Here is a 144,179-nt window from a genome sequence, read left to right as displayed (position 1 = left end):
CTTGGAATTATTCTGCTACCGTTGTCTGAATTATATGCTTTTCTAAATAGCTCTATCAGACATGTACTTGCCTTGGTTACATTTTTAACCGTCTATCAACATACTGTCACATCTGTAAATACCGGTAAAAGTCTTGTTTTTCTTATAAGTGTTTCTCTTTGAGCACTTCAAAACTGAACAATGTTCCTTCTTTCATTATATTGCAAATAGCTGTTATTCCTTTAGCTGTCCAGTCCTTAAATTAGCAACCAGTTTATTCGGCGTAAAATCCGAGTCATATGCACACCTTCTAAGAATTGCAATAGCTTTCTCTAGTTTATATTCTTTTATAATAGTTTTCCATATTTTAAGAGTCCATTTTACCCATGGGTTGTCAATATTATTTATGTAACTTTGTAGGTTGTTATCAGCCAAAATTGCCTGTATGGGGATGGAAAGGATCCTCTCCTCAATGTTTTTCCATTGAGCGCCATATGATGGGTTGCACCAGCATATCACGGCTCTCAACCGTGCTGCAAAATAATAATCTCTAAGAGAAGGTAGGCCCCATCCCCCCTTTTCCTTGGCTAATTGCAAGGTTTTGAGATGAACCCTAGGCCTTTTACCTTGCTATATGTATCTTGATAGCATCTTGTTCCATTCATTGAATTAATTTTGGTTAATCTCTATTGGTAGGTTCTGAAAGAGATATAGTAGTCTGGGCAGTATATTCATTTTAGTAGATTCAATCCTTGAACTGAGACCAAGAAAAGGAATTAGGTTCCATCTTGTTATATCTTCCTTATTTTTTTTATATATATAGGCTGATAATTACATTCAGTTAATTTTGCCAAATCTTTTGGCATAATGATGCCCAAATATTTGACGGAATCTGTTTGCCATGCCCAAGGATATCTACTTTCAATTTCTCTTGGTGGGCTTTGGTTATATGAAAGTAGTTGGGTTTTATTTGTGTTGATCTTGTATCCTGATAATTGGCCATATTGTTCAAAGGATTTGTATCAATTTAGGTAAAGAGTATGTTGGTTGCCCTAGATAGATCAAAATGTCATCCGCATAACAGGCCAATTTATGCTCTGTCCCTTTAATAGTAATTCCCCTGATATCTTCATTTTGTCTGATGTATTGAGCTAATAGTTCCAGATATAATGCGAAGAGTAGCGGTAACCATGCACAACCCTGTCTCGTGCCCCTTTCTAGGGTAAAACTATTAGATAAATATACATTGATTTTATTCCTGGCAGTAGGATTGTCGTATAGTGCCCGTATAGTTTTAATAATTGTGTCAATAATCTATAGAAAACTCTGTAAAGAAAATTCCAATTAGCCAAATCAAATGCCTTTTCAGTGTCCACGCTTATCATTATGCTTCAATTTCATTCTTCTATATGATCAATAATGTGAAGTGTCCTTCGTATATTGTCTTGTGTTTGGTGTTTTGTATGAAACCTGTCTGATCATTATGTATCAGTGTGAGTAGAAAATCTTCTAATTGTTTGGCTATGATGGAGGTAAATATTCTATAATCCACATTAAGAACAGATATTGGTCTAAATGACCCGCATTCCATTTTATCCTTGCCTTCTTTCAGTATAGCTGAGATTATTGCCTCCTTCCAGCTGGGTGGCATTTGCGCCTTTCTTAGAGCCCAGTTCAGTGTGAGGAGTAAAACAGGAATTAACTCACTTCTAAACTCTTTATACCACTCTGCTGTATATCCATCTGATCCTGGTGACGTGCTTAATTTAAGCCTACTAATTGCAGTTTTTAGTTCAGCATCAGTTATGTCAGCAGTCATCGTTCTATTTTGTTCTTTGCTTAAAGTAGGTAACTCTAAAGAATTCAGGAAGGTGTCAATTTGGGTTATGCTTCCCCTTGGAACTTTGGAATACAGAGTTTAGTAAAACATTTAAAAAGCTTCTTGAATTTCACCTAGCTTTTTTTTTAATCACTTTTGTTCTTGGATCCCAATTCTATGAATCGTATTTTCTGCTATCTTTCTTTTTTTCAGTTTCCACGCTAGTATTTTCATAGATTTAGATCCACTTTCACAGTGTCTCTGTTTCAGAAACATTAAAGTTTTTCTAATTTTTTGTGTAGCCGAACTATTAATTTAGTTCCTAATTTTTTAAATTTCCTCTAGTGTATCCTGTGCCAAACTCAATTTGTTTTTTTCTAGTTCCCTCTGCTTATTTTGTAATTCCTCTGATGTTTTATTCCTTATTTTTTTTTCTTATATGAAGATATCGCTATAAATTTCCCTCTTAAGACAGCCTTCAGAGTATCCCATAGAATGGGAGATGAAACCGCTCCATTATCATTGAATCCTAAGTAAAGACCAATTTCTTTTTTAATTTGTTCCTTAAAATAGGGATCATTGAGTTGACTTGAATTTACAAACTGTAGTTTCCAAATAGTATTCTTTGGTTGTAGGTCAAAATCAACAGTAAAATATATAGGTGCATAGTCACTTACATCTATTGTCCCACTCCCACAGGTGTTTATTTTGTCTCTATCTTTTCCAAATGTTATGAAATAGTCTATTCTTGTATATACGGAATGGGGGGCAGAATAATGGGCGTAATCTTCTCTCAGGGAAAAGATCCCTCCATGTATCAATTAGACCAACATCCTCAAAAAGAGTGTTAACTTTCTTATGTAAGGACTTTGTTTCATAAGTTTTTGTCATAAGACGGTGGCTGGGAACGGGCCCAAGTGCAAGACACAGACACTGAAGTACTAGGGACAGGACTAGGATACAGGGTGAGGGCAAGGACATGGACATGAAAACTGGGAACCCGGAACAGGACTGGACAAGAGAGCTAGGAGCCCGAGCTTGGACTCCGAGCCAGAGACTGGACAAGGACCCAGTACTTGGGTCTTGCCTCTGGCTCGGACCCCAGAACTAGGCAAGGACGAGGCTTGGCTGGCAGGCAGGATGAGGCTGGAGTCTTAGAGACTTGAGGCGAGGCTTGGCAGGAGGCAGGAGACTGGAGTCTTCAGGCTTGAGGCTACAGACTTGAGGCGAGGCTTGTCAGGAGGCAGGGGGCTGGAGACTTGAGGCTAGAGGCCAGAGACTTGAGGCAAGGCTTGGCAGGAGGCTGGAGTCTTCAAGCTTGAGGCTAGAGGCCAGAGGCTAGAGGCAAGGCTTGGCAGGAGGTAGGAGGCTGGAATCTTCAGGCTTGAGGCTAGAGGCTTGGCTGGAGACTGGAGGCTGGAGGCTACTTCTGGGCAGGGCACGGTTCACCACCCGATGGAGGCAAGGGACAGGAAGGGACAGAACCAACCACAGGTAACGACAAGACAGCCTGGCTTTACCTGATGGAGGCAAGGGTTGGGAAGGGACAGAACCAACCGTAGGTAACGGCAATACGGCCTGGCTTACCCAACGGAGGCAAGGGACAGGAAGGGACAGAACCAACCACAGGGTAATGGCAAGACAGCCTGACTTACCTGACGGAGGCAAGGGACAGGAAGGGAGCTAGGTACGGGGTGGCTCCAGGACAAGACTGAAGGCGAGACGAGGTGAGAGTTACCAGCAAGACCAGGCAAGGCTTCAGTCAATGCAAGGTGAAACGAGAACTTCAGGCGAGGCAAGAGTTACCGGCAAGACAAGGCAAGGCTTCAGGCGAGGAGACAGAAGGCAGAGGAAGGGATACAAGGGGTAAGGACAAGAACAATCCAGCAGCCACGCCCTGGTCTCTGAAGGTATTTATGCAGCCAGCCCCAACAAGCATCAGCTTCCTTAACTAGAGCTCAACAAGAACAGAAACAGGGTAGACAGGAAAACCTGGAGCAAGGGTCGATGGACCGGACTGGACCATGACAGTTTTTCTATTGGAAGAGTCTAACTTTGGTTGTAATTGTAAATTTAAGACTCTCCCACATATCAAGAGACCTTCTGTTTTCATTACTATAATATTAGTAATTTTCTGGAAGAAACTAATATCACTTCCTGTGTGTGCGTATATATTCAATAAAGTAACTGGATCTCCATCTATATTCCCCCTTACCAGAATATATCTGCCCTCCTTATCTCCTATTTCGAATACTTTTTCAAAGTTTAGCTTGCTTGAGATGAGAATAGCAACTCCTCTTCTATGTCCTGATTTATATGAGCAGAAAAACAAAGTAGTGAAGCCCATTCTCTTTAATTTTCCATACTCATTATCACTTAAGTGAGTTTCCTGTAAATATACTACATGGGCTTGTTCTTTTTCATTTTTGATAGAATTTTACTGTGCTTGACTGGATTTAACAGCCCATTGATATTAAAAGAAATGAATTTTACTTAGTCATTAGCCATGTGTATTTATCTGTTAGTATATCATTGAAATTTTCAGAAGATTACTTAATCGATCTACTCCCTGAACAAATAAGAACCAATAAAAGCGAATAATTTTAAAAAAGCTAACGAAGGTGTGATTCCAAGGCTAGGGTCTCAAGGTGACCCTGGGTTGTGCTAGAAGAAACGTCTAGCCAGGGGGGATAGCCCCTCCTACCTGTGAGTTGGTGGCCCCCACAGCAGTACCTATAAAAGTAAGTAAAAAAAACTATGCCCATTAAACAGAAATGATTTCCTTGTGTATTCCTCCCATGTATATCTTCTCATTTAGGTGGGGAAAAAGGAATGAATGAATAATTTTTTAAAAATTGGGTAATATAAAATCCACATTATAATACATATTTCTCAAGATAGGTATATCACCGTCTATTTTTGCTTCCATTTAGTTTATCAGCACTTTTAAAGTTAGCCAAACCTTATGGCTCTTCTGGTGGAAGTGAGGGCTGTCTTCAGAGAACTCACAGTCTCTTCCTAATAGCCTTCTCTTGTCCTGGTCCCGTCCCTGCTTTCTCGGTTCTCTTACTATTCGGGTTAACTGCTCAGCCAGACTTTCCTTTGGTTTGACCACACTAATGGGCAGTCCTCTGTTGTTCATGTCTGTAGTTGCCTCTTCCACCGTCTGAAATAGTCGTATCCCTTCTTGGTAAAATACCCTCAGTTTAGCGGGGTACGGGGTTTGGAATTTAATCTTTTCTTGCTTTAATATTCGTTTCACTTCGGAGTATTCCTTCTGTTTCTGTAGGAACGCCGGGGGTAATCATGATCGAAGTATATTAACTTCCCATTCTAAAAAACCCTCTTCTTACCCCAGGCCCTTCGTAGGATCTCTGCCTTGCTCTTGAATCGAAGGAATTTAAGTACTACTGAGCACGGCTTACTTTCTCTGTCTCCGGAAGGCCGCGGGATGAGCGAACGATGCGTCCTCTCAATTTCAATCTCCATAGTCGGGGGAATCTCCAGCGCGTCCCGCAGCAGCTTGTCTACAAAGTCTATCATCAACAATCCCTCCACTCCTTCGGGAACATTATAAATCCTGATATTTTTCCATCACAATCTTCCCTCCTGGTCAAGCAATTTACTTTCCTGTTGATTTAATATTTTTATCGTTTTACTTGGTATCTGTTCCACGTTTTGCACGTGATCTTCCACCTTCTCAATTCGAGTCTCTGCCACCGCTATTTTCTGATTGACGTTGGCGAGCTCTGACTTTATATTATTGAGTTGCTGTTTTATATCTTTTAGAACTTCCCTTATCTCTTCCAGAATCCTTATCATATTTGCCGCTTGCCCTTCACGAGGCCCCGCATCAAGGCTGGTTTATACTTCTTCGTCAAATTGACGCCGCAGGTACGGCGTAGCTGCGAACTTTACGCAGTGCCTACAGGGACCCCTACGCCGTAGCCTGACGCGCACCTCTCCCATAATGTAACTACGCGTCACGACAATGCAGACTGCAACAACTGTGATTGGTCCGCTTGGTAACATCGCATTTTCTCCTACGCTGCAATAGCTTCCTATTGGGCAACTGAAGGTCAGGGAAGGAACTCTGGCTGCAATACTTTCCATAAAGCTTTACAGACCTCCAGAATTATGGAGGACACATTTCGCTTTTATGAAAAAAGACGCTCGCTTTAAACTTGTTTACCCCGAGAAAGACTACCATGACCATGAAGCCTTGCACGGGCAGGTGTGTGCACATGCGTGACATGTGCGAATTGCAGAGCGACGCAGACACACCAATGCACAAGTATAAATGCTCCCAACGGCGTTGCCCACTTGCGTAGGCTAAGGCGCAAGCTTGATGCACAAGTATAAATCAGCCTTCAGCCTCGCCACTACGCGTACGTGTAGGAGAGCCGCGCGCTGCACCTCTCTCTTCCATAGGCTCCGCAGTGATGCCTGTTTTATCTCCATTCTTTCTTCCCATTCTTGCCCCCCTTATCAATTCAGATATTTTTGAAAGATCTTATATTTGTTGGATTAACGGGGCAAAATATGTGTTTTTCTGGAGGAGCTATTGATTTAAGCTACCATTCTGAACGATGACATCACCGGAACGTATTATAGGGTTCCTAAGTACAATACATCACATCAGTTAGTTCACTCCTATTCTCTAGCTGCAACATCAAAATTTCCAAAGGATGTTTTCATAAATTTATCCAATTCTGTTGCTATTTCCCAGGATCCCTTTAACTACTTACCTAATAATGGATTCTTGCAATTCCTTACTTCTGATGCCAGTCTAAAATGTAAGAAGGAAGCTCAAGTTTTCAGTTAACTTTTACGCCATTTAATTATTTTATGCCTTGAGTGAATTGACTTAATCAGAGTGGGCAAAGATCCTTGTGTCCACTGTCTTTGTTAATGATGCTGTCACTGTATCTTGCATTGAGGTCCACAGTCTTGGCTGGACTGAATTCTACAGCACCACTTCTTAGTCTATTGAGTCAAGACTCCAGGATTCAAAGTACATTTACTATTGAAGTATGCATACAGGATACAACTATGAGACTCGTCCTCCCACAGGCAACCATAAAATAAAGAAACACCATGGAACCCATTCAAGAAACTATCAAACACCCCATGCATGAAAAAGAACAAATTGCTCAAATGGCAAAAAGCAACACATAGAATATTAAACATCAAACCAGGAGCCCAGTTGTATTCAGTTTAATTCATTTCAGTGCCATGTATCTAGCCAGAGAAGTGCTACAGTATAGGAACTCAAGTGACCCGAGGGTGGCTAGAGCAGGGATCCAAGTAAGTACTGCCAGGAAGTGGAGGACAGAGGAAGCTGTTCAGGAGGCAGAGGTGAGGCTGCGTCGCAGGAGGCTGGTGGGAGTGGTCACACAAGGCTGAGCTGGGCTAGGATCCTTTCCAACTCCCCAAATGGACACCAGAGGGAAGGAAAGGCGTCGTCTAGTTCAGGAGGAGGTGAGAGCAGTAGTGGAGGAGATGAGAGCCTGCAAGGCGGTGGGAATGAAGCAACAGGGAGCTTGGACAAGATGGGAGAATGCAGTTGAGAGGAAAGTGACCTGGGCTGACCTTTGGAAAACCGAATCACACCGCATCCAATTTCTCATCCTGGCAGTGTACGATGTGCTTCCAAGCCCATCAAACCTGCACACATGGGGCAAGGCAGAGTCATCTGCGTGCCCACTGTGCTCCAAGCGAGTGACCCTGGAGCGCATCCTCAGTGGCTGTGCAAGGGCACTTGGTGAGGGACGGTACAGGTGGAGGCATGATCAGGTCCTGAAGACCATCGCTGAAGCCGTCAGCGCAGGAGTTGAGTGGGCAAAGTGGTCCCAACCCTCCAAGCAGACCATTGCCTTTGTCAGAGCTGAGGAGCAGCCAATACCTGCCAAAAGAACATCTGCAGGCATTCTGACCTCTGCAAGGGACTGGCAGCTGTTGGTTGACCTCAAAGGGCAGCTGAAGTTCCCCAACCATATCGCAGCTACCACCCTGCGACCAGACATTGTCCTAGTGTCTGAGTCTACTAAGCAAGTGGTGCTGCTGGAGCTGACAGTCCCATGGGAAGATAGCTTGGAGGAGGCCTTAGAAAGGAAGCTCTCTAAGTACGCAGGACTGGTCAGCAACTGTCAGCAGGCTGGATGGAGAGCGAGGTGTCTCCCAGTGGAGGTTGGTTGTAGGGGATTCATAGCCCGTTCTTTAGTTAGGGCCTTCAGCATTTTGGGCATCAAGGGAGAGAGGAAGAGGAGAGCCATCCGCAGTACTACCGATGCGGCAGAGAGGGCCTCAAGATGGCTGTGGCTCAAAAGAGGGGAGCCACGGAGTCATAAGTAGCTAGCCATCGGGACACAAGCTGGGGTCTGATCAGCCGCGGCTGGGTCACCTGGAGGTGGTTGTATGATGTTGAAAGACCCGAAACACCTGATGATTCCAGGGACATCACTGAAGATGTGTCCAGAAGCATCAATAGATGTATGTACACAGTAGCTCACTGCAGGCCACGCAGCCACTCTTTGCCAAAGTGCCCTAGTCCACATCGATTGCCCCGATCAAACTGCTCAAAAGCAGCAAAAAGGGGAGTCATCAGAATCTAAAAAACACATGCAACATGAACCTCAAGGTCTCTCAAATAGAGTCTGCAGCCTTCCAGATCAATCCTTGCAATGTGGATCCCAAGACTCCTGCACTTTCCTCCGACAGCAGCCAGTGAGAGGGAGAGGAAGGCTAGTAGACAGTAGGCTGACGGCACGGAATACCCACCCGTCCTCTGCTCTCATCCTCGCTGGCTTCAGCCTTGCTCGATGCCTCACTCAGAGAGAAGCAATGCAGCCGATTGCTGGCTCTTTTCCTGTCTTCAGGCTTCCACTCCTCCAGGCTGCACACTCCGCTCCAAACCTCGCTGAACTCCCTTGGAGCCAGCAAAGCACCAGATTGCTCAATCGGCTCAAAAGCACGCCACTAAAATGTAAATCACAGGTTCCAATCACATGTGGCTTAGTAGTAGAACCATAGATGAAAGAAGAGGAAGCAAAAGAAGTAGCTTTGTAAACTGTCTACAGGACGTTGCCATCGGTCGCATTGTTCACTGACGCCATCTTGAAGTATGTCTTCAAGGAAGTTCCATGATTATGATTTTTCATTCTTCCAACAAAGAAAATGAAGGATGAAACCTTTCATGTAACATTGATTAGTGTTATTAGGTGATACATTAAGATCTCTGCACTGCTGGGTCTTGAGATGCTAGAATAATTTGTGCAGGGCAATAGATTAGAGGTTAACATTCTGCAGTGCAAAATAAGTTAAAATCTACTTAGGGATGTCAAATTTAGCTATACTGTTCCTCTTGGGACAGACTGAAAACAACCCAGACTGAAAACAACCCATTCTTCAAAGTGAAATTTGAGGTAAAGCAGCCTCTGCCGTTCTGAGATTTCCTCTAATGATGAGAAGCTTGGTTCAGTGTTTTTTTAGAAATGATCTAATTCAACAGGTTTATTGCAAACTCAAGCAAATACATGTATACCGCCAAACGAAACAATGTTCCTCTGGACCAAGGTGTACAACATAGTAGTTATAACTCACACATAACACATAAAGTAATATTACCACAAATAATAAGGTGCATTTATGTCACTTGTTAAAAAAGTGAACAGTATAACGCTAATGGTGCTTCAGACATGGTGAGAACTGGGTAGTGGCAGGGAGCTGAGTAGTTGCATGGCCTGGGGGAAGAAGTAGTTTCCCAACATTTTCCTAATACCATGATACATCCTGCCTGATGGTAGGGGGTCAAAGAGATTGATGGATTGATGAGATTGATTGATAATGCTCAGAGCACTGCATATGAAGTGTTCCCATGTCTCATCACCTAGCAGGAAAGTTGCTAGTGCCGCACGGGGTTTTGGGTTGGGGGGGGTGGTGAGGAGGTTGTTTAAACTAGGGTTGCAAGGGGATGGGAACCAGAACGTCAGAACACATTGTGGAGTGGTTGTGGAGAAAGATGTTGTCAAAAGGTTGAGCATGGCTTGACTAACGTTCTGAGCTGCATATATTTCAAGGCAAGGAGTATTGTAGGATTGGCAGATGAGCTTAGGGGATGGATCGGCACATGGAATTATGATATTGTAGCCATTAGTGAGACTTGGTTGCAGGAGCAACAGGACTGGCAGCTCAATGTTCTGTGGTTCCATTGTTGATGGAGTGGGAGGGATTAAAAGAGGAGGGGTGCTATTACTAGTCAGGCAAAATATCATGGCAGTGCCCAGTCAGGACAGACAGGAGAGCTCCACTAGTCAGATTTTATGGGTAGAACTGAGGAATAACATGGGTATGAGCAGGTTAATAGGATTATATTATAGACTGTAGGATTTAGAGGAGTAAATTTGTAGAGAGATCACAAACAGTTGCAAGAAACATAAGATTGTTATAGTAGGTGTTTTTAACTTACCACCACATAGTGACTAGTACGTCCATACTGTAAAAGGGCTAGATGGAAAAGGGTTTGTCAAAAGTGGTCAGGAAAGTTTCCTTAATCAATACAGAGAAGTCCCATCTAGAGAGAGTGTGATAGTAGATCTCCAATTACTAAATGTGGCAGGGCAGGTGACAGAAGTTTGTGTAGGGGAACACTTCGCATCTAGTGATTATAATGTCATTAATTTCAAGGTAATTATGAAGAAGGATAGGTCAGGTTCTTGGGTTGAGATTCTCAGTTGGAGAAAGGCCAATGCTCATGATATCTGAAAAGATCTAGCAAGTGTGGATTTGGATAGGTTTTTTTCTGGCAAATATACACTTAGTATATGGGAAACCTTCAAAAGTGAAATTTTGAAAGTACAAAATCTGTATGTTCCTGTCAGAATAAGAGGCAAGGATAGCAGGTTTACGATACCTTGGTGTTCAAGAGATATTGAGGCCCTGGTTGAGAAAAAGCAGGAGGTGCATAGCAGGTATTGGCAGGCAAGAACAAATGAGGACCTGGGAAGTATAAAATGCAAGAGAACACGGATGAAAGAAATCAGGAGGGCTAAAAGAAGGCATGAGGTTGCTCTAGCAGACAAGGTGAAGGAGAATCCTAAGGGCTTCTACAAATATGTTAAGAACAAAGGGATAACAAGTGAAAAAATTGGTTCCATGGAAGATCAGAGTGGTAATCCACCGTATGCATGGAGCTGAAAGTGATGGGAGAGATAATAAATGGATTTGTTTTTGTATCTCTATTTACTCTGGAGATGGACGCAAAGACTATAGATGTGAGGAAATGCAGCAATGAGTTTATTGACCCTATACAGATTATAGAGGAGGAGGTGTTCGCTGACTTGAGGCAAGTTAGGGTGGATAAATCCCCTTGGCCTGACAAGGGGATGTGGGAGGGTAGTGCAGAAATTGCAGTGGCCCGAGTAGAAATACTTAAAACATCCTTAGCCACAGGTGAGATGCCGGAGGGGTGTAGGATAGCTGATGATGTTCCATTGTCTAAGAAAGGCTCTAAGAATAAGCCAGGAAATTATAAACTGGTGAGGTTGACATCAGTAGTGGGAAGGTTATTGAAAGGTATTCTAAGGAACCAGATATGTAAGTATTTAGATAGACGGGGCTAATTAACAATAGTCAACATGGCTTTGTGTGTGGTGAGTCATATCTAACCAATCTTATAGAGTCTTTCAAGGATGTTACCTGGAAAGATGGTGAAGGCAAGACAGTGGATGTTATCTATGTGGACTTTAGCAAGGCCTTTGAAAAGGTCCCCCATGGGAGGTTGGTCAAGAATGTTCAGTCACTTGACTCCAAGATGAGGTAGTAAATTGGATTAGACATTGGCCTTGTGGGAGAAGCCAGAGAGTGGTAATAGACGGTTACCTCTCTGACTGGAGGCCTGTGACCAGTGGAGTGCCGCAGGGATCAGTGCTGGGTCCATTGTTGTCTGTCATCTATGTCAATGATCTGGCTGATAATGTGGTTAACTGGATCAACATATTTGCAGATAACACCGAGAGTGGGGGTGTAGTGGATAGCAAGGAAGATTATCAAAGCTTGCAGTGAGATCTGGACCAGCTGAAAAATGGCAGATGGAACTTAACGCAGAAAAGTTGTACTTTGGGAGGACCAACCAGGGTCATCTTCAACTGTGACCAAAAGAGGACTGAGGAGTGTGGCAGAACAGAGGAATCTGTAAATACAGATCCATAATTCCTTGAACGCGGCGTCACAGGTAGATAGGGTTGTAATGATAGCTTTTGGCACAATGGCCTTCATTGTATTGAGTGCAGGAGTTGGAATGTTATGCTGAAATTGTATAAGACATTGATGAGACCTAATTTGGAATATTGTGTGCAGTTTGGGTCGCCTACCTATGGGAAGGATGCAAGTAAAATTGAAAAAGTCCAGAGAAAACTTACAAAGATGCTGCTGGAACTTGAGGACTTGAGTTATAAGGAGAGGTTGAATAGGTTCCAACTTTATTCCCTAGAACATAAAAGATTGAGGGGAGATTTGATAGAGGCACATAACATTATGAGGGGTATAGAGAGAGTAAATGCAAGCAGACTTTTTCCATTGAGGCTGGGTGAGAATACAACTAGAGGTCATGCGTTAAGAGTGGAAAGGGAGAATGAGAGTGTGGAACGAGCTGCCAGCCAAGTGGTGGATGTGGGGTTGATTTCAACATTTAAGAGAAATTTGGGTAGGTACAAGGATGAAAGTGGTAAGGAGGTTGTGCTCCAGATGCAGGTTGATATTACAAGACAGATTAATGATTTGTCACAGACTGGATGGGGCAAAAAGCCTGTTTCTCTGCTGTAGTGTTCTGTGACTCTAGTGACTCTCAATTTCCACATTGACTGCTACTATGCTGCTACACATGTTAGCAGAGAGGGCAGGATGTCACAACTGCCCAACAAATGCAATCCTCAAATCCATCTGGTGGTCTCTGCTGGAATCATTGATCACCATCCACTGATCTCTGCTGGGATCCACTGCTCTTTGCTGGAACTGTAATGCCTTTACAACTGCATTAGATCCCAACACACAAAGTTCATTGGGCCCTCCCAGACAGGATGCTTGGGTTCCAGCCCCATAGAACTCAATATGCTTTCAGCAGAGGAGAACAGTTGGAAAGGAAATGTCAATGTCCTACCCTCGGCATCACGTTCAAAGGTGAAATCTATTTGATTGCTGGCAGTTTTGAGAGAGCTTTGGTCACCTGTTGTACTTGCTTCCTGACTCTGAATTCCATGGAGGTGAACATTACAGGAAGTGAGTACAGCCAGCCTACAGCCCCATCGTCCAAAGAGAATTCGGCTCATCGTATTTCCACTTCCTTCTACAAAGACCACTACTTGTACCATTTTAGGCTGAGAAAGGAGCTAACACAGGGACTTACTAAATTGTGCTGGAGGAATTGCTGGGGTAATATCCTGTATGAAGGTAGATTACTTGTCAGATTACTAATGAGACATTGCTGCAGGGTCTGGCTCAGGAGTTCAGCTGTCTTTAATTTTCATACACTTCATGTTTATATTAATTCCTAGTGTTGCAAGTTATGATGCAACCCAGGGTCACCTCAAGTGGAAATTTTTTAAGCATGTTATATCTTGTCTGAAAAAATTCAGAGCATTAAAAAATAGAAGAAATTACAATATATACTAACTTGGATATCACATGCAAAATTTGAGTGCTTTAGATTAATTATATTTGAACTCAAAAGTGTAGAGGTGAAACAATTTATGTGACATTCAAATATCTCACAGGTGCAAAAATATCAGTGAAATCTGACCTACTTGTAATTGCCGTTGTGGTCTTACCACTAGGTTTAAGGTTACCGTAAACCTAAAGCTATAATAAAAATATTCTTGCTGGAGTTCTATAAACATTAAGTAATGTGATTTTACACAGAGTATTTTGTTCAGTGAAGAGAATTTAACTCTCATGAGCTGACCCCAACCAGGGTAACAGGAAAACAGCAAATAGCTTCAGTGTCCCTGCATGTTCCTCCTCCTATCATTGTCTAATTTGCTGTTTGTTACTGTTCTTTTTTTTATTCCTGATCATTCACTGAATGTGGATGTCACTGGCATTTATTCTCCATTCCAAGTTGAACTCTGAACTAAGTGGCTTCCATTTCAGAGGAGTGTTAAGGGTCACCTTCGTTGGTAGGTCTCGAGCTACATCTGGTCCAGATCAGGTAAGGCTGATGGATTTCCTTCTCTAAAGGATGTCCCTGAGCCAGATGTCTTTATACGGTACGGTGGTCCAGCATTTTCATGGCTGCCATTACTGGGACAAACTATTCATTTAGAATTTTTAGTTTTCTCAGTTTAAATCCTCCAGCTTCTATAATAGGATGTAAAGATACTTTTGAATCAACCTTAAGGTTAAAGGTGCTGGCTCAGTAACTAAACCACTTTTCTACTGCATGTTGCTGTAACTAGCCACCAGATCTGGCAGATTGGTGTGTGTGTGTGTGTGTGTGTGTGTGTGTGTGTGTGAGATGTAAATGCATGTTTGGATGTGTTGATATTGATATCATGAGGGAGACTTCTTTAAGATGGCAGCACGCTCAGTCTGGGCTCAATCAAAGGTGCAAGTGTTTGCCCTTTACCTATTTTTTACAGTTGCAAGTCACTAATGGATGTTAATAATATCAATTACTACAGGTCTACCCCACTAGCAATTTGCTTTATAGCGGTGGAACAAGACTAGTTTGCATACCGTGTTGCAGCCTGCTACACCATGTTAGAGGCAATGTGTGGTGTAACAAACAGTGCAAATGATTGCTTTAGACATTTTTTTGTGTGAGTAAGACCCTGTTGGACACTGGTAATGTAGAGTACTGCAATTCCAGTTCACTGGTTCATTGGTGAAGGGGAGCTGCTTGGCCTTGGTTGTTCTGAGGACCAGGCCCTCATGCCACCTGGTCACCTGTTGCAGCCATCCGGGAAGGAGATGCTGGAGGTGGTGCGGAAGAGAGCAGAGGCTCAGAGGACATGTTGGAGTCCTTGCTGGGCTTGGGTTGGCCCCTCCCATTGGTGCTGCCCTCTATTGTTCAATCTGTTAAAGACAAGTTGGAATGCACTCACCTCTGACTACATTAGCGCATAATGAGAACTGTTGCATGCTTGTTCTTGCAGAAATGTGGCCTCAGGACAAGGTCCCAAACACCATCTATCTATAAACCGTGACCCTCAGGGACTTGGGACTTATTATTATTACTTTGATGACTGTATATTTTTCTGCTATTGTAATTATATATGCTATATGTGCCTTGTGCTGTGCATGACTGTTGGTACTGTGGTTTGCACCTTGGCCACTGAGGAACACTATTTTTTTTGGCTGTATTCCTGCATATGGTTGAATGACAATCTTGAACACAAACTTAAACTTGAACTTGAACTTAAATTTGAACTTAATATGTGTGTCAGGGTCCATCTCACACTTGTGTAACTTGGAGATGATACTAACCGGGTTAAACAGCAGATTTATGAGGTGGACAAAGTTCAAATTTCAAAGTGAGGCTTTCAGTACTGCTACGTGCGTGCAGGTGAGGGATGGCATATGAATGTTCTGTATAAATCATAGCCTAAAGTGATTTTTTTTTCAAAGGTAGGTAATAGGTAGGGTGTGGTGAAGTAAATGACAATAAAGCTAATGAGATACCAGAGAGTCTGCTGATGCTAGAAATCAGGAACAAGATTATTCTACCCCATAGATACTGCATGACCTGCTGAGTTTCTCTGGGTGGGTGTTGAATAAAGTTAATGATACAGTTAATGGTACATACATTGTATTTGAAGATGGATTTTGTGATCTTAAAGTTATTTCTGAGGTTATTGAACTTCTGTGACAATGCATCAAAGTTCTTCTGATGTGACTCCTGACACTGACAAGCTAACAAGCTTTTCCCACTGTTAGATAAAATATCTTGTGCCTTTCTGGAATGTTCCCTATCAGCTCCAGTTGTAGAACATCTGCTAGGACCTGCTATTGCTCTCACACATCTCCTCTTTCAGGGGTGCAGACACACGCGTGTGTTGCTGCTCATGAAATCGGACACTGTTGAGTTGATAACTAGCTGGCAGCATGGTGTTTGTTGCAAGAAACAGTCAGGAGGAAAGTGACGTCTTTGCCCCTTTTCAAGACAATAGTGCACAAAGGATAATCCCAAAATTTGCTCCAAAAATTGTAACACAACAAGTTTACTGTGATGTTTCCAATGATGAGACAGGTTCAATGCCTAATGTATTAACATATTTCTTGTTACTGGATGAATCAAATATTGTAGACACAAAATGTTGTATTCTGGAGCAAAAAAAAAGAATGTCATGCAGTTCAGTTTAAAACTAATAAATATAATACTTGTTTTACGCAGAATTTTGAAGTATTTTCTCATTGGGAAATTTCATTCATACAGTACATTGATATTGTAATGAAGATCTTTTTTTTCTGGAAATTGGGCTTTTTTTTTGTTGGTACGTTACATAAAGTGTTAACAAGGGCAGTACAGTAGTCCATGATGCTGGATACACTGACTTTACCATTCTCTCTGTGATTGTGTGTGTTTCCTCTGGGTGAACTTGCTTCTTTCCATATCCCAAAGACACTCCAAATGGTAACTTAAATGGCGGCTGTAAATTGTCCGCAGTGTGCTGGTGAGTAGTAGAGTCCAGATGTGGGAAAAATAAAATATGATTCGTGTCGGAATAGTCTAAATTGATATTTAATAGTCAATATAGGACCAAATGGCGTTTTCCAGTTCTGAATCAGTCCATGACTGGTTTCTCTACAAAAAGATCATTAAATTGACTAGGTATATTCCTGAAACATTATTATTTTGGATCCATGCACGGACAATGGACTGACATGGTTCCTGACTAGTCCGGATTCAATTGAACCAGCAGCTGATGATTTGCTGCACTTAAAGATGAGAAGAAACTTTAAATGCACACTGCTTGCAGCAAACAGATTCCAGCTCTATACACATTAGCGGTGATGATGGAGATGGAGGCTGCAGGAAAGAGGATAAGAGCACCACGATTTGTGAAAGAAGTCTGACATGAGATGTACACCAGGAAGAACGTCCTGTGCATCAGAGGACGAGGAGGTCTTCTTGGGAGGTGCTGAGCGTTGGGTTGGTCTAGGTGACAAAATCCCCTCTAATTCAAGTAAGACCAAAAGATACAGGAACAGAATTAGGCCATTCAGCTCATTGAATCTGCTCCACCATTCAATCATGGCTGTTATTTTTTAAACCCCATCTTCCCATCTTCTCCATGTAAACCTTAATCCCCTTACCAATCGATCACTGCCTTAAGTATATCCAGGGATTTAGCCCCATAGCTATTAGTGGCAATGAATTCCACAGATCTGCTGTCTGAAGAAATTCCACATCATCTCAGTTTTAAGGGAGATCCTTTATTCTGAGACAATGCACTTGGATCCTAGACTCTCTTACTAATGGAAAATTCTCTCTGTGTTCACTCTATCCAGGCTTTTCAGTATCCAGTAGGTTTCAATGAGATGCCCGCCACCTCAACGCCACCTCTATCCCCCTTCCACCCCACCCCAATAAGGCATAAGTATATTTCAACAGAAAATGCGGATGTGTTCAGAGGTCAGGGAACATTTGTGGAGAGAGTTGTAGCATTATACTTTAGATCGATGACCCTTCACTAGAACTGAATCCAAAATATTAACACACATAAAAGTTGCTGGTGAACGCAGCAGGCCAGGCAGCATCTCTAGGAAGAGGTACAGTCGACATTTCGGGCCAAGACCCTTCGTCAGGACTAACTGAAAGAAGAGCTAGTAAGAGATTTGAAAAGGGAAGGGGGAGGGGGAGATCCAAAATGATAGGAGAAGACAGGAGGGGGAGGGATGGAGCCAAGAGCTGGACAGGTGATTGGCAAAAGGGATATGAGAGGATCATGGGATAGGAGGCCTAGGGAGAAAGGAAAGGGGGAGGGGGGATAAATATTAACTTCATTTTCCTCTTCACAGATGTTGCCTGAGGGCACCATGGAAAATAGTTACTGCGACCAAATGAATCAGAGATTCACTCAATGATTCATTACAATCACTGCACTAGAAGATGTGAGGAATTTATTGTATATCATCTGGACACTCTGTTTCCTACTGAACTGTGTTGGGTGTTAAAGATTGGAAACAGGCACTTTGTCTGTATTATAGACTTTAATTTAGTAGACTCCTCATGGGATGTATCACTGTATCAGGGATTCCCTTCCCGCCCATGCAGTCAATGCTCTGATTTTCTCTGCTGAGAGACATGGCTGATGACATTTAATCTGGATTTAAACTGACAACCCACTTTGTCCTCTTGCTCCTCTTTCTCCTGCTTCTCTTCAGCCTTTACCTCATTTTTATCGGGCTCTATTCTTTGTGCTGTTCCTCATCCAGCACTGGTTGCCACTTTCAGATTGGTCAGTGGTACAACCTCCCAGAACTGAGTGCTGCTGTCTAATGCAAGCAACTGGATATCAGTTTTGAAGACCAAAGACATTTTACACAATGATCGTATTTGTATGGCATTTATTGTGTCAATGGCTTTCTGACACAATATTGTGGCTGTGATAAGACTAAGGATTGGTGTGAGGATTCAGAAGCACAGAAGGTAGTCCTTATCCATCCCTCCAGACCTGGCTGGGAGTGAAAAGGCCAGACAATTTGATTTCCTTGGGGATGAATGTATCACGTATGCTTCCTGAAAATATGACATTATCTGCTGGGAAATTATCTGATGGTCTACAAAAGCCTGATCATAGATAGTAGAAGCAACAATAAACCAGTCAACGCTTTGCGCTGAACCCCTTCTTCAGGAATTTTATTCGTTTTGTTTTTTTCATTTCCATGGTGCTGCCTGACCTGAGTTCCTCCAGCATTTTGCATGTGTTGTTTGGAGTTCCAGCAATATGTGTCGCTTTGGATAGTAGAAACAGTTTCTGATGTTTCAGTGGCAATCATTATGGGCAGATAAGTGTAGTCAATGACTGCCTGCACATGTGTGAAGTCAACAACTCCCAATGTCTTCATCAAAGCAGGAGATGCTAAAGGACATGATAGAGTAAGCTGCAGTTGCTGACAAGGAAATTGAAAGTCAATGTCACCTTGACCGCCGCAGGGAGATATGACCCAGTATGAGAACGTGGCTGAAATTAATCTCATAGAATGCCACTCATCTTATTCATGCCAGCTTTTGAAACCCAGTCACGTGAATATGCTGTTTACCAAGGAGATGTAGGTAGGGGGTGGAGTTTCTGAGGACGCACTGGAGATTGGCGCATTGTTGTCTCCTGACCTGAGGGACCTCACCAACCCTGTGAGCCCAGCCATTGCTGCCAGTGATGCCACATTGAGGCTTCCATGTACTGAGTATCTCTGCAGCTACTTGGTCATTGGGAGGGGGCAGAGCCGTCCACAGTCAGTTCTACAACTGCCCAATTAAATGTCCTGATGTCAACAATATCTCTTTAAATAGACACAAATCCAATTCATTAGCATGGTAAATTCTTAGTCATATGATAACTGCAGTTCAACTACATGAAAAGATCCAGTTTATGTCAGTAAAGGAGGAAGCATATGTTGTGCAACTTACGACATCAATTGGTGCATGAATATTGCCAGGAAAATGACAAGAGTACTAAGGTGAATCGTGCATGAATAAAGCCAGGTAATTTCCTGACGGGTAAAATTTCACTGAGAGAAAATTGCCAGCACATCATCTAACCTGGGAAAATTCTTTCAATTCATTTTGCCAATAATGTCAGGCAATAATAGGTTGAAGATTTAGGACATTGTTCTTTCTCTTTCCTCCTGTATCCTATGCTACACACTATACCTTTTCTCCTTGATCCTAGTGAATCCACACAATACTGTACATGAGGAACTAAAATGAGTGTTACATTTCTTAAAAACAGGATACGAGAGCAGGGAATAATTATATCAGGGCATACAAATATAGTTCAGTCCAGGTTTGTGATATTATTGGGGTAGATTTCTTTACAGAGCTGGAATGGAAAAGGTGGAAAGATGTTTGTATTGGTGCAAGATTTTAGATGTTTCAGAAAGGACAAGGAGGGAGGCAAAAGAGGTAGGGGCATTGCACTGTTGATCAGAGATAGTGTCACGGCTGCAGAAAAAGTGGACGTCATGGAGGGATTGTCTACAGAGTCTCTGTGTGTGGAGGTTAGGAACAGGAAGGGGTCAATAACTTTACTGGGTGTTTTTTATAGGCCGCCCAACAGTAACAGGGATATCGAGGAGCAGATAGGGAAACAGATCCTGGAAAGGTGTAATAATAACAGAGTTGTTGTGCTGGGAGATTTTAATTTCCCAAATATCCATGGCATCTCCCTAGAGCAAGGGTTTAGATAGGGTGGAGTTTGTTAGGTGTGTTCAGGAAGGTTTCTTGACACAATATGTAGATAAGCCTACAAGAGGAGAGATTGTACCTGATTTGGTCTTGGGAAATGAACCTGGTCAGATATCAGATCTCTCAGTGGAAGAGCATTTTGGAGATAGTGATCATAATTCTATATCCTTTACAATAGCATTGGAGAGAGATAGGAACAGACAAGAGAGAAAAGCATTTAATTGGAGTAAGGGGAATTCTGAGGTTATCAGGCAGGAAATTGGAAGCTTAAATTGGAAAAAGATGTTCTCAGGGAAAAGTACGGAAGAAATGTGGCAAATGTTCAGGGGATATTTGTGTGGAGATCTGCAGAGGTACGTTCCAATGAGACTGGGAAGTCATGGTAGGGTACAGGAACCATAGTGTACAAAGGCTGTAATAAATCTAGTCAAGAAGAAAAGAAAAGCTTACAAAAGGTTCAGAGAGCTAGGTAATGTTACAGATCTAGAAGATTATAAGGCTAATAGGAAGGAGCTTAAGAAGGTAAATTAGGAGAGCCGGAAGGGGCCATGAGAAGGCCTTGGTGGGCAGGATTAAGGAAAACCCCAAGGCATTCTACAAGTATGTGAAGAACAAGAGGATAAGACGTGAATGAATAGGACCTATCAATTGTGACAGTGGGAAAGTGTGTTTGGAACCAGAGGAAATAGCAGAGGTACTTAATGAATACTTTACTTCAGTATTCACTATGGAAAAGGATCTTGGTGATTGTAGTGATGACTTGCAGCAGACTGAAAAGCTTGAGCATGTAGATATTAAGAAAGGGTATGTGCTGGAGCTTTTGGAAAGCATCAAGTTGGATAAGTCACGGGGACCGGATGAGATGTACCCCAGGCTACTGTGGGAGGTGAGGGAGGAGATTGATGAGCCTCTGACGATGATCTTTGCATCATCAATGGGGACCGGAGAGGCTTCGGAGGATTGGAGGGTTGCGGATGTTGTTCCTTTATTCAAGAAAGGGAGTAGAGTTAGCCAGGAAGTTATAGACCAGTGAGACTTACTTCAGTGGTTGGTAAGTTGATGGAGAAGATCCTGAGAGGCAGGATTTATGAACATTTGAACATATGATTGGGAATAGTCAGCATGGCTTTGTCAAGGGCAGGTCGTGTCTTACGAGCCTGATTGAATTTTTTGAGGATGTGACTAAACACATTGATGGAGGAAGAGCAGTAGATGTAGTGTGTATGGATTTCAGGAAGGCATTTGATAAGGTACCTCATGCAAGGCTTATTGAGAAAGTAAGGAGGCATGGAATCCAATGGAACATTGCTTTGTGGATCCAGAACTGGCCTGCCCACAGAAGGCAAAGAGTGGTTGTAGACAGGTCATATTCTGCATGGAGGTCAGTCACCAGTGGAGTGCCTTAGAGCTCTGTTCTGGGACCCCTTCTCTTTGTGATTTTTATAAATGACCTGGATGAGGAAGTGGAGGGATGGGTTAGTAAATTTGCTGATGACACAAAGGTTGGAGGTGTTGTGGATAGTGTGGAGGGCTGTCAAAGGTTACAGCAGGACATTAATACGATGCAAAACTGGGCTGAGAAGTGGCAGATGGAGTTCAACCCAGATAAGTGTGAAGTGGTTCATTTTGGTGGGTCAAATATGATGGCAGAATATAGTATTAATGGTAAAACTCTTGGCAGTGTGGAGGATCAGAGGGATCTTGGGATCCGAGTCCATAGGATGCTCAAAGCAGCTGTGCAGTTTGACTCTGTGGTTAAGAAGGCGTACGGTGTATTGGCCTTCATAAATCATGGAATTGAATTTAGGAGCTGAGAGGTAATGTTGCAGCTATATAGGACCCTGGTCAGACCCCACTTTGAGTACTGTGCTCAGTTCTGGTCACCTCACTACAGGAAGGATGTGGAAACCATAGAAAGGGTGCAGAGGAGATTTACAAGGATGCTGCCTGAATTGGGCAGCATGCCTTATGAAAATAGGTTGAGTGAACTCGGCCCTTTCTCCTTGGAGTGACGGAGGATGAGGGGTGACCTGATAGAGGTGTACAAAATAATGAGAGGCATTGATTGTGTGGATAGTCAGAGACTTTTTCCCAGGGCTGAAATGGTTGCCACAAGAGGACACAGGTTTAAGGTGCTGGGGAGTAGGTACAGAGGAGATGTCAGGGGTTTTTTACGCAGAGAGTGGTGAGTGTGTGGAATGGGCTTCTGGCAATGGTGGTGGAGGCGGATACGATAGGGTCTTTTAAGAGACTTTTGAATAGGTACATGGAGCTTAGAAAAATAGAGGGCTATAGGTAAGCCTAGTAATTTCTAAGGTAGGGACATGTTTGGCACAACTTTGTGGGCCGGCCTGTATTGTGATGTAGGTTTTCTATGTTTCTTAGATTTTTAGCCGGTCTTCTGATTTATATTCCAACTGCATCACAAGTTTTTAAAAAAGGAGCTTATGACAGGTGGAAGGCTGAATATTGCCTAATTTATGCCCTTGTTAAAGGTGCATGATTTGTACAGTGAGTGAGAAGTGAGTTTTGTTCAGAAGTGATGTGAAACCAGGTACCTTTTGACCTAAATATACAGGCATAATTCAACACCCAATTTAAAGTCATAAACTTGAATTACCTTCTTTGATGCAAGAAGCTGAAGGGCGCGAGACAAGGTTTACCACATGAGGGGTGAAGTTGAAGACGCCAATACCACCCCTCGAGCTTCAGGAGTACAATTATTGGCCCCTCCAGAAAATTATTGCTAAGGAATAGCTGGAAACAGTATTGTGCAGACAGGAGGGAAATAGTTGTGACAATCACCTGGTCCCCAATCCTGCTTGCATATAGAAGCCAGGGGTGGAACAGCTGGTAGTAATCTCAGGATATGAAACCAAGATGGTTTACTCACACTTCACTTCACAGCCAGACTGAGCATTCATCAAATGTGCTGAATCCCTTTACAACATAGTAGGGTGAAAAGCTGACAAAGTCCAACCGGGCGTCCTCCAGGCTCTGTGTAGCAGAACATCGGAACCGAGGCTTTGGCATGGAATTAAACATCACGTGTGCTGTACTCATAGTTTTCAGCAATATGCAGAATGATTGTATGTAAATAGTGATTAAATGTCACAGTGACATTTGCCAGTACCTTAGGGCTGTTTACATATTATTCTTGGGAATCAACATAGAATGTAACTTGTATCTGGTACTAGGAAGTTATGAAGTCTGAGACTGGGTTAGGGTGCACTGGAGGGTCCTAATTATACAAACTTACAATCTTTGAGGGCCAATGGTAGATTCCACAGAGTAAAATCCTTTGTAGACTTGTTCTAGGCCTATAACTTCACTGAAGCTGACTTGCAGCTCTACTATTTCTGGTTGTATAACGTGTTGCAGATGACTACCTTCCAATAATTTGAACTTCAGGTTGTCTCTTGGGCCAAATGCTGTGTTATACTGGATTTGGTTTCTGTGTCAAACTGTCAGTCAAGTACATTAAACACCGCGGCACCCCTCATTCACACTCAAGTACTTAAGGTGCTGACAGATGTACCTTACATATTAGGATTATGCTGATTATCCATTCTTATGCAGTCCGTGTCCAATTAAAGGGTAAACAATTCAGTTTGCCTTGTGCTCTAACCATGCAATGTTTTTAATAAATGCAGTAATATTTAAAATTGTCTCTATTTTTAAATTATAATGATTCATTGAGAGACTCTTGTGTTCTGGCACACAGCCAGCATCTTTACTGAATATACTCAGCAGCAGTTGCCGGAGGGGTGCCTTCCTGTCTCTGAAATATAAATATGATATAGGCCTGAAATTTTGAGTATCATATTTTCGGACTTGCTGCTGAGATCCTGTGAAACCGAACATAATCCTTAGGCAGGAAAGGCATTTAAAAGTTATAGCTACAGCCCTCCCATTTGGAGCCATTTAGCTAAATTAAGGAATGCATGATGTCATGACCTACAGCCGTGAACTTATTAGTGTCAGTCCGCGTAAAGAAATAAGAAGCAAGGACCATTTCTGCAGTGTAAATTCCGCCATTAAACATAATTAAAGGAAAATGGCAATCACATTGACTTCACCCAGGGCCAGTATTTTACAATGTTTCCTTTCTTGTCAATAGATTTTCAGCAAAGCCCTTCAGGTGAGGATAGACCAGAGCGCCCTCCTGTAGCAAGCAAGTAACCTGATACTTCCTTCCTGTAGGATTAGGATCGCACCGCCATATCATGTCAAGGCGAAATGGCAACAGTGGTGTTTACAAAATTAACAAATGGATTTCAAGTTAAATGCCGGCCAATTTGTGCAACAGATTTTCTGGGCAATGACCTGGCTCAAGGGATTAGTACAGGTAATCATACTGACCACATTTTCCGACCAAGAGTATAGAGTCCTCCTGTCGCTTCAATATCCCCTTTCTTTCTGACTTCTGGAGAAGATTGGTAAGCAAATTTGAATCAGGTGCCAGTTTAGAGATGAATTGCCTGTGTTAGACTTTAGTAATCTAAGCTTTAAAAAACAGTGGGTCTATTTTCATTCAGCATGCAGAAGTTTTTAAAGGGTTAGGATTTCCAGTTTGCTCAAATGACATTATTTATTTTCAATTTTAAAAAAAACCCTCCTGATCACTACCTCATTAGCTGACTCAGCTGAGGTAGGAATAAGGGCACTGCAGAAGATATAGCACCAGTGTGTTTGGGAAAAGAAAAAATCAGCCAGGAATTTCTATCGCCATCTCGTTTCAGTGCACTCTCCTGAGCAGTGACTGTGAGGAGAGGACAGATCTGTCCTTGAGTGCTTTATATTCCTTATATAAGATACTGTGCTAACAGATTTGTATTGGTGCACTGGCAATTGAATTATTTTCTGTTGCCTTGTTCCTGTTTGGTTTGTCATCTGTGGTCTAGTTAGTGGACCTCTTGCCTCTAAATAAAAAGATTGTGGGTTTACGTTCCACATGAGAAACCTGAGCTTAGATATTTCGACCTGCATTCCAGTGCAGTACTGAAGTGTGGTCAGAAGCACTGTCTCTTGGATGAGGCGTTGAACCAAGGTCTTGCCTGCTTTCTTCGACGCATGTAATGGATCCCTTGGCACTATTTTGAGGAAGGTCAGGAGTGTTACCCCAGTGGCCTAGCCAATATTTATCCTCAATAAACATCAAAAACAAAAAGAATCCCAGATAACCTAGTCATTAACACAGTGCTGTTCTTTTTCGAGATTGGCATGTACTAATTGGAATTATATTTCCTATATTACAATAGTGACCACATTTCACTGATCCTTCATTGGCTGTGCTGTACATTGGGACTACCTGAGGTTGTGAGTACTGCCAAAAGAATATAGCATTTTTAAAAACGTAAACACGAGGAATTCTGCAGATGCTGGAAATTCAAGCAACACACATCAAAGTTGCTGGTGAAAGCAGCAGGCCAGGCAGCATCTCTAGGAAGAGGTACAGTCAACGTTTCGGGCCGAGACCCTTCGTCAGGACTGCTTTTCTTGCATTGTAGTCTAAATCAGCTTCTTTAGGAGAGAAGAAATTCTCCTCTGTAATGCTGAATTCCATTAATTTTTATTATTCATTAGAACAAGTGCAAAAAATTGCCAGCACAATTCAGTATTAAAAGAGTTAAAGTGTATTTAGAATTTTATGGATTTTTATTTTGTAACTTAATACTCTATTAAAATGACTTTGGTATCAGTTGGATATTTAAACAATCAGGCCACAAAGTTATTTAAATCATCTTTGTAAAGATGTGTTCAACTCCGTAAGACAAGCTCACATTTTGTTTGATTTATTCCAGTAATTAGCATTTGTCTAATTCCTGTCCTTTTAATAATACCGCCTGACTTAATTTAGGGAGAAAAATGGGTAACATTTTTCTTTGTAGAAGACAGCTTTGTGCTTCCCAAGTCAGTTTTGATCTCAATCTTCAAACTATCAGTTCTGAATAATGAGGTCTTCAGCTGCCACATATATTTATCCTAATAGCATTTCTTGTCTCAGAATGTGTTAAGGCATGATTCCTCTGACTGGGATTCCGGGTTGCTGCAGTTGAACTTTTTTTGACTTTTGCATTAGCACGTAATGTGTCTGAGTTAAAATGCTTTTGCTCTTCAGTCCTCATCCCAACCATCTTTCTTTTGGGTTTTGCTTATATTAGGGGATTCTGCGTTAAGCAATTGTTAAGGCACCCGTACCTGTGCTTACGTAAGTTTCTTTCAACATTTTTTGAAGATTTTTGACAAGAGGTACCCAAGGTGTGTTATGAAGTCCACAACACAAAAGATCCTACAGATGCTGGAAATTGCTTCTGATACCATCACCAACCTTATCAACTCTGGAAATCTCCCATCCACAGCTACCAACCTCAGAGTTCACTACCTCCTACTCAAGATCTACGAGCCTAACTGTCCCGGTAGGCCCATCGTTTCTGCCTGTTCCTGCCCCACAGAACTTGTGTCTGTATACCTTGACTCCAATTTATCCCCTCTGGTTTAGGCCCCTCTTGGAGACATGCGCAACATTCACATGCTCTTGTTCTTCTCAACAACTTTCAATCCCTGGTCCAGATCGCCTTATTTTCACGAGGGATATCCAGTCCCTATACGCTTCTATCCCCCATCAAGTAGGCCTTAAAGGTCTACGCTTCTTTCTTGACAATGTACTGACCAGTTCACCCCCACCACCGCCTCCTCGGTCTGAAGGAACTGGTCCTCACCCTCAACAATTACTCTTCTGTCTCCTCCTATTTTCTCCAAACTCAAGGTGTGGCCATGGGCATCTGCAATGGCCTTTTCGTTGACTATGTAGAACAGTCCATTACCCCACAGATTACCTTCCCTAGTAATGCTCCCTAACTCTTTCCTTGCTGTATTGACAACATGTACCCATGCTGAGTGTGTGAGTTTGTCAATTTTAATAACTTTGCCTCCAACTTCCACCCTGTCCTTAAATTCAGTTGGTCTATTTCTGACACCTTTCTCCCCTTTCTCAATCTCGCTGTCTCCATTACTGGAGACAAAATGTCTAATGATATCTTCTATAAACCCACCCATTCCCACAGCTATCTTGACTATACCTCGTCCTAACCTGTCTCCTTTAAAAGAATCATTCCCTTTTCTCAGTTCCTTTGTCTCTACCGCATCTGTTCCCAGGAAGAGGCTTTTCTCTCAAGGACATCTGCCTTAATAAGGAGAGAGTTCCTCTTGTCCTCACCTACTGCACCATGCGCCACTGCATCCAACACATTATTCTCCACAACTTCTGCCATTTCCAATAGAACATTACCACCAAATACTTCTTTACATCTGCCCCCACTCTCTGCCTTCCACTGGGATTGCTTCCTCCATGATTCCCATGTCCGTTAATCTCCCTCCTGGCACTTATCCCGGCAAGTGTCAGAAGTGCTACACCTACCCATTCACCTCCCCTCTTCTGCCCTTTCAGGTCCCCAAACAGTCCGTCTAGGTGAGGCAACACTTCACTTGTGGATCTGTTGGAGTCATCTACTGTATCCGGTGCTCCTAGTGCAGCCTTCTTTACATTGGTGAGACCCAATATAGATTGGGGGACTGCTTTGTCGGGCACCTCAGCTCCATCTGCAAAAAGCAGAATTTCCCAGTGGCTAACCATTTCAATTCTTATCCCCATTATCCATTTCCACTTTTTCTTGTTTGCTCAATGTAGTAGGTATGTCTGATGCTTTGCTGATATCTAATACACTGGTTACATTGGAAAGTAATCTTCATTTAATGCTTCGCCACATGGTTTTGTTTTGATGAAATATTGAGAAGACAATGAAAATGAAGTGGATGCAGTAGATACAAACTTTTTCAAGGCCTTTCAGAACAACTCATTTCAAAGTTTCATGACAGATGTCTGGACATTTGCAACCAGCCACAGAAAATAATGTGAAAGGAATGAAATACACTCAGTGACGATTTTATTAGATACACTTGTACACCTGCTCATTAATGCAAATAATTAATCAGCTAATCATGTGGTGGCAACTTGTTGGCCAGAAGGAATTACAGTCAACAAATTGGTAAATTCGGATAAATCAAGGACAGGGGAAGCAGACAGACCAATTGTCTTCGTTTCCCTCCATTTTGTGAACTCTGAACTGACTCTTGCTCTGGGATAATCTAATCAAAGCAATTCAATATGGACACAAGGAGCTTCAGTGACTGACCTGCTAAATCTCATGAGTAGCTATTTATTATGCAAAGTGGCAGATTTACTGGAGAAGAGATCTGTAACCTCATTAGACTCAGTGTCTGGGTCACATGGTTTTGACTGGTTCGAACCAGTCAGAGTTGAAAGGAACAAAAGCACGAGGCTGGGGGCAGAAATCATAGAACAACATTGGTTGTAGCCCTGGACTAGAGCCAGTAAGAAGGTGGCCCAGGTAAGTCAAGTGATCTTGAGCCAATGTAATGGAGATCCATCAGTTCAACTGATGAGGAACACCATAAGAGTCAAGAGCTCCAAGTGTGTAACGACAATGACTCTTCAGCAACCAGAGAACAAGCATCGGGGATAAGGAGGACCACACAGACATGTGGAGATCTGGACCATGAGGGAAGCCTGGCCAGTATAGACACCTTTCCTGAGTAATACCTTTTCTCTTCATTGACTGTCCATGGAGGATCAGGGAATTCTATTGGGGGTGCACACAGGTAGTTAGTTTGTGAACCCACATGCTTTTTAGTTGCAACAATAAAGGCTACCTTATTGATAAATGCAGATTCTCTCTGTGCCTCTCTGGTCGTTGCTACTAAGGGGAAGATCCTTAAAACAAACAATACATAAAAACATGTAGACATGGTCATGAGATTCAGTTCTTGTTCAGAACAAACATCAGGATGGGGAAGAAATGAGATCTACATGACTTTGACCATGGAATAATTGTTGGTGTCAGATGGGGTGGTTTGAGTATCTCAAAAGCTGCCGGTCTCCAAGAGATTTCATGTACAACAGGCTCTAGAGTTTACAAAGAATGGTGCGAGAAGCAAGGAACATCCAGTGAACAGCAGTTCTGTGGGTGAAAATGCCTTGTTAATCAGAGAGGTCAGAGGAGAATAGCCATACCGATTCAAGTTGACAGGAAGATGAAAGTAACTCACGCATTACATCAGTGGTGTGCAGAAGAGCATCTCTGAATGCACGACATGTCGAGCCTTGAAATAGAGGGGTTGCAGCAGCAGAAGAGCATGAACTTGCGCTCAGTGGCCATGAGGTGCCTAATAAAGTGGCCACTTGGTGTATATCTAGTAAACAAGATAGAGGAGTTAAAGGACGGTTTTCAACATTGACTGTACATGGGAAGTTGTGTCCCTCAAGTTTTATTACATATGGTTAACCCACAACCCAGTTCTAAAATTCCTAGTTTTTTTTTAAATCCTGCATGCCTTTGTCTCTCTTTACCTCTGTAACTACCTCCAACCCCTTAACACTACCTATAATTGTGTTCTGATAATCCACTAACTGGATGTATTGGACATTGGAGGTGGCATTTTCTGTTGCTAAGACAATGGAATTTTCTCCCCAAATTCTTGATCCCTCTTTATTTATTACCTCTAATCCAGCATTCAATCATCTACTCTAATTTGCTCTTTTGCGGCTTGGTATCAAACTGTGCTTGATAATTTTCCTATGAAGAGCTTTGAGAGTTTTTTCTTCTTAATGCTACCATATGGAGTTGCTATTGTTTTATGGAAGTGATTCAGACTCAAAAACTGGTGACATGTTGTGGGTGGTGGAGTGGTGAGGTGGAGACAGGGGAGCCATTTTCCCTGTCCATCAGAAACTTGGAAGCAAGCTAACTAAAATGATGTATCATTTATATTGAGACTATTTACCCAGTTTGGCTGACTGCAACTTTAAGTTCCATGGTCACTTGCCTGCAATTATGTAGGTTCTTGTTTAAGGGTCATAAAGACACCATTGGGAAAGATGCCTCTTGCAATAGTAAAACAAATTTTATTGTAGTGGGTAAGTGATTTGGGCTCAGGAATTTGTTTTGGGTTCAGGTCCATACTGAGCAGCTGATTTAGCAACTTTGAGCCATTGGGACGAACTTATGTGGAGAAACAAATCTTTATGGTTTTCCTGCCAGGCCAAACATGTCAAAAGAGGCCCAGCAAGGTAAAACTGACTAAACCTTTTATAGCTTTCTTATGAATGTACTGCAGCAGGAATACTTCTGTAGAACATGCAAGGAAAGCTTGGGGGTCTCTAACCAGAGCTTCCCACTCCTCTGTTCATACAGACTCCAACGCTTCTTGATGATTTCTGTTGTGCTTCTTCTGTTTGAAGTGTTCTACTGCTCAATGAACCTTCTGTCATTCCTGCAGTTTTGGTTGAGAGGTTGGTATGTAGGGGATAACTGACATTAGCTATTAAAATGACATCTATATTCTGGGAGGGTCTGAGTGCATTCCCATCCAATTGAAAATGGTATTGAAATCCGCAGGTAACAATGCACAAGAGACAAGATGTGGGGCAGAATTATGGTTCTACAACACTCTCCAGCACCTTGACATTTACTGTGTAGGTCCTGCCCTGGTTTAGCTAAGCAAAATTCAACACTTCACACTAGACCAAGTAAAATTCATTAGCTTATTTCCTAGTTGATCTAGATCCTCTTGTAACCTTCGATAACTTCCTTCACTGTCCACTATAAAGCCACTTTGGTGTCATCTGAAAACTTGCTAACCTTGCCAACAACGTTCTCATCGAGATCGCCGTCAATATAAGTGACAAACAACAATGGACCCAAACACTAATCCATACAAGTCACAAGTCTCCAATCTGGATAGCAGACTTTTACCACCACACTCTGACTCCTACTGGCAAGCCAATTTTGTATCCCTTTAGCTACCTCACTCTGGATCCCATATGGTCTAATCTTCTAGATCAGGGGGTTCCTAACCTTTTTCCATGCCTTGGACCCCTATCATTAACCAAGTCTGTGGACCCCAGATTGGGAGCCCCTGTTCTAGACCAACTGACTATGTGTGACCTCATCTAAGGTCCTTAGCAAGCCCATGTAGATTATATCTGCTTCTTAGCCCTCATGACCATACTGACAATCCTTAATCAATCCTGGCCTTTCCAAATGCAAGTAAATCCTGTCTTTTAGAATCCCATTCCATCAATTTTTTCCCACTAATGTTAAGGCTCATTGACTGGGCTTATCAATGCTGCCTTTCTTAAATAAAGGCACAACATGAGCTCTTTTCTAGTATTCCAGTAATTCACCTGTGATTAACAAAGGTACAAGTATCTCTGCCTCCCTCACTTTCCATAATATCCGAGGATACACCAGGAAATGAGAAAGCTGAAAGAGTGCAAATACACAAACATAAACTAATTACCACAAATTGCCTCCCTTTGTGCTTTCAATCATATGTAATTGAGTGTCACAATCAGAATCAGGTTTCTATCACTGATATATGTCATGAAATTTGTTGTTTTACATCAGATGTCAGTGTAATGCATAAAATTTACTATAAGAATACATAACAAATAAATGAAGAGTGAAAAATGAGAGGAAAATAGTACAATAGTGTTTGTGGGTTCATGGACCATTCAGAAATCTGATTGTGGAGGGGAAAATGCTGTTCCTGAAACACTGAGTATGCATCTTCTGCCTCCTGTACCTCCTCCCTGTGGTAGTAATGAGAAGAGGACATCCAAGGGTCCTTCCTATGGATGCTGCCTTCTTGAGGGATTGCCTTTTTTAAGGTGGTGGGGTGACTTTTGCCCATGACGAAGCTAACAGAGTTTACAACCCTTTGCAGCTTTTTCTGATCCTGTGCATTACTGCCTTCGTGCCAGACGGTGATGCAACCAGTTGGAATGCTCTTCGTGGTACATTGGTGTTATTCCTTCTTCAGCCAGTTACTTTGCATAGTAAATTCTTAATTCATTCATACTGAACATTTGTAAATTGTATTGGGAAGTGGGAGGATGGCGGCGCGATGTAGCTCGCAGCAGCCACTCCAGTGGTGATGTCTGTTATTTGTCAAGTAGGGTGCCGTGCACAATCCTGATTTGATGGAGACAGACATGAGAGCACGGAGGAACATCTGGTGAAACTTCTGAAATGCCTGCTTCACTGCCGCTGCTACTGTGTGGTCCAGAATCTCCAGAGGAGCAGGCCCCGAGTCCTCGGCTTTGCTTGCTGCTTGGCAGCCGGAGTGGAGTCGAAGCGCTCGGCAGAGGATGGTGCTCGGAGAGGCTGTGTCAGAGGGGTGGTTGGAGGCTCGAAGTTTTCGGATGGACTCAGAGTCCGCTGCGGTCGGGTGCTTCCAATAGTGCTGCATCAGCAAGTTGGCGGTGCTTGGAGGTTCATGGCAGGGAGAGTTCCTCCCTTCTGCCGCCTGTGTGAGATGATGAGTCTACCGGGACTTTGAGACTTTTTTTACCGTGACCATGATCTGCTCTTTCTCAATTTATGGTATTGCTTTGCACTGTTGTAACTATATGTTATAATTATGCGATTTTATCGGTTTTAGTCTTGGTTTGTCCTGTATTTTCTTGTGATATCATTCTGGAGGAACGTTGTATCATTTTTTAATGCATCCATTTCTAAATGACAATAAACGAGGACTGAGTGTCCTCATAATCTAAATTGACTTTATTGCTGTTTAGGCCCTCCATTGGTCGGTGCTGGCCATGGATGATGTATTCTAGCTGTGATATGCAAGCCTGGACAGTACTATATGGAGACCAAGCTGTTGGTCATGCAGCAAGCTTCCCCTCTCCTCACATCTGGTGAACCCAAAGGAACAACAGTGACCGGTATCGTTTTGCACCAGCAGCGTCACAGGAGTTGTCAGTCAGCGTTAACCTCAATGAGGAATTGCCTTGCGGACTCCAGCTCCAGATTTTCCCCTGCAGGATTTACTCCTGAAGTCTTCCCCATGAGTGGCTATAACCGCGAGGGAGAGAGGTTTGAGTTTTCCTCCTCCTCGATGAGCAGCCAACCATGGCTGACGAATCCCATCTGCCTGAAGCAATTGGTTTCAAGCTGCCTTTGCCACTTCTCCTGTCAGTAGAAATGGCTCTGCCAGTCTTAGTGGCTAAGCCACACGTGAAGGCCAGGAGCTTTACTTGGTTGTCAGGGGCTATTTAAGATGCACACTATTGGGAGCATTTAATAGGTAGTGGGAGCTTATTCCCACTACCAAACCCATACACAACAGCCTTAAGGAACTTGTTTATTGCTGTAATCTGTGCAAATAAAAAAAGCTGTGGCTTTTTCCACATTCCCTTTTGAAGCTGAAGTGGTTTTGATGTGTAGTCATCCTTGTGATGAATGAAACAGTTCAGCCAAATTTCACACATCCAACTCTTACACAAAGCAATTTAGTTATGACCAATCAATATTGACTGATGAATAAATATTGTTCAGAGCTCCCCTTTGGTAAGATGAGTTCAGAGCATTATTTACACTGACCTGATTAAAGGAAGTACTCCCCTGCTAAATACCTGCCCAGAAATAAAATCTGATCCCTGTTTCCTGACACAGAGATGCTTATTCTCCCAATAGAGCTATAACTCTAAAGCTAGTGGATTTTCAAATTATAGATAAGTTTTCCCAGTAGCTGAGAGTTGCTAAATCTGACTGACTCCAGTCAGTCCGAGTTATTGTGATTGAACACTACTCTACCAGTGCAAACCAGAAACCATGGCTGAATGCAGAGGTTTGTGCGATGCTTAGGGATGCCTTTAGGTGGGGTGATAGGATGATTCTAGGATCAGCAAGAGCCGCACTCTGCAGCGGCATCAGGAAGGCAAACCGTAAGTACGCACAGAAAATCCAGACACCTTTTAACACCAGGGACACGCAGCACATGTGGCAAGGTTTCCAAATTATAATTGATTACAAATCCACCCTGTGTGTCAATGACAGCTACATCTCCCTTCCTGAGAGGCTGAATGTTTTCTATGCATGATTTGACTAATCGAATGACGTGACATTGAAGAAAGCCCTCTCCCTCTTTGAGTAATGGGCATGCTGTCTGACTGCAGCCAAGGTGAGGAGGACCCTAGCCAGGGTAAACCCACGCAAAGCTGCAGGGCCAGGTAACATACCTGGTCAGGTACTGAGCGACTGTGCAGCTCAGCTAACAGAAGTCTTATTGGATATTTTTAATATCTCTTTGAAAAATTCACTGTCTCTGCAGGTTTCAAGGCAGCCACCATCATTCCAGTGCCGAAGACAGCAATGGTAGCTGGCCTAAATGATTATCACCCAGTGGCTTTGAGCGGCTGGTAATGGATCATATAAAATCCCACCTTCCAGCTACATTGGACCTTTTACAGTTCACCTACTGCTCAAACCAGTCCACTGATGATGCCATAGCCTTGGCTCTCCACTCCGCCCTGTTCCCACCTAGAAAACGATGCTTCATATGACAGGATGATGTTCATTGACTTCAGTTCAGCCTTCAACATGATCAGCCCTCAGAGGCTGATGGGTAAACTGTCCTCATTGGGGCGCAACATCTCTCTCTGTAACTGGATCTTGGACTTCTTGATGGAAAGACAGCAGCATCACTTCAAGCTCTATCACGCTGAACACTGGTGCCCCCCAAGGTTGTGTGCTCAGTCCGCTGCCATTCACACTGCTGACTCACGACTGCACTGGCAGATTCAGCTCAAACTGCATCACCTAGATCACTGATGATACAACGGTGCTTGGCCTCACCAGCAACAATGAGTCAGCATAGAGAGGATTGTCAAATGGTGCAGGAACAACAAGCTGGGGCTCAGTGTGGACAAGACGGAAAAGATGATTGTGGACTTCAGGAAGGCACAGGTCGATCACTCTCCATTGCACAGCAATGGTTCTGCCATGGGTAGTGTGAAGAGCACAAAGTTCCATAACGGATGATCTAACCTGGACCCGCAGCACCTCGTCACTAGTGAAGAAGGCACAGCAGTGTCCACACATTCTGAGGAGAATGAGGCATGGAAGGCTCTCTGTCCCCATTCTACAGGAGCACCATTGAGAGTGTCCTGTCTGGCTGCATCATGGTGTGGTACGGAAGCTGCAAGGCATCGGACTGCAAGACCCTACAGAGGACAGTAAAAGCCACCAAGAGGATCATCGGTGTCTGTCTTCCCCTCTGTTTGTGACATTTACCAGGAGCATTGTAGACAAAGGGCCCAAAGCAGTGTTGATAATCCCTACCACCCATCCCACAAAACTCTTTGACCCACTACGATCAGGAAGGAGGTACAGAAGCATCAGGACTAGGACTGCCAGACTGGGTAACCACTTCTTCCCTCGGGCTGTCGGACTAATGAATACTCTGCCACCACTAAATTCTCATCTCTAGGACAGCGAACTGTTACTGTTTACCTGTGCTGCTCTTTACTAAATGCATTTTTATTTATTAACTTATTTATAGTACGATATTTTGGTTTATGTGCTGTGTGCGATATATGTTTTGTGGCAGTAGCATAGTTCGGAGGAACATTGTTTCGTTTCATCGTATATATGTACAGTCAGACAGTAATAAAGTTAACTTGAACTTGACTCAGCATGGAGCTGAACTACATGAATGAAAAAGCCTCGGGAATGAATCCTGATCTGGGTTGCATAAACTGATCCCAGCTGCAGTGACAGTAGAATTTGATCTCAGTGCCTCGGGCCAGAATAGGAAACAAAACTATGGTTTCCATAGCTGATCACTACTTAGTGACTCTTGCTGGATTTGCGTAGGTGGATGTGCGGGGATATTGAATGAAAACAACATGATCAGTGATGCACGGAGGCTAAAGAGCCAATCATTAAATCAGTCAACAGCATGATCAAAGAAACATCTTATGGCAGGGCTCTTAATTTCTAATATTCATTCTTATGTAGGCAGAGGCATTCTATTCCATGCAATCCAATAATTTCAACAAAAACGTCTCCATAAAGGAAAATTGTTCCTTTATATAAAGGAAGTTCTTTAATTCTTTATTTCCATCAGTTAAAATCAGAAACAAATTCAGTTTCACATTGTTCATGGTGGGAAGCCACAGCGTAAGGAAATAAAAAGGTGCTAATATTTTGTAGCAATAGCCCTATAAAATTTTATAATAATAGATGGAATTTAAAAATAACATCAATGGTATTAATGTTAAAACAAATCAAAATAAATGCTGGGAATATTTAACTATTCCCGATGGAAAGACAATTCTCTGGGCTAATTACTGAGCTGAGCAAGGAAAGCTGAAGAGATTGCTACTGTATTCACTGGAGTTTAGTATAAAGTATGATGTGAGTTGGCAACAACACATGACGAATGTTGAGTTCTATGATAACCTAACGATGCTCACCACTAAAATCGAGGTGAAAAGATTGCAGTTAGCGGGGCACTGACTACGCCACCCCGAGCTACCTGCCAGCCTAGTCATCATATGGGAACCCAAGCACAGCAGGATGAACCCTGGGCATCCTCCTAAGACAATGGTCAACACGCTCTTAGAAGACAGCGGCGCTGCTAATGTAGATGAACTGAACACACTGGTGAGGGAGAGGGAGAAGTGGAGAGTCTGTCATCGTGCCTGATGCTGGCCCCCTAGGTCTGTGGAATTATCTAATACAGAGTCCTGACGAGGGCAGAACATCAGAGGTACCTAAGGTGGAGATAAATACATTTGTGAAATATTGTGGGATTGAGGGCAATGGGTACCTGGCACAGAAGGAGCTGAGACCCAGGAGGATTGAATGATTTGGTGACCTACTCCTGCTCATATTTTCTTGAGCTCTAGCGACAGAACTGGACTAATCCATTGGATGGAAAACCTACAATATAAATGGTTCAGCAGTCAACCAAAATGTGTTTTTTTTCTCCTTCTTATATTGATTGGTTTCTTGGCTTTGAAAGGATTTTCTGTCGATTGTGATGATGAAATAAGATCAAATGAACATGCAGCGAATAGAGGAATGTGACTCATTTGTAGGCAGATAGGTTAAGTTTCATTTGACATCATGGTCAGTGCAGGCATTGTAGGCTGGAGAGCATCTCAATACCTTTCTTGGCATGAGCTGCCAAGTGTAGAACAGCTGTCACTAACTTCTTGCATGCTCAAAGTAAATTGGCAGCTTTCTGTGAAAAATGCAAACACTGGCTTCGGACTGTCAGAGGGGAACTGTTTTTTCATTGTTTGGAATGTGGGTGCCAATCATTTTTGCAACAGCCTTGAGAAGTTGGTGGTGAGACACCTTGTTGGACAGCAGTGATGGACTCCCAGCTGCTGCTGGGTACAGTGAAGAAATATTGATATATGTCTAAGTCAGGCTAGTATGTGACATAGAGGGAAGTTGCAAGAAGAGGTGTTCCCAGCTATGGTTTGTAAATGTTGAGGTGTTGCTGAGTAACATTTTTACCTCATAGAATGTGCCGGAACACAATGAGGTTATTGTCAAGAATTGGCTCTATTCAATCACTATTCCTTGGAGCCATGAGGGTGCTATTACATCCTAGATACAGTTTGTGCTACCAGAATTTTCATTAGCTAGTGATGGAAACTTATTAGTGGCCTCCACCGCCCAAATAATTAGCAAATGGTTTCTGAGAACACAGTGTAAGATAATTAAGTTTGATGTTTTTTTATTTATTTAGAGCTAAAGTGCGGAATAGACCCCCCGGACCTATGAGCCCAGCAACACCAACAACTGTGATTTAACCTTAACCTAATCATGGGAAAATTTACTATCACCAATTAACCTACCCGGTATGACTTTAGAAAGTGAGAGGAAACCGGAGGACCCAGAGAAAACCCACGCCTTGCACAGGGAGGATGCAGGGATGGACCTCTGAAATCTGACCACCCTGCACTAACCGCAACGCAACCATCGTCCCCCAGTGTTGTCACTGGGATTCCATAGGTCACAGCAGAACAAACATAGCAAAAATTCTAATTGCAATGAGGTGTCATGTTGTGGGGGGCGCTTGGGAAAGTATATTGCTGGGCATATGATCTGTTGAGCTTGATAACAAACTATCCATCTACTTACAAAATATGCTTTCATTAATTACTTTTATGGAGTACTGGGGAAGTGACCTCAGTCACTCTGTGCTATGCCACCATGTATGTAGTTCCAATCCCAGCAGGTCCGTTGGCTTGACTGTGCAAATACTTGAAAATGGATTACTTAATTATGCTTCAACAATAAGAGAGCTCTGATTTCATGACAAAGTTGTGTACTTTACCCTGATTCTCTTCAAGTCAAAGTATTTCTAATAAGTGGTCCAGCAACTAGGAACAGGGCCATATTCGATTGACTGCACTCTTTTAAGACATAAACTGTTCCTCCAAACATGGGCCACGTTAGGGAACAGAAGAAATGAAATACTGACTTTTTTTTACACATAGTAGCAATTCACTGAATTTCTGCAGCCAATACTACTGCCACAGGAGGCAGTAAAACCCTTCTGCTACTGTTTTTTTTCAAATCCCACTGCTCCTTACCAAAGTCAGCAAATATAAACAGCATGACTCATCCTGGGACTGCCTCATAGTATCATCTTTCAAAAGCTAGATGAACTGATTCGTAGAACGGGTATTCCTAGAGCAAGGTCAGTTCTGCTGTTTTCAACTCTAGTGAGGGAAATTCTGCTCATCTGCAGTGAAACCCATAACATAATAAAGATGGCTTTTCACTAACTGCAGGCGTTCAACTTTTATGCATGATCAGTTGGATAATTGAATGTTTGGAAAGATTACATACAGAAATCATAGACATATACAATTATTCTCAGTTACTAATATCTCTACACAGAGTATAACAATGGCTGTCCCACTATTGCAAAAGAAGTATATGAATCAGAATCAGAACCAGGTTCACTATTACTGACATATGTATGAAATTTATTCTTTTGTGGCAGCAATACAGAGCATTACATATAAATACTGTAAGTTACAAAAATATTTTAGAAGTGCAATAAGAGATCAAGATAGTGAGGTAATGCTCACCAGTTCATAGATGATTCAGAATTCTGAAGGTGGAGGGGAAGAAGGAAAGGAAAGGAATGGTACGTTGCATCCGGAGTTTCTCCGGTTAGCGGACAATTTCCCTCCATGCCTCTCTGATGTAGTGGACTACCTCGTACAAGGCAAGTTACAGAACATTGAGTGTGTGCCTTCAGGCTTCTGTACCTCCTTGATGACAGTAATGAGAAGCGGACATGTCCTGGGTGGTGGGGGCCCTTAATAACGGATGCCACCCTCTTGAGTCTTTGCCTTCTGAAGACCTCCTTGATGTTGAGGAGGCTGGTAGCCATGGTGGATCTGGCTGAGTCTTCAAGCCTCGACAGCGGAGTTCCCGACCTTTTTTTATGCCATTGACCAATACCATTAAGCAAGGGGCTTGTGGACCCCGGGTTGGGAACCCCTGATCTACATTTCTCAATCCTTTGTATTGGAGCTTCCATGTCAGACTCTGATGCAACTAGTCAGAATTCTCTCTGTGGTACATCTGTAGAAATTTGCTGGATTCTTTGGTTGCATACCAAATCTCCTCAAACTCTTCATGAAGTATAGCCTCTGGTGTGCTTGTATCAATATTTAAGGACTAGGGTAAACCCTCTGAGACGTTGATGCCCAGGAACCGGAAGCTGCTCACCGCTTCCACTTCTGACCCCTCAACGAGGACTGGCGTATGTTTTTCCAACTTCCCTTTTCTGAAGTCCACAATTTTGGAAAGGGTTTGAAGCAATTTGTCAGCTGGAAGGGAACTGGAGAGATAGAGCTGAGGATGGAGCAGTTAGTATACAAGTACATGCAATATGTAGTGAGACTGTGAGGAAGGACAGGCGGAAGATGGGACAAAATTACAGTCTGTCAGATGAATTGAAGTGTAACGTGGGAGCAAAATCATAAAGGGTGATGAAAACAGGACTGAGGATGTCATATTTGAATGCTCATGGTATATGGAATAAGGTAGGTGATCATGTAGCACAGGTGGAGATTGACAGGTTTGACATGATGAGCATCACTGTCATGGCTGAAAGAGGATCATAGTTTGGAGCTTAACATCCAAGGATACACCTAGTTTCGAAAAGACAGGCAGGTAAGCGGGGTGGGGGGGCGCGGTGTTGTGTCTCTGCTGGTAAAAAATTAAATCAAATCCTTAGAAAGAGACAACATTGGATCAGAAGATGTATAACCCTTCTAGGTAGAGTTAAGAAACTGCAAGGGTAAAAAGAACCAGATAAGAGTTTCATACAGGCCCTGAACAGTAACCAGGGTGTAGATTTGATTTGGAAATAGAAAGTCATGTATTAAGATCAATGTTACAATAGTTATGGGGGATTTCAATATGTTGATGGATTGGGAAAATTAGGTTAGTGCTGAATCCCAAGAGAGGGAATTTGTAGAATGCCTATGAGATGCCTTTTTCGAGCAGCTTGTCGTTGAGCCCACTGGAGGTAAGGCTATTGGGTGTTGTGTAATGACACAGATTTTATTAAGGAGATTAAAGTTAAGGAACGTTTGGAATCACTGATTATAACATGATAGAATTCACTCTGCAGTGTAAGAGGGAGACGCTGAAGTCAGATGTATCAGTATTATAGTAGAGTAAAGGGAATTACAGAGGCATGAGAGAGGAGCTGGCCAAAGTTGATTGGAAATGGAACGCTGGCAGGGATGAAGGCAGAACAGCAATGGCTGGAGTTTCTGGGAGTAACCTGGAGGGCACAGGATAGATACATCGTGAAGATGAAGAAGTATTCTAAACTGGGGATGATGCAACTGTGGCTAATGAGGGAAGTCAAAAACAGCATAAAAGCAAAAATCTGTGGAAAGTTAGAGGATTTGAGATACTTTCAAAAGCCAACATAAGGCAACTAAAAATGACACATGGAGAGAAAAGATGAAATATGAAGCTAAACTGGCCGAAAATATCAAAAGAGGATACCAAAGGACTTTTCAGATATATAAAGAGTAAAAGAGATCTCAAGAGTGGATATTTGACTGCTGGAGAGGAAGTAACGGAGGACAAAAAATGACAGAAGAACTTAATAACTATTTTGTGTTGTGGTTCACTGTGAAAGATATTGTCTCTATGTTAGAAATTTGAAAGTGTCAGTGGGCAGAAGTGAGGGTAGTTGCTATTATTAAGGAGAAGGTGCTTCAGATACTGAAAGGCCTAAAGGTAGATAAGTCACCTGGACCAGATGGACTACAGCCCAGTGTTCTGAAACAGGTAACTGAAGAGATTATGGAGGCATTAGTAAAGTTCTCTCAAGATTCACTAGATTCTGGAAAGGTTCTGGATGACTGGAAATTTGCAAGTGTCACTCCACTCTTTAAGGAAGTAAGGAGCCAGAAGAAAGGACTTTATAGGCCAGTTAGCCTGACTTCAGTGGTTGGTAAGGTGTTGCAGTCCATTATTACGGATGAGGTTTTGGGGTACCTGGGTGCACATGATAAAATATGCCAAAGTCAGCATGGTTTTCTTGTGGGGAAATCTTGCCTGACAAACCTGTTGGAATTCTTTGAGGAATAATAGGCAGAATCGACAAAGTAGAGTCAGTGGATGTTGCTAACTTCAGTCTTCAGAAGGCTTTTGACAAGTTGCCGCACATGAAGCAGCTTAACAAGATAAGATTCCATGGTATCACAGGAAATATATTAACATGGATAGAGGATTGGAGGCAATGAGTGAAAATAAAGAGGGTCTTTTCTGGTTGGCTGCTGGTGACTAGTGGTGTTCCACAGGGTTTGGTGTTGAGACTGAATTTTTTTCCATGTTGTATGTCAATGGTTTAGATGATGATTGACTTTGTCATCAATTCGGTACTCAGTATGAAGATAACTAGATGGACGGGGAGTGTTGAGGAAGCAGGGTGTCTGCAGAAAGACATAGAATGGGAGAATGGGCAAAGAAGTGGCAGATGGAATATAGTGTAAGGAAGTCTATGGTCATGCACTTTAGTAGAAGGAATAAAGGCATAGACTATTTCCTAAACAAAGAGAAAATTCAAAATCAGTGGTGCAACGGGAATTGGGAGTCCTTGTGAAGGTTATCTTGCAGGTTGAGTTGGTGGTAAGGAAGGCAAATGCAATGTTAGCCTTCATTTCGAGGAAACTAGTCTATAAAAACAAGGCTGTAATGCTGAGACTTTTTAAGGCATTGATCAGACCCATTTGGAGTATTGTGAGCAGTTTTGGACCCCTTACCTAAGGAAGAATGTGCTGACATTGAGAGGGTTCAAAGGAGGTTCATGAGAATGATTCCAGGAATGAAAGAGTTAACCAATGAGAAGCGGTTGATGGCTTTGATCTGTACTTGCTGGGGTTTGGTAGAATGAGACGGGACCACATTGAAACCTATCAAATATTGAAAGGCCTAGATAGAGTGGGTGTGAAGAGGATGTTTCTTAGAATGGGTGACTCTAGCACTAGAGGGCACAGCCTCAGAATAGAGGGACATCCATTTAGAACAGAGTTAAAGAGAAATTTCTTTAGCCAGAGGGTGGTGAATCTGTGGAATTCATTGCAACAGACAGATGTGGACACCAAAACATTGGGTATGTTTAAAGGGGAGATTGATATTTTCTTGATTAGTCAGGTGTCAAAGTTACAGGGAGAAGGCAGGAGAATGGGGTTGAGAGGGATACTAATTTCCACTCACTGCCTCCTACCAATTAGCCAATGCTCTAACAGTTAGTCTGACCTCAGTAGTTGGGAAGATGTTGGAGGCAATTATTAAGGATAAGGTCTCAGGGTACTTGGAGGCACATGATAAAATAGGCCATAGTCAGCATGGTTTCCTCAAGGGAAAATCTTGCCTGTCAAATCAGTTGGAAATCTTTGAAGAAGTAACAAGCAGGATAGACAAAGGAGAATTGGTTGATGTTGTGCATTTGGATTTTCAGAATGCCTTTGACGAAGTGCCACACATGAGCCTGCTTAACAAGTTATGAGCCCATGATATTACAGGAAAGATTCTAGCATGGATAAAGCAGTGACTGATTGGCAAGACTCAAAGAGTGGGAATAAAAGCAGCCTTTTCTGACTGTCTGCTGCTGACTAGTGCTGTTCCACAGGGGTCTGCTTCGGGACCGATTCTTTATATGTCAATGATTTGGATAATGGAATTGATGACTTTGTTGAAAAGTTTGCAGACAATATAAAGATAGGTGGAGGGGCAGAGAGTTTTGAGGAAGTAGAGAAGCACAGAATGACAGACAGATTTGGCGAATGGGCAAAGAAATGACAGATGGAATACAGTATTGGAAGTGAATGGTCATACACTTTGATTGAAGAAATGAGAGGGTTAACTATTTTCTAAATGGAGAGAAAATATAGAAAATGGAGGTGCAAAGGGACTTGGGAGTCCTTGTACAGGATTCCCTAAAGGTTAATTTGCAGGTTGGGTCTGTGGTGAGGAAGGCAATGCAATGTTAGCATTCATTTCAAGAGGACTAGAACATATAAGCAAGGATGTAATGTTGAGACTTCTTCAAGGATGTTTCCTGTGATGGGAGAGTCTAAGACCAGAGGACGAAGCCTCAGAATAGAGGACTGTCCTTTTAGAACAAAGATGAGGAGGAATTTCTTTAGTCAGAAAGTGGTGAATCTGTGGAATTTTTTGCCATAGGCATCTGTGGAGGACATTTAAGGTAGAAGTTGATAGATTCTTGATTGGTCAGGACATGAAGGGATACAGGGAGAAGGCAGGAGATTGGGGCTGGGAGGAAAATTCGATCAGCCATGATGAAATGGCGGAGTACACCTGATGGGCCAAATGGCCTAATTCTGCTCCTATATCTTATGTATAACGGTCTTATTCCTCTGGTCTTACTGGTGCAGAGTGCAAATGTGTTGTTGCGATACCACTCAGCCAACCAATCTATCTCACTCCTGTACGCCTCCACATCCACGTCACCATCTGAGATTCTGCCAACAACAGTTCTGTCATTGTGTAATTTATGAATGGCATTTCAATATCTCACAAGTGTTTTATGTAAACTTTAAAATATGCTGAGATGTGAAATTTATTTCCTCTACTGTTATTTTTTGGTACCAACACATCTAGTTTATTGCTGCTATTAATAACTACATATATAATGGCCATATTTCAAGTCAGTAACCCACACTCTGTGATATGTTTAGTCCTGGTGTACCATGCATTTCAGTGAACTGCAAGTTCTTGAAACTGTCTGCAACTGAAGAGGAATGCGTGGATGATACTAAATCAACAAAAGATGTGATCTACTCTAACTGCACTGTGCAACAGGAAGGCAATAAGATACATGAAGGTGATAAGAGACAATAAAAATGCTGGAAGAATTACTGCATTATCACAGTTCATCATTAGATATAAAGCCAACTCATTCATAATACATTTCGTGCTAATTTCTTTATTTCATTGCTCTAGGCATGCTCATCACATCTGATTAGTTTATCTTGATTTTGAAAGACAATATTGTCATGCAATCCCAGAATGGGAAAATCATTATTGGAAGGGACAACGCTTGTTAAAGTCTGAAACAAAAAATAATAATGTAGTATTCTATACAGAGAATAAAAAATAAACATGAGGCTATATCCTTTTTGGGCAATAGTGAGGCCACCCAAGGGACTGAAAACACAGTCTAGAAACAGTCATTGTTATGTTAGTAATAAGATACATCTCCTGCTAATATGCGAGTCAAATTTGTCTTTGGTGAAAACTAGAAAAGAATAGTGGATCTCTAACCTAAAGTATCACAGTCTAATCAGAGAAAATAATCACTCTGTCTATCTGTCTGCATGTGTCCTGTTCTTTCTTCTTTTCTTTGCCACCAATAACACAGACTTTGATAATTATTTAGTATCCATTGCCTTCTGACTAATGAATTAGATAGCAACTAGTGAGGAAAGAACAGGACTGTCTATAATTGTGGTGTACAATTCCCTTGGCGTTTTTAAAGCTTTATATTGTCATCCATATTGCACCAGCTCAGTATAGTACACTGTTTATATCTGCATAATTATTTCTCTGTTAAATCTGGACTCATTAATTTGACAAAGAGATTACTTGAAACAAGACCCTGTCAAACATGACTGGCCATATTTTCCTCCTGGCAGGTAGTAGCAGGCAATGACATAAACTGATAAATCCATTACTGCACAAGGGCTAGAAAAATGTTTGGAACTTAGGTAATAGTGACAATTTTAATGATGAAGATTAATTAAAGAACCTTTACACTAAACTAATTAGTATTGTTTCATCAAATGATAGAGCAAGAGTTGGGGAAAATACTTCATTTAGAGTAAAATAAACTTGATGTTTATTTCGATGTTGGACATTTCAGGACTATTTTAAAATTTGGACTGCAGTCAGACACTAAATATTGTGGCTAGATATGGAGTTTCTGGTGATAACGCAGAAGAACGAAGTTGTGATACAATTTGCCTTAATGCTCTTGAATTTGGACGAATAAGTAACAAAAAGGGTACCAAACAACGCTGCCAATGCTGGAAACTTTCAGATGGTCAGACAGCATCTGGAAAAGAGAAACTGATTTAAACTTTCAGATAAAAGACTTCACGGCTTGGAAAAAAAGGAAACAAATCAGTTATAATTTGCTGAGAAGGCGGTGGAGGGGTATCTAGGACAAAGGGAATATATCTGATAGAGTGAGCCCAGGGTTGCCATGTGGAGAAGTTGTAGATGGAATCATCCAAGTCAAGTCAAGTTTATTGTCATGTGCACAAGTATGGTGAGATACGGGTGCAATGAAATGCTTGCAGCAGTCTTCCAAGCATGTAAGCACACAGACAAAACACAGAATGCAAATCAAGTGTAAGTATAAGTTCAAGTTCAGCTTATTGTCATTCAAGCTTACACATGTATACTACCAAACAGAGCAACATTCCTCTGGACCACGGTGTATAACACAGTACATATAACTCACACATGCAACACATAAAGTAATATTACTACAAATAAGTTAATAAATAATGAGGTGCATTTACAAAACGAGTTAACAAGTAAGCGGTATAATTCTGAGACCCCTGCCGATCCTCTCAGCAGTGTTAGCAATCCTTTGCAGGGACTTGCAGTCAGATGCCTTGCAATTCAAGATGCCTTGTACCAGACGGTGATGCAGCTGGTCAGGCCACTCTCGATGGTGCTCCTGAAAATATTGGTTAGAATTTTGGGGGTAGCTTTGATTGCCTTAATCTCCTCAAGAAGTGGAAACACTGCAGTGCTTGACCAAAGAGGTGGTGTGGAGTGCCCAGGTAAGATTGTCCATTATGTGCACTCCCAGAATCTTGGTGCTGCTGACTCTCTACACATTGGAGCAATTTACATGCAATGAGGAGTGGTCAGCCTGCACCTTCCTGAAGTGCACAATCATTGCTTTGGTCTTGTCCACGTTGAGATACAAGCTGTTGTACTTGCACCATTTCACCAGCCACAGTACATCTCTCTGTATGCCATCTTGTCTTTGTTGTTGACGAAACCAGCCACTGTTGTGTCATCAGCAAATGTGACGATTTTCTTTGAACGAGATCTAGCAGTTCAGTCGTGTGTCAGCAGTGGACAGAGCACGCAGCCCTGGGGCCGTCAGTACACAGTGTGATGGAGCTAGAGACGTCTCTGCCAACACAGATCGACTGTGGCTTTTCTGTCAAGAACTCCAAGATCTGGTTACTGAGAGAGTGTTGATACCCAGTGAGGACAGTACATATAATTTACATGTATAAATTGTACATATAAATTATCAGAAAAAACTGTGCAAACACAAGATCACAGCCACAGAGACAAATCTATGGTAGTGCAAGAGGTGGACTGAGATGTTCCATTTTTGAGGTAGAATTTGGGTTGTGTGGGTAGGTTCAAGAAGCTGATGGTTGTAGGAAAGTAACTTTTCCTGAATCTGATGGTGGTGTGATACTTCTGGCTTCTGTCTGATGCAAGCTGTGAGAAGAGGGCAAGACTCAGATTGTGGGATCCTTGATGATAGAGGCCAACCTCTTGAGGCAGTGACTGCTGTAGATGTTGTCAATGGTGGGGTGGCCTGTGCCTATGATGGACCAGGCAGTATCCACTACACTCTGCAACCAAAAATCTGCTGGAGAGACTCGGGGGATGAAGCACCATCTGTGGGAGACAACAGATTCTGCAGATGCTGGAAATCTCGAGTAACACGCACAAAATGCTGGGGATCTCACCAGGTTAGGCAACATCTATGAAGAGAAATGAACAGTTGACATCTCAGGCTGATAATCTTTATTAGGACTAGAAAGGAAGAGAGTAGCAGCCGGAATATAAAGGTTGGAGAAGGGAGAGGAGCACAAGCTAGCAGGTAATAGGTGAGTCCAGGTGAAGGGAGGATGTAAGTCAGTGGTAGGTTAGGGGGAAGGTTATTTTCTCCCACCATCTGTGGGTGGAAAGGAATTGGCAACAAGTTGAAATACTGCATCATCTAGAGCAGGGGTTCCCAACATTTTTTATGCCATGGACCCTTATCATTAACCGAGGAGTCTGTGAAGTCTGTGGACCCCAGGCTGGGAACCCCTGATAGAGTTTGTTTCTCTAGATACCAGCATTTGCAGACTCTTGCAGCTCTTCTGTTCCTGTGCATTTGAATTGCCATATCAATCCGCGATACCTCCAACTGTATCATTTAGTGTATTGGTGATTCGGTGATTTGCCAAATCTGCCTCAGCTTCTTAGAAAGTGGACGCACTGGAACACCTTCTTTGTGAGTACATCAATGTTCTGGGCATCCAGTTGATAGGATAATGAGGACAGTTGGAGAGAGAGAATACACAGGAATGTCAAATGTGAGAATTGCAGTGTGGTGGGAAATGCCCAGCAGTTGGAGAGTGACAAACCAATGGAATGTGAAGGCTGGATGTTGACAACAGAACTGACCAGTTCCAAGAGTAACGAAGAAAGAGAGTCACCTCAACATATAAATTCAGTGCTGAGAATTTTGCAGAAAAATATGCATCGTTGAAATATAGGTCCAAGTTTATTGGTGATGCCACAGCAGTTAAATAGTGAGCTGATGTACTATCTTGAACGTCAACACAGGGCATAAACACCATTATCCCACTTGGTAAAATCAGCAAGTTTCCAAACCTGGGTCTCTGTACCTCCACCTACAACTGGAACCTTGACTTCCACAGCCAGTTACGTCCTGTCCTTGCTGACAATCAACACAGGCACACCTCAAGGATGCATGCTTAACCTACTGCTCTGCTCACTGTACACTCCTGATGCTGGCGAGGCACAGCTCAAACACCATCTATAAGGAGGTGTTGGAGTTGTTAAAATACATTAGGACGGATAAGTCTCCGGGGCCTGATGGAATATTCCCCAGGCTGCTCCACAAGGTGAGGGAAGAGATTGCTGAGCCTCTGGCTAGGATCTTTATGTCCTCCTTGTCCACGGGAATGGTACCAGAGGATTGGAGGGAGGCGAATGTTGTCCCCTTGTTCAAAAAAGGTAGTAGGGATAGTCCAGGTAATTATAGACCAGTGAGCCTTACGTCTGTGGTGGGAAAGCTGTTGGAAAAGATTCTTAGAGATAAGATCTATGGGCATTTAGAGAATCATGGTCTGATCAGGGACAGTCAGCATGGCTTTGTGAAGGGCAGATCGTGTCTAACAAGCCTGATAGAGTTCTTTGAGGAGGTGACCAGGCATATAGATGAGGGTAGTGCAGTGGATGTGATCTATATGGATTTTAGTAAGACATTTGACAAGGTTCCACACGGTAGGCTTATTCAGAAAGTTAGAAGGCATGGGATCCAGGGGAGTTTGGCCAGGTGGATTCAGAATTGGCTTGCCTGCAGAAGGCAGAGGGTGGTGGTGGAGGAGGGGCTACATTCAGATTGGAGGATTGTTACTAGTGGTGTCCCACAAGGATCTGTTCTGGGACCTCTACTTTTCGTGATTTTTATTAACGACCTGGATGTGGGGGTAGAAGGGTGGGTTGGCAAGTTTGCAGATGACACAAAGGTTGGTGGTGTTGTAGATAATGTAGAGAATTGTCAAAGATTGCAGAGAGACATTGATAGGATGCAGAAGTGGGCTGAGAAATGGCAGATAGAGTTCAATCCGGAGAAGTGTGAGGTGGTACACTTTGGAAGGACAAACTCCAAGGCAGAGTACATAGTAAATGGCAGGATACGTGGTAGTGTGGAGGAGCAGAGGGATCTGGGGGTACATGTCCACAGATCCCTGAAAGTTGCCTCACAGGTAGATAGGGTAGTTAAGAAAACTTATGGGGAGTTAGCTTTCATAAGTTGAGGGATAGAGTTTAAGAGTCGTGATGTAATGATGCAGCTCTATAAAACTCTGGTTAGGCCACACTTGGAGTATTGTGTCCAGTTCTGGTCGCCTCACTATAGGAAGGATGTGGAAGCATTGGAAAGGGTACAGAGGAGGTTTACCAGGATGCTGCCTGGTTTAGATACTATGCATTATGATCAGAGATTGAGGGAGCTAGGGCTTTATCCTTTGGAAAGAAGGAGGATGAGAGGAGACATGATAGAGGTGTATAGATAGAGTGGATAGCCAGCTCCTCTTCCCCAGGGCACCACTGCTCAATACAAGAGGACATGGCTTTAAGGTAAGGGGTGGGAAGTTCAAGGGGGATATTAGAGGAAGGTTTTTTACTCAGAGAGTGGTTGGTGCGTGGAATACCCTGCCTGAGTCAGTGGTGGAGGCAGATACACTAGTGAAATTTAAGAGACTACTAGACAGGTATATGGAGGAATTTAAGGTGGGGGGGTTATATGGGAGGCAGGGTTTGAGGGCTGGCACAACATTGTGGGCCGAAGGGCCTGTACTGTGCTGTACTATTCTATATGCTATAAATTTGCCAATGCCAGCCATTACTGGCAGAATCTAAGGTGGTGACGAGGAAGCGTACAGGAGTGAGATAGATTGGCTGATTGACTGGTGTTGCAACACCAACCTTACGCTCAAGGTCAGTAAGACCAAGGGACTGATAATGGACTTCAGGAAGGGGAAGTCAGAAGAATACACAACACGGAGGCTCACTGAGGCATCAGCAGTGGAAACGGTGAGCAGGTTTAAGTTCCTGGGCACCAATATATCAGAGGGACTATGCTGGGTCCAACATATTGATGCAATTACAACGAGGCACGACCGTGGCTACATTTAATTAGGAGTTTGAGGAGGTTTGGTATGTCATCAAAAACTCTAAAAAAAAACTTTTACTGATGTACTGTGAAGAATATTCTAAATTGATTCCATCAGGGGTCATTCATCATTAAGGATCTTCACCACCCAGGATGTGACTTCTTCTCATTACCACCATTAGGGAGGAGGTATAGGAGCCTGAAGACATATACTCAATGTTTTAGGAACAGCTCCTTCCCCTCCTTGTCAGCTTTCTGTATGGACAATAAATCCATGAGCACGGTCTCTCTTTGCTCTCTTGCACTCATTGTTTATTTTTTATATATTTATTGTTGTAATATTTAGTTTTTTATGTATTACTCTGTACTGCTGTCGCAAAACAACAAACTTCACAACATATGTTCAGAGTTTATTTATTATCAAAGTATGTATACATTATACAACTGTGAGATACGTCTCCTTGCAGGAAGCCACAAAAGAAGAAACTCAAAGGAAATCAAAAAAAAACCGACAAGCACCCAATGTGCAGAAAGAAGGAGAAAAAAAATTGTGCAAGCAATGAAAGTAAACAAATAGTATTTAGAACGAAAATGGGTCCTCAGACACGAAGCCCGGGGCAGGTGGAGCAGGCCCATTGCACCAGCCTCAGTTCCGCACATAGTGGAGTAAATGTCACGGAGACTGGAAGCAACCAGAGCCAGCCCACAGCCTCAGCCTCAGTGCAGTGAAGAGCGGGTTAATCATCACGGAACAGTGAGCAGAACCAGCCCGATTCCTGCCTCTGGTCCCGACACCCGGCCTATTCAATCCATCTGGCGCAGTGTTTACATCGACCAAACATCGGGTCGTTCCTTGCTCTCAGACGCAGGCCCTGTCACATCAATACGCTCTGGGTTTGGACCCCGCTACCACCTTCCGGCCTGTGCCCAACCATTCCATCCCAGCTCAGTGCTTAGTTCGATCAAACCTTGCTCCCAGTTTAGGTGAACGGGCCCTGAAACTCCCTCTCCTCTGCTTCACACCCCCGATTCTATCTCAAACATGCCTCGACCTCTCTTTTTCGCTCACACTCCCATGTTTCGACCCTCAGCTCAGCCTTGCCTTTGCATGCCTCTTCCTTGTTTGTGGTGATTGTTTAAAATATTTTTTACAGAAAAATTGTTATTAATGAAGTATTTGGTTGTATTTCTTGCTTTGGGAACCACCAGTAAGTTGTCGCCTGCCTTCAGCAGTGCCATCTTAACCCAGTCAATGATAATAAACCTGATGTTGAGTCTGATTCTAAAACTGGAGGAAGGTGAAAAGGATTACAACTCTTGTGATTTCAGCTTTCTACATTTAAACTATCCAAATAAACACTCTTTTTATTTCTATTTATGGTCAGCTGCAAAAGGTGCCATTGACAGCGTGTGAGGCACTCTGCAGATTCTCGGCAGAGGCAGGTTCTTTCAGCAGTTTGCACCTCATTAACGTGTAATTCCCTTGTATCCTTAAAGAAACTCATATTGGAATCATATTATAGTTTATCCAATCAGCACTTACTGCAATAACAAAATGACTAACACCCCATTAAAACCCAAAGCACAAAGTAGCCAGTGGACGACTTTTCACCTCTGCTCCCATTCCAAACTAGACTTGCACAGTTTTCCAACCGCAACCTAAGGAATATTGCCATATGTTCCATTTGATTCTCTACTTCTTCAAAAATGTTTCTGTCAAAAGCAGAAATACCTGCAGCCCTTTCTATTGTTATTGAGACAACCCCTGAACTAAAATGCAAGGACTGGCAGATTTTTCTTTGTATCAGCTCGCTACATTTGTTCTGAGTCTCTGTGTGTAGAGAAAGGCAGGGAAGTAGGTTTGCAGTGAGGATGTGTATCATATATTTTCTTGCCATAAGTACTGAAATTGTTTTGTGCATCTGTGGCAGTGATCAGTGTGGGCTTCTCATCAAGAAGCATATCATAGTAAGATGACCACTTCTACAAAACTTTAAGGGCACAAATTCTAACTGGCTGCTAGTGTGGATCTTCATCAGGAAGCTGTCAATTATATCTTTCCTAGTGGTTTACTCCTTTCTGGCATTACCAGTTCCCACTTCCTTTGACCCATAATACAGGCATTCAGCCATCTCTGACCCCCCAGCAACAGATTCTGTTCCCAGTGTTTTTGTAGCTCCTTGCTCTAATTCCTCTCTGGTTCAATCCAGATGCATATCTCCTTGCCCATGCCCCACTACCAGTAGATCAGTAACACACTTAACTTGAACAACACCCACTCCCTTCCCCCCTGCTTGATTGCATTCCCCCAATGCCCTGCCCCTGAGCTTTGAAGACCAGCCTTTTCCCCATTTGTGGCCCAGCATGATCCCCTCTGGCTCAAAGTTTGATCCTTCCTAAACCCCACCCACTGGCCCCTCTCAATCTGCCTATGAACAATAACATTGCATGCATAACTTGTCTCAGTGGCAAAGCTGCAGAGGAAAGGCCTGTTAGCATATAAACGACTTTTCCATACATTTAAAAATGCTTTCTTATATACATTCAAAAACTGGGGTTTGCAGGCTTAGCCAACATTTAATCGGCCACTCCCAGCTGCCCTTGCGAAGACAGTGTGGAGCAGCCTTCTTGAACCACTGCAGTCCTTGAGGTGTGGGTATGTGCACAATGATGTGTGGAAGAGAGCTGCAGGATTTTAACCCAGTGATGGTGAAGGAACAGCAATATATTTCCAAGTCAGGTTGCTGTGTGGCTTAGAGATCAACTTTTAGATCATGGTGTTGGCATACTTTCTGGCCCTTGTCCCTCTAGCTGGTAGAGGGGGAACAAACTCTTAATTCATTTAATTACTTTGCTTGGTTATTGTTTTGATTCTCATAATATATAAAAAGACCATCGGGTAGAGGATGAAATACAAAATGGAAATGTGTATAATGTGGGTAAGTATAAGAGAGGATAAAGTTCAGACATTATCTTATTAAATGCCTGAGAGTGTTCCGGGATTGCATCTCACTCCCGCTCTGATTTCTTCCATTAAGGAGCAGCTGTGGTACCTGAGTAGACCAGGTGAGTAAAAGCAACCTTTCACCCATTAACAGGCCTGCGCCAGCAGTGGAAGGGAATAAATGAATTTACGAACATTCAAGGAACTGCGTTCTTTTATCAGCATGGGATCAAAGAATCAGATCAGAAATATATGGCACTTGCAGAGTCTACTTGGCAATCATGCCTGATGTTTGGCCCAGATATGATAGTTAAAAGATTTCCTTCTGTGCAGCAGTTTCTATGATTCTATGATTAAATGAGTTTAACAATCCAGACTCTAGCTCCTTGATCTTTATAAATCACTTCAGTATTATTTCTGTTGGCAAAGTATAGTGGAAAATGATGAGTGACTAAAAACCAGAATTACTCACCATCACATCCAGGTAATATACTTGCTCCCTGTTATAGCCATGCAGAATGACTTAACACCGAGAGCTGGCCCTAGCAACCATGCATTGTTTGAATGCCAGATAAATGGTCCATTACTCATCCAGGAGCTTTGGCAAGGCAACCTCTCCATCCTGCAGCTCAGAAAAAAATAAAAAGTTGACAGCCGGATTGAACTCACTGAGATTTCATACAATACTCCACTTATATTGCACAATGAAATATAATCTCATTGGAAAATGCATCCAAGTGAAAGTGCAGCGTAATAGAAATAGCAGACACTTCATTCAAATGACGTTACTGGTCTGCGCAGGTGGTCTGAAAACTCAGTTGCCTTGTGATGAGAACAAAATGGCTGCCCTGCTGGCAGATAGCAACAGGGGCACCAATCATCCACCGCCATCATTGCCTGTTTTACTTGGAAGCAGAATAAAAAATAACCTTTTGAAATATGTTGTCCCTTGCTTATGGAGGCAGAAATATTGCCTGTTTTATATTATCATGCTATATTTAAAAGAAAGATTGTAGAACTACGAATGCTGTGATATAATTGGGGTATTGGGTTAATTGTAATAGAAAGAAAGAGTTTTATTTGTGTTTAACTTGATACTGAATAAATGGAGTTGATTGAGTATTTCTTACATAACAAATAGTAAACCTGCAGTTCTACCTTGTTGAACTACAAATTCTCTTCTTTATTTAGAAGCATATGCCATGAACTTTAACCTGACTTTAAACACACAAACTGTTTCTTGAATCAATGATATTAAAATGTAATTTTTACTACACAGTAAAGGCATTTAGTTTAGGCTTAATTTACAATTCAATGAGTTGGCCTGCTTCTGCGAGCAGTTCAGTAATGAAAGGGTATTTTTCAAATCAGTTTTAGTTTGAATCACAAATCAATACAAACTAAACCTAGACTTGTCATGGACATGAGCTGAGTTCTGTGAGGAACTTTCCACCTCATCCTTTTCTTGGATTCCTGGGATAGAACAGTACAGCACAGGAACAGGCCATTTGGCCCTCAGTGCTTTGCCTGTCTAATTTAGTAATCAAATGGCCAACATAATTAATCTCCTCTGCCTATTCACGTGCCTACCTAAACATCTCTTTAAAGTCTCTAATGTGTCCGCTTCTACCAACTTTCCAGACAGCACATTCCAAGCACCCACCACTCTGTGAAAAAAACTTGCCCCTCACATCTCCTTTGAAATTAACACCCTCTCAGCTTAAATGCATGCCCTCTGGTATTAGAAATTTCAACCACTGTCAGTTTACTCTATCTTGTAAACCTCTATCAGATCTCCCCTCAGCCTCCATTGCTCTACAGTAAGCAACCCCAGCTTGTCTAACCATTTGTGGTAGCACGTACCCTCTAAACCAGGAAACATCCGGGTAAACCTCTTCTGAGCCCTCTCTAAAGTATCGACATCCTTCCTATAATAGAGCAATCAGGCGTTTGAAGAGATTTGGTATGTTAACAAATACAGTCAAAACCTTCCATAGATGTACCATGGAGAGCATTCTGACAGGCTGCATCACTATCTGGTATGGGGGAGCTACCGCACAGGACTGATAGAAGCTGCAGAGGGTTGTAAATTTAGTCGGCCCCACCTTGGGTACTGTTCTACAAAGTGCCCAGGACATCTTCAAGGAATGGTGGCTCAGAAAGGCAGCGTCCATTGTTAAGGACCTCCAGCACCCAGGGCATGCCCTTTTCTCATGGTTACCATCAGGTAGGAGGTACAGAAGACTGAAGGCACACACTCAACGATTCAGGAACAGCTTCTTCCCCTCTGCCATCTGATTCCTAAATGGACATTGAACCCGTGAACACCATCTCACTTTCTAAATACATATTATTTCTGTTTTTTGCATGATTTTTAAACTATTCAATATATGTATATTGTAATTGATTTATTTACTTATTATTATTTTATTATTTTTTCTTCTTCTATATTATGTTGAACTGCTGCTGCTAAGTTAACAAATTTCACGACACATGCCGGTGATAATTAACCTGATTCTGATTCTGATTGTGAGATCTGGATGTGGTGTAACTAGAGTTTTATAAAGCTGCAACATAACTTCCTGACTTTTGAACTCAATGCCTCGACTAATAAAAGCAAGCATGCCATATGCTTTTTTTAAAAATCAACCTGTGTAGCTATTTCAGGGAACTATGAACTTGGACTCTAAGGTCCCCGTGGTCAGCTACAATGTTAAGGGACTTGCCCTTAACAGTGTCCTGTCTCTTTACATTTGAATCTTTAGTTTTTATTTACTTTCACTTACTCTCGAGGAGTGGAGTTACTAGCTGGGAAAAGGTGTTTTTGGCCGGGATTGAAGACAATGAATTTAGTCTCCCCAATACCTTTTTAAGAGGAAATTCTTCTCCATCTAGCATACAAAGGCGGAGGAGAAAACTGGAGAACGGAAGGAGTGAAGGAACGTGGACGTAAAGGTGCCCTGGTATCTATGCAGAAGAGCTGGAATAAAAGGTGTGGGATCATGAAGAAGAGCCACTGTAGATGATTCTATGGTTACAAGGGCATGGACAAACTTGAACGCAGCCAAATACAGTCTCTTTGAGCTGGAGGACATTGAAGAGTTGTTGGAGCAATATGGTATGGTTAACTGTGTTAGTGTTAGCAGAGATGATAAGAAGAAAAAGGCTAGGTAGTCTGTCTCTAATACAGTCACATTGGGATGAGAGTGGAAGCTTTATTGGAGAAAATTAAACAGATTTCTTGGGAAGATAGGCATGGATTTGACAAAAGGCTATATATGCAAAGCAACACACAAAATGTTGGAGGGATTCAGCAGGTCAGGTAGCATCTATGAAAATGAATAAACAGTTGACTTTTGGGGTTGAGATCCTTCTTCAGGACTGGAAATGAAGGGGGAAGACGATAGAATTAAAAGGTAGGGGAGGGGAAGGAAGATAGCTAGAAGGTGATAGGTGAAGCCAGGTGTGTCAGAAAAATAAAGGGCCAGAGAGGAAGGAATCTGATAGGAGAAGAGAGTGGACTATATGAGAAAGAGAAGGAGGAGAGGCACCGGAGGAGGTGATAGGCAGGTGACAAGAGGCAAGAGACCAGAGTGGGGATGGGGAGGGAATTTTTCTTTACCGGAAGAAGAAATTGATGTTGGAGGCTACTCAGATGGAATATAGGGTGTTGCTCCTCCACCGTGAGGGTGGCATCATCATGGTACAAGAGGAGGCCAGGGACCGACATGTCAAGATGTGAATGGGAATCAGAATTAAAATGTGAATGGGAATCCTGCCAGGAAGGCAGGATTAAAACTTCTGATAGGGATAAAGGGGCTGGGGTTTGCAAGGCCAAAGAAATGGAATGTTTTATGAGAAAGATATGACACAGTTGAACGAGCAAGGGACAGGGCTTGAAAAGAGACAAACATTCATAATATCAGGTAACCATGGCTTCTGAGTGGTTGGCTGGTGCTGGTCACCAGTTTTATGAAATTAGAGTCAGAGGAGCAGGAGATCTTCCATGGACAAAACGAGCTTGAAAATGCAATGTTGAAAGATGGGTGAAACCAGAAAACAATGTAAGTTCAGAGATAAAGCAGGATCAACACATACAAGATGCTGGAGCAACTAGTGGGTTAGGTCATACCTACAGAAGGAAACGAACAGTTGAATTTTCAGGCCATGTCCCTGTCCCATCAGTCCTGATGGAAGGTCTCAGACTGAAATGTCAGCTGCTCACTTCCCTCCATAGATGTTGACTGACCTGCTGAGTTCCTGCAGCACGTCATGCAGGTTGATCCAGGTTTCCAGCGTCTGCAGTCTCTTGTGTCTGAGGTAAGACAGGACAAACCTTAGAGCAATAAAAACAGAAAATGACAGGGAAGGGTGTAGCTTATTACTCAAGCTCTGGAGATATAGGGTTGATGACATTCAATCCGAACTGGAAAATGAACCAAGCTAAGCTGTGAAATAGGAGAAAGAGAATAGAAAGAATAGGGGTGTCTGTGATAGGGTGGGGGTGGAATAATGCATTTGGTGGCTGTGCTGCCTGACAGTGTCTGGGATATCTAGAGAATAATTAAAGGAGTGGCTGGAGGAGTATATAAAGAATGTATAAAGGGGATTAGGAACATGGGCCAGGTTTTCTGGGAGGGGACGATGGTTCAGAATGTGAGTCAGGTGTATCCCTGAATCAGGACAAAGAATGAATTGGAATCGGAATTGGAATTGGAATTGGCTTATTATTGTTATGTATACTGAGGTGCAATGAAAGGCATGTATTTCATACTATTCATACAGTGCATTGAGATAATACCAGGGAAAACAGTAACAGAGTGCAGAATAAAATGTTACAGTTACTGAGAAAGTACAGTGTAGATTGTCAATATGTGTAAGATCATAACAAGGTAGATTGTGAGGCCAAGACTCCATTTTATCATATTAGGGAACCATTTAGTAGTTTTTGTAACAGTGGGGTAGCTGTCCTTGAGCCTAGTGGTGCATGCTTGTGGCCCAGGTGTCTGGTCTAAGTAAGGTTAGGGAAGCGTGTCAAGGCTCGGGATCTGGTGACCAAGGAGGAAGCAGTGGATGAAGGCTGCTGTGCCTCTGCCCAGTATGTGCTGATATTAACACCCATGCAGCAGAACCTGGTCTCCAGTTATCCCGGCCCTCCTCGCCACACCACCAACGCCTGATTCTTCTGGGATCAGGTGAAAGCTCTGGATCTCAGACTAATTGGTACTGATGTTGCTGAACTGAATTGTACATGACCAACTCAAAGAACAAAGGGGTCTCAGAGGAGAGGAGGGCAAACTGGACAGGGAATACGATTATGGAGTGACTTCACCATGAAGAATGAGCTTTGCTGGTGTGTCAGTGACTCGCCTAAAGGATCAGTAAATGCCTTGTGATCCTTCAGCTTACCAGCACATAGAAGCCTTACATAATATCACACCTCATTTTGATCTTGCACTTAATTGTTTATCTGCACTGCACTTTCTCTGTATCTGATGCACTTGATTTTGCATTGTTAATGTTTTACTTTGTTCTACTTCAATGCATTGTTTAATGATCTGATCCATTTGAACAGTATGCAAGAAAAGCTTTGCACTGTATTTTGGTACATACATTGGATGATAATAAAGCAATTCTCTTTCTAATTCCATAAGCAATGGAGGAAGTGCACCGCCTCATAAACTTGCCCATCCCCTTCCCTCCCCTGCCTTCTCTCACCTCCCCCTTTTGGCCAGCTCTGGCCCCATCAGAACCCGTCCACATAATTATAAGGAAGAGCCTCAGACCGGAAACATTAACTTTAGTTCTCTTTCCAAAGATGCCACCAGACCAGTTGAGTGTTTCTAGCATGTTCTGCTTCTATTGCAGATTTTCACCACCTGAATTTTTTTTTTGATTTTCACTAGGCCAATGCAAAGGTGAAAGGAAAATGGAGAAAGTTAAATTCAAGAAATTAAGGGAGCCTACAGAATTCAGCTGTGACTGTTTAAAAAAATTAGTTGGTTCAGAAGGAGAAATGGAGAAGTATCATCCTATCTTGATGTGGCCTGTATCTGAACCCTCATCCACAACAGTGGTTGACTCTTCTCACTTCAGAGGTAATAAGAGATGGACAACCAATGTTAGTCAATATCATCATATCATTCAAACACATAAATACAAAACCCACAAAAAAAAATCCACATCTTTAGGGCTTGAGTGAGCGGTAGTAGATTGAATCTATGGCCAAAATGAAAGAACATTGGTTTTGAATGGATATGTGAATATTGGAGATCAAGGCTCTCAAACATTTTCTCTGGAGGTTTGGAAGCTGTGGGGAGATGTGAGTTTATAAAATTATAGATGGGATAGACAGCAGAATCTTTCTTCCAGGGTAGATGTATCCGAATTCCAAACAGCATGAGTTTAAGGTGAGGGGAGGAAAGTTTAAAGGGGATGAGTGGTGTGAGATTTTTTTTTTACACAGAAAGTGATGGGCACCTGGAATTCACTGCCAGAGATGATGTGTAAACAGATAAGGTAGTGGTGTTCATGAGTCTTTTAGTTAGGAGTGTGAATATGCATGAAATGGAGGGATATGAAAGTATTAGTTTAATTTTGCATCCAACTCAGCCAGGCACTGTGGTGTTTTTTTAATAGAAACATAGAAAACCTACAGCACAATACAGGCCCTTCAGCCCACAATGCTGTGCTGAACATGTACTTACTTTAGAAATTGCCTAGGGTTACCATAGCCCTCTAGTTTTCTAAGCTCCATATACCTATCCAAGAGTCTCTTAAAAGACTCCATCGTATCCACCTCCACCACCGTTGCCAGCAGCCTATTTCACGCACTCACCACTCCCTGCATAAAAAACTTACCCCTGACATCTCCTCTCTGCCTACTTCCAAGCACCTGAAAACTGTGCCCTCTCCTAAAAATGTCCTATGTGTTATAGTGAATTCTAGCCCAAGAAGTAGAAGGTTGAGACTTGTAATTGAATTGGGAAAATGTATTTTGTGAGTCACGATCCATGGGAAATGATGAAGGAGGTAATTGTGAAAGTGGATTAGTACATTTATATGGATAGTGCAATTAGGGGTGATTTAGACGGCAGTGGTGTTGGGGACAGAAAGCATGATAAATCAAGACAGAAAATGGAAAATTCAGATAGTGTGAAAAAATGAGGATAATAAGCCGTGAAAATTTCTTAAAGCAGATCGCTTTTCTGGTACTGAGCAGATTCTCACCCAGTTTTGCAGAGTGGGAAAATTGGATACATTTTAGGATGATATGTATCATTTTAGGATGAAATGTATCAGTATATCGGACCCTTCAACCAAGAAGGAGAGGCACAGAGAGAAGCACACCTGAAACACAGGGGTTGGACGCCAGCAGGAGAGATGTCAGGTTAAGAGGTTTAAGGGTTAGAGTTGGAATGTGGAGGGCAGAGCTTCTAAGAGGGGAGAACTGAAAGGAGACATGATGAGAAATCTAGGAAGGTTAAACTAAAACAAATATAAAACTGGTATACTTAACCTTGGATTGCCTTCAGTAGAGCTCTTTACTCACTTTCCTTCTTAAAAATTACCTTTTTGACCAAACGTTCAGTCACCTGTCCTAGCAACAGGTGACCAAAGATACGTTGCTTCTGGGAATTTACTTGAATTGGTTTATTAATTTAGAGGCAGATTTAAGCAACTTGATTACCTGAGAATTGACCCAGAACATCCTACAACCATGGGACCTGCAGAACTTTTTAAGGCATCCCTTGAGTTAAGGTATTTGCATATGTCCTTTCACCTCGGCAACACCAGAGTGAGGTAAGCTATTCCTCAGAAAGATGAATGTACAGAGCAGTAAAGTCAGCTTCCCTGAACTCAGTAGGTACAACCTGGCTTTGTATAAAGATATAAAAGTGATGAACACATGTTATTCTACTTTGGCGAGTCATATTACTTAAGCAGAATAATCCCTTTGAGTTCTGTCCCACAACCCTGGACAGAATCATACTCTCCCTGTAGTCACATTTGCTGCCTGAGCAGTGTCCTGTTTACTCAGTACTGAACTAACATTTTGGTGGCTGTCGACCTAATTTTCCTCTCACTACCTCCCAGATCCTGGCAGTAATAGGATCTGAAGCAGAATGAAATTAAGGTGGAAAAAGTCTGCCGTGTTTCTGCTGGAGGTTCGCCAATTCCAGCCTTTGGGCAGCCCTGCTACACTGCTCCCACTGGATAAGGACAAAGGCCTTGGAAACATATTCAAATAGAGAACATTCTCAGGTCCTCAATCAGCATAGTCACTGTAAGTGCTTCAACCTGACTAATAAGCCTGTCTGGTGGGGGAGCCTGTTAATTTCAACATCCATGAGTGCAAGAGAAAACTTGGAGCAGTTCTAACATGTAGAGCTTTTCTGAGTCTCTGGAGAATTTTGTGCATTTAAGGGAATTATAAATTCATCTCCTTGCTGCCGAATGTGCTCATAAAACCTTCTTGCTGCTCTGTTTAGCTCCCAATGCTTTCAGTCCTCTCCTTTCAACTATAGAGGTGGATCAATCCAATGGCAAACTTTCTGCAGGCAGTGTTGTTAAACTCTGGCCCAACAGCCTAACTACTGAAGATGCTGGCAATCTGTAATAAGGCAAAAAACTGATGGAAACACTCACCAAGTGGGACACCAAGACGAAGAAGAAACAAAAGGTTATATTTTAGGTTGATGGAAATGAATCTCCTTAGGAGTCAATGATAGCAGTTTGCAAGTGTAAGAAGACATCTTTAAAATAAGAACCAAATAGAAGTGTATTCTGGTGCAGAACAAGTTTCTCAAAGTTTAATTCTGTTTCATTCCTTGTGTACTCCAAATATTTTTTGTCGACGGCAGGGTAAGGAATGAATTTGGTGATGGTTACATATGTAGAACACAGTGGCTAACACTTGTAAAATGTATATTTAATCACAGAGAGTAAAACAAGCAAACAAGCAAACCAAACCAGAAGTTATGGCCTCTGCAGTGATTAGCAAGTGCACAATTGAGCGATAAAGATAGATATCACCTCCTTTCACATTTCTCCTCACCCAGATGGCAGCAAAGTGTTGGAGTTAGGAAGTAGTTCGTGTTGTGGATTAGTATCATGTGAGGGAAAGGACAAAAACTGCAGATGCTGGAAATCTGAAATGAAAACAGAAAATGTTTGAAATGCTCAGTACAAATGATCAGTTTTGGGTGTTGTCTGAGGGATATATGTTGACCAAGATGTCAAGGAAAATTTCCCTGGTACCATGTCAGCTATTAAATCCTCTGCTAAAGGGCTAGCTATAGGCTTGGTTTAACATTTCTTCATAATATCAGTATTTCCCTTGATATAGGGAACAGGCTGCTGATTATTGACTACAGCTCAGCGTTTAACCATAAGATATAGGAACAGAATTAGGCCACTTGGCCCATCGAGTCTGCTCCGCCATTTCATCATGGCTGATCCATTTTTCCTCTCAGCCTCAATCTCCTGCCTTCCCCCCTTATCCCTTCATGCCCTGGCCAATCAAGAGTCTATCAACTTCTGCCCTAAATATACATAAAGACTTAGCTTCCACAGCTGCCTGTGGCAATGAATTCCACAGATTCACTGCTTACTGGCTGAAGAAATTCCTCCTCATCACCATTCTAAAAAGATGCCCCTCTATTCTGAGGCTGTGTCCCCTGGTCTCAGACTCTCCCACCGTAGGAAGCATCCTCTCCACATCCACTCCATCAAGACCTTTCACCACTCAAATGGTTTCAATTAGTTCACCCCTCAATCTCCTGAACTCCAGTGAATACAGGGCCAGAGCCATCAAACACTTTTCATTTGACAAGCTATTTAATCCTGAAATCATTTTTGTCAACCTCTTTTGATCCCTCTCCAGTTACAGCACATTCTTTCTAAGATAAGGGGCCCTAAATTGCTTACAATACTCCAAGTGACGCCCCATCAGTGCTTTATAAAGTTTCAACATTACATTCTAGTCCTCTTGAATGAATGCTAACTTTACATTTGCCTTCCTCCCCACAGACTCAACTTGCAAATTAACCTTTAGGGAATCCCGAATAGGACTCCTAAATCCCTTTGCACCTCAGATTTTTGTATTTCCTCTCCATTTAGAAAATAGTCAACCCTTTTATTTCTATGACCATTGTGCATGACCATTCACTTCCCAACACAGTATTCCATCTGTCACATCTTTGTCCATTATCCTAATCTGTCTAAGTCTTTCTGTAGCCTCCCTGATTCCTCAAAACTCCCTGCCCCTCCACCTATTTTCATATTGTTTGCAAACTTTGAAACAAAGCCATCAATTCCATCATCCAAGTCATTAACATATAATGTAAGAAGAATTGGTCCCAACACAGACCCTAGTGGAAAACCACTAGTCACTAGCAGCTGACCAAAAAAGGTCCCCTTTGTTCGCACTCTTTGCCTCCCGTCAATCAGCCACAGCCTTATCGATGCTAGAATCTTTCCTTGTAATACCATGGGCTTGTAGCTTGTTAAGCAACCTCATGTGTGGCATCTTGTCAAAAGCCTTCTGAAGATCCAAGTTCACAACATCAACTGATTCTTTGTGTATCCTGCTTGTTATTTTTTCAAAGAATTCCAACAGATTTGTCAGGCAAGAGTTTCCCTCGAGGAAACCATGTTGTCTACAGCCTATTTTATCATGTACCTCCAAGTACCCTGAAACTACATCCAAAGTTTTCCCAACCACTGAGGTCAGACTAATTTCCTTTCTTCTGTCTCTCTCCCTTCTTGAAGAGTGGAGTGATAGTTGCAATTATTCTATAGATTAATTGAGTCAGCCCACAAGAAAATGAATCTTAGGTTTGTATATGGTGACATATATGTACTTTGAAAATAATATTTTGAACTTTGATGTAGATGACCAGAACTGCACGCAATATTCCAAATGTGGTCACAGCAAAGCATTTCCAGTGAAAAGGCCTCTTTCTTACTACAGCAGGGTAACCAACTCTATTCCAAATATGGCCTCACCAACACTTTTTCAATTGCAACATAACATCCCAACTTCTATACCCAGTGCCATGACTGAAGCCTGGCATGCTACACCTTGTACTCCTAGGTCCCTCTGTTCTACAGTATTCATCAGCACCCTGCCTTTATACGTGAGTGTTCTACCCTGATGTGATTTTCCAAAATATAACACCTATACAATAGAACAATGTGACGTAATATTCTCAGCAAAAGTAGATTGAGAAATTATGCCATGCTGAAAAAGAAATCTCATCACTGCCACTGTTCATGTTCTCCAGTAAAAATAACAACTTATTATTTGTTTACCATTCTTAGAACATAGAACATTAAAGCATGCCAATCATTTCTACAGCTCTGATCAAAAAACTCCAAAACCTGGGCCTCTGTACCTCCCTCTGCAACTGGATCCTCGACTGTCTCACTGGAGACCTCAGTGTGTGCAAGTCGGAAATAATATCTCCATCTTTCTGATAATCAACGCTGGCGCACTTCAAGGATGTGTGTTTAGCCCACTGCCCTACTCTCTCTACGCCCATGACTGGGTGGCTAGGCACAGCTCAAGTGCCATCTATTAATTTGCTGACGACACAGATATTGTTGGCAGAACTTGACAGAGTGACGAGAAGGCATATAGAAGCGAGATAGATTGGCTGGTTGAATAGTTTCACGGCAACAACCTCGCACTCAATATTAGTAAGACCAAAGGATTGATGGTGGACTTCAGAAAGGGTAAGACGAGGGAACACACACCAGTCCTTATTGAGGGATCAGAAGTGGAAAGGGTGAGCAATTTCAAGTTCCTGAGTGTCAACATCTCTGACGATCTATCCTTGGCCTAACATATCAATATAGTTACAAAGAATGCACAGCAGTGGCTATATTTCATTTGGAGTTTGAGGAGATTTGGTATGTCACCAAAGATACGCACAGATTTCTACAAATGTACTGTGCAGTTTTATTATTATGTATTGCAATGTTCTGCTTCCACATAACAACAAAGCTCACACCATATGCCGATGGTATTAAACTTGATTCTAATTCTGAAGAGTAGCTTGCTGTATGTTCTACTGGTGTGCTTTTATTTCCAGTTATTAATCTTTAAGGCATTGAAGATTTGTTTTTTTTTGCTGCTCCTTTAGTTACCGAGCTTTTGGTTTCTACAATTTAATTCCTGAACATGGGAATTTCTTTAATTTTTCTGCTCATTTCTGATGCTTAATGTGAGAGTGAGGTGAATAATGTGAGGCAAGTGAATTCACAGTATAGAATGAGTTGTCCACACCCACATGGTCTAATTTAGTTGGCTACAGATCTGGACACATCTACAAGGAAAATGCTGAGGAAATCTGCTTTTGCCTGCCTTGTTTTACCTGCAGAGTGGTGCGAGAGCTTATGACAACTGGCAACACTACAGCGTGGGGCCTCTATATTAAGCTCTAACCAAAGCATGGAATCAATCAGGGTAGATCAGTTACACTCTGCAGGAAGATCATGTGGCCTTTAGGGAGTTGAGTAGAAAACTACCAGGGCTTGTCTGGCATTGGTTAGGATTAATATCACTCTGTTGTTCTTACCAATGACTGGAGGAGGTGGATTTGATGCAGAAACTGATGTGGGGAGGAAGCTGGATCAGCAGTCATGAATTTGAGTGGACAGGAAGTTGAATCTGCCCCATTTGTCATGGGACCAGTCAGTGTATGGAACATTTTCACTGACATGAGCTGGAATACTTTGGTTTTATTTATGTTAGGCTGTAAATACTGCAGTTTATGTGTTATCTCCCTGCGACATACGTCTAAAGTAGCATTTGACCTGTTTGGATTTAGGTTTGTTACTATTGTCACACATGCCAAATCTGCCCCCTGCACACGTAGCACGCTGTGTGGACATGCCCTGGTGCTCGTGAACCAGATCCCCAGTTATGCGTAAGTAGCCCCACTGCCTTGTGGGCAGTCTTGGGAGAGATGACGGCCACGGGAGTAAACCCAGGCAGCAAATCCAGAGTGGAGTCCCTAAGACAGCTGGACGTCATTGAACATCCTTCCAGCAGCTCCTGCAGCCAAGCTGGTGTCAAACATATTGTTCATAAGCTTTCCTTTGGATTACACCGATGAGGCCGAGAGGGGGATCTTGACGAATGGCAATCTCAGGATCTCCGTACCTTCTGCCCAGGCTTGTGGTGATGATCACCATCACCCATCGTCCTTCGAGAGAGACAGATGCCAACCACCACCACCAATGAAAAGATAATCTTTCATACTGTTCGTGCAGAGGAAGCCATTAGACAGTGATCTGAGGTAGAACAAGGTAAAACCATAAAAATGCAGAATAAAGCATCCATCTTTCCTCTAGCCAATCACCTGCCACTTGTATTCCTCCCCCTCCTGCTTGTCTGGCTTCTGCTCCCTTCCTTATCAGTCCTGATGAAGGGTCTCAGCCCGAAACGTCAATCTTTTATCCCTGATGCTGCCTGACTTTCTGAGTTCCTGCAGAATTTTGTATTTGTTGCTACAGACAGAGAAAGTGCAGTGTAGGTAAACACTAAAGTGCAAGATTATAATGAGCTAGATTGTGATTCCCTTTTGTATTAGGAAATATATCTGCCTCCTCCTTGAGTACATTTAATGACTTGATCTCCACTATAGAAGAGAATTCCACAGTTCACTGCTCTCTGGGTGAATAAGCTTCTCCTGATCCAGTCATAGTCATAGTCATAGTCATACTTTATTGATCCCAGGGGAAAATGCTTTTTGTTACAGTTGCACCATAAATAATAAATAGCAATAAAACCGTAAATAGTTAAATAGTAATATGTAAATTATGCCAGTAAATTATGAAATAAGTCCAGGACCAGCCTATTGGCTCAGGGTGTCTGACCCTCCAAGGGAGGAGCTGTTAAATTTGATGGCCACAGGCAGGAATGACTTCCTATGACGCATCTAGGTGGAATGAGTCTCTGGCTGAAGGTATTCCTGTGTCCACCCAGTACATTATGTAGTGGATGGGAGAAATTGACCAAGATAGCATGCAACTTAGACAGCATCCTCTTTTCAGACACCACCGTCAGAGAGTCCAGTTCCATCCCCACAACATCACTGGCCTTACGAATGAGTTTGTTGATTCTGTTGGTGTCTGCTACCCTCAGCCTGCTGCTCCAGCACACAACAGCAAACATGATAGCACTGACCACCACAGACTCGTAGAACATCCTCTGCATCGTCCGGCAGATGTTAAAGGACCTCAGTCTCCTCAGGAAATAGAGACGGCTCTGACTCTTCTTGTAGACAGCCTCAGTGTTCTTTGACCAGTCCAGTTTATTGTCAATTCGTATCCCCAGGTATTTGTAATCCTCCACCATGTCCACACTGACCCCCCTGGATGGAAACAGGAGTCACCGGTACCTTAGCTCTCCTCAGGTCTACCACCAGCTCCTTAGTCTTTTTCACATGACCATAAGACATCTCATGACCAAGAGGCATATTCTGTATCCTGAGGCTGTGATACAGCTCGAGGCTCCCCAATCCTCCCTTCATCTATTATATGTAATCATGTTAGAGTTTTATAGACCCCATCTCCTTCTTCTTATTCATCAAGTCCTGCCGTTCCTTGAGTCTAGGAACTCATTGTTGCATTCCCACCAGACAAGAAACTTTTCTTCTGATAAGGTGGCTAAAACTCCATGGACCTCACCAAATGTTCCGAACAGCTGCAAGAAGCATCCTTGTACTTCTCTCAAATCCTCTTGCAACATATCATTTTCTTTCCTAAGTGCTGGCTGTATCTGATTGCTTGCTTCTAGTAATAAATGTACAAGAAGCCCCACAACCACTTGCTGTAGGTCTCCTTTTCCCAGTCTGTCACCATACAAGTTATAATGTGTTCTTCGGTTTTCAGAATTAAAGTGAATAACCTCCTGTTGGTCCATGTTATACTGCATCGACCATTCACCCGAATCAGAAGTCTCTTTGCATCCTCCTCACACCTACATTCCCACCACTGTTCATAATCCCTTCACCTGTTTTTAATATCATCTTCAGATATGCAAGATTAGCTGGATTGAGGAACGTGACAATGTCAAAGATGGTGTCAAATCAGTGTTGAAAGCTGATAGAGTCATAGAGGACTACAGAACAGACACAGGTCCTTTGGCCCACCTATTTTACTGTCTGCTCCTATCTACTTGCACCAAGACCACAGCCCTCCATATTCCTCCCACCCATGTAACTATCCACACTTCTCTCAAATGTCGCAATGGAGCTTGCATCCACCACTTCTGCTGGCAGCTCATTCTACACTTGCACCACCCTCTATGTGAAGAAATGCCCTCTCAGGTTCCCCCTAAATATTTCACCTTTCACTCTAGAATTATAAACTCTAGTTCTAGTCTCATGCAATCTTAGGGGAAAAACCTACATGTACTACTCTATCTACTGTACACCCTCATAATTTTGTATATCTCCCCTTATTCTCTTATGCTCCAGGGAAAAAAGACCTAACCTATTCAAGCTTTCCCTGTAACTCAGCTCCACAAGTCCTAGCAACATCCTTGTAAATTTTCTCCATACTCTTTCAATCTTATTGACATCCTTCCTGTATGTGGTGACCAGAACAGCACATAATACCCTAAATTTGGTCTTACCGACATTTAATACAACTTCAACATAAAATCCCAACTCCTGTATTCAACACCTTGATTTATGAAGGCCGATGTGCCAAAAACTCTCTTTACAACCCATCATGGAGCTTTATTCCCAGATCCTTTTGTTCTACTGCACATATTAGAGTGGTTTGCGAAGCATCCTGCACACTTACCATCTATATTTTAGAGATGGCTCTATTTAGTTTTCAGTGCATGTGTCATGAAATTTGTTGACTTAGCAGCAGCAGTAGTACAATGCAATACATAATAATATAGAAAGAAAATATAGATAAACAAGTAAATCAATTACAATAAATGTGTGTGTATATATATTGAATAGATTATAAATAGTGCAAAGACAGAAATAAATACAGAGCCTATAAAAAGTACAGTATTTATACTCCCCGCCCCCCCCCCCCGGAAATTTTCCTGTTTTATTGTTTTATAACATTGAATCAAAGTGGATTTAATTTGCCTTTTTTGACACTGATCAACAGGAAAAGGCTCTTTCATGTCAAAGTGAAAACAGATCTCTACAAAGAAATCTAAATTAATTTCAAATATAAGAAACAAAATAATAAACTTCCAAGGGATGTGAATACTTTTTATAGACATCGTATATTAAAATAAAATTGAAGTAGTGTTCATGGGTTCAATGTCCTTTTAGGAATCAGATGGCAGAGAGGAAGAAGCTGTTTCTGAATTGTTGAATGTGTGCCTTCAGGCTTCTGTACCTCCTTCCTGACGGTAACAATGAGAAGAGGCATGCTCTGGGTGGTGGGAGTATTTACTAGTGAACATTGCCTTTCTAAGGCACAGCTCCTTGAAGATATCTTGCATACTATAGAGGCTCGTACCCAAGGTGGAGCTGACTAATTTTATAACTTTCTGTAGCTTCCCACCCCCCACACCAGCCAGTGATGCAGCACATCAGAATGCTCTCCATGGTACATCTTTAGAGGTTTTCAAGTGTTTTTCCTGATTCCCTGACAATAGCTTCCCTGATTTGTTTTCTTGATACATCTCTCAGAGATTTAAAAAAAAGTATACACACAGCATTGTTTGAAAATTGTCAGGTGATCCCATGGTGGTATATTAGCTGAAAAATTGTTTTAAGCACAAATACACATTACTGCTATAGTATGCTTGGTATCCACTATTTTTCTTTTCATGTAGGGCGGTATGGTAGTGTAGTCATTAGCACAATGCTTTACAGTATAGGCGACCTGGGTTCAATTCCCATGCTGCTTATAAGGAGTTTGTACATTCTCTCCGTGACCATGTGGGTTTCCTCTGGGTGCTCTGGTTTCCTCCCACAGTCCAAAGACATAACGATTGGTAGGTATATTAGTCTTTGTAAATTGTCCTGTGATTAGGCTAGGATTAAGTTGGGGGGGGGGCGGATTGCTGGGTTGTGTGGCTCAAAGGGCCAACTCCATGCTGTAGCTCAATAAATGAATAAATAAATGTAAGTGAATCGAAATGCATTTTTATATCATCATACCTGACAAAGAAGAGCAGACTCAGTGGGCCAAATGGCCTAATTCTGCTTCTGTGTATTATGGTAAAGACACGTAACTATTCTAGTTTGCCCAAATAAAAAGGAATTTTTATAGAATTGACCAAAGCTGGTGTCTACTTTGATCAGAGTTTCTACAAATAGCAATAAAAGAATCAATTAGCAGCTTTGTGCACTGCATCTCCTTTAATGATTCTTTCAATTATCCAATCTAAACAAAACTGCTGATAGGGTGAAAACAAATATCTACATATTGGCTGAAGAGTGACCACAGTTTATGTGCAAATTTTGTTTGCCCAATTTAACTGATTTCAGCTGAGGAGCAATTGCAAGTGGTAAGCTTGTATTAAGTACATGTGGGCTGGGTAAGAGTGATTTCAGATCAGGTTTTCATTATCTAAGGGCATGTTCTGCAAATGTGGATTAAGGTTGGTGTGATTTTGAATTCAACTGTGATATTGTCCTATGACTGAATACCTATGGCATTCAATGTCAGGGTTTGCAAAGGATAAGCACTTATGGGACCAAATCCCAGCAGGATTTACAGCAAAAGATTGTGAAATAAGTGGATGTAAGATCTTGGAATAAATATGAAAAAGAATTTATTGGATCTAATGGTATTGATTAATTTAAGGGACAACTAGATAAGCACATGAAGGAGCAAGACACATTGACAGAATTAGACCAGGGAAGATGGAAGGAGACTTGTATGGAAAATTAATGCTAGAGTGAATTGATTGAATGCTAAATATTCTATGCCATTCTGTTTGAGTGTAGTGGAAATTAACATGTGATACATATGACTCACTATTTACTTACTGCCCATTACACCACTAATGCTTTGGGCAGCAATGAAGGCCCTCTTTCTTTGTCTGTCCTCGGACATCTTCTCTATTGTGCTGCCGGTTTGGCTCAGGGTCCTCATTTCTGCCACCAAGTTATTTTTGGTCTCCTGTATCTTCCCTGTCCTTCAGGGGTCCAGACAAGTACTATCTTGATAATGAAGTTAGCCTTGCTTCTCTTCATGTGCCCAAACCATTTCCAGCATGTCCTCATGATGATTGTGGCCATGTCCTCTTGATGACACTGAAGGACTAGGGTGTGCTTGGGTGTTATTGGTCAGAAAATAAGGAGGATAGTCCAAAGGCACATGGTGTGGAATGACAACAGTTTGAGACATATAGAGGTGATTTACTTTTGAATGTTGCACGTTGCTCCCTCATTTGTCTTTTTTTTTTCCTCTTAGTGTAACTAAGACACAGGTGGAGTAGAAGTGATGTTATTCTTTTGAGATCATCTTTTTGGATTTAGGAATACAATAACTGGATGAAAATTCTACATGGGATGTGGTTTTGGATTATGTGTTGAAGAATGCAGAACAATTTTGTGGCACTGAATGCATTATATAGTAATGTGATTATGTTGTACTTTACTTCACAAATCTATTCACGCAAGTCAATAGAATGGAAGCAATAATATGTTGCAATTCTTACATCATGTCTACCACTACCAATCAGGAATGGGTGCCTGAGCACTGTTGGATCAAAGTTAATAGTTGAATTGCATATTTTCTATTTGGGGCCAATTGCATTCTGATATTCAGGGGCTATGAAGCAGTTATAAAAATTCTATTTTGTGTCATTATTAATAAGTGCTGAAAGCAGTAGAAATGGAACATGCAGTCCAGGGTTTACTGACTACATTGTAGGAGGAGAAGTACATACGTTACTGTGCAAAAGTTTTAGACCCTTGTATATATCTAGATTACTTAAGACTCTTGCACAGTACAGTAGTAATTTTATGTACTACAGCACTGTACTGCTGTCGCACTGCAAAAAAAAAAACCCAAATTTCATGACATATGTGAGTGACGATAAATCATTCTGATATGGGTCTCTATTGTGGACTAAAAGAGGGAAGAGAGCAGGGATTGGGGAATCATGGTTGGGAAAAGGGGAAGGGATAGGGAGAAGGAAGAGAATGGGCAGCACTGAAGAGACATTCTGTCATGATCAATAAACCAATTGTTTGGAATCAAATGAGCTTGCTTGCTGTCCCAGGGCTGGATGTCTGCACCCATGCTGCTACTCACCCCTGGCACTCCTTATCTGTCACCTATCCCACACCTCTCCTGGCGCTCCACTCCGGCCATTCCCAACCTGATCTCGGCCTGAGACGTCAACTGTACCTCTTCCAATAGATGCTGCCTGGCCTGCTGCGTTCACCAGCAACTTTTATGTGTGTTGCTTGAAATTCCAGCATCTGCAGATTTCCTTGTGTTTGCGGCTTTGCTCCTGCCAGATTTACAAAGAAGTTTGCACAGTACTGCATATTATTCCTCAAGTTTCATGCACCATTCAGTTAGATCATTGATCTGCCTGAGTTCTCCTTTCTGTGTTATTATGGATCACCTAATTCCTCTGGTGTGCAAAAATCAATTGTATATACTCAATGATTTGAGGACTCGTATTACTCTTGAGTACATAAGTCCCAAGTTAAGGTTTAAGACATTGCCTTTGATTTGGTCCTGTATGAATGTTCCTTTTTACCCAACAACCATGAGTACCAATTTTGATTCTCCATCCGGAGATGATAATCTGTATGCATCATTTCTCTTGAGCCTGTTAAGAATGTCATGTTTCAACGATAGGGGCAGTTTTACATGGTCTCTAATCAAGGTAGTTTGAGTACTTGTTTAAAAAGTTAGTATTGAACTACTTTCTCTTGAACCTCTTCCCTGCATCTCTGTAGAGTTCTTTACTCCTGTCATCTTCACCTTCGGGAGTTCTGGGGATATACTTCCTCACAGTTTCTGTGGGTAGTGAAGTGGTCAATGAAGCCAGTTTGGGGGACCCATAGACTGTGATACAGGAGGTGTCTTCTGCCATCAATACTAGGAAAATTTGTGCCCCCCAGCACGTGGATTCAGGGTTTTCAAAGCCATATTTATTGTTCTTTCTCCACTTTGAGCAGACAGAGGTTGGTGATTGCTGTGAGTTTATCAGGATGTTTCACTTTTTCAAGAAGGTTTTGAGAATATCCTTGGATCTTTCCACCTCTATGCATTTGCCTTGAAAGGGCTTGGAATGGAGTGCCCATTTCTGGAATCAATCACTGCCTGCCCAGCATAGCTAAATTACTGTATTTATGTCATTCGTGTTGGGGATGTTGATCTGAGAGTAGATGATGCAACACACATCAAAGTTGCTGGTGAACGCAGCAGGCCAGGCAGCATCTCTAGGAAGAGGTACAGTCGACGTTTCGGGCCCAGACCCTTCGTCAAGACTAACTGAAAGAAGAGCTAGTAAGAGATTTGAAAGGGGGAGTGGGAGATCCAAAATGATAGGAGAAGATGGGAGGGGGAGAGATGGAGCCAAGAGCTGGACAGGTGATAGGCAAAAGGGATATGAGAGGATCATGGGACAGGAGGCCCAGGGAGAAAGAAAAGAGGGAGGGGGGAAAACCCAGAGGATGGGCAAGGGGTATAGTGAGAGGGACAGAGGGAGAAAAAGGAGAGAGAGAGAAAGAATGTGTGTATATAAATAAATACAGATGGGGTACGAGGGGGAGGTGGGGCATTAGCGGAAGTTTGAGAAGTCAATGTTCATTCCATCGGGTTGGAGGCTACCCAGACGGAATATAAAGTGTTGTTCCTCCAACCTGAGTGTGGCTTCATCTTTACAGTAGAGGATAGACCTATCAGAATGGGATGTGGAATTAAAATGTGTGGCCACGGGAAGATCCTGCTTTCTCTGGTGGACAGAGCATAGGTGTTCAGCGAAACGATCTCCCAGTCTGCGTCGGGTCTGACCAATATATAGAAGGCCGCATTGGGAGCACCGGACACAGTATATCAGCCCAGCCGACTCACAAGTGAAGCGTCGCTTCACCTGGAAGGACTGTCCGTGGCCCTGAATGGTAGTGAGGGAGGAAGTGTAAGGGCATGTGTAGCACTTGTTCCGCTTACAAGGATAAGTGCCAGGAGGGAGATCAGTGGGGAGGGATGGGGGGGACGAATGGACAAGGGAGTCGCGATCCCTGCAGAAAGTGGGGGGGTGGGAGGGAAGGAAAGATGTGCTTAGTGGTGGGATCCCGTTGCAGGTGGTGGAAGTTATGGTGTATAATATGTTGGACCCAGAGGCTGGTGGGGTGGTAGGTGAGGACAAGGGGAACCCTATTCCTAGTGGGGTGGTGGGGGAATGTCCTTCCAGGTGAGTCTGTCATTCCACCATGGCTGATTCCTTATCCCTCTCAGCCCCATTCTCCTGACTACTCTTCATAATCTTTGACACCCTCTCTAATCAAGAATCTATCAAACTCTACTTTAAATATACTCAATGACTTGGACTCCAAAGCTGTCTTTGGCAATGAATTTCACAAGTTCACCAACCTCTGGTTAAAGAAATTCCTCCCCATCTTGTTCTAAAGGGACATTGTAGTATTCTAAAGCCGTGCCCTCTGGTCCTAGATTCCCCCACTATATGAGACTTCCTTTCCCCATCCACTCTATCTAAGTCTTTCAATATTCAGTAAAGTTCAATGAGATGTCTCCTTATTCTTCTGAGCTCTAGCCAGGGCCAGGGCCATCAAACATTCCTTATAAGTTAACCCTTTCATTCCTGGAAACATTCTCATGAGCCTCCTCTCGACCCTATTCAATGCCAGCACATCCTTTCTTAGATACGGGCTCCAGAACGAGGGGTCACAGTTTGAGGATAAAGGGGAAGCCTTTTAGGACCGAGATTAGGAAAACTTCTTCACACAGAGTGTGGTGAATCTGTGGAATTCTCTGCCACAGGAAACAGTTGAGGCCAGTTCATTGGCTATATTTAAGAGGGAGTTAGATATGGCCCTCGTGGCTACGGGAATCAGGGGGTATGGAGGGAAGGCTGGTGCAGGGTTCTGAGTTGGATGATCAGCGATGATCATAATAAATGGCGGTGCAGGCTCGAAGTGCCGAATGGCCTACTCCTGCACCTATTTTCTATGTTTTCTATGTTTCTAAAACAGCTCACTATACTCCACATGCCACCTGACCAAGGCCTTATAAAGCCTCACCATTACATCTTTGCTTTTATATTTCACTCCTCTCAATATAAATGCTAACACAGTCACTTTGGTTCCTTACCACTGACTGAACCTGCAAATTAACCTTTAGGGAATCTTGTTCAAGGACTCCCAAGTCCCTTTTCACCTCTGATTTCTGAATTTTCTCCCTGTTTTGCCCATTCTCCTAATCTTTAGCAGAGACTCCCTGCTTCCCTCAATACTACCTCCCTCTCCAGTTATCTCTGTATCATGTGCAAACTTGGCCACAAAGCCATTGAGATCACTGACATATAATGAGAAAAGAAGTAGTTCCAACACTGACCCCGATAAATTCCACGATTCACTGGCAGCCAACCAGAAGAGGCCTCCTTTATTCCCATTCTGTCTCCTGCCAGTCAGCCAATCTTTTGGCCTAAAGTTTGTTGCAGTTTATTTAATGGAGTAAAAATAAATTGCTCACGTCTCTGAGCAACATGGAAAGCTGGCAGTGGATCTGTTATTGAAGTATACATGGCAGCCATTTCATAATCAGCAGGATTCCACAAACAACAATGAAATAAACAAGATGCTGGATGAAACTAGTTAACTTTTGCTGGAGCATGAGAACACTGTGTTCTTCCCTAAGTAGTGTCTAGGGAGCATTAATATCCAGTGAAATGACCAGAGTTACAGAGAAGAATTTGACATTTAGCATCTAAAGAGTAGCATCTTGTACTGAACTCTGCTGTCAGTCTTAATCCTATGTATGTCCATTAGAGGGTGTGAATCTAGAATATGTTGACTTGAAGATGTCATTACTATCTTGCCACTGTAGTTAATGCAAAGGGCAGAGGAACATGCCTTGATATTTTAAAATAGAAGTGCTTGTGTAAGCCTTGCATTGTTTTTTGATCGGTTGTCAAAAAGTTGGTGGATTCTCTGTGGTAAGAGTAAAAATACATTCATTGGACCTAAAGAAGGGTGGAGCAACTCAAATTTCAGTTCAGGGCTTCTGTCAAATATGTTTCAGTTAATGTGGGAAAAAGTTCTTTGCAAAAGTTTCAAGACCTCTGCAGAAATACAAAAATATTCTTTTTAATTTATAATGTTGAGCTTTGTAATTTTAAAATCATGCCTGTTGATTGTTTTACTCATTAAGACTGAACACTGACATGTTGGGAGCAACAGTACAGGGATCACATTTGAATTATTAACATTCAAAATATTTTTAAAATGTTACTTTTTCTTCTGTGTAAAGTAGTTTATTGATCACAGTGGATTAAAAGATGGGTAAAGTAGCTCAATGAACAGATCTTGAGTGGGGAACTAATTAGGAGACATGTCCAGGATTTTATCTCACCCTGCTAACTGAATGGATCCAAGATGACTCCAACTTTCCTATGTAATCCACTATCAATCAAAGAGCGATCTGACTGGGAGGGGGTGACTGGCACTGTTCAGGTAGGCTTCAAGCAGCCCTAAGAGCACTTGGCTGCACCTACATTGAATTTGCCTCATTTTGGGTATAACTATTTCTGACAAATGCACCCTTGCCCTTCTGGATTGAAGAAGAGAAGAAATGTCACAAGTTAGCAGACACAAGAAAATCTGTAGATGCTGGAAGTTCAAGCAAAACACACAAAATGCTGCTGGAATGCAGCAGGCCAGGCAGCGTCCATAGAAAGAAGCACAGTTGACATTTTGGGCGGAGACCCTTCGTCAGGACTAACTGAAAGAAGAGATAGTAAGAGATTTGAAAGTGGGAGGGGGAGATCCGAAATGATAGGAGGGGGAGGGATAGAGCTAAGAGCTGGAAAGCTGATTGGCAAAAGGGATACAAGGCTGGAGAAGGGAGAGGATCATGGGACGGGAGGCCTAGGGAGAAAGAAAGGGGGAGAGGAGTGCCAGAGGAAGATGGAGAGCAGGCAAGGAGTAATTGTGAGAGAGACAGAGAGAGAGAGGAAAAAAAGAGGAAAAATAAATAGGTGATGGGGTGAGAAAGGGAGGAGGGACATTAACGGAAGTTAGAGAAGTTAAGTTAGCAGAAACAGAATTAACAATTCATGTCAAGACTAAATCTAAGAATTGGTAATGACTGGTGATCTTTAAAGGCATCAGTCAGACTGAAACTCATTCTCAGATTTGAAGAAGCATTTTAAATTTACAAAGTGCAGATCTAAATGCAGCTTTGGACTTGCATGGATGTAAGGTTGGTTTTAGCTATCCACCAGCCCCCCTCCTCCTTGAAAATTATTGGAGTTAAAAATGAATTGAATCCAGATCCAGCCTTGTTCCAGCCTTAATCCCTTCTTCCCCAAATGTTAAAATTTAATTGCCATGCAATACAGCTCCACAGAAGTATTTAAAGCATATATAATCTTCCATTGCAACAAACCCCATTCTAATGCATTGTGGGAAGGGGAAACAGTTCCTATTGGGCAGGAGCACCAATGTAGTAGATGAAATTATGGTCTTTCAGTGGAAAAGTGGTGGACTTGCAGGGGAAGAAGAGACTGCTGCAATGATCCTGCCATCAACTGACTCTACCTTTTTGCTTCTTGACCCCACTGACACTATGCTTGTGATGGGCCTGGATAAGAGCAGGAGCTGAGATGGAAAGATAAAAAATTCACCACAATCCATTTGCTGTTATTCGATGGGATCATGGTTGAAAAGTAAACCTTACACTGTGACCTAAAGAGAACTTGCAGCTTGCACAAGGAACAGTTGAGTCCTGTATCTGCAGAATAACTACACCCTACTTTGGCATCCTTAAAATGTTGCACACTCATTCATTCCACTCTCACTTTCAATTTGGGATTAAGTTACTTGTTTTGATGATTTTTTTAAAAAAGTATTTTAAGTCAATTTATTTATGAAACACTCTGACAGAGTCAAGTTAAAACTTGGGGACCACAATTCTGTGCAATTCCAATTTAAAACAGATTCAGAAGGGAGAATTTTACCTCCCCTGAGGTATTTAAAATTGGGGGAGAAGGTAAAGCTGTTAGAAAGCCAGTCAGATCTTCAATAGTATTTAAACATTGCATGGTGGAGTCCAGAGCATGAAGAAAAGCCGAGCCTCTCACCTGTGCGATAGGTTCCACGCCCAGCCCAACTTCCAGGGTTATCTTGCACAGCAGACTTTGGGATGGGTAAGGAGATGATCATATAAAAGCCCACTGTTAAAAATCTCCAGGCTCCCAATGCAAATAGGACTGCAGACCACTCCAGCCCAAGATAACTTTGCTGGCCACTCCCTGGAATCCATTTCTGATAAGTAGAAAAATTTCTAATTTAAAAGTCAAATTAATCTTGCAAAGTTCATAGGAAATGGCCTTCGCATATAAGCACAATAAGTTCTGTCACTTTGGACTTTGTCTGAATAGGTAGAGAATATCTTTAAATTTGGGGCTATGCTACAGATTCAAAGGTAAATTAAATATGCTCTGTTTTGTTCTTTGTTTCATCTGGAATGTAAATGTGCTTTGTACATTCAATGCTAAGAGCAGTATTATTTCTTGGATATACTGTATGTTGTCAGGTTATACAGTAAATATCCACAGTCACTCTTGATGGACCTGGCTCACATGAAAAGATTCCTGCCAAAGGAAAGGAATAACTGAAAAGTCATTTACTTTCCACAGTGCTCACTCGACAGCTAAAAAGATTTTTTGTATGGAATAATCTTTCCTTGTCATCGATCTTTTTTCCACAGAATGAATGGAACAGCTGAAACGCATATGCATAGTGTTTACTGGAGGAATTATTACACTTTCAGACAGAAGGAAATCCTGTCCAGTACTGCAAAGAACAGGGTACTGCCACTGGGGAATAAGCCTGTCTGTGTTTTTATGAAATAAAAGTTCTGAAGACCACAGACCCTGCAGTGGGTGCTTCCTGCTCCACTTTTCCTAGGAGAACAGGAAGTTTTCCTTTGAGCTGTCAAGCTGGGTGACATGATCTGAATAAAGGTGGCCAGGAACAGAGTACCTTAGGCAAAAGGAGCACTGGGAGTTATCAGAAGATTCCCTGCCTTTTGAACCAATGTTGACATAAAAGAAAATTGACACAATTTTTTCTTGTGGTAAATAGCTCCTTGGGAGTATTACCCTTTCACGTTGTCTGGTGTGAAAGAAAAGAACCTTGTTCAGGAATAATCCAGTTGTCAGAACAATTGTGTTTTGTTAAAGGATTCTTTGTCTGAATGTTAGGAATGCTGGTGTCGGTTTGGTGTTGGTGAAGATTCTAACAGTGACTGCAACATACCTGGGGAAGGGAAGTCGACCGCTATTCCTATTTCCGTCAGAATTTCTGTAGGTCTAGGTTTTCAGGGAGGCATTGAACTAATTTATCTGTGATATCTAGCATGTCGAACTACTCTGCTGACATTGAGGGCCCAGTTTTAAATTTGGTGTCATATAGCAGCTTAGGCCCAGCTCATTCATGCTAACCAAGTTGCCTACCCAAGCTAGTCTCATTTCCCTGCCTTTGCACTCTAAATCTTTCCTATCTATATACCTGTCTAAGTGTCTTCTAAATGTTGCACTTGTACCTGCCTCCTGCGTTTCCTCTTGTAGCTTGGTCTACATACCTTCATATCGAGAAAATTTGCTCTCCAGCTCTCCTTTAACTAACCTTAAATCTATGCCCTCATGGTTTTAGATCGTCTCGCCCTCTCCCCAACACTACTGGGGGGAAAAAAGACTGTGACTATTCATTTTATCTATGCCCCTCATGATTTTTGAATCACTTTACAAAGTCACCCCAGCTTACCCTGTCTCTCTCTAATAACTCAAGCCTTCCAGTCATGGCAATATCCTTGTGAATCATTTCTGAAACCTTTCCAACTTAATGGCTTCCCTCCAATGACTTGGTGACCAGAAATGCACATAATATTCCTAGTACAGTCTCACCGAAGTTTTGTATATTTATAACATAATGCATTCTAGTGCACAGCTTATGAACCAATGAAAGCAACTGTGCCAAGCCCCTTCTTCTTCATCCTGGCCACCTTGTGTCACTGCTTTGAGGGAACTACATAATTTTATCCCTTGGGTCTCTCAGTTCTATAACACACTACTTATATAGGCATCTGTTAGTCTCGTGAGACCATGGATTTGCACCTTGGAAGGTTTCCAGGACGCAGGCCTAGGCAAGGTTGTATGGAAGACCGGCTGCAAGTCTCCCCTCTCCACGCCACCGATGTTGTCCAAGGGAAGGGCATTAGGGCCGATACAGCTTGCAACCGGTGTCGTCGCAGAGCAATGTGTGGTTAATTGCCTTGCTCAAGGACACAACACGCTGACTCAGCTGAGGCTCATAATTAGTGACCTTCAGATCACTAGACTGCGCCATAACCACTTGGCCTCACGCCAACACAATAACACACTACAGGACCCTGTTATATACTGTGTAAGTCCTAACCTGGTTTAGTTTATCAAAGTGTAATATTTCACTTTTGTTATTCCTTGGCTCACTGACCAGATCCTGTTGTATTCTTAGATAACCTTCTTCACTGTCCATTATGCCACCAACTTTGATGTTGTTCACAAATTTATTAACATGCCAGCAACATTCTTGTCCAAATTGTTAACATAAATGTCAAACAGTGGACCCAGCACCACGTGTTATGGTACACTACGAGCCACAGTCCGCCAGTCTAAAAAGACAACTTTCCACCATCACATTCTGCTTCCTACCATGGAGCTAATTGTGTATCAACTTAGTCAACTCAGCCTGGATCCCATGTAATCTAAGCTTCCAGACCATCCTCTCAGATAAGCTTCTTAAAGGCCTTGCTAAGGTCCATATAGACAACATCTTGATCACCTCTTCATAAAAATATTAATTTGGGAGACTTAATTTCCAACACACAAAATCATGCTGACTGTCCTTTAAAACAATAGATTCTGCAGATGCTGGAAATCTTGAGTAATGCACACAAAGTTCTGGAAGAACTCGGGCATCATCTGTGCAGGGGAATAAGCACCTTGCAATGTTTCGGGCTGAAACCCATCATCAATCCTTGCCCTTCCACATAAAGGTAGATCCTGTCTCTTAAAATCCCTTCCAATAACTTTCCCACCACTGATGTTCAGTTCACAGGCCTTGTATTCCCTGACTTGTATTTGTTTCCCTTCCTAACTCTCAAGCAAGCAGGTATAGCACCTTTAAGTAGATGAAGGGTCATCGTCATGGCTGGAAGCAAGGCAGGCGGTGGCGGAACTCGAAACCAGACTAAAATGCTGGGGGATCAGGCCCTGTCTACACAGCATCTTGTTAGCAAATGTGCACTTGCTGAAGAACAAAACTGAGGACCTGAGGGCAAGATTGCTATATTGGAGGGAAATGAGAGATTGTTGTGTTCTATATTTGAATGAGATGTGGATTCATGCCAGCACACCAGATACAGCAATCAGACCCAAAGGCTTCTTAGAATGGATAGAACTGCTGATTTGGAAAAGGCAAAAGGTGAAGATGTGTGTTTTACATTAAACTCTCAGTGATGCTCCAATGTGATGGTTTTGTCGAAAATTCTTCACTCACAGGGTTGTGAGAGTGTGGCATGAGCTTCCAACACTAGTGGTAAATGAGAGCTCGATTTCAATGTTTAAGAGAAGTTTGGATAGGTACATGGTTGGTAGGGGCATGGAAGGCTATAGGTCTGGTGCAGGTCGATGGAGTAGGCAGTTTAAATTGTTTTGGCATGGACTAGATGGGCCAAGGAGACCGTTTCTGTGCTGTGCTTCTCTATGACCCAATGATGCTGTCTCCAAACAAGTTGTCGTCCATCTTGATGCATCTCAAATCATAGTTGAGGACTTCAACCAGACTTACTTGAAGAAAAAATTGCCCAATTACCATCAGCATATAACCTGTAGCACCAGAGGTCCCAATTCATCAGACCACTGCTATACTGAGATGAGGAATGCCTACCATTCCATGCCCAGATTGGATCACTTGATTACCCTTCTACCTGCGTAAGAGCAGAGGCTAAAGAGCAAAGCTCCAGAGATTAGGACAACAAAGAGGTGGTGATGGGCGGCAGAGGAGTGGCTATGGGTTTGCTTCAAATTGGTGGATTGGGCTGTGCTCAAGGGCTAATCTTTGGATCTGAATGAAGACACCATGGTTGTCACGGACTTTATTAAAACACTTGTAGATGAGTGTGTCCCCATAATATCATTCAGTATTGTAACTGTCTCAGGGACATGTTTCATTGAAATGTTTATATGTTTTTGTCATAAATTCTTGATTAATTTATCACCTTAAATTATTTTATATAAGGTTTATTTAATGAAGAGTGTAATGGATCACATGACCAGAGTTTGATAAAGGCATGACTGTGGTATTAAGGGTCAGAACCAACATGGAAGCAGGGAAAGACACGTGGCCCTAAAATGACCTCATTCTGCATGTGGTCCAAGAGGTGCACATGGTAATTGTTTTTCTTAATTTGTTTTATATAATGTTGTTGAGTTGTGTTTATATGAACAGTGTGATACGTTTTAGTGATTTATTTGATTTCAGCACACTTCTGATGTGCTAACGTGTTTGGACCTGTTTATCAGTGGACACTAGCTTGAGAGACTTTAAAAGACTGAAAGATGTATGTTTCAAACTTTATGTCCTTTATTTTCTTGTAGTTTTCATGGTGTCTACTGAAGAAAGAGAGAGGAATAAAAATAAATCTTCAAGGACATCTGTATATTGTGTGGGCATTATTTCATTGGACTGGTGCCGTTACAAGAGTCTTTCCCAACCAGAAACTCTAGAAGAGCTATGAGATCTGCAATCTTCTGAGGGCCAGATCAGAGGTATTCAAGTCTGGTGCCAAAGAAAGTTACAAGATGTCCAGGTATGATATCCAGAAAGCCATCTCATAGATGAAGTGGCAATTCTAGACGAAACTTCAATCAATGAAGGATGCTCGACAGTAGAGACAGGGCTTGAATACTATCTCTTCTCATTAAGTAAAATCAAGAAACATAGACAGCAGGGCTTCGCTCCCAGATGAGCTGAGTGCCTTCTTTGTCACTTTGACCATCAAAACATGGAGGAATTTTCACAAACACCACAACCCCTGATGATCCTGTGATTTCAGTCTCTGAGGCCAACATGCAGCAGCCTTTGGGAGGATGATCCCATGAAAAGCATTTGGCCCAGGCGGAGTACTAGCACATCTGCTCCGTCCACCACAACGAACAGGATCTCCCAGTAGCCACCCACTTCAACTCTGCTTCACATTCCCATTCGGATATGTCCATATATGGCCTCCTATACTGCCATGATGAGGCTAATCTCGGGTTGGAGGAGCAACACCTCATATACAGTCTAGGTATTCTCCAGCCCCTTGGTATGAACATTGAATTCTCCAACTTCCGGTAATTCCCTCCCCCTCCCTTCCCCTATCCCAGTTTCACTCTGCCCCCTCCCCCAGCTGCCTGCTACTTCCCTCATGGTTCTGCCTCCTTCTACTACCCATTGTGCTTTCCCCTATTCCTTCTTCACCTTTCCTGCCCATCCCATCCCTGCTTCCCCTCCCCTCACCCCTTTATCTTTCCCCCTTACTGGTTTTTCAACTGGAACCTACCAGCCTTCTCCTTCCCACCCTCCTCCCACCTTCTTTATAGGGCCTCTGCCCCTTCCCTCTTCAGTCCTGACAAAAGGTTCCAGCCCGAAACGTTGGCTGATCATTTCCATGGATGTTGCCCGACCTGCTGAGTTCCTCCAGCGTGTTGTGAGGGGTACTAGGCCAAGCACTGAGGACTTGTGTTGATCAACTAGTTGAAGTGTTCAGAGATCTTTAACCTCTTGTATCAGCAGTCTGAGCTGTTCACCTTTTTCAAGCAGATTTCAATTATATTGGGGCATAAGAAGAGCGTGGTTACCTGCCTCAATGACTGTAGTCCAGTCGCACTTGCATCCACTGCAAAGAAGTGTTTTGAGAGTTTGGTGATGAACCGTATCAACTCGTGCCCAAGAAGCAATTTGAATCCACTCCAATATGCCTACTGGAGCAACAGGTCCACAGCAGATTCCATCTCATTGGCTCTTCACCCAACTCTGGAACATCTGGATAGCAAAGATGCATATATCAGGATGCTCTTTATCGTCAATAGCTCGACACTATATACCAACATCTCCTCAGAGCTGATCAATAAGCTTCAGGACCTTGACCTTAATACTTCCTTGTGCAATTGGACCCTTGATTTCCTCACTTGAAGACCCCAGTCAGTTGGATTGGCTACAGCATCTCCTTCACACACTCCATCAGCAGAGGTGCACCACGGGGCCGTGGGCTTAATCTCCTACTCTATGAAATTTACAAATATGACTGTGTGGCTAAGTTCAGCTCCAATGCCATATTCAAGTTTTCTGATAACACCACTGTCATAGGCTGAATCAAATGTGGTGACGAATCAACATATAGGAGGGAGATTGAAAATCTGACTGAATTGTACTGTAACAACAACCTCTTACTCAATGTTAGCAAGACCAAGGGGTTGATTATTGATTTCAGGAGGAGGAATACAGAGGTCAATGAGCCAGCCTCCATTGGAGGATCTGTCCTGGGCCCAGCACGCGAGTGCAATTGTGAAGAAAGCATGGCAGTGCCTCTACTTCCTTGTGAGTTTGTGAAGATTCTGCATGACATCTAAAACATTGAAAAACTCCTATAGATATGTAGTGGAGAATATATTGACTGGCTGCATCACAGCCTGGTATGGAAACACCAATGCCCTTGAATGGAGAATCCTCCAAAAAGTAGTTTGTCCCTGAATGGGCAAAGCCGTCCGTACAATTGAGCACATCTATATGCAGTATTGTTGCAGGAAAGCATCATCCATCATCAGGGACCTCACCACCCTGGGACTCACTTTCAAGGACTTTTCATTGCTTATCTGTTATTATTATTTTCCTTTTCATATTTGCACAGTTTGATGTCTTTTGCACACAGTTCAATGCTCAAGTTTATTCTATTATGGATTTATTGAGTATGCCCAAAAGAAAACGAACCTCAAGGTTGTATATTGTGACATTAATATACTTCTCCTTTGAATAAAGTTGCAACATTCGTCACCATCCAATCTTCTGGTACTACAGTGTGGTAGTGGAAGGCTGAAGGGTGTCATATAAATATCTCTGCAGGGCCCAGAAATTTCCTCTCTAGTTTATCACAATGTCTAAGGATTTATTTAGTCTGGGCCTAGGGATTTATCCTTTTTTTTTTTTTGCATTTTAAGACATCCTCATCAGTAAAGTGGATATGTTTCAACACTTCACTATCCTCTGTCCTGAGCTCCCAGGCTCCCATGAGCGCTTCTGCAGCAATACAAAGAAGAAATGTTCATTTACTACCACCTCTGTTCTCTCCCTTGAAAGCCCTTTGCTATAAATGCAATGATAGAATCTCTTAGGCTTCTTCGTCTTATCTGACAAAGCTCTCATACCCTCTCCTTAAGTATACTCCTTGAGGGATTCCATTAGACCATAAGACATAGGAGCAGAATTAGGCCATTTGGTCTATCAAGTCTGCTCCGCCATTTCATCATGGCTGATCCAATTTTTCTCTCAGCCTCAAACTCCTGCTTTCTCCCCATATTGCTACATTCCCTGATTAATCAAGAATCTATCAACCTCTGCCTTAAATATATCCAATGACTTGGCACCCTTTCATTTCTTGTGTGAAAGTACATGACATTACACTTCCCGGCACTGTATTCCACCTGCCATTTCTCTGCCCATTCTCCTAATCTGTCTAAATCCTTCTGTAGCCGGTCTACTTCCTCAAAATTACTTGTCCCTCCACCTACCTTCATATTGTCTGCAAACTTTGCAACAAAGCCATCAATTCCATCACCCAAATCACTGACACATAACCTAAAAATAATTGGTCCCAACACAGAACCCCTCTGGAACACCATTAGTCACTGACAACCAGCCAGAAAAGGCTCCCTTTATTCCCATTCATTGCCTCCTGCCAATCAGCCACTGCTTTATCCATGCTAGAATCTTTCTTGTAATACCATGGCTCATAGTTTGTTAAGCAGCCTCGTGTGGTACTTTGTCAAAAGCCTTCTGAAAATCCAAATACACAACATTAACCAATTCTGCTTTGTCTATCTTGCTTGTTATTTCTTCAAAGAATTCCAACAAATTTGTCAGGCAAGATTTTCCCTTGAGGAAACCATGCTGACTACATCCTATTTTATTACATCCCTCCAAGTAACTCGAAACATCATTGTTAATAATCGACTCCAACATCCTCCGAACCACTGAGGTCAGACTAACTGAATACTATCCTCTGCCTCTCTCCCTTCTTGTCTGGAGGACATTTGCAATTTTCCAGTCTTCTAGAACTATTCCAAAATCAAATGATTCTTAAAAAAGCATTATTGATGCCAACACAATCTTTTCAGCCACCTTTCAGAACTTTGGGGTGTATACCATCTTGTCCAGGTGACCTATTCACCTTCAGACCTTTCAGTTTCCCAATAACCTTCTCTCTAGTTATGGTAACTTCACATACGTTATTCCCCCTGACACCTGGAAGTTCTACCATACTGCTAATGTCTTCCACAGTGATACAAAATATTTACTCAGTTCATCCGTTTATTCATTAAGCCCCAATACTACCTCTCCAGTATCATTTTCCAGTGGTCTGATATCCATTCCCACCTCCCTTTTACACTTTTGGTATCCTCTTTAATATTATTGGTGAGCTTGCTTTCATATTCCACCTTTACCTTCTTAATGACTTTTTAGTTCCCTCTGTTCATACTTGAAAGCTTCTCATTCCTCTAACTTCCACTAATTTTGCTCTATTGTATGGCCTTGCTTTGGCTTTTATGTTGGCTTTGACTTCTCTTGTTAGCCATGGTTGTGTCATCTTTCCGTTAGAATACATCTTCCTCTTTGGGATGAATATAACTTGTGCCTTCTGAATTGTTTCCAGAAATTCCAGTCATTGCTGCTCTGCCGTAATCCCTACCATTGTTCTTTTCCAATTAATTCTGGCCAACTCCTCTCTCATGCTTCCGTAATTCCCTTTACTCCACTGCAATACTGATACATCTGACTTTAGCTTCTCCTCAAATTTCAGTGTGATTTTGATCATTTATGATCACTTACCCCTAATGGTTCTTTTATCTTAAGCTCTCCAATCAATTCTGGTTCATTGTACAACACCCAATTCAAAATTGCTGATCCTCTAGTGGGCTCAACCACGAGCTGCTCGAGAAAGCTATTTCATAGGCACTCTAGAAATTCCCCCTCCTGTAATCCAGTACCAACCTGATTTTCCCAATCTACCTGCATATTGAAGTTTCCCATGACTATTGTAATATTGTCCTTTTGGCATGCATTTTCTATCTCCCATTGTAATTTGTAGGCCACATCCTTACTACTGTTTGAGGATCTGTATACAACTCCCATTTGGGTCTTTTTACCCTTGTAGTTCCTTAGCTCTATCCACAATGATTTGACATCTTCTGATATATGTCACCTCTTACTAATGATTTGGTTGCATTTTTTATCAACAGTGCAATGCCACTCCTGCCTTCCAACCTATCCTTTAGAAACAGTCTGTATCCTTGGACATTAAGCTCCCAGCTACAATCTTTCAGCCATGCTTCAGTGATGCCTACAGCATCATACCTGCCAATCTGCAAATGTGCTGCAAGTTCATTTACCTTATTCCATATACTGCGCACATTCAGGTACAACACCTTCAGTCTTATATTCACCCTTTTCGATTTTTGTCCATCTTTTACGTTGTAACTGTGCCTGTTGACTGCAATTTTGCCCTATCAATAGCCTCTTTTCACTACACGTTGCCTCTGTTTGTAAACCAGCTGCCTCACCTTCAGCACGATTATCTGCCTTTCCTACGATTCTTCTTGCAATTAAATATACGCAGCTCAGGACACCTGTTGCACCATGCTCAACTTTTTGATTCTTAACTTTGTCTGAGGTCATACCAACATCTGCCTCCACAAACTCTCCACTAACTGTTTTGGCACTCTGGTTCCCATCCCCCTGTAACTCTCATTTAAACCCCACTGCACAGCATTAACAAATCTTCCTTCTAGGGTATTAGTCCCCTCCATTTCAGATGCAAACTGTCCCTTTTGTACAAGTCCCACCTTCCCTGGAAGAGAGCCCAATGATCTAAAGATCTTATGCCCTCCCTGCTACACTAACTCCTTAGCCACATATTAAACAGTATAATCTTCCTAGTTCTAGCCTCACCAGTATGTGGTACGGGTAGCAATCCTGAGATCAGAACCCTGGGGTCCTGCCTTTTAACTTAGCACCTAACTCCCTATGCAGAACCTCATCACTCATCCTACCCATGTCAGTGGTGCCTACAAGGGCCAAGATTTTTGGCTGTTCACCCTCCCACTTAAGAATACTAAGGACTCAATCTGAGATATCCCGGACTCTGGCACCCAGGAGGCAACATATCATCCAGGTATCTCATTCTTGCCCACGGAATCCCCTGTCCATTCCCCTCATTAATAAAGCCCCTACCACCACAGCGTGCTTCTTCTCCCTTCCCTTCTGAGTCACAGAGTCAGACTCAGGTCACTTAATACCAGCTGCTCATACTTGTCATCACCCTCCAAGTCCTTTAGGTCCTATGAGCCAGAGGTGGTGGTGGGGGCAGGGAGAATAAGGGTGAGGAAGGAAAGGTAGGAGCTCTGTCATATCCACCATAGGAACAGATTGGCAAGAGATGATTGTAGTTACTTCTCTAGGAGTGAGAATCCTCACACCGTGGAGTAGTGCTGAATTGCTGAAAGAAGTTTCTTGTATTCACAAAAAATGTCAGGGTTGCCTGAACACTATTATTTACACTGGAGTTTTAATGGAGATCGGAGTTCTTAAAGTGAGGAGTTATTTATCATGTGGGGAGTTATTTATCATGAAGCACATTAAAGCAACTGGATTAAACATTCATTCATTAATTCATGTGTTATAATCAGTACAGGTGGCATTGCACAGCAGGGTATGAAGGATTTTTATGCTTCCTGTTGGTTCCTCTGACTATTCATTTGTGTACTCTGTTTCTTGGAGACTTGTCGTTCACTGTGAGGAAACACTTATGGCACAAAAAGTCTTGCACATTGAAGTAGAAATCTTGCTTGCTTATGAAAAGGTCTGAATTCTGAATGGAGACTTTATGCTGCTAATGGCTCTCTGGGCTTGCGGAAAGCCACAGGTAATTTTCAGTGTCTGAGATCCCACCTGTTCTTCACTAAAAAACCAGACAAAATGGTTTCTTTGTGAACCAAGTACCTGTGTGAAGTACTCTGCTGCAGTGATGAGTGGCAAATTGGGATCTGCTGTTGCCACTTAAAAGGGTCCTGTGGTGAGGAAACTAACAGGCAATGTGACCATGGAAAGATCAGTCTCGGCATATGAGCAAGGCTGAAGGATGTCATGTACCCCAGCAATGATGGCCTTGGGGAAAACCATGCCACGTAGGCACACCATCATCCTGCAGGCAAAAGTCTCATTCTGCACATCTCCATCCAGGCTCATGCTTTTATGCATGCTTGTGTCTTCTAGATGCCCTCCTCAAATAGTCCTGCATGCTTTCATACTGATTCCTACATCTTTTCTTTCTCTCACTCAGGGGAGGGAGAAGGACGGGGGGTCTCTAATCATGGCTGGCATATGAAAGTACTGGTAATTAGCGGAACTTTACAGGAGATGGGGAAACAAGATAGAACTGGTCTACCGAAAAACAGAATTGACTCATTTTAGCACTTAAAAGCCTGAGAATCACCTGTATAATGGTACCTGTAAAAATCTTATTTTTTGAGCAGAACTAACACATGGCTTTCCTCTCCTGTAAAGCCTTCACGCTTGCAGGAGGAAGTGGAGTCTGCACGCTGATTCCTCAGAGTCCCTCTGAGGCTCACCGTCACAAGTTTCCCTGCGACTAGAACTGACCCGTTAAACTAAATTATCAATGAGACTAAAGACGGCAATGTTAGATTTTTCTTCTGGTGCCTGAAACATCTAAGTGACTGCAAGCAGAAAATAGAGATGATCCCATGTTGGAGGACATAGCCTGTTCCAAGTTTTGCTCAGCAGGGGACAGATATTGTGCCTTAGGAGTCAGTGGTGAAGAAGAGAATAATTGAGGGCAGCAGACAATGTGTGATCCATTGACAGGCCCTCGGAGGAGATTCGGCCTGACTGAAGACATTCCAGCTTGTGTATGAGGGAGATTGTGCCAGAATCCACTGTAATGATGTGGTTTTTCACCATGGCCTTCAGTACTGAGAGCTATTAACTTAATACAAATGGAGATCAAACATGCTATCAGTACCAACATGCAGACTCTTCCATTCTTAATGCCTAACAAGAGAACCTCTGCCTTACAGGGGCTGTGGATCTGCTTCAAAATGTTCGTCATGTATGTGGCAGCAGTGAACAGTGACTGGTACCTGAGGGGAATCGGGACAAAGGGTGCATTGAGATGGGTATTCCATTCAAACTGATTCAAATATTCAGTCACAGGTATTGGGCTGGGGTCGACCACAGATATTGCATACAAACTTGTCTATGTGATACACAAGCCAAGACAGTACAACATGGAGAGCAAGCTGTTGCCCATGCAGCAGGCTCCATCCCCACCCCCATGCAGCTGATGAACCCAAACAAAGGGCAGAGACTGATACAGTTTAGCACCAGTAGTATTATAGAATTTCCTATAATACTAGGACTGCATTATATAGGTTCCTATATAATAGGACTGCCTTAGGGACTTCAATGCCAGAATTTTCCCTTGGGATTTACTCCTAAATCTTCCACCATGAGTGTGTATGGCTGCAAGGCAGTCCAGGTTTGAGATCAGAGTTTTCCTTCTAGATGAGCTGCCAACCAGGGCTGACGAGCCCCATCCGCTTGAAACAACTGGTTTTATGAAGCCAGTAACCCACCTTTGCCCTTTTTCCTTTCAATAGAAATGGTTCCGCTGGGCTTAGCAGCTAAACCACACGTGAAGGCCAGGAGTTGGGCTTGGTTGTCAGAGGCTCTTTGTGGTAAACACCAAAGAGAGCGTTTAATAGGTAATGGGAGCTTATTCCTATAACCTTTGCTGGCTATAACAACCTTGAGGAACCATTCATTAATGAGATGTGGGGCAATGCTGGTAAAGTCTGTACTTGTTATTCATTCTAAATTGCCCTTGACAAAATGACGGTGATCTGCATTTTAAAACAACAGGAGGAATTAGACCCAGGGATGGAGAAAGAATGGTGATATCTTTCCAAGTTTAGATTAGTTGCTAGATTGATTTGTACCAGTACTTTTGGGAAGGAGATAACAGGAGGGGACGTGGTGACATTGGTGTAATCTAATTGAAAACAACATCAATGTTCAAAGTAAATTTATTATCAAAGTACATTTATGTCACACACACAGCCCTGATCTTACAGGCTTTCACACTAGATACAAAGAAACACCATAGAATTAATACAAAACAATGTACAAGAAGTAAAACCAACCCATGTGTAGCAAGACAACAAACTGTGTAAATACAAAAAAAATGCAATAAACATCAAGAACATGAGATGAAGAGTCCGAGAAAGTGAATCCATAGGTTGTGGGAACATTTCAATGTTGGTTTGAAGGAAGTTATCCCCTTTGGTTCAGGAGCCTGATGGTTGAGGGGTAACACCTGTTCTTGAACTTGGTGTGAGTCCTGAGGCTCCAGTACTTTCTTCCTGATGGTAGCACAGAGAAGCGAGCATGGCCTAGATGGTGGGAGTCCTTGATGATGGATGCTGCTTTCCTGCGACACCGCTCCTTATAGACGTGCCCCGTGGTGGGGAGGGCTTTACCTGTGATGGACTGAGCTGTGTTTACTACTTTTTATAGGCTTTTCTGTCCAAGGCCATTTGGTATCTCCCTACAAGGCCATGATGCAATCAGTCAGTATACTCTCCACCTCACATCTACCATTCTTACCACTGCCCTCATTACCATAATCATGCAGCACAGAAACAGGTTATTCATGCTGACCAGTTGGCACCCATCTGTACTAATCCCATCTTCCAGCACCTGGCTCCAGGTTTTCTATGCCTAAGCAATTCTGGTGCTCATCTAGACACTTAAATGCAACAACTACTTCACTGTTCTCTCTGGTGGTGCAGTAATAGGTAGTACTCGGCAGTCTCTGGTGAAAATCTTCTGAAGATCCCCTCTCAACTTCTGACCCCCTTACCCTAAATCTTTGTTCTCTAGTTTTACTCACCTCTCAGAAGGAGAAAAAATTCCTGCCATCTACCCTTTCTATAACCCTCATAATTTGATAGACCTCAGTCATGTCCCTTTTTAACCTCCTCTGCTCTAGGGAAAACAGACCTAGCTTCTCTAGTCTTTCCTCATAACTGAGACACTCCAACTCGGGGTATAGCATAGCAAATGTCTTCTGAAATGCTATCACATCTTTCTTAGAGAGTGCTGGTCAAGACAGTACACAGTACTTCAGCTATAGTCTGTCCTTTGTTGTATAAAGTTTCCATTCCTGAGGTGGAGACAGAAAAACCCAGGCATGGAAGAGAAGTGTAAGAAATATTCCAGATGAATTTGAGGGGAGGGTGCAAGTAGGTACCAAATGTGATAAAATTGACAAGCTCCACACGAGTACAGGAAGCAGCACCAATGCAGTTATCAATGTAGCGGAGAAAGAGTTGAGAATGGGCACCAGGGTATGTTTCCAAAAAAGCACTGTTCCAGGTAGACAACAAAATTACAGTGGACTGAAAAGCTTGAGCAGGTAGATATTAAGAAAGAGGATGTGCTGGAGCTTTTGGAAAGCATCAAGTTGGATAAGTCTCCAGGGCTGGAAGAGATGTACCCCAGGCTACTGTGGGAGGTGAGGGAGGAGATTGCTGAGCCTCTGGCGATGATCGATGGGGGCGGGAAAGGTCCGGGAAGATTGGAGGGTTGCAGATGTTTTTTCCCTTATTCAAGAAAGGGAATAGAGATAGCCCAGGCAATTATAGACCAGTGAGTCTTACTGCAGTGGTTCTAAGTTGATGGAGAAGATCCTGAGAGGCAGCATTTATGAACATTTGGAGAGGCATAATATGATTAGGAATAGTCAGCATCGCTTTGTAAAAGGCAGGTAGTGCCTTACGAGCCTGATTGAATTTTTTGAGGATGTGACTAGACACATTGATGAAGGTAGAGCAGTAGATGTAGTGTATATGGATTTCAGCAAGGCATTTGCTAAGGTACCCCATGCAAGGCTTATTGAGAAAGTAAGGAAGCATGAGATCCAAGGGGACATTGCTTTGTGGATCCTGAACTAGCTTGCCTACAGAAAGCAAAGAATGGTTGTAGACTAGTCACATTTTGCATGGAGGTCAGTCACCAGTGGTTTGCCTCAGGGACCTGTTCTGGGACCCCTACTCTTTGTGATTTTTATATATGACCTGGATGAAGAACTGGAGGGATGGGTTAGTAAATTTGCTGATGACACAAAGGTTGTGGATAGTCTGGAGGGCTGTCAGAGGTTACAGCGGACATTGACAGGATGAAAAACTGGGCTGAGAAGTGGCAGATGGAGTTCAACCCAGAGAAGTGTGAAGTGGTTCATTATGGTAGGTCAAATATGATGGCAGAATATAGTATTTATGATAAGACTCTTGGCAGTGTGGTGGAATACTGCCTCTTAGGATCTTCTCCATCAACTTATGAGAATAGGTTGAGTGAACTCAGCCTTGTTTCCTTGAAGTGACAGAGGATGAGAGGTGACCTGATAGAGATGTATAAGATGATGAGAGGCATTGATTGTGTGGATAGTCAGAGGCTTTTTCCCAGGGCTGAAATGGCTAGCATGAGAGGGCACAGTTTTAAGGTGCTTAGAAGCAGGTACAGAGGAGTTATCAGGGGTAAGATTTTTATGCAGAGAGTGGTGAGTGCATGGAATGGGCTGCCGGCGACAGTGGTGGAGGCGGATGCGATAGGGTCTTTTAAGAGACTCCTGGACAGGTACATGGAGCTCAGAAAAATAGAGGGCTATGGGTAACCCTAGGTAATTCCTAAGGTAAGGACATGTTTGGCACAGCTTTGTGGGCCGAAGGGCCTGTATTGTGCTGTAGGTTTTCTCTGTTTCTATGTTTCTACGGTTTGTAAATGCCAATGGCTACATCTTTGGTTTGCAGCAAGTGAGAAAACTAATGTTCTCTCCTCAATTCAGTGTTCAGGTTACAGTGTGTATTCAACACAAAGTAAAATGGCAGGAGTAAAGATAAATGTCTGGAGTGGGAAGCAGGGCTCCTCCAAATAATTGCCTAAAATAAATGTGAGGTTATGGACACACACAGACACACACCTACCTCAAGGTCACAAAATGTACTCTCCAAAGTTGATATACATTTCAGTTGAAGAGCTTGTGGTAAGATGCAATCAGGCCACAGTAAGTTATAAATTATTACTCTCCATTAATTGGAGTAGTGAAGATTAGAGCAGATAATTTCTGTTTTGCTGATAACTTATAGCAACCCAATGTGGTACATATTGAACTGTTCTGTACTGAAGAGTGAATTTTAAGGCCACCCCAGGCAATTTGTTTGCTTCAACTGCAGGTCTAGTGTTCTCAAGTTGCAGGATCAAAGTAAAGTTATTTTGGACTGCAGGCACATAAATAAGAGAATACAAATGCTTCACACGCCAGAATACTTTCCTTATGTTTGTAATGCCACAGACGCTTCAGGGTGAAACCATTGGCCTGTGAGATGAATGTAACAACCAAATGTAATGTTCAGAGAGAAAAATGTATTGACCAACCATATGAAAAGCATCACCTAAGACTGCAAAGAATCACCAAACCAGAGCAATGCTTCGAGGCAATCCAAACAATGATACATCAAGACAAATTCAATACTTTAGTTACAAATTCAGGAGCTTATTAACCCATGTGTGCTAGTTTTACCTTCCAGATAATGCATTCGTGTTATCTCACAGCCTGCACTATTTTATGCTAATCATTAATGTGTTTATTTTAAACCGCATGGCCATTTAATTTCTTCTCTTGCTTTGCTCAGCCCACTGGTTCGCATTAAATTTCTGTCTGTTGCACTTTAAACAGGCGACAACTGTGGTAAAACACCACAGACAGGAATTTAACACCATTGTTGGCCAAGTGCTACAGATATATCAGAATCCCTGGGGAGAGTTTCCATCAGAAGCAGGTTCGCTTTTGCTGTGCGATAATTTTGCTTTTACTCTGGAATAAGTTAGCCTGCTGGAGATGTAAACTCTGAGGTCAGTGTCATTGTTCTTGAGTTTGCCATTGTAGATGAAGTACAAGAGACCAGTAAACTTGTTTAATCAAATTCTCAGCAAGAAATCTTTTATTCATGTAACACATACTAACAAAGTTGAGAACTCCTGGAATTGTCTGGCAAATGTATATGAAGCAGAAAACAGATGTCTCCTGCAAATACTGTTTCACAGATTGTGTGGTCTCTGCTTTGCACTGTTAGTATTCAACACAAGACAGGCCTTCCTCTTGATTTTCCTTCTACCTTTCTCCTCCTGCTCCTACTGTCCCACAAGTGGTGGCGTAATGTTGGCAGTGGTTCCATGGTACAAACACAGCTCCTATTCATTATCCAAATCCTCTGGAGAGTGATTGATGGTATATTTCTCAACTTCAGGCAGACAATTACAGCCGAACTTTAATCTTCAATTGATGTGCAGTTCCAAGCAACGAAGATTTTCACTTATCAGTTGGACAAGTTTCTTCTCTTGTCTAATTCTATTTACATTGGGTCAATAACTAAATTGCTACTGTGCTGACGTCCTGACTGGGGACTACTGATGAATAGTAAAAGTCTTGAATTTCTTATTCTGTCATGAAATACCTTCACATAAGATTAAGAGCACTTGAGAGAACCAGAATGCAATATACCCTCAAGTAACACACACAAAAAATACTGGTGAACGCAGCAGGGCAGGCAACATCTATAGGAAGAGGTACAGTTGACGTTTTGGGCATAGACTCTTCGTCAGGACTAATTGAAAGAAGAGATAGTAAGAGATTTGAAAGTGGGAGGGGGAGATCCGAAATGATAGAAGAAGACAAGAGGGGGAGGGATGGAGCTAAGAGCTGGAAAATTGATTAGCAAAAGGGATACGAAGCTGGAGAAGGGAGAGGATCAAGGGACGGGAGGCCTAGGGAGAAAGAAAGGGGGGGGGGAGCCCAGAGGATGGGCAAAGAGTTATAGTGAGATGGAGAAAAAAGAGAGAAAAGAAAGGGAAAAGATAAAAAAATAAATAAATAAGGGATGGAGTACGAAAGGGAGGTGGGGCATTAACAGAAGTTAGAGAAGCCAATGTTCATGCCATCAGGTTTGAGGCTACCCAGACAGAAAATAAGGTGTTGTTCCTCCAACCTGAGTGTGGCTTCATCTTGACAGTAGAGGAGGCCATGGATAGACATATCAGAATGTGAATGGGAGGTGGAATTAAAATGTGTGGCCACTGGGAGATCCTGCTTTTTCTGGCAGACAGAGCATGGGTGTTCAGCGAAACGGTCTCCCAGCCTGTGCCTAGTCTCGCCAATAAATAGAAGGCCGCAGTGGGAGCATCGGACACAGTATATCACCCCAGCCGATTCTCAGGTGAAGTGTCGCCTCACCTGGAAGGACTGTCTGGGGCCCTGAATGGTGGTGAGGGAGGAAGCATAAGGGCATTTGTAGCACTTTTTCTGCTTATAAGGATAAGTGCCGGGAGGGAGATCGGTGGGAAAGGATCGGGGGGAACGAATGGACAAGGGAGTTGTGTAGGGAGCAATCCCTGCGGAAAGCAGAAAGAGGGGGTGAGGGAAAGATGTGCTTAGTGGTGGGATCTTGTTGGAGGTGGCGGAAGTTACGGAGAATTATATGTTGGACCCGGAGGCTGGTAGGGTGGTCCCTAGGAGACTCCCTTGTCCATTCGTCCCCTCCATCCCTTCCCACCAATCTCCCTCCTGGGACTTATCCTTGTAAGCGGAACAAATGCTACACATGCCCTTACACTTCCTCCCTCACAACTATTCAGGGCTCCAGACAGTCCTTTCACGTGAGGCGACACTTTACCTGTGAATTGGCTGGGGTGCCAGAGAAAGCAGGATCTCCCAGTGGCCACACATTTTAATTCCACGTCCCATTCCCATTCTGACATGTTTATCCATGGCCTCCTCTACTGTCAAGATGAGGTCACACTCAGGTTGGAGGAACAACACCTTATATTCCGTCTGGGTAGCCTCCAACCTGATGACATGAACATTGACTTCTGTAACTTCCGTTAATGCCCCACCTCCCCCTTCTACCCCATCCCTTATTTATTTATTTATTTATTTATTATTTTTTCTTTTCCCTTTTTTTCCTCTTTTTTTTCTCCCCCTGTCCCTCTCACTACAATTCTTTGCCCTTCCTCTGGCCTTCACCCCCCCTTCTTTCTCCCTAGGCCTCCTGTCCCATGATTCTTTCCTTTCTCCAGCTTCATATCCCTTTTGTCAATCAACTTTCCAGCTCTTAGCTCCATCCCTCCCCCTGCTGTCTTCTCCTATCATTTCGGATCTCCCCTCCCCTTCCCACTTTCAAATCTCTTTGCTATCTCTTTTTTCATTTAGTCCTGACGAAGGGTCTTGGCCCAAAACGTCAACTGTACCTCTTCCTGTAGATGCTGCCTGGCCTGCTGCATTCACCAGAATTTTTTGTGTGTGTTGCTTGAATTTCCAGCATCTGCAGATTTCCTCGTAAATTGAATATACCCTTCTCTTTCTCTCTATTACTCTATGCTATGACTTTTGGAGTAAAGGAAAGAGATGGATTGTGTAATGAATATCACTTTTCCCTCAGTATCAGCAAAACAAGAGCTGGTCAAAAGCATCTAGGGGGTGAGGGGGTGGCGATGATGCACTTATTTCTGTTTACCTTGTTGGTGGTGAGATCTACAGGTTTCTAGGAGTGAACATTGCCGATAACCTGCTCGGGTCCAACCACATAGACACCACGAACAAGAAAGCTCACCAACCCCTCTGCTTCTTCAGGAGACTAAAGAAGTTTGGCATTTCCCTTTGAAGCTCACCAATTTTTTATTGACTCACTGTAGAAAGCATCCTATTGGGATGAATCTCGGCTTGGTTTGGCAACTGCTCTGTCTGTAACTGTAAGGAACTGCCAAGAGTTGTGGACATAGCTAAGCACATCACGGAACTCTGCCTGCCCTCCATGGACCTCGTCTACACTTCTCGCTGCCTCAGTTAAGCAACCAGCATAATCAAAGACTCCCACCCAGCCAAGACACCCCCTCTTCTTCCTCCTCTCATCAGGCAAAAATTAAGCTGGAAGGCACATACTGATCAGTTGACCAAATCAAAGGCTGTAATGCATGTAGTTTCAAGTGTTCCACTTAATATCAGAGAATGTATACACTATACAACCTGAAATTATTGTTCGTCGCAGACATCCGCGAGATCAGAAGACTGCCTCAAACAATGACTGACAGCAAAAACATTAGAACCCCAAAGCCCTCCCCACTCCACCCCCCATGCAACAAGCAGCAGCAAACCAACAACCCTTCCCCCCCCACTTACTTCAGCAACAGTAAAGGGCATCAACACCGTCCACCCACCAAGCAAATAATAGCAAAGCCCCCAAGAAGGACCATGATCTGCAGTACAACAAAAACTAATCATTCACCCAACAATTCAACATACCACAGACTCTCTCTCCCCCTAATAAAGGAACAGAGAGGTGTCACCCTTTCACAGGGAGAGGGGAGACATAAACAAAACAACTCGTTGATTTACAGCGTTAAAGTCCATCGCGTCACTTTTTTTCAAGTTCTCTAACTCCAGAATCCACAACAAACTCTTCCCCCATTGTTCCCGATATTCCATTTTCTCCTGTGATGCTTCAGTTGGCAGCACCGGCATAGATTTGGCTCGTCCAGGGCTACAAAAGCCTTAGAATCCCGAAGGCACGCTCGTCTTCCCGGCAGCATCCTTGGAATATTGAAAAGCAGCCACAAAGAACCAAAGTTTGAGTGTAGCTATAGGCCAGGGCCTTTGACAGAACCCCATCTGCCTTGAAAAGGAGAAAGAGAGACATTAAAGGTAGAAATTAAGTTGTTTCCACAGGAGAGCTCAAAGAAGTTGTTGTTGAGCGACATTGTAGCTCCGTCCATATAGAGGGATGGTGGAAAGGTGGCATAACAACAGCCTTTCACTCGGGGTCAGCAAAACCAAAGTGCTGATGATTGATGACAGGATGGATTCATGACCCAGAGTTCATTAGGGGATTGGAGGTGATAGGGGTCATCACTTTATATTTCTTGTTACCAAATCAGAGGATCTGCCCCTGGGACCATCACGTAGCAACCATCACAAAGAAGGCACAACATTGTCTCTACTTTCTTAAGAGGTTTGTGTAGACTCGACAGGTCATCTAAAACTTTGCCAAAAATTGACATATATTGCAGGATATCCTGACTGGTTGCATCACAACCTGGAAACATCAATGCCCATGAATGGAAAACCTTATAAAAATTGGTGGATACAGTCCAGCCCATCAGAGGCAAAGCCTTCCCCATCATTGAGCATATTCACAAGGAACACTGCTACAAGAAAGCAGCATTCATCATCAAGGAGGCCACCATCTAGGAGGCCATGCTCTTTTCTTGCTGCTGTCATCTGGATGGAGGTACAAAAGCTGTAGGTCCCACAAACACTAGGTCAGGAACAGTTATTATCAGGCTACTGAACCAATAGAGACATCTTCAATCAGCTGAACTGACTCCACAACCAACAGACTCCCTTTCAAGGACTCTTCAATTCAGTATAATTTATTTACTTTTTAAATATTTGCATTATTTTGTCTTCGTTTGCACATTGTTTGTTTGTCAGTCTTGTACAATGCACAATACAGGTTGAGCTCCTCTTATCCAAAAATCTAAAATATTAAAAACCTCCAAAATTCAGAATTATTTTGAACGCTGACATGACGCCACAAATGGAAAGTTCCTCGAGGCGCTGGGAAGGCTCCCAGGTGATGCGCAGCTCTCTGTGCACTGCAGACAGTTCTGAGAAGTGACCTCGCATACCCTGAGTGGGGCCCTGTTGGCACTAGTTTGTTTTCAGCAATCATCATAGCCAGACGTTTGTGCATTACTCAGTGGTTACCATGTGTTTTGCACTTATTTGCTGCTCTGTGCTAGAAAGTAAAATGCAAATACAGTGTACTGTAAGCTTCGAATTAAAACACGGCATCATAGGTGGAGACTGAAAGCCTGTCGTTGTTTGTTGTTCAACAGCTGATTCAGGAATTCTCCCGATGCTTCTGTGCTGATTTTGTTACCCTGCACACATTATGTTTTCATTATATTAGTGGTATGTAATAACTTTTACCGTTTAGTACATATGTGCGATCAACAAGTGTAAGACAATGACTGCACATAATTACAGAGTTGGGAATGATGTTGATACCAAACAGCTGTCCACCCGGGCGGCCAAGGTAGTGATAGTTTACCTTTCTGATGGTTCAGTGTGCATGTTCTCGTTTCATGCACAAAATAATTAAAAATATTATATATACTGTCACGTGACTGGCAGCTATGAATATAGAAATGAGCCAGGTTTTATAAACAAATGAACATTTATTAAACTCTGCTCAAAATTGGTAAAAAGATAAACAAATGAAAACCTAAACTGCTATGCGGCCATTTAACAAACCGCCAAACTCAGTACTAGTTCTTAAAGCGGTAAAGGCGAACACGGTATTAAAGTGGTAAATTGGAACACAGTTCTTAGAATGGTAACTTTGAAAGTACAAGAGACTTACACAGTCAATTAAGAGAGACTTTCCTGAAGTAAAGAATTCCTCGAAGACACGACGTTACTGCCGAACCCAGCCAGTACCTGCCCTGTCTGCAGGATTCACGACGACGGAAATAAAACGGTTTAAAGGCACTGATCTTTTTCGTCTGTAGACTAGATTAGATACTGCACTACCTCCTCTGCTTTAGCAGCAGTTATCTCATGCAGATCACTCTTTCTTGAACGAATTCAATAAGGGTCGATCCTCTCCAAAACTGCCAAACAACTCCTTCAGGTTCCCATCTTCACTCTCCAATACTACTGAAAAGATACATCAACAAACCTGGCAGCGATTGGTGAAACTATCGGCCCAACACTTCTGTACCTTACAATAGAAAGTAAAACTCCGTTTAACTATACTGCGTCATGAGACTAATACGCAGCGCAGCGGAGTATCTGACTGACAATCTAACTGAAAACTAACTGTGTCACCAGGGGTCTACACTTATATACCTGGTGAGAACAGGTCATCACGTGGGCTCACATGGGTGGGAAAATTATATCATGTGACCTCTGCAAGACCATTACATCATCCTCAAAAGACAGCCACAAGATATCCATGAGGTATGTAACAATACAACTACCTTCAGGGTATATGTATAAGCTGTATATATAACGTAAATTAATTTCATGTTAAGACATTGGTCCTATCACCGAGGTATCTCATATAGATGTAAATATTCCAAAATCCGAAAAGATCCAAAATACAAAACATTTCTAGCCCCAAGCATTTTAGATAAGACGTGGTCAAGCTGTATAATAAATTAATGTGTATGAATGGTATGCAATACTACATTTTCAGTGTAATTCAGTACATGTGACAATAATAAATCAATTTGCTAATTTACTCATGCCCTCCCATGGAGTTAGAATCAGATTTGATATCACTGGCACGTGTAACGTTCCGTTATATTGGCTCGTGTATGTCTAGGGGAAATCCAGCCCAGCACCTGCCTCAACACTCCCCTCAGGGTTAGTGGCCGCCCGAATCAATCACAACATCAATCATCAGCCAGCACACCCAGTAAATTTTAACAAATACACTTTATAGACATTACTAATTCTATGACATTAATATACATTTGATACAGAGAGGAAAGTAATGGAAAAAAAAGGCGCCAACACTTATCAAGGTCCAAAGTCCAAGTTCTTCGCGCGCTACCGTTGGAGCTCAATTCGACTTCAGACGACCACCCGAATTCCGTTGACTCACGGCTTGGGACTACCCTTAGTGATCGACCGGAGCCTCTCCGCACGTCCGCGGTTCTCCTCGTCTCTCCTCCGACTCCCCGCCAAAACTCAGTCCACAGTCATATCATACAGCATGGTATCCGAAAACAAAACGATACATAACCACCCATTGGCTAATAGAACCCTGCTATCTCAATTTAAAGTAAAACAAACTGCTAGCGCAAACTGTCTTCAGCGTTAAAGCACAACAAAGCCGCATTCCCCAGATTAACTTAACAAAGTCGCCATTTTAGATGTAACAAAAGAAAGACCCCGTACACACGTGTCATGAAATTTGTTGTTTTATGGCAGCAGTACTGTGCAAGACATAACAAAAAGATCTATAAATTACAATAAGAAATACATAAAATTTAGATGTAATGTAAAAAGAGGGGGAAAATTGAATTCATTGTCCATTTAGAAATCTGATGGTGGAGGGGAAGAAGCTGTTCCTAAAGCAGTGAGGCAGTGAGTGTGTGTCTTCATGCTTCTGTACCCATTCCTTGATGGTAGCAATGTGAAGGGGGCATGTTTTGGGAGAGGAGAGTCCACACTGATGGATGCAGCCTTTTTGAGACATCCCCTTATGAAAGTGTCCTCAATGCTGGGGAGGCTAGTGCCCATGATGGAGCTGGCTGAGCTTGCAACTTTCTGCAGCTTTTTCCAATCCTGTGCAGCGGTCCCTCCACACCAGATCATGATGCAATCGATCAGAATGCTCTCCTTGGTACACCTGAAGAAATTGGCTGGAGTATTTGGTGACATACCCAATCTTCTCAAACTCCTAGTGAAATATAGTCGCTGCTGTGTTTTCTTTGTATTTGCATCAATATGCTGGGTCCAGGATAGATCTTCAGAAATGTCACCCAGGAACTTGAAACTGCTCAGTACTTTTCAGTGCTGACCCCTCAGTGAGGACTGGTGTGTATGTTCCCTCAACTTCCCCTTCCTGAAGTCCACATTCATATCCTTGGTCTTATTGATGTTGAGTGCAAGATTGCTGTTATGACATCACTCATAATCAGTCTGCACTGACTGGTCTCCTGATGAGGAAGGCAATAATCCTGTTGCAGAAGGGGGGACAGAGACCCAGGTTTTGGAACTTGTTGATTAGTACTCAGGTTATGATGGTGTTGAAATCTCAGCTGTAATCAATAAACAGAAGCCTAATGTAGGTATTGCTATTGTCCAGGTGTTTCAAGGCTAAGTGGAGAACCAGTGAGATTGCATCCGCTATAGACCAATTGTGGTAATAGGCAAATTGCAGCAGGTCCAGGTCCATGCTCAAGCAAGACTTGATTCTGGCCATGACCAACCTCTCAAAGCATTTCATCACAGTAGATTTCATCAATACACTGGACCATTGCTACACCACCATCAAGAATGCCTACCGTGCTATTCCACGCCCTCACTTCAGTAAGTCTGATCACCTGGCTGTACTCCTACTCTCTGGGTATAGGCAGAGACTGAAGACTGCAGCACCAGCAGTGAAGACCAAGAAGGTATGGACAAGGGAAGCACAGGAGCGCCTACAGGACTGAAATGAATCCCTGGACTGTATTCAGGGATTCATTTTCAAACCTCGATGAGAATGCTGCAGTTGTTACTGACTTCATTAAAACCTGTGTGGATGAGTATGTGCCTACAAAGACTTACTGCACATTCCCAAACCAAAAGCCATGGATAAACCAGGAGGTACGTCATTTGCTGAAGGCTAGATCTGTAGCTTTCAAGTCTGGTGACCCAGGCCTGTACCAGAAAACCAGGTATGATTTACAGAGGACTATTTCAAGGGTGGAGAGACAATTTCAAACAAGGTTAGAGGCAACATCGGATGCACGGCAACTCTGGTGGGGTCTGCAAGATATTACTTCCTACAAAGCGAAACCCAATAGCATGCATGGTAGCGATACTTCACTACCAGATGAACTCAACGCCTTCTATGCCTGCTTTGAAAGGGAGATCACAACTACTGCTGTGAAGATCCCTGCTGCACCTGATGACCCTGTGATCTCTGTCTCAGAGGCCGATGTTAGGCTGTCTTTAATGAGGGTGAACCCTCACAAGGCGGAAGCTCCCGATGGAGTACCTGGTAAGGCTCTGAAAACCTGTGCCAATCAACTGGCGGAGCATTCAAGGACATTTTCAACCTCTCACTGCTACAGGCAGAAGAACCCACTTGCTTCAAAATAGCAACAATTATACCAGTGCCTAGGAAGAATAATGTGGGCTGCCTTAATGACTAACGCCCAGTACCACTCACATTGACAGTGATGAAATGCCTTGAGAGATTGGTCATGACTAGACTGAACTCCTGCCTCAGCAAGGACCTGGACCCATTGCCTATCGCTACAATAAGTCTATGGCAGATGCAGTGTCAATGGCTCTCTGAATGGCTTTAGACAACCTGGACAACACAAACACCTATGTCAGGATGCTGTTCATCGACTATAGCTCAGCATTTAATACCATCATTCCCACAATCCTGTTTGAGAAGTTGCAGAACCTGGGCCCCTGTACCTCCCTCTGCAATTGGATCCTCGACTTCCTAACCGGAACACCACAGTCTGTGTGAATTGGTGATAACATCTCTCCTCACTGACTATCAACACTGGTGCACCTCAGGGGTGTGTGCTGAGCCCACTGCTCTACTCTCTGTGTACACATGACTGTGTGGCTAGGCACAGCTCAAATACCATCTACAAATTTGTTGGCGATACAACCATTGTTGGTAGAATCTCAGGTGGTGACAAGAGGGTGTACAGGAATGAGATATGCCAACTAGTGGAGTGGTGCCGCAGCAACAACCTGACACTTAACGTCAGTAAGACGAAAGAGCTGATTGTGGACTTCAGCAAGGTTAAGACAAAGGAACACATACCAATCCTCATAGGGGGATCAGAAGTGGAGAGAGTGAGCAGCTTCAAGTTCCTGGGTGTCAACATCTATGAGGATCTAACCTGGTCCCAACATATCGATGTAGTTATAAAGAAGGCAAGACAGCGGCTATACTTCATTAGGAGTTTGAAGAGATTTAGCATGTCAACAAGTACATTCAAAAACTTCTATGGTTGTATTATGGAGAGCATTCTGACAGGCTGCATCACTGTCAGGTACAAGTGGGCTATTGCACAGGACCAAAAGAAACTGCAGAGGGTTGTAAATCTAGTCAGCTCTGTCTTGGGCACTAGCCTACAAAGTACCCAGGACATCTTTAGGGAGCCGTGTCAGAAAGGCAGCATCCATTATTAAGGACCTCCAGCACCCAAGGCATGCCCTTTTCTCACTGTTACCATCAGTTAAGAGATACAGAAGCCTGAAGGCACGCACTCAGCGATTCAGGAACAGCTTCTTCCCCTCTGCCACCTGATTCATAAATGGACATTGAATCCTTGGACACTACCTCACTTTTTTAAATGTACAGTATTTCTGTTTTTTTGCACGTTTTAAAAAATCTATTCAAAATACGTATACTGTAATTGATTTACTTGTTTATATAATATTATTATTTTTATTTTATTATTAGTATTATTATTATTTTTCTCTTCTAGATTATGTATTGCATTGAACTGCTGCTGCTAAGTTAACAAATTTCACATCACATGCCAGTGATAATAAATCTGATTCTGATTCTGAGATGTGAGTGCAACCAGGCGATAGATATTGAGGCAGCTCTCCCTACTCTTATTGAGCATCGATATGATTGTCACCTCTTTGAAGCAGGTGCAAACCTCTGACTGCAGCACTAAGAGCCTGAAGATGTCATTGAACGGTCCCTCCAGTAGTATCACAAGTTATTTAATTTCTGGAATGAGAAATCTCATCCTGAGAGAAGATGGTCCATTTCGTGCATATCTGTCCTCATCCCATCCTCCTGCCACCACAACAGGGATAGGGTTCCTCTTGCCCTCACCTACCATCCCACTAACTTTTGCATCCAGCACATCTCCAACGGGATTCCACCACCAAGCCCGTCTTTCCTCCACCTACCGCCACTTCCTGCTTTCCGCAGGGATCGATCCCTACGTGACCCTCTTGTCCACTCGTCCCTCCCCACTGATTTCCCTCCTGATACTTAACCTTTCAAGTGGAACAAATGCCAGACCTGCTCTACTCCTCCTTCCTCACTACCATTCAGGGCCACAAGTAGTCCTTCCAGGTGAGGTGACACTTTACCTGCGAGTCTGTTGAGGTCATCTACTGTATCCGGTGCTCCATGTGGCCTCCTGTATATTGGTGAGACCCAAGGTGGAGGGGTGAAGTAAAGAGCTGGGACATTAATTGGTGAAAGAGATAAGACCATAAGACTTAGGAGCAGAATTCGACCATCTTGCCCATTGAGTCTGCTCCACCATTCACTCATGGCTGATCCTCTTTTCTTCTCCTCCTCAACCCCAGTTTCTGGCCTTCTCCCCATAACCTTTAGTCCAGTCAAGAACCTATCAATCTCTGCCCTAAGTACAGCCAATGACCTGGCCTCCACAGCTGCATGTGGTAATAAATTCCACAAATTCACCACCGTTTAGCTAAAGAAATTTCTCCACATCTCTGTTTTGAAAGGGTGCCCCTCTTTCCTGAGGCTGTGCCCTCTTATCCTAGACTCTCCCACCATAGGAAACATCCTTTCCACATCTACTCTGTCTAGGCCTTTCAACATTTGAAAGGTTTCAATGAGATCCCCCTCATCCTTCTGAATTTCAGCGAACACAGACCCAGCGTCATCAAACGTTCCTTGTATGATAACCCTTTCATTCCCGGAATCATCCATGTGAACCTCCTCTGGACCCTCTCCCTTGTAATAGTAACTGCACCCACTTCTCTTCCTTCACACACTACAATAGTCGCCATATTGCTCGTGTCTTCCACAGTGAAGACTGATGCAAAGTACTCATTTAGTTCATCAGTCATCTCCTTGTCCCCCATTATTGCCTCATTTTCTAGTGGTCCTATATTCACTCTCATTTCTCTTGATTGGAGAAGGGGGAATTTGATAGGAGAGCGTAGAAGACTATGGAAGAAGGGGAAGGGGAGGAACACCAGAGGGAGGTGATGGGCAGGTAAGGAGATGAGGTGAGAGAGGGAAACAGGAAAGGGGAAATTTTGAAGGGGGTGGGTCAGTTACTGGAAGTTTGAGAAATCTATATTCATGCCATCAGATGCAAGGCTACCCAGACAGAATATAAGGTGTTGTTCTTCCAACCTGTGAGGGCATAGACTGACATGTCGGAATAGGAATGGAAAGTAGAATTGAAATGGTTTGCCACCTGGAGATCCAGCTTTATTTGGTGGATGGAGTGTAGGTGTTTGGTGAATCGGTCTCACCGATATACTGGAGACCACACTGGGAGCACCAGATACAGTAGATGACTCCAACAGTCTCACATGTGTAATGTCACCTCAGCTGGAAAGACTATTTGGGTCCCTGAATGGTAGTGAGGGAGGAAGTGCAGAGGCACCTGTGGCACTTGTTCCACTTGCACGGATAAGTAGCAAGAGAGAGATCAATGGGGAGGGGCGAATGGACAAGGGAGTCACATATGTAATGATCCCTGTGGAAAGTGGAAAATCAGGGGAAGGGAAAGATGTGCTTGGTAGTGGGATCCCGTTGGAGATGGCAGATGTTACGGAGAATTATGTCCTGGATGCAGAGGCTAGTGGGGTGGTAGGTGAAGACAAGAGGACTCCTATCCCTGGTGTGGCAGCAGGTGAATGGGGTGAGGGGCGATGTGCACAAAATGGAAGAGATGCAGTTGACGAAATTGTTGAGGGTGGGGGAAGGGAAGGCCCTTTCTTTGAAGAAGGAAGACTTCTCATTAGCTCTGGATTGAAAAGCCTCATGTGGAGACGGAGGAACAGAGAGAAGGGGGTGGCAATTGACAGAGTGGAAAGAGGTATAGTGTTGCTTAAATTAATTGTGTCTTCAGTTTGATAAAAGGCACAAATATTAAAATTCCTGCCTCTTGTTGAACTCACATCTGGACTTGAAGATTATTTTGATAAATGTGTTGAACAAGCTCACTCGAATTAGACTTTGACGGAATCTCTGCTGAGCCTGAAAGCTGTAGGTTTAATACTCCTCTCAGGACCTTTAGCAGAGAACCGAAGCCATCTTTCCTCTGATGGTGAAGCTTGGTGTCATCAAAGAAGCATGTTTTCTGTATGATATTACATAGAGCCTCGTTCTGCTTATTTCATTTAGATGTAAACGATCCTTGGCACTACTTAAGGGAGATGCACAGTTTTACAGGTGTCCAGGACCTAGAAAAATAAGATGCCTTTCATCAGCTTCTTGTGGGAATATTCTGTGCAAATCTAAATTCAGCAAGTTGTTTTAAAAAATATAATCTTTTGGATAGAAAGCTTTTCAGTATATCTTGAGTATGCCATAGTTCTGTATAAATGTATATATTTCTGTTATTTTCAGCTGTAATATTCTTTGAGAAAACCTCTATGTTACAATTCCACAAACAAGAGAAAATCTGCAGATGCTGGAAATCTGAGCAACACACACAAAATGCTGGAGGAACTCAGTAGGCCAGGCAGTATCTATGGAAAAAAGTACAGTCGACGTTTTGGGTCAAAATCCTTATAATTTCATCATTTTGTTTTGTCATTGTAATAATCTTGATGGGGGTGTCAATTAAAACTTCGAAACAGAATGAAGGCTTACTTATATTACTCCCGTCCCATGATCCTCTCCCTCCTCCAGCCTTGTATCCTTTTTGCCAATCAACTTTCCAGCTCTTAGCTCCATCCCTCCCCCTCCTGTCTTCCCTTTTAATTTCGGATCTCCCCCTCCCCCTCCCACTTCCAAATCTCTTACTATCTCTTCTTTCAGTTAGTCCTGACGAAGGGTCTCGGCCAGAAATATTGACTGTACCTCTTCCTCTAGATGCTGCCTGGCCTGCTGCATTCCAGCATTTTGTGTGTGTTGCTTGAATTTCCAGCATCTGCAGATTTCCTCGTGTTTGCGTTACTCATATTACCTTGTGTAGGACATAAACCAATTTTATGCTCAGTGAAATTATTGATGTGGGTTTGAGATGAACTGTTAGGGTACTAACTAATATCCGCTGACAGTATACACTGCCAGTTAAGATAAAAATGCAAACGTGAGGAAGTTTGCAGGTGCTGGAAATCCAAAGCAAAACACACAAAACACAGACGCTGCCAAAACTGTTAAGTTAGCATAAAAAGATAAACTCTGAAGTCATTTAGGGGTGGTGTAGTGGATGGAAAAAATAGAAGTGAATACAAGTGAAGAGAGAGGAATGATTCCCCATCAGTCAGAACTGAAGCAGGAATAGAAGACTCGACACGACAGCACGAGGTACCAGAATTAAAAATATAATGGAGAAATTAGTGCCCTGAATAAGTAATGGAACAAATACCAATGAACTTTGCAACCTGATGTGAAGTATTCTATGAATAGATTTGATGAGGGCTGCCTCTGTCTATTTCCCCCTCAGCCAACAACTCGAAAACAGATTATCAGGTCCATTTCAGTTTGATGCTCTTGGGATCTTGCTGAGTGCATATTGCACGCTTCCCACATTGTGACTTCAATAATACTTCAGAAGTACTAAATTAGTTGTAAAATGGTTTAGTGTAAATTAATAGTGATCCAGTGGATGCCAAAGCCTTTATTTTGGTCTCGGGAATAACCGGACAACTGCAAGATGCTATCAATACTGACGAAACAAATGAAAATCGGTGGTGAAAATTCGTTGTCCAATGAGTGAGTTTCAATAAGCAACAGAACACATTGAGAATGTATTTTGCTCCACTAGATGGGGACGCAGTATGTTTGTGTATCTGCATGATTTGTATCTTGGTGATTTTATATATGAAGAAAAATATGCTTAATATATTGAACCAAAGATGCTACACAATTATCTAATAATAACATCTTGCTTCAGTGATTCTATATTGGTTTAACTGTTCTGTCTTTCTTCACAGAATCAGACTAAATAATCATTGAAGATTTATCCTTTCCACAATTCTGATGCAGAAACACCACTGAGCAAGGCATTTTGATGGAATTTCCTGCTGGATTTGAGATTCACCATTCCATCTCCTTAAGGAAAGGTAAAACATTTGAAGCACCTTTTTGGCTGCGTCAGGGTGTCTGATATGAATAAGTGCAATACCTTTACAAACATTCAGTCACTCGGGTTCTGTAAATAGTGATTCATATTCAGCTGACATAGAACAACGATGGCTAAAACTGCTTTGGGAAATCAAAGATTCTCAAGAAAGTTGAGTGATTACTGACAACAAACTTTAAGCAGTCTACTTCATTGAACTTTTGGATTTCCAACATACACCACAGAACTCAATGCAAATTCACACCATGCAAACCATATGACCAGACATCTCCAACGATTTTGAGATTGTGATTTGCAACAATACAGCTGAAGGTGTTTATGTTCAGCACATATCGCCACGGATGTGTTTGGAAGATTTACATTTGTTGTAATAACAAATTAATTTATTTGCATGAATATAAAAATATCACAGGGTAATAATACCACCTCTCACCTTTTGTCCAGATTTAAAATCAATATTACAGCACTCAGGAGAGGGGAAGAATGCATTTCAGATTAGAGCTTCATCTTTATTGCGAGGACTGCTGCTGAGGGGAATTGTGATCCCATTCAACTGTATGCACTTGTTCACTCTGTGGTAAAATGTAATTGAATTGTAGATAGATTTTACTTTATTGTCTGTATTTGCCTGTTGATACTGAACTGCCGTGTACTTAAAGTTTCTAAATGTCTCTAATTTATCATTGGCATTATGAAACAGTACAGAGCTTTTGATTGAGGCCTCTTGCAGCCATAACCCAGACAGCAGAAGGACATCTGGAAGAGGTTAGTCTGGCTGGAAGGCTGGTGGGCACTGAGTGGTCAGCCTGAACTAACAACCTGGGCACTGAGGGTGGTCTATCTGAGGGCAGAGGCTATGGACAGTTGGACCGGGTAGAAGGTAGACTGTGGCATGATCTATCCCAGCTTTCAGGCAGCAGCTTGTGTTGCAAAATTGTTCTCTATGATATCTATAGTTTTAATGCTATGGGTGCCAGTTTGGCTCAAACATTTTGAGTGGCTCATCTGTTTACACCCTTAAGGTGGCTCTTACTGTCCATCAAATTGAAGGATCATGTGCTTTGAAGGTGTGTGGAAGGAGGGTAGAGACTGTAAAGATTGGCTTCACAATTTCCAAAGTAGGACTGTGGAGATTGGGAGTGCAATGTTTAAGCAGCACGGTGTTAATGGTAGTGAAGGATAGGATCCCAATGCAGGCCAAAGTGTCAGAATAGGTGGTGGGGGGGGGGGTGGTTCTTGGCAGGATACACAGTCTACAAGGTCTTCTTAAATTGTATTACCTACATCAACCAGGCCAAAAAACATTGCCTTAAAACCATTGGCCCAATCGAGCTGCTCTGCCATTTGATCATGGCTGATTTATTTTCCTTCTCAACTCCATTTCCCAGCCTTCTCCCCATTATCTTTTACACCTTTACTAATCAGGAACATTTCAACCTTTGCTTTAAATATACTCATGATCTGGCCTACATTGCAGTCTGTGGCAATGAATTCCACAGTTTCGTCACCTGTTGACCAAAGATTCCTCCTTAACTCTACTCCTAAAGGGAAGTCCCTCTGCATCCTTTTGTCCTAGACTCTCCAACTCTCAATGCCCACCCTGTCTAGTCTTTGATGAGATTATTCCCCCCACCACCACCACTTTTTCTAAACTCCAGCTACGCCATGAAACATAAATCATATTTTAACCCTTTCGTTCTCAGGATCATTCTTGTAATAGTTGGATGCATCAGCAAGGGAGATGAGGCTGAGTACAGGGCTACGGTAGGAAACTTTGTCACATGGTGTGAGCAGAATTATCTGCAGCTTAATGTGAAAAAGACTAAGGAGCTGGTGGTAGACCTGAGGAGAGCTAAGGTACCGGTGACCCCTGTTTCCATCCAGGGGGTCAGTGTGGACATGGTGGAGGATTACAAATACCTGGGGATACTAATTGACAATAAACTGGACTGGTCAAAGAACACTGAGGCTGTCTATAAGAAGGGTCAGAGCCGTCTCTATTTCCTGAGGAGACTGAGGTCCTTTAACATCTGCCGGACGATGCTGAGGATGTTCTACGAGTCTGTGGTGGCCAGTGCGATCATGTTTGCTGTTGTGTGCTGGGGCAGCAGGCTGAGGGTAGCAGACACCAACAGAATCAACAAACTCATTGGTAAGGCCAGTGGTGTTGTGGGGATGGAACTGAACTCTCTGACGGTGGTGTCTGAAAAGAGGATGCTGTCCAAGTTGCATGCCATCTTGGACAATGTTTCCCATCCACTACATAATGTACTGGGTGGGCACAGGAGTACATTCAGCCAGAGACTCATTCCACCGAGATGCAACACAGAGCGTCATAGGAAGTCATTCCTGCCTGTAGCCATCAAACTTTACAACTCCTCCCTTGGAGGGTCAGACACCGTGAGCCAATAGGCTGGTCCTGGACTTATTTCATAATTTAATGCATAATTTACATATTACTATTTAACTATTTATGGTTCTATTACTATTTATTATTTATGGTGCAACTGTAATGAAAACCAATTTCCCCCGGGATCAATAAGTATGACTATGACTACATGAATTCTTCTCTGGAATCTCTCCAATGCCAGCATAGCCCTTCATAGATATGATGCTGAAACTGCTTCCAGTACCCTAAATGTGGTCTGACCAATGCCTTATAAAGCCTCAGCATTATGTCTTTGCTTTTATATTCTAGTCCTCTGGAAATTAGTCTTTCAAGAGGACATGGAGCGACCACTCTCTGCTGAAAATCGACGACTCCTCCGTAGAGATCGTTAAGAGCACCAAATTTCTTGGTGTTCACCTGGTGGAGAATCTCACCTGGTCCCTCAACACCAGCTCCATAGTAAAGAAAGCCCAGCAGCATCTCTATTTTCTGCAAAGGCTGAGAAAAGTCCATCTCCCACCTCCCCCATCCTCACCACATTCTACAGAGGTTGTATTGAGAGCATCCTGAGCAGCTGCATCACTGCCTGGTTCGGAAATTGCACCATCTCGGATCGCAAGACCCTGCAGCGGGTAGTGAGGTCAGCTGAGAAGATCATTGGGGTGATTCTTCCCGCCATTACAAACATTTACACCACACGCTGCATCCGTAAAGCAAACAGCATTATGAAGGACCCCAAGCATACCTCATACAAACTCTTCTCCCTCCTGACATCTGGCAAAAGGCACTGAAGCATTCGAGCTGTCACGACCAGACTAGGTAACAGTTTCTTCCCCCAAAGCCATCAGACTCCTCAATACCCAGAGCCTGGACTGACACCAACCTACTGCTCTCTACTGTGCCTATTGTCTTGTTTATTATTTATTGTAATGCATGCACTGTTTTGTGCACTTTATGTAGTCCTGGGTAGTCACTTTATGTAGTCTAGTGTAGTTTTTGTGTTGTTTTACATAGTTCAGTGTAGATTTTGTATTGTTTCATGTAGCACCATGGTCCTGAAAAACGTTCTCTCATTTTTACTGTGTACTGTACCAGCAGTTATGGTTGAAATGACAATAAAAAGTGACTTGACTTGACTTGACGACTTGCCTTACTTACAATCGATTTAACCTGCAAGTTAACCTTTATAGAATCCTGCACTAAGACTTGCAAGTCCTTTTGCAGCTATGTTTTCAGAATTCACTCCCTATTTAGAAAATATTCTATGCCTTTATTTCTTCTACCAAAGTGCATAAATATACACTACTCTGCACTGAATTCCATCTGCCACTTCTTTGCCCATTCTCCTAATCTGTCCGGTCTTTCTGTAGACTTCCTGTTTCTTGAACACTACCTGCTCCTCCACCTGTCTTTGTATAATCTGCAAAGTTGACCACAAAGCCATCAGTTTTGTCATCCAGGTCATTAACATATAACATGAAAAGTAGCAGACCCAACACCGGCCCCAGTGGAACACTACTAGTCACCATCAGCCAACCAGAGAAGCCTCTTTTATTCCAGTTTTGTCTTACGCCAGCCAGCTAATCTTTTGTCCATGCTGTAATACCGTGGGCTGTTATCATGGTTGGCAGCCTCATGTGTGGCACCTTGTCAAAAACCTGATGAAAATCAACATCCACTGACCCTCTTTTGTCTATCCTACCAGATATTTCTTCAAAGAATTCGAACAGATTTGAAAGAAAGGATAAATAAGGAAGCCATGCTGACTTTGGCCTATTTCGCCCTTCAGCTTATTATGCAGACTCTGCAAAGAATTTCCCATCAACGCCGGCCGCACCAGCAGCCACGCTTGCAGTCTTGCAGCAAAACCAGGACCACCTTGCCTGTGGCGGTGAAAGTTACTGCCAAGCTGAATTTCATTGGCTCTTCATGATGTGCTGTTGGACTCTTGAAAAACATACGCCAATTTTCAGCAGCTGCTACTCTAGGGATGTAGAGGAGCTCTCTGCCTTGCGAGAGCAGCTGTCAGCACCTCCAGTGGAGTTTTGGACCTTGTGCAGAGTTTGCTAATCCCTGCCGAATGCAATCTCTGTATCTGAGCAGTGGTTTCCAGTGTCAGATGGAAAGATAGGGCACTTGGCCAGATGTTGTTTTCTTTTACCCATTTGGTAGTAAAAAAGAACAAGAGTGGGGAAATGTTGAGGGCAAGTGGGCAAGGAAAAATATGCTTGTAACACAGAAGAAATTTTAGCTGGAGTTGGATGTGTGAAGGAGATTAGTTAATGTCACCTGTGGTGGTGCCTGTGCTATCAGTGGCTATGGAGTCTAGTTAATTTCTCAAATAGTGGCCAGAAATTTTATCTGTTGATGCTCATGTGCTTTCTTTGCCTATAGGATAGGAGGAAGTGTATTCGCAAGTGTTCTGTGAAGTGCCTTCCACTGCTGAATAACTGACTGTGACCTGTGCCTGTGAAGCAGGGAGTGCCGATGTGTTTGGAGTACAGCTTGATAGAGATTCTTGTTGGTGAATGATGGTCACGGGTAACATGGATATTGTCTGGTGTGTTTGAAGGGCGAGAAATTTGAAGAAAGTTACACTGACCTTTCTTAATTTAATCATGGGGTGTTGGTATTGCTGATATTGATGCCCATTGCCTATTTTTTCCTAAATTAAGTGGCCTTCTGCACCATTTCAGAGAGCAGAGAAAGGTTCAGAACAACGTGTAGATAAGAATGGCAGGCTTCCTTTCATGGTTGACATGATACTATTTTATTCTGCAAGGTCATCAAATTTCTCATGGACTTAACTCCCAGTATTAAGTTTGATTGCTGCCTCCCGTTATTGCCACTTGACTATCTACCTGGATGACTCTTGGCAGAGAACCCCCATCCTTCTCTCTCTTTGACCAATTCCTCCAGCTGCCATCAGGAAGAAGGTTCTGGAACAGTTATTACCCCTCAACCATCAGGCTCTTGAACCAAAGGGGATAACTTCACTCAACTCTACTTGCCCCATCACAGAACTGCTCCCACAACCTATGGACTTGCTTTCAAAGGCTCTTCATCTCCCGTTCTCGATATTTGTTGCTTTCTTTGTTTATTATTATTATTTCTTTCTTTTGGTATTTGTACAGTTTGTTGTCTTTTGCACACTGGTTGAATGGCAGAGTTGGCAGGGTCTTTCATCTATTATGGTTATTATTCTATTATGGATTTATTGAGTATGCCCACAAGAAAATGAATCTCAGATTTGTGTAAGCCGACATATATGTACTTTGATAATGAGTTTACTTTGAACTTTGAGTTACACTGGAAAACAATAGAGTGATCCAACGATTAGCAATTGGATTCCAGCAAGCCCTCCGAAGCCACAGAATTCCCTCAGCACTGGTTGTAGCCACAAAGTTAAGAGGTGCCAGAATGGCATTGATCAATGGTGGCTAGCTTCAACTAGCACTTGTCCCTCCATAGGCAAGACCTAAGTATGTGCATTAGAACAACAGCAGAACAGCTGGTCACTAAAGTTTTGATAATAATGAAAACGGGATGCTACACTGCAGTTGTACAGGACACTACTGAGGCCGGATTTGGTTCAACTTTGATTGCCCTGCAAAAGGAAAGATGCTATTAAGCTGGGAAGATTGTCCATAAGAATAATAAGGACACTAACAAAGCCCAAGAGCTTAAATTATAGTGAGAAATTGAGCAGTTATTCTTTGGAATATAGGAGAATGTGATCTTACAGAGCTGTATAAAGTCACAAGGAGCATAGAAAGAGTAAATGCTAACACAAGGTTGTTTCTTTCTCCTCTCTCCCCACCTTGTTTCTTACTCCTATTCTTTTTTTCTGCAATTCTGATGAAGGATCTCACCCTGAAACATCATCTGTTTACTCTTTTCCATAGATGCTGCCTGGCCTGCTGAGTTCCTCCAGCATTTTGTGTGTGTTGTGGCAGATGTAAGATCATTTCTCAGCCTGGGTTACAGTATGCATTAACTTGTAGGAACTTAGTGAATTACTGATTATTCTATTAGGATAATATATACAATTCCTCAGTTTGCTCTTGGCAACAATCAGGGTCAGGGTCAATGTCACTGGCTGCTTTATCATCTCAAGTAAGAGAACCCTTTCTAGCTAATTCACTCAATTATGTCATCAGCATTCTCTATTTATGCAAACAAAAATGTTTAAGTAATCCATAACTGTTTCCAATTCAAAATGTTTTTTTAACTTTTTTTCCAATACAATTTTTTTCTGTACAAGTACATATTGCTTGTTTCATCCTATAGCTGTCCATTTAATCGTGTATGTTTTTCATTGTATGATATATGTGGTTCATTATGTGCTGCAAGTAATTTTGTCATATGATACATCTGTCTGAGGGCAGAAACATTTCTGGTCCCTAAAAGCCTCACAAACCTACTTTAATTGGCAGTACAGCTAATTCCCTTTTCGACTATTTTTGAAGAGGTCAAACAATTCTATGCCATTTTCCATAGTTTGGAAATAGAACAGAAATAGCACATAGCAACAATGTGGAAGTGTGATGAAATTGACTTGGGCGTCCAGAGAGAAAGTCGTTCCCATGTTTATTCCGCATCTCTTAGAAAGATCCTGAATTTCCAGTTGATAATGTGTCCCATGGTAGTGTAGCGGTTAGAGAAACGCTATTACAACTTGGAGCGTTCTGGAGTTTAGAGTACAGTTCCGGTGCCATCCTGTAAGGAGTCTCTATACGTCCTCCTTGTGGAATGCGTGGGTTTTCTCCAGGTCCTCTGGTTTCCCCTGGCAGTGCAAAGCCGTACTGGGTAGGTTCATTGATCGTTGCAAATTGTCCCATGATTAGGTTAGGGTTAATCGGTGTTGTGTGGTTGCCTGGGCAACATGGCTCGAAGGGCTGGAAAGGCCTACTCCACACTGTATTGCTAAATAAATAAGTGCGCAGGTGTTAAAACTTGCGTTGCAGTACATTGTTGAGATTGTACTTTCAACAAGGCATTCAAAATGAGATCTTGCCTTGGGCCAGGCTTTTCAGATTGTTAACAAATCTGGGTTCCTGGATTTCAGCTGGCGTCTCTATGTGTACCATTTATTCTACTCTCTACATTTGTAGATTTTCACAGATAAATGGCAATGATCAGAGAAAAGAGAATAAAGAGGAGTTAGAATGAGTGTGAATCAAGATGAAGAATGAAACTGAAATGAATGGGATCCTGCTAAGTGTTTCCATCCCCTTCACTATGTGCTATATACTGGGGGTATCATTTTCCACTCCACTTTTCAGATTTGGTTTTGTTGTCTTCAATGGGACTAAATTTCAAAAATGGAATGCAAGGTTCTGTCACCACTATATAGCACGTTTAGTGCTACTGGCTGGGGTGAAATTTTTGAGCATTTTCTGTCCTTTCAAACTACACTCCATTAACAGTCATCACAATGTACTCCCTTTAAAAGAGCATCTTCGGGCAAATTATATCTTAGCGTTAACTGTCCTAAGGCAAATCGCTTTGTGTCCATTAAAATCCCAGCCAACTATCTGATGCATTACAAGTTAATGAATTGAAAGCCGTTCGTACAAATTGATAACCTTAAATGAAGAAATGGAAAGCCAGAGAAAACTCTGTTAACAAATAGATTTTCAGTTTCAGTAATCATTAGCCATAAACTGCCAATGAAATGGACCAGATGAAGGATCTCGACTGAAAAAGCTGACGGTCCATTTCTCTCCGCAGAAGCTGCCTGAGTTCCTTCAGCATTTTGTTTTTTTTTGCTCCAGATTCTAGCATTTGCAGTCTTGCAGAAATTTGCTTTGATTGAAATTTTGTACATCTACATTCATACTAAATGAGCCACATGATGGGTGCATCTGTAGTGTGGACCTATAACTAACTCATATGGTTTTTATAATGACTTTGTGTATCTTTTTATCTCTTTGGAATTCCAACATTCTCCATTATAATTCTTCATGCCAAACAATCACATGCCTTCTGATGTTCATTGAAATGCTGTACTTTTCCAAATTCAACATGGAGCCGAGAGTGTGAAGCTCAGTCCTAAAATTAAAGTAATCACTCTTTATGAGGTTTTCAATAACAAGACAAAGATGATGATGAGTGCAGTAATATCGAAGAAATGTAACATTCCTTTATGCTATTTCAAGTGATAATAACAGCTTTTTGCTTGTTAAAAAATTATCTTTCTAAGTTAGGCTGATAGAATTTCCGTAAAAGCACCCCATTACTATAAAAGCATTATTCAAATCATAAAATTACTCGGTTACTATTCTCTACATGAGTTAGGAATTGCTTTATTGCAAGATTACTGTCAATCAATCTTTCAAGCAGTTAATTCTGCACATTACAAACTTTGTTCTAAGTGATCAAAAATGTATTTATATTAGTCAAGGATAATCACAAGGTATTGTGTGACCAAGAATAAGATATAAAGGTATTAAGAATGTTTTTTTCACTTTCTCATCCTGCTGGTGAGAAGCATGGACTGAATTGTTGTGTGCCACATAAGATCCGCATGCCAGTAACATTAGAGGATGGAAAATTATGTGCAGCTGGTGTTGGAAAATTACCTCTAATAGGCTGACTTGCTAACTAGAAATTTCAAACTATAGTTTGTACTAAATTCGACCAGCATGTAGACCACAGTATCTGTCCATCTATCATGCATTCCACTGCATGGCCATAAAATGGTCCCAGTATTGATAAGAAGCATGATCGCATTACAAGTGAGTGACAGTAAATTATTTAGGAGTTGTGCTATATTGGTCCATGCATTTAATCTGCTGGTTGCTGAAAGGTCACCCTATAGAGGAAGGTTTTCAGCTCCATATTTTCAGCAAACTCAAAGTCCCAAAGTCCCATTTTAACCCTTTGATACCATGTTTTGGCTTCCAGCCATCAAACATTGATCAGATGCTTGCAATAAGATACATTTATCTGGATTTCTTCCAAGCAGAATGGTTATTTGTTTATACATCTCTATCTCACTCCCTACATCTGTAGGAAATGTGGAAGATAATGCTGTACTTGGGAGAATGTACAAGCCTTCAAGTTTACAAAGAAAGTTGTATACTTCAAAAAAAGTTGCTCTAGATTTGCTCAAATAGAATGACATTGTTTCTATGGTTCAACTTTGGGCAGCATAGTTCTGTTAAGAAGCAACTGATAGGGAATATCCAGGCAGTGTACTGTAACTTAGAGAAGCGAGCCACATCTTTCTAATTTTTTTTTCACAGAATGTGGGCATTGGCTAACTCAGAACTTATTGTCCATGGGAATGTGGTGGTGAACTGCCTCGGAACCATAGAAAGTAAATAAGTACAACACAGAAAGAAACTATTCAGCCCACTGGTTCTGTCTCATTCAAGAACTGCTGCTCAAAATACCAGCATCCAGCAGAAAAGCATTGCATTCATGGTGTTTCAAGCCCAAGCATCCTTGTTCTTTTTAATTGGGATGAGTGTTTCTGCCTCTACCACCATTTCAGAAATGAGTTTCAAATCCTTCCCCGCCCCCAATGAGCAGAAAAGAGCTTTCTCATTTCCCCTTAACCCACTTATCAATTACTTTGTTTGTGACTCTTCTGTAGTCATCATTGTTCTTGCAGTGAAATAATCCCAAAGTACCAGTGGGCACTGCCGGCCAGTGGTGTAATGGCATCTGCACCGGACTTCGAGGCAAGTAGTCCTGGGTTCAAATCCATCCGGCTCCTTGTATGCTTTCCATCCATGCTGGGTTGAGCATCAAGGTAGCAACTTGGCCTCATTTTAAAAAAAACCAGACAAATGCTAAAGAAACGGCAAGGTTCCCGCCCGATGCGCCACAAGGCGCGGAGGGGAACAACATCCAATGGGTGGGAATGGACGGCAGTGATGAAGGAATGGCAAGTTATTTCCTGTTAGGATGACATATGACTTGAAAGATAACTTGAAGATGGAAATCTTTCCATGTTTGTGTCGCCCTTTCTCTTCCAAGTAATAGAGTGCATAGATTTGGGAGATCCCATTAAAGTAGCCTTAGTGCCGTTCACCTCATAAGGGGTATTCACCACAGTGGTTCAAGTTCAAGTTTGTTTTCATTCATATGTATACAGCTAAACGAAACAGTGTTCTTCTGGGTCCAAGGTGGAAAACACAGTACTTACAGTCATATACACACATATTGTTACAATCTAGAACATACAGTCACAAAGTAATATTAGCCCAAATCCTTCAGTTACATGGTAGATTGACATAAAGTGCAAGTTGATATCATAACAGGAGTGTTTGATGGCTCTGGGCTTGTATTCACTGGAATTCAGAGGAATGAGTGGTGACCTCATTGAAACTTATCGAATGCCCTTGATAGAGTGAATGTGGAGAGGATGTTTCCTATGGTGGGAGAGTCTAAGACCAGGGGACACATGGAGGGACATCCTTTTAGAATGGAGATGAGGAGGAATTTCTTTAGCACGAGAGTGGTGAATTTGTGGAATTCTTCGCCACTGGCAGCTGTGGAGGCCAAGTCTTTATGTATATTTAAGGCAGGGGATGATAGGTTCTTGTTTGGTCAGGGCAGGAAGGAATATGGGGAGAAGGCAGGAGATTGGAGCTGAGAGGAAAATTAGATCAGCTGTGATGAAATGGCGGAGCAGACTCAATGGGCCAAATGGACTAATTCTGCTCCCACATCTTATGGTCTAATGAAGTGTCTGGTCGACAGATGAACATCCTGAACCACTCAGCTCTTCTCCATCCCTCCTCTCCCCCTCCCCCCTGAGGTGGAGCTGGTGAGGATTCACTCTTGACAATGCCATAATGCCATTATGGCTTTCGGGAAGCGGACATTGCCTGGAAATTGTGTATGCTCAGCCAAAAATTTAGATGCATTCTAAGACGTGGACTGTTTCAATTACCGAGGAGTTGTAATTGGCTGGAATAATGGCATCACTCGTGGAAGCATTCCAATCTGGTGATGGAGGAAAGAGCATAATGATATGAACAATGGTGATAACATGGTATAGTCATCGGCTAGCCCCACTTTTGACCTCATGAAGGATGACAGGCCACCGATGAAGTAGCTGAAGATGATGGGTATTGGATGCTGTCTTGAGGCCCTCCTCCAGTAATGCCTTAGGGCTGGGATGATTGCTCTCCAATCACCACAATCACCATCCAATGTGTGAGATATGATATGAACCATTGGAGTATTTCTCCTTGATACCCTTTGACTTTAGTTATGCCTAGATTCTTTGATACAATGATCAGTCAAGGGCTGTCTCAATAACAAGGGAAGTTTCTCACTTTGGTCATTGTGTGTGTCAAGGCTGTGATGAATTTTGGAACCATATGATCCTGGCAAATCCCAAATCTGGGATTAGTGATGAGGTTACTAGTGAGTAGGTGCCATTTGATCATATTGCTGAGAACACTTTCATAGAACATAGAACATAAAACATAGAATAGTACAGCACAGTGCAGGCCCTTCGGCCCACATTATTGTGCCGACCCTCAAACCCTGCCTCCCATATAACCCCCCACCTTAAATTCCTCCATATACCTGTCTAGTAGTCTCTTCAATTTCACTAGTGTATCTGCCTCCACCACTGACTCAGGCAGTGCATTCCACGCACCAACCACTCTCTGAGTAAAAAACCTTCCTCTAATATCCCCCTTGAACTTCCCACCCCTTACCTTAAAGCTATGTCCCCTTGTATTGAGCAGTGGTGCCCTGAGGAAGAGGCGCTGGCTATCCACTCTATCTATTCCTCTTAATATCTTGTACACCTCTATCATGTCCCCTCTTATCCTGCTCCTCTCCAAAGAGTAAAGCCCTAGCTCCCTTAATCTCTGATCATAATCCATACTCTCTAAACCAGGCAGCATCCTGGTAAATCTCCTCTGTACCCTTTCCAATGCTTCCACATCCTTCCTATAGTGAGGCGAACAGAACTGGACACAGTACTCCAAGTGTGGCCTAACCAGAGGTTTATAGAGCTGCATCATTACCTCGTGACACTTAAACTCTATCCCTTGACTTATGAAAGCTAACTCCCCATAAGCCTTCTTAACTACCCTATCTACCTATGAGGCAACTTTCAGGGATCCGTGGACATGTACCCCCAAATCCCTCTGCTCCTCCACACTACCAAGTATCCTGCCATTGACTTTGTACTCTGCCTTGGAGTTTGTCCTTCCAAAGTGTACCACCTCACACTTCTCCGGGTTGAACTCCATCTGCCACTTCTCAGCCCACTTCTGCATCCTATCAATGTCTCTCTGCAATCTTTGACAATCCTCTACACTATCTACAACACCACCAACCTTTGTGTCGTCTGCAAACTTGCCAACCCACTCTTCTACCCCCATATCCAGGTCGTTAATAAAAATCACGAAAAGTAGAGGTCCCAGAACCGATCCTTGTGGGACACCACTAGTCACAACCTTCCAGTCCGAATGTACTCCCTCCACCATGACCCTCTGCCTTCTGCAGGCAAGCCAATTCTGAATCCACCTGGCCAAACTTTCCTGGATCCCATGCCTTCTGACTTTCTGAATAAGCCTACCATGTGGAACCTTGTCAAATGTCTTACTAAAATCCATATAGATCACATCCACTGCACTACCCTCATCTATTTGCCTGGTCACCTCCTCAAAGAACTGTATCAGGCTTGTTAGACATGATCTGCCCTTCACAAATCCATGCTGACTGTCCGTGATCAGACCATGGTTCTCTAAATGCCCATAGATCCTTTCTCTAAGAATCTTTTCCAACAGCTTTCCCACCACAGAGGTAAGGCTCACTGGTTTATAATTACCCGGACTATCCCTACTACCTTTTTTGAACAAGGGGATAACATTCGCCTCCCTCCAATCCTCTGGTACCATTCCCATGGACAATGAGGACATAAGGATCCTAGCCAGAGGCTCAGCAATCCCTTCCCTTGCCTCGTGGAGCACCCTGGGAAATATTCCGTCAGGCCCCGGGGACTTATCCGTCCTAATGTATTTTAATAACGCCAACACCTCCTCTCCCTTAATATCAACATGCTCTAGAACATCAACCTCACTCATATTGTCCTCACCGTCATCAAGTTCCCTCTCATTGGTGAATACCGAAGAGACGTATTCATTGAGGACCTCGCTCACTTCCACAGCCTCCAAGCACATCTTCCCACCTTTATCTCTAATCGGTCCTACCTTCACTCCTGTCATCCTTTTGTTCTTCACATAATTGAAGAATGCCTTGGGGTTTTCCTTTACCCAACTCACCAAGGCCTTCTCATGCCTCCTTCTTGCTCTTCTCAGCCCTTTCTTAAGCTCCTTTCATGCTATCCTATATTCCTCAATAGACCCATCTGATCCTTGCTTCCTAAGCCTCATGTATGCTGCCTTCTTCCACCTGACTAGATTTTCCACCTAACTTGTCACCCATGGTTCCTTCACCCTGCCATTCTTTATCTTCCTCACTGGGACAAATTTATCCCTAACATCCTGCAAGAGATCTCTAAACATTGACCACATGTCCATAGTACATTTCCCTGCAAAAACATCATCCCAATTCACACCCGCAAGTTCTAGCCTTATAGCCTCATAATTTGCCCTTCCCCAATTAAAAATTTTCCTATCCTCTCTGATTCTGTCCTTTTCCACGATAATGCTAAAGGCCAGGGAGCGGTGGTCACTGTCCCCCAGATGCTCAGCCACTAAGAGATCTGTGACCTGACCCGGTTCATTACCTAATACTAGATCTAGTATGGCACTCCCCCTAGCCGGCCTGTCAACATACTGTGACAGGAATCTGTCCTGGACACACTTAACAAACTCTGCCCCATCTAAACCCTTGGAACTAATCAGGTGCCAATCAATATTAGGGAAGTTAAAGTCACCCATGATAACAACCCTGTTATTTTTGCATCTTTCCAAAATCTGCCTCCCAATCTGCTCCTCGGTATCTCTGCTGCTACTACAGGGCCTATAGAATACTCCCAATAGAGTAACTGTTCCCTTCCTGTTCCTGACTTCCACCTGTACTGACTCAAAAGGGGATCCTGCCACATTACCCACCCTTTCTGTAGCTGTCATAGTCATACTTTATTGATCCCGGGAGAAATTGGTTTTCGTTACAGTTGCACCATAAATAATAAATAGTAATAAAACCATAAATAGTTAAATAGTAATATGTAAATTATGCCAGGAAATAAGTCCAGGACCAGGCTATTGGCTCAAGGTGTCTGACCCTCTAAGGGAGGAGTTGTAAAGTTTGATGGCCACAGGCAGGAATGACTTCCTATGACGCTCTGTGTTGCATCTCGGTGGAATGAGTCTCTGGCTGAATGTACTCCTGTGCCCACGCAATACATTATGTAGTGGATGGGAGACATTGTCCAAGATGGCATGCAACTTGGACAGCATCCTCTTTTCAACCACCACCGTCAGAGAGTCCATTTCCATCCCCACAACATCACTGGCCTTACGAATGAGTTTGTTGATTCTGTTGGTGTCTGCTGCCCTTAGCCTGCTGCCCCAGCACGCAACAGCAAACATGATCGCACTGGCCACCACAGACTTGCAGAACATCCTCAGCATCGTCCGGCAGATGTTAAAGGAGCTCAGTCTCCTCAGGAAATAGAGACGGCTCTGACCCTCCTTGTAGACAGCCTCAGCCTCTGTAATAGTATCCCTGACCAGTAATGCCACCTCTCCTCCCCATTTTCCCCCCTCTCTATCCCTTCTAAAGCACTGAAATCCAGGAATATTGAGAATCCATTCCTGCCCTGGTGCCAGCCAAGTCTCTGTAATGGCCACTACATCATCATTTCATGTATGTATCCAAGCTCTCAGTTCATCACCTTTGTTCCTGATGCTTCTTGCATTGAAGTACATGCACTTTAGCCCTTCTACCTTACTACCTTTACACCCTTAATTCTGCTTCTCTTTCCTCAAAGCCTCTCTATATATTAGATCTGGCTTTACTCCATGCACTTCTTTCACTGCTCTATCGCTCCGGGTCCTATCCCCCTTGCAAATTAGTTTAAACCATCCTGAACCATGCTAGCAAACCTATCTGCAAGGATATTGCTGCCCCTCGAGTTCAGGTGCAACCCATCCAATTTGTACAGGTCCCACTTTCCCCAGAAGGGATCCCAATGATCCAAAAATCTAAAACCCTGCCCCCTGCACCAACTCCTCAGCCATGCATTCAACTGCCATCTCCTCCAATTCTTACCATCACTATCACATAACACTGGCAGCAATCCTGAGAACGTCACCCTTGAGGTCTTGTTCTTCAGCCTTCTGCCTAGTTCCCGAAACTCACACTTCAGGACCTCATCCCTCTTCCTGCCTATGTCATAGGTCCCTACATGTATCACGACTTCTGGTTGCTTGGTTGCTTTCCCTCTCGTACCAGGATGCCGTGCACCCAGTCAGAGACATCCCGGACCCTGGCACCTGGGAGGCAACAAACCATACGGGTGTCCTTCTCACGTCTACAAAATCTCCTGTCTGCTCCCCTGACAATAGAATCTCCAATGATGACAATCACTTTCAATCACTTTTAAATGGAACTTAGAAAATAGGAGCAGGAGTGGGAAATTCAAACCTTGTAGTTTGCTCTGCTGGCCAACATAATCATGGCTAATCATGAAAATTCAGTACCATGTTCCAGCTTTCTCCCCATTCCCATGATCCCTTGATCCCTAAGAAAAATACCTCATTCCTTCATGAATGTATTTTAAGACTTGGCTAGTCTTGCTTTCTGTGGCAGAGAATTCCATAGGTTCAGCATTCTTTGGAAGAAGACATTTCTTCTCATCTCAGTCTTAAAGGGGTTATCCTTTATCGTTAAGATTGTTCGTGTTCAAGTTTAATTATCATTCAACCATACATGAAGCCAAATGAAACAGTGTTTCTCCAGGGCCAATGTGCAAAACATATTTCCAACACATAGCACATATGGTTAAGATAGCCAAAAATATAAATTCAAAAAACATATATATATAGCCCAAGTCCTTGAATGGCATGGCCTGATGGTGCATGAATGTTCTATTGATCCAGCTCGTTCTTCCACTGAGTGAACACTGACAGGAGGAGCCGACTCCCAACCCAGCACGGACTCCAGCATGCCTGGCATATCTGCTCTCTCCCACACCACCTCGGCATCTCCTCTCCTGGGTGACTGCAGCAACAGTACACAACAAATCCAGTGACGACACAACAACGGTAGGTGGTAAGTCCTGTTCCATCACTATTGAGCAACTGGCTGATGAGGTAGACCTGCAGTTCTTGATGTTATTAACATCAGCCGATGTCTTGGGATTGTTGAAAAGACATGAAGGATGAAACTTTGGGTGGACAAGGAGTGGCTGTTGCATCTGAGCGGACTGCCATCTTGGACCATCTCTGGTTACGGTCTCCGGGTCATTGGGAATATCCTCCTTAATCTGTATAGTCCTGTTAGTATTTTGAAGATTCTGATGAGACCCCTTTTCATTATAAATTCTAGTTTAATTTCTAGGTAATTTTTATACCTAACTATCTCAATCTTTCATCAGACAGCAGTGTAGCATCTGAAGGATCAACTTTGTGAACACTTGTGTATAATTGTGTTTAGCATGAACAGCCCTTCCTATTCTCAGATAAGGAGGAATGATCTTGTTAAATATGACAATACACAGTGTTCAAGGTGTGGTCGCATCAGCACGCTGTATGATTACAGGAAGACATCCCAGTTCTGTCCTCAAATTCTCTGACCTCAAAAGGCTACAATTCTTCTCTGTGTGTTAAACAAGGACATCTTTCCTGTTCCTAGTTCATTACTTTCCCGTTACCACTTTTCGAGTGGGTAGTCTTACATTTACCTACATGCACGTGGAATGTACTAGCCCACTCCATCAACTTGCCCAGATCAAACCTGAAGCTTCTCTCCTTCCTCTCCTCCTCCTCCCTTCCATTTTATCTCCTGATGATTAGAGTAGTCTGACTGAGCAGCAATTAATTGGACTGGATTTGTCCTGCTTTTTGTGTATAGGATATACTTGGACAATTTTCCACATACTCAAGTGGATGTCAGCATTTTAACAGTGAGTAAAAGTCTTTAATTTATTTTATTGCTATTTCCCTGTCAGTCTGCCCTTGATAATATGCTAATAATGCTTATCATCACCTCCTGATATATTTTTATACTTAGGAATATTTTTCTCCTTTGCATGTATGTGCATTTCCCTCCCTTCCCTTTAGCCTCAATTATCCACCACCAGCTCCCATCCCCACTCAGTGAGCTGCCGGTTTCTTCTCTCGTTCTTGCAAATCTCTCTCCCCTCCCTCTCTCTCCCCCCGTCTCTCTCTGCCCCCTCTCTCTCCCCCCTCCCTCTCTCTCCCCCTCTCTCCCCTCTCTCCCCTCTCTCCCCCTCTCTCTCCCCCCTCTCCCCCTCTCTCTCCCCTCTCTCTCTCTCCCCTCTCTCCCCCTCTCTCTCCCCTCTCTCTCTCTCTCCCCTCTCTCCCTCCCTCCCTCCCTCCCTCTCTCTCTCCCCCTCTCCACACTCTCTCTCTCTCTCTCTCTCTCTCTCTCTCTCTCTCTCTCTATATAGATATATATATATATATCTATATAGAGATTGAGAGTCTGTCTGAGATACTGAAGTACTGGTATATGGACTGAAGTTTTTGATGAACTCTGGATCAAGGTCTCTTTGGGGCGGGGTGCTATTGCTGCATGGTGAGGGGATGCTGGTGAGGGTGATCGGTGATTCTGCTGGTGCGAGCTGAGGGGGACAGTTGATGCTTCTGCCGCTGCTCATGCATTGGGGGGGGGGCTTCAGGGTTCTGATGTTTCTGTCATTCATTCTATCTGGTTTCTTGTTTCATGGATGTAAGAATTTCAGGCTGTATGTTAAATTAAATTAAACAATTTGAATTAATGAAAAACTACTCACAGATAAAGGCTGGCAAACAACCAATGTGCAGAAGAAGGCAAATTATGCAAATACAAAACAAAGTGCAAAAATAATACTTAGAACATGAGTTATAGAGTCCTTGAAAGTGAGTCCTTTGGTTGGACTAAGTTTCACCTCTAACACTACTGGTGGGAAACTGGTGCAGAACTCTTTGTCTCCATTTAGTCAGTGCACCAGCTGTCACTGCAACACCAAAGGACCCAGAGTGTGGATCAGGGAAATTTCATTCTGGCTCTGCTCCAGTATATCTTTGAATGTTACACAAGAAAAGCTGATAGAAAAGCAAGGTCACAGAAGATAGAAAGAACAGAGTGAAACTTTTGAAAGCACTCTCTGACTATGTAGTTCCTTGCTACTAAAATCCACTTTCTTGAAAACCCCACAGCTCCTTTAAATATTGAGTGGTTGGCTTTGATTTATTTATAGAGCAAAGTAATTTCCATAAATACCCTCACAGAATTACCAGTGCTCCAAAAACTGGTCCCTAATGGTGTCATTATATTACAGGCATGATTTACAATTGTCACCTGCTGAGAAATGCAAGGGTGTTTGCAGATTACAGTTATACTGCTAGTTATCTGTTACCTACTGCCAAGGAAAAAGATTCCATATAATCATTTACTTGAGGCAACCAGGGTAATGTCCATATTTTTTTTACCTGTGTAACAAGTAGACAATTATAGTTTATGTCTAGGCAAAGACAAATCTGCTTCTGATTGATCGAACCGTTCCTGAGTGTGCAACCTGCAGTTCCATGTTTCTTTCCTACCTGAATTCCTACAGCAAGCCCAACCCTGCAGCATTTTTACTGTTATTACTGCCCATTATGATGCTGGCATTTAGGGCAGCAATGAAGGTCTTCCACCTCTGTCTGTCCATACAGATCACACACAGATATCGGAGGATTCTTCATTACTGTCTCTGTAACAATTTCTTTTCACCAGTCGGGGTTGTTAGCCCTGAGCTGAACCCCAGAACCTGGAAGACCGGTGGAGCACTCTTAGTCTGTCCTCTAACCTTTCTGTTTGGCATGGGTAATCCTACCAAGAGCCAAAGCACAAGGCCCTGACTCTAGCCACCACAGCTCTAGGGCCATCAAGGCATGCAAGACTCCAAACCCTATGACAAGGTTTTGGTCCTCTTGGAGACAAACCTACAGCCTCACTGTAAAATTGTAGAAATTTGCCTTTTAGTTGCTAAAACCAGTATTAGTGGACTGGGCACTAGATGCATTGTTATTGATTAAGTATGTTTAAAAGGCATTTAGACAGGTATATGAACAGCCTGGGAATGGAGGAATAAAGATGAGGTGCCTGTAAAGGAATTAATTAAAATTAACATGATCAGCACAAATATTGTGGACCTGTTCCTGTGTTGCAGTGATCTATGTTCTAAATCTAAGTGGTTAGCTTCTGGCTCTTTAAACGTTCTACATTATATTCAATATGAAGTATGACTATATAAATTCTGTAAATTGCCTGCTGCTAGGAACACAAATCTGCTTTTTAGATGAGTAACTTTTGAAAAGCATTGCTAATCGCAGACGGTGCATGAGTGTTGCTGTTTCACAACTCATCAGCCCGGGTTTGATCCAGACCTTTTCTGCCTGGAGTTTTTTCTATGACCACAATTTCAGCCTGAGTGCTCTCAGTTTTTCCTTCATCACAAAGATGCATTGGTTGAAAAACTTTATCAGCTTCTGTAAATTGTGATAGGGAAGTCTGGGTGGAGATGATGTCATTGTGAGATAGAATAAGTTACTGTGAAGTTAATAGGGCAATGGGATTGATAGGAACAGCACAATCACAATGGGCCTAATGGCCTCCTTTGTGGCCATGAGGAAGTATGGAAAATATGATATCATCATTGAGTGTCACTGTGCTAACTATGCTTCGAAGAAGTTCACTGTTTATTTTTATACTTTTTTGAAAAGCAGTAAATTCCTTAATATATTCAAGTTGGTCTGAGGTAGGTTATGTCCTTGCCTGCTACATTCTTCCTTTATTTCTCCACTTGCCTCTAATTTCCTTGGAGAAGCAAGCTGCCTATATCCTTCTCCCCATGAAATCAGCAGCTACCTTGAGCATTTCTTCCAGTGGAAACCCAAATCTCAAAGTTGCCCCGATCTGACTGACAAAGCTCCACATCGTGAGCCTCATCTCCCGTATAGACTGGCTGACAAAAAGCTTGAAAGTTTGTGAGTACCTCTGATATTCTCAAATATTCAAAAGCTAACATATGTTAAACATTTTATTAAAACAGGTCAAACATTTGGAAATCAGATTAAAACTCAAAACCTGAGGAAAGGGGCAAGTAAGTGCACTTGAGTTAACACAATTTGATCACATTTAAATCTGAAATTTACTTCTCTCCCTCATCATCATTCCTCTCCATTGAGTGAATGGAATTGGTGACTATCATCAGGAATGCCCAGCAAATTTCCCGGAAATATTGCTGAGGAACTGCAGGGAAGTTGGGCTTTAGCATGGAATCCAATATTGAAGTGCTGTCATAGTAGGTGGCAACCAGCTGTAAGGGAATTTGAGATCAGTGTGTTCACAACCCCATGCACATGAGTCTTAAACTTCCTTTCAGTTTCAGAGGTGTGAAACTGTCAGTATTTATTTGCAGAAATATTGGCGACAGTCATATTATCATTGCAACTGTTATCAGTTTCTTCCACAGTGTTGTAAGTGACCATGTTATTTTGTTAAGAGCCCTTGCACAGTGATTTATCTTGTTGAAGAGAGCTTTAATTAATTTACTTAGCTTATATAAATAAGAAAAAAAATCCCATCAAGAATCAAAGAATTTTTCTGATAAGCGTTTTTTTTACTGCTAGTGGGGAATCATTTAAAAAAAACCATAGGTCAAAAAATGTAGACAATATGCATTAGGCTTAGTCCATTAATCATTTCAAAATGTTAGCTTTGTGCCTGAAAAAACACTTCAACATTGTTTCTGATATGGATTAGATATGAGCGTAGGAGGTATGGTTGTTAAGTTTGCAGCTGACACAAAAATTGGTGCTGTACTGATAGTGAAAAGGATAGTCACAGGCAACAGGATGATATTGATCACTGGATAAGATAGGCAGAGCAAAGAATTTATTCCCGAAAAGAGAGAGGTGACACACTTTGAGTCGGATATACACAATGAGTGTCCCAGAGAGTATTGGGTAGCAGAGGGAGATCATGATATATTAGCCCAAGGATCTCTGAAGGTGGCATGACTGGTAGATAAAGCAGTGAGGAATGGGATTTAACATTATGGTAGAGACCTAGGAGATAAGAAATGGGAGATTATAAGACCGTAAGGTCTAGGAGCAGAATTAGGCCATTCTGCCCATTAAGTCTGCTTCATCATTTCATCATGGCTAATCCAGTTTCCCTCTCAACCTCATTCTCCCGCCTACTCCACATAACCTTCCATGTTCTGACTAATGAAGAACGCAACAATCTTCATCTTAAGTACATCCAATTTCCTGGCCTTCACAGCCGCCTGTAGCAACAAATTCCACAGACTGACCACCCTTTAGCTAAAGAAATTCATCCTCATCTCCATTCTAATTGGACATGCCTCTATTCTGTTGTTGTGCCCTCTCTCCTAAACCCCCCACTATAGACAGGATCTCCCAGTAGCCACCCACTTCAACTCTGCTTCCCACTCCGATTCAGATACGTCCATACATGGCCTCCTCTACTGCCATGATGAGGCTAAACTCAGGTTGGAAGAGCAACACCTCAAATACCGTCTAGGTAGTCTCCAGCCCCTTGGTATGAACATAGAATTCTCCAACTTCTGGTAATTTCCTCCCCCTCCCTTCCCCCATTCCTGTTTCACTCTGCCCCCTCCCCCAGCTGTCTATCACCTTCCTCATGGTTCCGCCTCCCTCTACTACCCATTGTGCTTTCCCCTATTCTTTCCTCGCCTTTCCTGCCTATCACCTCCCTGCCTCCCCTCCCCCACCCCTTTATTTTTCCCCTTACTGGTTTTTCACCTGGAACCTACCAGCCTTCTCCTTCCCATCCTCCCCCCACCTTCTTTATAGGGCCTCTGCTCCTTCCCCCTACAGTCCTGACGAAGGGTTCCGGCCCGAAACGTCGACCGATCTTTTCCATGGATGCTGCACGACCTGCTGAGTTCCTCCAGCGTGTTGTGAGTGTTCCCCCACTATAGGAAACATCCTCTCAACATCCGCTCTATCTAGGCCTTTTAACATTAGATAGGCTTCAATAAGATCCCCCTTGTTCTTCTAAATTCCAGTAAGTACAGGCCCAGAGCCATCAAATGCTCCTCATCCGATAACCCCTTCAATTCCTGAGTCATTCTCGTGAACCTCCTCTGAACCCTCTCCAAGGTCGGCACACCTTTCTTAGATAAGGGGCCCAAAACTGCTCAGAATGCTCCAACTGAGGATGGCACAGTAGCATAGTGGTTAGCACGACACTTGATAGTACCATCGAGCTGGGTTCAATTCCTGCTGCTGCCTATCAGGAGTTTGTTTGTTCTTCCCATGACCTTGTGGGTTTCCTCCAGGTGCTCCGGTTTGCTCCAAAGACATCTGGTTGGGAGGTTAATTGGTCATTGTAAAATGGCCTGTGATTATGCTAGGATTAAATCACATGACTCAAGGGGCCGGAAGGGCCTGTTCTGTACTGTACCTCAAAAAAATAAATAAAATAGTAAGGCTTCACCAGTGCCTTGTATAAAGCATCAGCATTCCCTCCTTGGTTTTGTATTCTAGTCCTCTCAAAATAAATGCTGACATTGCATTTGTCTTCCTCAAAAACAAGAGAAAATCTGCAGATGCTGGAAATCTAAGCAACACACCCACACGCGCGCGCGTGCACACCCACACACACACACACACACCCCCACACACACACACACACGCTCAATGCTGGTGGAACTCAGCTGCCCAGGCAGCATCTGTGGAAAAGAGTACAGCTGATGTTTCGGGCTGAGATCCTTCAGCCAGACTGAAGGAAAAAGATGAGAAGTTAGAGTAAGAAGGTGGGGGGGGTGCGGAGGGGTTGGGGGAAGAAATGCAATGAGGTAGGTGATTGGTGAAACTGGGAGGGGGGAGGGGGGAGGTAAAGAGCTGGGAAGTTGATTGGTGAAAGAGATAAAGGGCTGGAGAAGGGGGAATCTGATAGGAGAGGACAAAAGGCCATGGAAGAAAAGGAAGTGGGAGGAGCACCAGAGGGAGGAGTGATGGGTAGTAGGGAGAGGGAAGGGAATGGGAAATGGTGAATGGTAGGGGGACCATTACCAGAAGTTGGAGAAGTCAATGTTCATGCCATCAGCTTGGAGGTTACTTAAACGGATTATAAGATGTTGCTGTTCCAAACTGATTGTGGCCTCATCGCAGCAGTAGACCATAAGGCATAGGATCAGAATTAGGCCATTCAGCCTATTGACGCTGCTCTGCCTGATCCTGGATCCCACTCAACCCCATATATCTCACCATATGCTTTGATGCCCTGACCGATCAGGAAATGGTCAACTTCTGCCTTAAATATATGCACGGACTTGGCTTCCACTGCAATCTGTGGCAGGGCATTCCACATTACTACTCTCTGGCTGAAAAAAATTCCGACTTACCTCTGTTCTAAAGGGTCGCCTCTCAATTTTGAGGCTGTGCTCTCTAGTTCTGTATACCCCCACCATAGGAAACATCCACTCTGCATCCACCCTATCTAGTCCTTTCAATATTCAGTAGGTTTCAATGAGATTCCCCTGCATTCTTCTCAATTCTAGTGAGTACAGGCCCAAAGCTGCCAAAAGCTCCTCATATGTTAACCCCTTCATTCCTGGAATCATCCTCATGAACCTCCTCTGGACTCTCTCTAATGACAACGCATCCTTTCTGAGATATGGGGCGCAAACTGTTGACAGTACTCTAAGTGCAGCCTGGCTAGTGCCTTATAAAGGCTCAGCACTATCTCCTTGTAAATACTTGCAAGACTCACAAGTGAGGACTGTTTGTGGCCCTGAATGGTAGTAAGGGAAGAGATGTAGGGACAGGTGTGGCATTTGTTTGCTTGCAAGGATAAGTGCCAGGAGAGAGATCAGTGGAGAGGGACAAATGGATTAGGGAGTCGCTAAGGGAGCAATCCCTGCAGAAAGCATAAAGTGAGGAGAGGGAAAGACGATCTTGGTGGTGGGAGATGGCTTCCTTACCACTGACTCAACCTCTAAGTTAAACTTTAGGGAATTCTACATGAGGACTCCAAAGTCTCTTTGCACCTCTAATTTTTGGATTTTCTCCCATTTAGCAAAATCTGTTCCTTCTACCAAAATGCAAGACCATACACTGTATTCCATCTGCCACTTCTTTGCCCATTCTCCTAATCAGTCTAAGTCCTTCTGCAGACTCCCTGCTTCTTAACACTACCTGTCCCTCCACCAAACTTTGTTTCGTCTGCAAACTTGGCTACAAAACCATCAATTCTGTCATCCAGATCATGGACCTATAATGCAAAAAGTAGCAGTCCCAACCCTGTGGAACACCACAAGTCACTGATAGCCAACCAGAATAAGTTCCTTCTTCTTTGCATCCTACCAATCAGCTAATCTTCTATCCATGCTGTTATCTCTCCTTAAAACACGGGTTCTTATCTTGTTAAGCAGCCTCATTTGTGGCACCTTGTCACAAATCCTTAAGGACTGTGTTAGGGAATTGGAGATGCAGCTCAATGACATTTGTCTGGCCAGGGAGAGTGAGCAGGTGATAGAAAGGAGTTGAAGCAGGGGTGTCAAACTCATTCTAGGTCACGGGCTGGATCAGTTGTGCATGCGCGAACGCACACACACGTGCTCCCACAGCTTTCATTGCCTTTGTTTTTTCAACCTGCTCTCATGTGTCTCGGTCTCTGCTATAACTACAAAGTGTTTCACTTTACGAATTTCGTTTCTTATGAAGAAGATTGCCTAGCAAGCATTATTTTTATGATTGGTATTAACTTATAGCCAGAGGCTACAAGAAAGTTGTGATGAGAGAGAGAAAACATGATGCTATTTTGGCTAAGATTGTTTTGGGAGCCACACCCTTTCCATTAATAAACCATTTGAAATCGAACATTAGCAGATGCAAATGTAGACCTAATGAAACAAATTGTAAATGTAGGCTACACAACTGCACCTAATTTTTATCAGCCTGCTTCCAGCAATCAAACTCAGAGAATGAACACAGTTGGCCTCTAATTTTTATTGAAGTGATCACATTTACAATAATAGAATAGTCAGAAAATGAATGAATCACAATATTATGACACAATATTTCATAATGTATTTTGCTTACATGTGCAGTGCATCGAACAGCGTCACTCATTTTTCACTTGCTGCTTCCAGACACCTGACATCTCTTGGCTTTAACCAGCCTGTCAACATCAGGGACCAGTTTCTGGGCAGCTGTGATTTTCATAATATCATTTAGATGTCTGTGTGTCAGCTGTGAGCACAGTTTGGATTTGTTAATGTTCATTATGGAGAACGCCTGCTCACAGAGATATGTTGTCCCGAACATGCAAAGGATCTTTGAGGCAAAGTCTGTCATCCTGGGTTACATTGGTCCCAGGTATTGATAGAATGAGTCCAGACCCACAGTCTCAAATTTATATTTCAAAACCAAGTTACATTGAATTTCAATTAGTTCCATTTGGAGTTCCTCTGGCACATCTGATGCTGCGTTGACAGCAAAAGGCGAGCAAAATAGTGAGGATTCCTTCTCGAGCTGAGTGAAGACTTGGAAACGATTCTGAAACTCACTTTTCAGCCGTGATATTTTGTCCTTTTACCTGTCCATGTTGTCATTATTCCCATGAGCGACATGCACAGACTGCAAAGAGGGGAAATGAGCTGGGTTACTCCGGGATAGTTGCATCTCCCACAGGCCTAATTTAATTTGAAAGGCACGAATGCTGTCGTAGTATTCAAGCTTGTTGCGGCCTTGCACCTTAACATTAAGCACATTTAAGTGCTCTGTTATATCCACCAAAAATGCAAGATCATGAAGCCAGTTTGGGTCATCCAGCTCTGCCATTGGCTTCCCTTTCTTGTTCATGAATAGTCCAATTTCCGCACATAGTTGAAAAAAACGTTTGAGCACAACACCTCTGCTCAACCAGCGGACTTCAGTGTGGTATGGTAGGCCGTGTCCAATATTACTTTCGGACAAAAGAGTGTCAAATTGCTGATGGTTGAGTCCCTTGGCTCTAATAAAATTAACCATTTTGATTACTACATCCATAGCATTGTCCATTTTCAGGCTCCTGCTATATAACGCCCCTTGGTGTATAATACAATGAAAATTCCAGAATTCCTGCTCTGGATTCTCTGACTGAACTTTCTCTCGGAGTTTTGCAACAATGCCTGCCTTTTTCCCGACCATGGACAGTGAACCATCTGTTGCCACACTGACAGCGTGACTCTAGTCAACCCCCAGTCTGTCCAAGGTCTTAATGAGGCTGGAGAAAACGTTGTTCGCTGTTGTGGTGTTTGTCATGGGCACCATCTCCACAAACTCCTCGGTGACGGTCAAAGATGCATCAACACCACGAATAAATATTCCCAATTGAGCTACATCAGTCACGTCAGTGCTCTCATCAATTACAATAGAGAAGGCAATAAATGACTTCACTTTGTCTTTTAGTTGACTGTTCAAATCTCCTGCAAGGTCCCCGATTCTCTCTGCCACAGTATTTCTTGACAAGCTGATATTACCAAAAGCCTGTCTCTTCTCAGGGCACACCAGCTCAGCCGCCATCAGCATGCATGCTTTGATGAATTCCCCTCTGAGTATTGCTTCAACGCAGCAGCTATTTTGTTGGCAATAATATAGCTGGCCTTGACAGCTCCATCATGAGTCTTGACTTTTGGTGAACACTGATTGCTGTTTTTTCCGGAGCTGCTTCAAGCTCGTTTATCTTTTGCGTTCTGAGACGTCCTGCGAACTTGTCATATTTTTCTCCGTGTGACGTCTCACAGTGTCGTTTGATATTGTACTCTTTTGCCACAGCCACTTGTTGCAAGCATATCAGGCACACAGGTTTGCTGTTGACCTCACAGAAGGTAAAAAGATCTTTCCATTTATTGTTGAATATCTGACCTTCGATGTCAACTTTTCTTTTCTTGGAAAGCATTTTGAACCACAGCAGCAAACAGTCTCAGCCTTGCTACACGTGTTACTTACCTGAGTACTCTGTGTGTTTATACTGTGTCTGACGATGTAAGTGGGGCCCTAGTGGTCTTCAGTGCAGGGTGGTAGGTGCTTATGCACGGCGGGTGGTTAACTGCCGCCTATTGTTTTCTAAGTACACACAACAAGCTGCTGGTGCAGCAGACGGTACAGACAGCGGTGGGAGAGAGAGCGGCTGCCGTACAGATACATAATAAATGGTCGTGAATATACTGGTTTTTTTCCCCAAATCATCCCGTGGGCCAGGTTGGACCCATCTGCAGGCCGGTAGTCTGACACCCCTGATATAGGCAGGTAGTCACACCGGGGCCTGGAGAGACAGATAATTGCGTAAAAGTCAGGAGAGGGCAGGGCAGGAGTCAAAGGCTAGAGAGCACCCCTGTGGCTGTCCCCCTTAACAATAAGTACTCCTGTTTGAGTACTGTTGGTGGGGGATGGCCTACCTGGGGGTAGCAAAGGGGGCCGTGCCTCTGGCACAGAGTCTGGCCCTGTGGCTCAGAAAGGTAGGGAAAGGAAGAAGGCAGCAGTAAGAGGTGACTCTATAGTTAGGGGGTCAGACAGACAATTCTGTGGATGCAGGAAAGAAGCACGGATGGCAGTTTGCCTCCCAGGTGCCAGGGTCCGGGATGTTTCTGAGTGCGTCCAAGATATTCTGAAGTGGGAAGGAGAACAGCTAGAGGTCGAAGTACGTATTGGTACTAACAACATAGGCAGAAAAAAGGAGGAGGTCCTGAAGCAGATAACAGGAAGTTAGGAAGGAAGTTGAGAAGCAGGACCATTATGGTAGTCACTTTGGGATAACTACCTATGCCACGTGACAGTGAGAATAGGAATAGAGTGAAGTGGCAGATAAATGTGTGGCTGAGGGATTGGAGTGGGAGCAGGGATTCAGATTTCTGAATCATTGGGACCTCTTTTGGGGCAGGTGTGACCTGTACAAAAAGGACGGCTTGCACTTGAATCCCACGGGGACCAATATGCTGGTGGGGAGGTTTGCTTCGGCTACTGCCGAGAATTTAAACTAGGATTGCTGAGGGTGGAAATCAAACTGAAGAGACGGAGGAAGAGGCCATTGGCTCACAAATAGAGAAAGCTTGTTATCAGTGTGGGAGGGAGGATAGGCGTGCTCAGACTGATGGTTTGAGATGTGCTTATTTTAATGCAAGGAGTATTATGAACAAATCGGATGAGCTTTGAGTGTGGATCAGTACTTGGAGCTATGATGTTGTTGTCATTACAGAGACTTTGATGGCTCAGGGGCAGGAATGGTTACTTCGAGTACCAGGCTTTAGATGTTTCAGAAAGGACAGGGAGGGAGGCAACAGAGGTGGGGGTGTGGCACTGTTGATGAGAGATAGTGTCACAGCTGCAGAAAAGGAGGAAGACGGAGGGATTGTCTACGGAGTCTCTGTGGGTGGAAGTTAGGAACAGGAAGGAGGCAATAACTCTACTGGGTGTTTTTTATAGACCACCCAATAGTAACAGGGATATTGAGGAGCAGATAGGGAGACAGATTCTGGAAAGGTGTAATAATAGCAGGGTTGTCGTTGTGAGAGAGTTTGATTTCCCAAATATTGATTGTCATCTCCCTAGAGCAAGCGGTTTAGATGGGGTTTGTTAGGTGTGTTCAAGAAGGTTTCTTGACACAATACGTAGATAAGCCTACAAGACGAGAGGCTGTACTTGATCTAGTATTGGGAAATGAACCTGGTCAGGTGTCAGGTCTCTCAGTGGGAGAACATTTTGGAGATAATAATTCTATCTCCTTCACCATAGCATTGGAGAGGGATAGGAACAGACAAGTTAGGAAAGCATTTAATTGGAGTAAAGGGAAATATGAGGCTATCAGGCAGGAAGTTGGAAGCATAAATTGGAAAGAGATGTTCTCAGGGAAATGTGTGGAAGAAATGCAGCAAATATTCAGGGGATATTTGCGTGGAGTTCTGCAAAGGTGCGTTCCAATCAGACAGGGAAAGGATGGTAGAAAGGACAGGGTATAGGAACTGTGGTGTACAAAGGATGTTGTAAATCTAGTCAAGAAGAAAAGCTTACAAAAGTGTCAAAAAGCTAGGTAATGATAGAGAGCTAGAAGATTATAAGGCTAGCAGAAAGGAGCTTAAGAAAGAAATTAGGAGAGCCAGAAGGGGCCATGAGAAGGCCTTGGTGGACAGGATTAAGAAAAACCCCAAGGCATTCTACAAGTATGTTAAGAGCAAAAGGATAAGACATGAGAGAATATGACCAATCAAGAGTGACAGTGGAAAAGTGTGCATGGAACTGGGGGAGACAGCAGAGGTACTTAATGAGTACTTTGCTTCAACATTCACTACGGAAAAGGATCTTGGAGTTTGTAGGGATGACTTACTGCAGACTGAAAAGCTTGAGCATGTAGATATTAAGAAAGAGGATGTGGTGGAGCTTTTGGAAAGCATGAAGTTGGATAAGTCACCGGGACTGGATGAGATGTACACAAGGCTACTGTGGGAGGCGAGGGAGGAGATTGCTGAGGCCTGGCAATGATCATTGCATCATCAATGGGGATGGGAGAATTCTGGAGGGTTGGAAGGTTGCGGATGTTGTTCCATTATTCAAGGAAGGGAGTGGAGATAACCCAGGATATTATAGACCAGTGAGTCTTAGTTCAGTGGTTGGTAAGTTGATGGAGAAGATCCTGAGAGCAGGATTTATGAACATTTGGAGAGGCATAATATGATTAGGAATAGTCAGCATGGCTTTGTGAAAGGCAGGTCATGCCTTACGTGCCTAATTGAATTTTTTGAGGATGTGATTAAACATATTGATGAAGGTAGAGCAGTAGATGTAGTACATATGAATTTCAGCAAAGCATTTGATAAGGTACCCCATGCAAGGCTTATTGAGAAAGTAAGGAGGCATGGGATCCAAGGGGATATTGCTTTGTGGATCCAGAACTGACTTGCCTACAGAAGCCACAGTGTGGTTGTAGCCGAGTCATATTCTGCATGGAGGTTGGTTACCAGTGGTGTGCCTCAGTGGGATCCTTCTCTTCATGTGTTTTTAAATGACCTGGATGAAGAAGTGGGTTAGTAAATTTGCTGATGACACAAAGGTTGGGGGTGTTGTGGATAGTGTGGAGGGCTGTCAGAGGTTACAGCGGGACATTGATAGGATGCAAAACTGGGTTGAGAAGTGGAAGATGGAGTTCAACCCAGATAAGTGTGAGGTGGTTCATTTTGATAGGTCAAGTATGATGACAGAATATAGTATTAATGCTAAGACTCTTGGCAGTATGGAGGGTCAGAAGGATCTTGGGTCCGAGTCCATAGGACACTCAAAGCTGCTGTGCAGGTTGACTCTGTGATTAAGAAAGCATACGGTGTATTGGCCTTCATCAATCATGGGATTGAGTTCAGGAGCCAAGAGGTAATGTTGCAGCTATATAGGACCCTGGTTAGACCACACTTGGAGTACTCTCCTCAGTTCTGGTCATCTCACTGTAGGAAGGATGTGGAAGTCATAGAAAGGGTGCAGAGGAGATTTACAAGGATGTTGCCTGGATTGGGGAGCATGCCTTATGAGAATAGGTTGAGTGAACTTGGCCTTTTTTCCTTGGAGTGACGGAGGATGAGAGGTGACCTGATAGAGGTGTATAAGATGATGAAAGGTATTGATTGTGTGGATAGTCAGAGGCTTTTTCCCAGGGCTGGAATGGCTAGCATGAGAGGGCACAGTTTTAAGGTGCTTGGAAGCAGATACAGAGGAGATATCAGGGGTAAGATTTTTACGCAGAGAGTGGTGAGTGCATGGAATGGGCTGCCGGCAACGGTGGTGAAGGCGGATATGATAGGGTCTTTTATGTTACTCCTGGACAGGTACATGGAGCTCAGAAAAATAGAGGGCTTTGGGTAACACTAGGTAATTTCTAAGGTAAAGACATGATCAGCACAGCTTTGTGGACCGAAGGGCCTGTATTGTGCTGTAGGTTTTCTGTGTTTCTATGACACCTAAATGGCAGATAGAGTTTAACCCAGATAACTGTGAGGTGTTGCACCTCAGTAGGGCAAATGCAAGGAGACAGGGCACTGTCAAGGGCAAGATCCTTAACAGTGTTACTGAACTGAGGGATCTTGAGATCCAAGTTCACAGGTCCTTGAAAGTGGCTGCACAGGTCGATAAGGTGGTTAAGAAGGCTTACGGAATGTTTGCTTTTATTAGTGAGGCATTGTGTTCAAAATTCAAGAAGTTATGTTGCAACTTGATAAAACTGTGGTCTCTACTCGCCCCATTATAGGTAGATGTTGAGGCTTTGGTGAGGGTGTAGAAGAGGTTTTTCAGAATGCTGCCTGGTTTAGAGAGCATGTACAATCATGAGAGGCTGGATAAACTTAGGTTGTTTTCTCTGGAGCGCCAGAGGCTGAGAGGAGATCTGATAGAGGTTTGCAAGATGATGAGAGGCTGTGACAGAGTGGACAGAGAGCATCTGTTTCCCAGGGTTGAAATGTCTAATACCAGCGGGCATGCATTGAAGGTGAGAAGGGGTAGGTTCAAGCAGGATGTGAGGATAAGTTTTTTTTTACCCAGAGAGTCGTGGATATCTGGAATACATTGCCTGGTATGGAGGCAAATATATCAGAGGCTTTTATGAGATGTTTGGATAGGCACGTGGATGTAAGGGATCCATGTGGATGGAGTGATGTTGACATGGTGTAGGTAGGAAGTATTGGTGTTGGGGTGTTTTTGATTTGCTTTTTAGCTGGTTTGGCACAGCATTCTGCACCAAATGGCCTGATCCTTTGTTCTATGTTCTACGCACTCTAACTTAAATCAGATTGGGGTCATTGGCATTAATAATTACAAAGTAGGGATTTATTTTTAAATAGAGAGGTTTGAGGTGTGGGAAAATTCCATAAATTAAAAAGAAAGGAAAGGGCAAGATAGAAAAATTTATAACTAGAATGTGGAACAACAGAACTTACAAATGTAACAACACACACATTATGATGGAAGAACTCAGCAGGCCGGGCAGCATCTAAGGAAAAAAGTACAGTCGACTTTTCGGGCTGAGACCCTTTGGCAGGGTCTCAGCTGGAAATGTTGGCAGTACTTTTTTCCATAGATGCTGCCTGGCCTGCTGAGTTCCTCCAGCATCTTGTGTGTGTTGCTTGGATTTCCAGCATCTGCAGATGTTCTCTTGTTTGTTACAAATATCACAGCTTACCTGCAAGTGGAATCAGAACGTGGGAAGATTAGTAAAAGGACAAAATTAAAGGCTTGTTATCTGAAAACATCCAATATATGCAATAAAGCAGTTGTGACAAAGAGAAGTAAATGGTGATCTTGACCATTACAGAGATGAGGGTGCACATTGGCCAGGGCTGAGTACAGAATATTCTTAAAGACATTTCAGGAGTAGAAACAGAAAGGAAAAAGAGATTGGGTAGCTTGATGTGGAAAACAGAATGGTGAGAAATAACTTTGATTCAGAACATTGAGAATCAGCTGGGAACAGGCTATTTTAAATCTGGTCATGGGTATTGAGTCAGAATTACTTAATGATCTAATGAAAAGTATCCTCAAGGGTGATTACAACAAGATAGAATTTCACATTTAGTTTGAAAAAAGGAAACTCGCCTGGAACTGACGCCTTAAACTTAAGTAAGGGCATTATTATGTAGGTAGAGTTGGCTGAAATGAGGTTAAAAGGTAAGCCAGTAGATAAGTGGGCAGACATTTAAGGACATGCTTCCTGTTGCTTAACTGTGTCTTTCAGTAAAGATGTTATAAGAAAAATGCCATCTGTGGTTAAATAAAGTTAAAATAGTATCAAAAAGTGACATAACATCGTAAACCAGCGAGTTGTTTGTTATGTCTCCCCGCTTATCGGTGAAAAAACGGAGACACCTTTTTCTCCCTTATTAGGGAGAAAGAGAATCTGTGGTATGTCGAATGCCG

This window comes from Mobula birostris, chromosome 8, assembly GCF_030028105.1.
Source record: "Mobula birostris isolate sMobBir1 chromosome 8, sMobBir1.hap1, whole genome shotgun sequence".
NCBI lineage: Eukaryota > Metazoa > Chordata > Chondrichthyes > Myliobatiformes > Myliobatidae > Mobula > Mobula birostris.
Note: the sequence above shows the minus strand (reverse complement) of the source record.